Source organism: Abramis brama (assembly GCF_963993115.1).
Source record: "Abramis brama genome assembly, chromosome: 22".
NCBI classification, from domain to species: domain Eukaryota; kingdom Metazoa; phylum Chordata; class Actinopteri; order Cypriniformes; family Leuciscidae; genus Abramis; species Abramis brama.
The window spans coordinates 1,817,074-1,961,252 of record NC_139984.1 but is presented as its reverse complement, the minus strand read 5'-3'; the positions used below and the strand labels follow the sequence as shown (position 1 = coordinate 1,961,252).

Here is a 144,179-nt window from a genome sequence, read left to right as displayed (position 1 = left end):
GCGTCTCACTAAAGCTGAAATTAATATAGTTTCATCACAGTTCTGGAAGGAGTTAGTGGTTCAGAAGAGAATATTAAATCCCCTGGCCTTACACCAGAATGCACTTCAGTGGTGACGCAGTTTCACCCTGATTAAACCGCATGCGACGCGACGCGACGCGACAGCTGCTGTCAACACTGCAAATAAACCCGCCGCACGCGTAAACAAAGGCTTTGATTGGTCGACTAGTTGTCCACGTCACGATTGCGTGAAGGACGCGTCACGCTTGCAGTGCTGCAGTTTCATTCATTTGGAGATCAGACGAGGATTAATCCCGCATATCCCACATTAATGTCCCATTCCAGAGAGTCCACTGTCACATGCGCGTTCACGTGTTCGCCACATGATGTCGCCGCGACACAACGGGAGCATATCGTGTTTTTGTGTGTCGATGGCAAAAATAGAATAAAAGCAACATAAAAACGCTTTAACAGCTGACGAAAAGCAAGAACGAAGGCATTAATAAACGTAATGTCTAATGTTAAAGTTAAAACTTTATATAGCCTATAGTTTTTCTACTTTATATAGGCTACTTTATACTTTACTAGTTCATATAAAGCTGATATTGATACACGATGCTCATTTGGCCAAGTATCCTACACACAGAAACTGCATCATTTATTTTGGTCATGTTTCTATACTGAACAACTTTGGTAAAATATTGACACATTTATTAAAGGTAATATCCAGCAAGATATTTCCATAACTTTAAAAGACATTGGATACTTTGATCCTGACCCTACTAAAAATAATGCTTTCTTTGTTATAAATTTAATCTATCTTCTTTGCTAATTTTATGTCCATAAATGTAAGTTTACCAACAACAAACCATTTTTTTTAGAGTTTAAAATGTATCTTAATACAATTACATCTTCAGTAAATAAGAAAGCAAGCTAGAACGACTTCAATTTGTAAGGACTTTAATTTGAACAATGCTGATAGATTAATATCTTACCTTTGTGTTCTTTTTCTTTTTTTTACTTTTATTTACTTTTTTCCAGCTCTTTGTTAACTCTTCTTTTCTCATTTGTATTCTGATGACATTGAACATGTCTAAGAATCTCTGGAAAAACATTTTGAGTATTCTTCTGGGGTTTAGTTCCTGATATCTTATTGAAATCTAAAAATGTTATTCTTGGTTTTACACATTATGAGAGAGAAAATTCTGTTGTTTTTTATTTATTTATTCAATCTTATTTTGTTCTTGGCTAAATATTTTATACATAAATATAGTAAATTTAGTCAAGTCAAGTCACCTTTATTTATATAGCACTTTTTACAATACAGATTGTTTCGAAACAGCTTTACAGAGATAACAGGAAAATAATGCAACAAAGTTTGTTTCTAGAAGAAAATAGCGTCACAGTCCAGCTTAAGTAAGATCAGAGATGTTTCATTTTTGTAGTAAAAAATATAATAAATAAATATAAAATAAATAATTTGATTTGTTCAATAAAAAATATACATTTTTTTAAATTTACTCCGAGTTCACAGGTCGAATGTCCGACTCTGGAGTTCCAGACGTTATTTCCAAGAACGAGGTGGGAAAAAACTAAATCCAATCAGTCTGGAACGCAGTTGCGTGTTATTGGATAAATAAATGGATTTTTTGTATAGAAATGCCTCAACGGCCCAATAAAATATCTATTTTATCGTCTCCTATTAGACATTCTCTGGTGATGTGTTGAGTTTCCACCAATCACAAGCCTGTATTAAAGAGCCTCTGAAGAAAAACTTCAGAGATACTGTCATCAGGATGGTTAATCTTTAATTTGGTCGTCTTTCAAAAAAATTTGGTATATAGCCTATACTTGTTTTACAAATATACCTATTTTCATACCGTTCAGATTTGACAGGAATCTGGCGCAGGAATCTTTATCCATGTTCATTATTAGAGCAGGTTAAGGCATTAATAAGGATTTTTAGTTGTTCAAATTCTACTTCAAAGTTCCTAAAGCTGCTGTGTGCAAAAATGGGTGAAGATCCGACCAGTGGCCGAGGAGGAGTTTCAAAAAATTCAAAATGCCGGAAGAAGAAGAAGAAGAGGAAGAGGAATAATAGTAAACCATAGGGTTATAGGAAACCAGTAGTGCCCTGACTCAAGCCTTGGAGCCTCATAAAAACACACATGCCTTGTCCACATACACACATTGTGGTCTTGGCCACTTGAGAGCGCAGTGCAGTGCACACTAAACCCATCGGTATTCGAGGCTAAGCACATCCCATCATGCATCATGTTCGGGAACTCATGATGTGCCTCAAAACGAGAGATGTCGAGGAAAACATTCCTCTGTAATCTAAATTAATTAGATACATATATAATTTGTTAGTAAAAACGTAAAGTGTTGCACATTTTATTGGTTCAGAGATGAGTGTGTGTAGGCTTATTTTGAACAACATTTGCAATTGGTTCTATCACTTAATTACAAGCACCACAATTTTAAATGTGTGTCTTCTGTTACATAGCGACTACAGTACAGACCTGTAGAAGTTTATTTAAAATGCAAAGTATGAAAATATAATTTAAAAAAAAGCTCTGTAAACACTTGCATTTTTTGCAAGACTATAAGTGTGTGTCCCATTGAGTAATCAAAAGTTCTACACACACTTGCAGTCTTTACGCCTAGCCTAACTTACTTGAACACTTGGGAGAAATACGGCATGCAAGTAGACAAGTGGTCAAGTGCAAAGACCGTGTGTGTGTATTTGGACAAGGCAACACACACTCACTAGGAGGAACCGAGAAATGAGCCGCAATGACACCGCAGCAGCACTTCTTCCTCCGCTCCATCGGGTGTCAGTGTGTGTGTGAGTGAGTGTGTGTGTGTGAGAGAGAGAGAGTGAACGGAGAAGAACGCAGACACTTCACCGGGCTGAGTTAGGAAACGTGGCCTTAAGCGAGTCGAGCGGATATCAATGAGAAACACACTCAGTCGTGAGACACACACTCTCAGCTGTGAGACACACACACTCAGTAGTTGACTCTCAGCGCAGACTGATATCTAGGGTCTCTGAAGGCGCAGATCATGGCTGATGTGGAGCAGAGCGCGCCGGGGCCGGACGGGTCCAGTAACGGCTCCGACGCGGTGAACGGGACCGCGGGCCGGTTCGTGTCCAGCGCCGAGGGCACCGCTCTGGCGTACGGGAGTCTGCTGCTCATGGCCCTGCTGCCCATCTTCTTCGGGGCCCTGCGCTCCGTGGGCTGCTCCAAAGGCAAGGTAACGTTACTGAGACCCCTGTCAGATGATGTCTGGAGACAGACCGTGGAAGAGCCACATGAATATTGAAATCTGTACACTATCAGCATGAGCTGATGTAGACATGAGTTTAGTGCGCTCGGGTCGTGTGGAGAGTCAGAGGTGCTGCTGTTAAAGGATGCTGATGATTTACAGGCCTGTTATTGTGCCATATGTCACCCAGTACATGATGTGTTTCACATTCATAATCGCATCCACTGATGCCTTATGCGTGCTTACTGGAAATTTGGTTATTTACTAAACTTACCAGTGTAATTATGTCGTTTCATCCAAACCTGTATGATTTTTGTGATCCTTCTGAAGCCATATTCAAACTATGAGAACTGACTCCACTTTCTGCTGCAGTTCTCACATCTTGAGGTAGAGATGCAGCGATTGCAATTTCTGATTTTTTTGTAAGTGTGATCTGCCGATAACTATTTGTGCAGATTTCTATTTTCTTTAAAAAAAAAAAACTTTTTATTGATAATACAAACAAAAATCTACTTTTCTTCAATTCAATTTTCTTTTTCATAAAAAGGTAAAAAGACAGATATATATAATAAGAACAAATAAACAAGAGCACAAATAAATGCAATAGAATATAGAGAGATATGAAATAAACATGGCTTTAACTTTTTCAGGTGGGTACTATACAGTATATTCGGGTAAGAAATACTACAGAAATTAAGTAATCAAATGTAAAATAACACTGGATAGCCTTTATTGGAAAAATTAAATACAGATTAATGCTTAATTAGTTACAAAAGTTATTCTGTCAAGAGCAGATAGTGATTTTCTCTTTGTCTTCTGTTCTTTGATTAACATGACAGACAGCATCAGGAATATTAGACTTGTCACTTTAAGAGCTGATCCAATATACTGATCTAATATACTGATCCAATATACTGTAAGCCTGTTTATCGGTCCAAGTGGCGGTCTCCGTTACTGTCTTTCCTTTTACGCAACACAACAAGATTAAATGAAATACATTTTCTCATATGTATTACCTCGTTATTTCATCTGACTCCATAAATGAAAAAGGTTTTAATGATATTTGAGCATCAATAAAAGTGAGCGAATGTTTGATTTTTTTTCTTTTTAACTCTTCAAGTATATTTTACCCGTTCAAGATTAGGAAGCTATGTCGCGTTTTCTGTTTTTAACGCGGGTCTCACATTCACAAGCTCATCAGTTTTGGTCACCAAACAGAGGTAATTGGCTATATACCTGAGATCAGTCGCATCGGTCGTAAATTAAAACAGAGGTAAGACACACCCAGATTTAAATTGGTCTAGCAGCATTTGCTGCCCTAAACGGAAATTCACTTCTTGTCTTTGCAAAACACGTACACTTTAATGCCAAATATTAGTCGTCACTAATCTGACGCAAAACTTGCGGGAACATACAAATCCGTTTAATCTACATGGGAAAACAATTTCGGAGTCAGTCGGAATAAAATCAAATGTAACAATTTATTATGTCAGGTAAATGTATCACGCCAATTACATAATCAGTTCAAAGATAATAAATACAAAACATCAAATGCTCTGGAATAGAGAGAAAAGATGCGAACCTGACATCAGAAAGAGAGTCTCTGCCACTCTCAGCATCACGGGCTAATCTGAGCTACAAATCGCCCCGAGCATCTCCCTAAACACTCAGACCAAGGCAGAAACCTCTTCAAACGTAAACATGAGTTCACAGTGGGAATTTGCATTAATCACATCCCAGACTTACTGGGGACAGAAGTTGATTTACATGGGGGCACACCCACAGCTGTTAACCAGATATCTCTAAACTCTCCACACCTTATTACCTTTCTGGTTTACTTCTGTGAGACCTTTTTACCAGTCGCACTGAGACATTTCAAATGATACCAAACATGTATAATTGTATGATAATTATGATGTATGATAATTGTTCATATTAAACCATATAGATCTTTGGGTGAATTCAGGTTGGGATGGGTGAAGGGAATGATGTGTAAGTTGTGAGGTGATCAACTCAAGTGTGATAATGAAAAAATATATAAAATATATTATATAAAAAATAGTCAGATTCCTGTCTCAGGCCGATCGATCGGTGCATCTCTACTTAGGGTTAGTTCACCCAAAAATGAAAATTCTGCCATTAATTACCCACCCTCATGTCATTCCAAACCCTTTAGACTTTAGTTCATCTTCAAACCAGTTCTGTACTCTCCATTGACAGCTACGCAACTGACACTTTGACGCTTCAAAAAGGTCATAGAGATCGTAATACTAAGCCATATGAATTAAGCGATTTAGTCAATTTTCTGAAGTGACACAAGTGGAATATGATGAACAAATTTAATTTAGTCTTTTATTCACATATAAAACATTGATCAGCAAAAATAAACAGAAGCTCAACCGGACCTGCTTGACACGAGAGAACAAACTTCTTGATGAAGCTCAAACGTGCTGCGTAACACGAGAATGAACCTCATTGGTTCTTGATGAAGCTCAAACGTGCTGCGTAACACGAGAATGAACCTCATTGGTTCTTGCGGAAACTCAAACGTGCTGCGTAACACGAGAATGAACCTCATTGGTTCTTGATGAAGCTCAAACGTGCTGCGTAACACGAGAATGAACCTCATTGGTTCATGCTGAAGCTCAAACGTGCTGCGTAACACGAGAATGAACCTCATTGGTTCATGCTGAAGCTCAAACGTGCTGCGTAACACGAGAATGAACCTCATTGGTTCATGCTGAAGCTCAAACGTGCTGCGTAACACGAGAATGAACCTCATTGGTTCTTGATGAAGCTCAAACGTGCTGCGTAACACGAGAATGAACCTCATTGGTTCTTGCGGAAACTCAAACGTGCTGCGTAACACGAGAATGAACCTCATTGGTTCTTGATGAAGCTCAAACGTGCTGCGTAACACGAGAATGAACCTCATTGGTTCTTGATGAAGCTCAAACGTGCTGCGTAACACGAGAATGAACCTCATTGGTTCTTGCGGAAACTCAAACGTGCTGCGTAACACGAGAATGAACCTCATTGGTTCTTGCGGAAACTCAAACGTGCTGCGTAACACGAGAATGAACCTCATTGGTTCTTGCGGAAACTCAAACGTGCTGCGTAACACGAGAATGAACCTCATTGGTTCTTGATGAAGCTCAAACGTGCTGCGTAACACGAGAATGAACCTCATTGGTTCTTGCTAAAGCTCAAACGTGCTGCGTAACGAGAATGAACCTCATTGGTTCTCATAAGTTTTTAAACTAATAATGTTATAATACATTTTTAATGGCATTATTCTGTTTCTACTGTTTTTTTAAATATAAACGTTTAAACGGTGGCTGTCAGAAACATGATGGATTAAATATTATGAATATGTAATAGTGTGTATTCATTTAGCAAAATGCTCCTCTCTAGAGTTCGAGTTTTCTGAGGTAAATATAACTTTGTGACGTTGTTTACAAGCTGTTATTGAAGTCTTTCCATGGTTGAAACACTGAGCGATTACATGATACAGATTTTAGTCATTTGTACTGTATCTTTCAACGTTTCATTCATGTTTATTTCATGCTGTTACTACAGTACAGATGATCAGTGAACTGAGGCGCTGCGCGATCTGTCTCCACACAAACACATTTGAGTGAATTTCATTATAAAACTAACAGAATTACAAAGCTGAGACTTTTTTATCATATCAGAAGTAACAAAGCACAAAGCTTATTGCCATTTATTCGATGGGAGGAGCTACAATGTTCTGTTCATTCATCAACTGAAAACTGAAAAGCAAGTTGCAGAAGTATTTGACCGCGTTTAGGTTTTATTGCAAGACCCTGATAAGAATAAGTCTTTTAACACTGAATCTAAAAATAATTGCTTTAATGATATATATTAGCGACAGAACTTACCATACATCCAAAACCATGCTGTTGTGCTGGGATAGACACTGTGTGAGTGTGTGTGTGTGTTAGGGTCACCCTGGACTAGATTTCCCTAGTCTACTAGCACAATATTACTTTAATTACTTAAATATACAGTATAGGCCACGGGGGGAGTGGCATTGGAAAATGTTTCAAGGCTGAGAAAGAATATTATATGTAACATTGTTCTACATTACAGAGAAAAACTGAACCATAATAATGGGCCTTTAAAATATAATTTAGACATGCGCCTAATAATAGCACACAGTTATCTAGGTTAGCGTGTGAGTGAGCGGAGATGTAAAGTGGCTAATATTAGGCTACTAGTGGGATGTGTTAAATAAGCCATGCTTGAGGTCGAGGAATGATCGATTGGATTTCTGGCCCGACATCATCAACATCATCATCATCATCATCACATGGACCGTCCGAGTGTGACGTGTTGAAAAAATGTCTGATATGTTTTATGTGTGAATATTCCCAAACGCTCTGTGAGTGTGATCTCTCTATGGGTTCTGTGATTGTCATATTTCTAAAAATGTATATAAAAGCATGTCTGTATTAAAGTAAAAATGATAAACACGTCTTTGGAATGGAATTATAACAAGTACTTTTGGTGTCTTCGTCATATTTATTTTCATTTAAAAGCATCAGCACGCGAGTGTGAGTCGCGTGATCTCCGTCTGTATGTGATCCGCCGCGAGCAGAGAGCACTGTCCGGCTCAGTCGAGGCGCATCTCAGACAGCCCAATCATTTAGAGCGGATGTAGTCTTAGTAGGTTTATTGCACAAAGTAGACGGTGTGTATATGTTGTGACCCTGACAGGATCTCTCTCTCTGTGTGTGTGTGTGTGTGTGTGTCAGAATGCTTCAGATATGCCTGAGACCATCACGAGCAGAGACGCCGCTCGCTTCCCCATCATCGCCAGCTGCACTCTCTTCGGCCTCTACCTGTTCTTCAAGGTGACGTGTGTGTGTGTGCGCGCGTGTGTGTGTGTGTGTGTGTGTGTGTGTGTGTGTGTGTGTGTGCGCGTGTGTCTGACTGTGTAAAACTTTTTTTCCCATTAACCAGATTTTTCCCAGTTACTCGTACCGATGTCTGTTTTTGAAGGATTGTTTTACTTTGTCCTGGCAGATTTTCTCTCAAGAGTACATTAACCTGCTGCTCTCCATGTATTTCTTTGTGCTGGGAATATTAGCGCTGTCTCACACGATGAGGTATGACACACACACACACACACACACCTGTAATGCTGTGATGATATGAGGTGGTTTAGGAGGTTGACTGTTGCTGTTGCTGTCCCAGTCCCTTTATGTGCAGAGTTTTCCCAGCAAACGTGCCAAACAAGCAGTACCAGCTGCTGTTCACACAGGGCTCAGGAGACGGCCGAGAGGGTGAGTGTGTGTGCGTGTGTGTGTGTGTGTGTGTGTGTGAGATGCTGAAGCTCTGCGGATTGCCTGAAGCCTGTTTTCTCCTCAGAGATCCTCAACTATGAGTTCGACACCAAGGACCTGATCTGCCTGTGTGTGAGCGCTGTGGTCGGGGTGTGGTACGTCCTCAAGAAGGTACAGGACACCAGCGTGTGTTTCATAGACAAACTGTGTCTCGCCTCTCCAAAACGCCACGCCGATGTAGATCCTCGTTTCAGTTCTCCTTTTGTCCCAGAGTCTGCTTGCCATGGCCCATAATGTCTGAACGAAACAGCAACAGCGTGAGCGCGCCGCTAGACGTAACGCGGTTGTCCACGTCTGTCGCCATGGTTACTGTGGCAGTACGAGCGGAAACCAGGGATAACGCGGATATTACGTCATTGACAGGCGGACAGTGGGACTGGGATGGAAACATTTAGGATAATGGAAGTACACAATTGAAAGAAATATATAACACTGTTCAAGTGGTTTTTGGATATTTTGATACAAAATTCTTACTTATTGCACCTGTAAAAGAGTGCATGCAACCCTCAGAGGTACACACTCCATCAGTTCCTGCTTCCCCCGGGAACCAGCGGTGTTGATCACTGTGATCTTTACAAACACAGCACTGTTAATACTACACTACTGATGTGTGGAGCCAGTAACTCTGTGTGTGTGTGTGTGTGTGAATCAGTGTTTAAGATCCTGATGAAAGCGTCAAACATTGATGATTTTTAGATGGCGGAGTGAGACACACACATCTGTGAGCAGGCGATGTATAACTTCTACGGTAATATCGTAATTGTTGTTTTAAGATGTCCAATCTGTCCCTCACTCTACAGAAGCTCTCCTCGGGAGTCTGCGTACGCTGAGTGATGTCGCGCTCTCAGGCTCGCACCGCTTGCTCTCGCTGTGGGACTCTATTAAAGCCAGTGAAACTCCCCTGTATTGAGTTTGTCTTTTAGGCTTTATAGTGAACCAATCAGAGTGCTGCCCCCCCCCCCCCCAATATCAGCATGATATTTTGACATAGTAAATGATGCGTAGACTATATTTAATTAGGAAAGAAAACTTGTCCTTATAAAGGTAAAAATGCAGATAAAAGGTAAAAAGCAATTTAAATGTATTGGAGAAGATGATTCTGTCGCTGATGTGAACTGGCCACCGCACAAAATATGAAGAATGTCAAAAACTTTAGAAGTCTCTGTACTTTAGCAGGTTTAGGACCGACACTGACACACACAATCAGCAAAAAATTGTCTAGTTATCATTGTCGACAAAATCCAAGAAAATATGGAAATACGATTGGTCAATACTGCACACCTCTAGCTAATGTTGAGTGAGCCGTTCTGCTGGTGTGAAGGGAAGTTCAGCATGAGAGCCTGCGCTCAGTGAATCACACACACACACACACACACGTGTCACGACTGGACGACAGCTGCGCACAGGTGTGTTTCTCACTCTGTCTACAGTCATCAGCGCTTTCAGCGGGATCCGAAGCACTGATTCCACACTCACACACTGAGGTGTCGGAGAGTCATGTGCCACTCAAAGGCTCCACTTGATATAAATGTTGAAAAGTTTAAAACGAGTATAATGAAAGTTCCTGCACTAGTTCTGTGTAATCGAGTGTGTGGGAAAACATGGCTGGATCATCCGGTTTCTGGGAACGGTGAAAGTTATTTTTTAAATCATTCTTTAAATGTTTTTAAAGTCTCTTCTGCTCACAAAAACAGTAATGTTGTGAAATATTATCACAATGTAAAATAGCTGTTTTTCTTATATATATTATATATATTTTTTAGATTAGTTCCATGGGTTTGAGTTCCATGTTTGGACGTCACGTACGTGATTAACCTCAAATGTGTTGCTGAGTTTTGCAGCGAGTGCACGAGGCTCTGTGTGTGACGTGTGTGTGTGTGTGTGTGTGTGTGTCCTGACAGCACTGGGTGGCCAATAACCTGTTTGGCCTGGCGTTTGCCCTGAACGGGGTGGAGCTGCTCCACCTCAATAACGTCAGCACGGGCTGTATCCTGCTGGGGGGGCTGTTCGTCTACGACGTGTTCTGGGTAAGAGGGTCCTGGTTCAGCGCTCATGATCCGTACAGTACGTGACTGTCTCATAACCCTGTCCTCCATTTGCTTTCAGGTGTTTGGCACCAACGTGATGGTGACCGTGGCCAAGTCCTTCGAAGCCCCGATTAAGTGTGAGTATGTCCATGACCCTCACGCTCTCACTGTACGCTCGCACTGTACGCTCTCGCACTGTACGCTCTCGCACTGTACGCTCTCGCACTGTACGCTCTCACTGTACGCTCTCACTGTACGCTCTCACACTGTACGCTCTCGCACTGTACGCTCTCGCACTGTACGCTCTCGCACTGTACGCTCGCACACTGTACGCTCTCACTGTATGCTCTCGCACTGTACGCTCTCACTGTACGCTCTCGCACTGTACGCTCTCACTGTACGCTCTCGCACTGTACGCTCTCGCACTGTACGCTCTCGCACTGTACGCTCGCACACTGTACGCTCTCACTGTACGCTCTCACTGTACGCTCTCACTGTACGCTCTCACACTGTACGCTCTCGCACTGTACGCGCTCGCACTGTACGCACTCGCACTGTACGCTCGCACTGTACGCTCTCACACTGTACGCTCGCACTGTACGCTCGCACTGTACGCTCTCGCACTGTACGCTCTCGCACTGTACGCACTCACACTGTACGCTCTCGCACTGTACGCTCTCGCACTGTACGCTCTCGCACTGTACGCTCTCGCACTGTACGCTCTCGCACTGTACGCTCGCGCACTGTACGCTCACACTGTACGCTCGCGCACTGTACGCTCGCACTGTACGCTCGCACTGTACGCTCGCATTGTACGCTCGCGCACTGTACGCTCTCACTGTACGCTCTCACTGTACGCTCTCACTGTACGCTCTCACTGTACGCTCTCACTGTACGCTCGCACTGTACGCTCTCACACTGTACGCACTCACACTGTACGCTCTCACTGTACGCTCTCACTGTACGCTCTCACTGTACGCTCTCACTGTACGTTCTCACACTGTACGCTCTCACACTGTACGCTCTCGCACTGTACGCTCTCGCACTGTACGCTCTCACACTGTACGCTCTCACTGTACGCTCTCTCACTGTACGCTCGCACTGTACGCTCACACTGTACGCTCTCGCACTGTACGCTCTCACTGTACGCTCTCACTGTACGCTCTCACTGTACGCTCTCACTGTACGCTCTCACACTGTACGCTCTCACACTGTACGCTCTCACACTGTACGCTCTCGCACTGTACGCTCTCGCACTGTACGCTCTCGCACTGTACGCACTCACATTGTATGCTCGCACTGTACGCACTCGCACTGTACGCACTCGCACTGTACGCACTCGCACTGTACGCTCTCACACTGTACGCTCTCACACTGTACGCTCTCACACTGTACGCACTCACATTGTATGCTCGCACTGTACGCTCTCGCACTGTACGCTCGCACTGTACGCTCTCACACTGTACGCACTCACATTGTATGCTCGCACTGTACGCTCTCACACTGTACGCTCGCACTGTACGCTCTCACACTGTACGCTCTCACACTGTACGCACTCACACTGTACGCTCTCACACTGTACGCACTCACACTGTACGCACTCACACTGTACGCACTCACACTGTACGCACTCACACTGTACGCTCTCACACTGTACGCACTCACACTGTACGCTCGCACTGTACGCTCGCACTGTACGCTCGCACTGTACGCTCGCACTGTACGCACTCACACTGTACGCTCGCACTGTACGCACTCACTGTACGCTCATGTGTGTCTGTGAATGGTAGAAATTCAAGATCTCCATTTCGCATAAAGACAGCTTCACTGGCTGCACTGGTTGAGTGCGCGGATGCAATGTGTAATTTATTATTATATGCAATTACATTTTAAATAGTGTTTAGCATAAAGTAATAACCAGTTCCCTCATTTTACTGTATAATAATTAATCTTTTTTTAAAACAGAGTTCTGGGAAAATCAAGAAATATGATTTCCAGGCCTGCAAAATGTAAATGACAGTGTATAATAGCTACTATAACATATTCCATTAGCTATAAATTGCTATTTTGGAGTTTAACTTTAATAAAACTGTGTTCAGATCTTTATCCAGTCATCAAGTCATGAGTTTGTTCTGTCAGGAGGAGTGTACAGATTCCCAGATTCCCCTGTTCTCTTCTGTTGCTTCCAGTGGTGTTCCCACAAGATCTGCTGGAGAGAGGTTTGGGAGCCAGTAACTTCGCCATGCTGGGACTGGGGGACATCGTCATTCCGGGTAAATATGAGGTTCAGACTTCTGAGGCTCGTGAGGTTCAGACGTGTGTGTCGATGTGAAACGCTCATCATCTCTGTGATTGCTCCCGTCAGGAATCTTCATCGCTCTGCTCCTGCGCTTTGACGTCAGGTAAAGTCCTCGGCTTGGTTTGGTCTGGTTTCGGCCGCTTGCAGATCTGATTGTCATGCTCTCGTCATCATCTTGTCGTCCTCTCTCAGTTTGAAGAAGAACACCAGAACGTACTTCTACACCAGCTTCCTGGCGTACATCTTCGGCCTGGGCCTCACCATATTCGTCATGCACACCTTTAAACACGCGCAGGTAAAAACGCATCATAGTTGTCCTTCATCCAATGAAAATGACCCCAAGTTGGCACTGAGTGTGTGCTGTCCTGCTGTTTCCCAGCCTGCTCTGCTGTACCTGGTGCCGGCGTGTGTGGGCTTCCCCGTGCTGGTGGCTCTGCTGAAGGGAGAACTGACCGAGATGTTCAGGTGTGTGTTACTTCCAAACTGTAATACATTATACATTACTTGTTACTGTTATTTAAAAGTAATTATTTACCTTACAATATTACTGTCTCAGAATTGTAATGCGTTACATTACTCCTGTATTACTTTTGAGTTACTTTCACCAAAATAACTACAGAAGTAGAACTTAACATTCTAAAATGACCAGGGCTGTAACGATATGCGATATGAAACTGAAATCACGACACTCAGATCCACGAACCTGTGTCGCGGTGTGAGAAGGCAGAATCACGACACACACCTTCCAACTCCCAGAGTTATCCTTCCCCTCCAGATCCAGTGCTACCACATCTTCAAATTACTATTAGTATTATTTGAAGTTAACATTATAAAATACGTAGACCTACACCACAAAACTATTTGTAGTAAAAAAATTCATTTAATACCAATATATTGAAACGTCTGTTTATATATCCATAGGCTACTCCCTTAATAAAGGAATGAGGCAAAAAACAATGTTATGGATGTGAGCGCTCTGAAAGCGGCACTAAAAGACAGCTTTAAAGCTTTCACAGAGACCTCAAACAGAAAGCACAAAGCCTGTCTTTAAAGTGAATTTCGTTTTGTATTAATTGTGTCTTAATTTGAATCAGTGTTTCATCAACCAATTGCCTGGATTTAATAAATAAGAAGTAAATATAGTAGAAAATATTTAATCAGGACACGGAGGCGCCAGCTCGTGAACTGGAGCTCGTCTCATAAATGAACCGAAACTCAGCGTATGAGGTTGTACTTGCCTCTCAGACATGTCTACTTTTAAACAGAACAATTCAAAACGAAAGAAAACAGACTGCTCTGTTCTCTGCTTGTGTAATCCGTATGAAATGTGCATTTCTCTCTGGCGCGTTCACTACTGCGAAGATCACGTCGTCAACTTCATCTTTGCAGCCGACACTGACACAGAAAACACTTGTGTATTAATAAACAATTAAAATGTCTCCTTGCTATATTTGACATATTCATAATCATAAGTTTTGCCGGCTCTTTGTGACAGCTATAGGTGCTTTATTGGCAGCACCACCCTTACATTTTACATGAACGCATCACCACCGCATCAAAAACATGATTGCGTGATAAAAACATGAAAAACACCACCTAAACATCGCCTAACTGGTTAGAAAGAAAACACAGAACATCAGAGTAATGCGCATACGTCCATCTCGCGAATGTAGTCTTCTGCCGTATTCTCCCATTAGCCGCTCTTCCACTGGCCAGCACGAGCACAGAGACCGAGATCAAGCCTCGCGGCTCTCCTGCTAAACCTGCCCTAAACACGCCGTCACTGGACTGTCACACAGTACAGAGGTACACCAAGAGGGAGATGAATGAAATAAATCGCCATACAAATATATCAGAAGCTGTCATTTAGTCTTTATTTACACACTTGGACACCGCTATTGACTGACACCAACAGGTCATAACTTACTTGCATTTTTCATTCGTTAATGTCTCGCGGTCTTGCTGTTTTTTTCCCGTTGTTTTTTTTTTACAATTAAAATTTGGGCTAAAAGTGTGTTATAACGCATGCGTTACTGAACATGTACCGTGTAAAATATTACTGAAAATGTATTAGTAATGCCTTACACTACTGCGTTACAGCAAAAAGTAATGTTACTGTAATGCATTACTTTTGTAACACGTCACTCCCAACACTAGTGTAGAGTGACCGTCACACACACTCATGCACACACACACACGCTTCTCTCTCGCACCTGAAGCCAGTGCTGGCGTGATGCTGCCGCTGTGTGCTGGTAGAGTTTGTGTGAGATGCAGAGAGATGGCCAGTGTCGTCGTCATCATCATCATCATCATCATCATCATCATCATCAGACGTCCTGCTCTCCTGTGAGGGTCTGAAGGAAGCAGCCTAGACCGATTGTTTTGTCAGTTTTTGCACTGGACTTCTTCCTGTGATAAGGCCACTTACAGACCTTCTTCTTCTTCCTCTTCCTCTTCTTCCTCTTCTTCCTCCTCCTCCTCCTCCTCCTCCTCTTCCTCCTCCTCCTCCTCTTCCTCCTCCTCCTCCTTCTCTCTCTGGTCCGGTCCTCTGGCCCGCAGCTATGAGTCTTCAGAGGAGGTTTTGCCGCACACCCCTCGGCTCACACACTTCCCCACGGTGTCGGGCTCCCCGTCGAGTCTGGCTGAGTCCATGCAGCGGCCCGGCCCGTGCTCCTGCTCCCCGCGCCGGCGCAGACACACACACACACACATGTAGCGCTGCGGTCCTCACGCAGGTATCCGCTCAGTGCCTCCTCTCGCCTGTCCTGTCGGCCTCCTCATGCTCACTCAGCTGCAGAACACACTTGTGGTCGTTTACACACACATTACATAAAGCTAAATGGTATATCAAATAATTCTGTTATATCTTTCATAACTTCATAATCATCTTTATACAAAGTTTGGTATATAAAATCCTGAAACCTAAAAATTGATTGGTGATTTAAAAAAAAATACCATTGTTTTTACTTGTTTGTTTTTTTTTAGTCCTGGTGTCCTCTACAGAGGGCATAGCGTAACATGAATAAAATATTATTTTTCAAAATTGTAACTAAACAATGTAATGACACGGAAAAAAAAACTAAATTCACAGAACTTGGTTCACTAGTCTCACTGCCAACACATTACAGTTCATATCCCAGAAGTCTTCTGTGTTTGCTGTGTTTAACTCATTTTACCTGTAGTTCTGTCTTCAGGGAGCGTTTCAAGCTGTCCTAGGACTTGTGTTTGTGTGTTTCTAGTCGTGTGGGCGCACATCTGTCACTCAGGTCCACTACAGCAGATGATCCTTTATTAATATCAATAATCTCAGGGATAACAGGGACAGATCAGCCCAGATTTAACAGCTTGTTTAACTCTTTCTCGTGTCTCCTGCAGGTATGAAGAGTCTTCACCAGAGGAGGCGTCATCGAAAGAGGACGTGACAGAATCTGATAAAGACAAATAAAAGTGGAAAACAATCATTTGTTCATCATGGTGACGTGGTCGTTCAGCAAACGCTGGTGTTTTGAGGCGCTCACGGCACTTCTCAACTCTTTTAATGACGTACCGCAGCTTTCAGTGCCTGTGTTTCTCCATCGTCCCTTGTGTCATTGCCTTCAGCATTCAAATATGAAATTATGCTTTATTTGCTTTCAAAATGTTTTAGTTATTATGCAGTATTTGAATAGGGTAGATGTTTGACTTCCTGCATGTAATGTCAGATTACTATGCAGATTTATTAAACATCTGAAGTCTGGTACCTATTCCTGTGTAGCGGCTTTCTGTTTTTGGGCTTTTACTCTACGATCTCGTAAGGGATTCAGTTTGTGAAATTTAAGTAATTGTCCATCTTTTGTGAAATGATGGGACAAAGGCATTCCGGATGAAATATTTTTACTTTATACAAGTGTAAACAAAAGTGGGACCAAATATCTCTCTAGGAAGTGAAAGTATTTTTATGGATGTAGTGTGCGGGTTTTGAGTTTAGTTTTCTCTGTCCCCCAGTTGTGTGTTTCTACACCTCATGCTTGGCTTGGTCACCATCGTTTTACAGGCTCCTCTTGTGTAATCTTTATTTCCTCAATGTAAAAGTGTCAAAGTTTAAGCTTATGTGAGGAGCATTTCTTCCTCAATATAACTTTTATTTGCATTAAACTGTGGTGTTTACCACTGTAGAAAAGCATATCACCAGTGTTTGTTTCAATACTCTTCTTTACTCTATATATAAATTATCTAATATATAATATATACATTGGCATATGCCTATAAAGTTTTGTAAACAATATGAGAACACAGGCAGGGTTGGTGTTAAATATTGTGTAATACACAACCTTTTTTGCAGTGTATCATCATCATCATCATCATCAGTGCTTCTACTGATAAACTATTGCCCAGCTCATCCAAAACCAGCTGATCTTCACATCTACTGACACTGAACACTTCTCTGTGTGACATGATCGAGGGTCTTTAACTTTCATTATGAATTAAATGGTAATGAACACAACTTCCACACGCATATGATTGACAGATAAACAGCAACAAGTTAAAGAGGGCCAACATCATTATTCAACTGAACTGTGCACATGCATTAATATATGTTCTTGCTTTGTCTAAGAATGAAAATAATTGTTATTACACATTAGATGTATTATTTTACTCTCTTTGGTCTGGTTTCACAGACGGCTTAGATTAAGCCAGGATTAGGCTTTAGTTCAGTTAGGACATTTAAGCAACTTTTATAAACATGCCTTAGGGATGGTGTGCATCTTGAGACAAAACCAACACAGGCTCATTTGGAAAATGCACCAACATTTTTGCAAAATGCGTACATGATGTGCATATCACTGCCGTTTCCAGCAGAAGTGAACACTAGAGGCAATAAAACAGCAAGCACTTTTAATCATTTTCACTCGTAGATTAATAGATGTTTTCACGTGGCTTCTGGCACAATATTATGACTTCAAAACACTTTTTACCAAAGTGCATGATTTGTAAACGAGTACATTTTGTAGTTTGCATCACTACAACCAGCTCCATAAGTTTTATTGGCTATTGTTAATGGGCATATGACGCCACTATCTGGGGAGTTTATGGATTAGTGTAGGTGTAGTTATTATAACGTGATGGAGCATTAAGCTTTTAGCGCCACTCACCGGACATTTCAGTCCAGAACTGCAGTGATATCTGGGCTTAAGCCTCGTCTGTGAAACCGGGGGTTAGAAATTTAGAAGCATAATGTAAATCAGCTTCCTTTATGAAAACTGCACACTTTACATGCGTTACCTTGAAATGAGGAGTGCCAACACTGTTCCATAGTGGCCTTGCCTAATTTTGAAGAGAAATTTTAAAGGAATACTCCACCGTTTTTTGAAATAGGGCTTATTCACCTTCTTTCCCACATTTAGATAGGTGGGCAAATGCATTTTTGTCTCAGTGCAGGCATTTTTTTAGTTTGACAGGGTCGGCACTAGCTTAGCTTAGCTTAATGAATGGAATCCTTTGTTGCCAGCTAGCATGGCCTGAGTAAAAGTGATTTAAAAAAAACCACCTAATTACTCATTGTGGCCTGCGTATTCACAACGAGTACAAATAGCGATGCAGATTGAAGGCCATTGCACACTGAGTCCGAAATTCGCATCCGAAATTTTCGCACGTTAAAAAAAAAAATCGACCTCACGTTACGTCAATCACGCTTGCACACTGTATACGAAACTTTCGTCCGTAATAAAAAAATTCGGATCAGGTTCGATTTTCTGCGTTTTTCGCATCCACAGCCAGTATTTTGAGAGGTTTTTTGACAATTCAGAGCCACCGTACAAGCGATCGAGGTGTGATTGAGCAGCCAATTCGATTACTATCATGTATTATTTGGGTATAAAATATAACCTGTATACAGCTGTTCTGTCTGCCCAGCGCTTCCGCCGGCCGTGTGTGTGTGTAGGCTTTGTGTATGCGCGTGTGTGTGTGTGTGTGCGCGTGCCCATACCTTAAAGAGGCTACATGCAACTTTTTCCCCAAAATAAACGTAACAATAGCCTTTTTATTTGACCATTTATGACTCAAACATCTCCTGATGAGCATACTGACACCTTGTCAGCTCACAGTGGGTGCACCTATAAGCCTGTATCCTATTTTTCCTATTTTCTGTCGGGTCGGATTTTTGCGCGCTGTCTGCGGATGTGACGTCAAGTCTGCGGATGTGATGTTAAACGTTTCAGATCACTCTGCCACCACCGCTAGTCAGCAAACAAACTTAGTTTCTAAAACAATAGATGTATTTGACTGTTCTTACCTCTGTAAACATAATGTTGACTTCTTTGCAGCGGATGACTTGTGAAGTGTGCACGTACGAGAGCGAGCAGAAAGGAAGAGCAGTTCCGTTTTTTGGCCACAGGTGTCAGTCGCGAGTTTAAATTTCAGAAAATCGCATGTAGCCTCTTTAAGGCCAATTTATACTTCTGCGTCGGACCTACGCCGGAGCCTCTACGCTGTAGGCAACGCGTTGGTTTTCATTTATACTTCTGCGTTGTTGTCCGCGTTCACGGGCGCAGAGGGAGCATGTGAAACCCGAGGGAGTGGTCCTAGCAGACCAATCACAGCGCTTGCGTCCGCGTAGAGACGCGTTGTTACATTTTTGGAGAGGTGCACGTCAGGGTACGCCGAAGGGTACGCGCGCTACACACAGCCTACGACGTAGCTACGGCGTAAGTTCGACGCAGAAGTATAAATTGGGCTTTAGACATATACTGCCAGTCTCTGTTCAGGATCGATTGGTTCAAGGAAATTGGTGGTTTTCTTTTTAATATGTGGCTCCAGTATCGCTAGTAAAGCATCAAACTGTTCCACTGACATTCTGAGGTAAATTTTGAATCGTTTGGGATAATTTCGCAACTCCTTGATAAGGAGGTGAAACTCTCCTTCCTCTCGGCGCAATCTCAGGATTGGATGGACCCAATATTTCCTCTTTCTTTTTCTCTTTTTAAGAAGAAAGAGGGCAACAAAAACAAAATCATCCTCACTGCTTGACGAATCCATTTTGCGTGATATCTCTGCGCAAGTAGCAGTGCTTCGCCTGTGCTTCCCCCTAATATAGTCCCAAGTCAATATCTGCCTAGGAAATCACCTAGTGTTAATCTGCATCGCTATTTGTGTTCGTTGTGAATACGCAGGCCACAAGAAGTAATTAGGTGGGTTTTTTTTTTTTTTTGATCACTTTTACTCAGGCCATGCTAGCTGGCAACAAAGGATTCCATTCATTAAGCTAAGCTAAGCTAGCGCCGACCCTGTCAAACTAAAACAATGCATGCACTGAGACAAAAATGCATTTGCCCACCTATCTAAATGTGGGAAAGAAGGTGAATAAGCCCTATTTCAAAAAACGGTGGAGTGTTCCTTTAAGGAATAAGGATTCTACACAGACATTACAATTTATTACAATGTTGTCACTGCAAAACAAACACAGTTATAAAAATATCTTAACTTATACATTTGTTTGGTAAATGAGTATTAATTCGAATGCACACAAGTTCGCGGGGAAGAGGCAGATCCATCTTCCAGTGCGGACATACGCAAACCCTCAAGTTCTGCTCCGATGGGGAATTGTTACTCCACTATACACTCATCACATGCCCTGGACTCTCCGGCACAGGGACAAACATGTCGACGCTGTCAAAAGCTGAACCACATTGCAAAATGGTGTCGGTCTGCTCCAGTTCAAGCTCCTACACAAAGAAACCCTTGTGCTAACCCTGCTGTCATCCATTCCACCAACACCAGTTCAGCAGGGTTTCTACATGCGCTGTTAATACAGCGGGTTCTTGTGTTCCTCTGCTGCTGGACACAGGCGCTAAGCTCTCGCTGCTCAACATGGCCACTTATACAGGCGCTAAGCTCTCGCTGCTCAACATGGCCACTTATACAGGCGCTAAGCTCTCGCTGCTCAACATGGCCACTTAAACAGGCGCTAAGCTCTCGCTGCTCAACATGGCCACTTCTGAGCGTGTCCTGCACACTTGCCCCTCCAGACACCCTCTCTGAATCTGTTAGGATACGGAAGTTCTGCAGTCGACGTCATTGGTCTCATACATGCGCCTGTCCAGTATGGCAATAAGGCTCTGTCCAACTTCCCTTTTCACATTACGCCCCATGGCAGCAATATCCCCGGACTGGACCTGTTTATGAGTCTGGACTGTTCTCTGCTGGCTTGTCTTTATGGCCGAAGATTCCCCCTTCGATCCGACCACTGACTCCTCACTGCACTCCTCCTGGGTCTGGCCTCAAACCCCTGTGCATGCGCCGCTGGACTGACCGCAGTATGAGTACACATCAGCGAGAGATAAAGCCGGTTTGCTGTCCCGTTCTGCGTCATCCCCCCCGTCACATGGTTGAGGAGAAGGATCTTACTCAGCTGCATGCTTCCTCGTGGCATCCGTGTCCTTGGGGAACTCACAGGAGTCGGCTGCTGACTCTCCGCTGTCCGCGAGTATCAGGATCTCCTGAATGGCTGGCAAGATCGAGTCACAACCGATGTCCAGCCGGATACCAGAGTGAAACTGGTCATGCTGGAATGATGCGTGCTTGGCCCGTGGGCACTGTGCCATTATCGCTGCTAGGCTCAGAGGACGGCCATGGCGCATGAGGGCATCTGGGCATCCTCAAACTGAGGCGTTGCAGGGAGCTGGAATGGTGGCCAGGGTTGGACAAAGACACTGAGCAGCTTGTTTGGGACTGTACTCATGTTTTGTAAGTGGGAAAACTGGCCCACCAACCCCTCCGCCACTGGGCCCACCAACCCCTCCGCCCACAACCCCTCCGCCCACAACCCCTCCGCCACTGGGCCCACCAACCCCTCCGCCCACAACCCCTCCGCCCACAACCCCTCCGCCACTGGGCCCACCAACCCCTCCGCCCACCAACCCCTCCGCCACTGGGCCAACCAACCCCTCCGCCACTGGGCCCACCAACCCCTCCGCCCACCATCCCCTCCGCCCACCATCCCCTCCGCCCACCATCCCCTCCGCCACTGGGCCCACCAACCCCTCCGCCACTGGGCCCACCAACCCCTCCGCCACTGGGCCCACCAACCCCTCCGCCCACCATCCCCTCCGCCCACCATCCCCTCCGCCCACCATCCCCTCCGCCACTGGGCCCACCAACCCCTCCGCCACCAACCCCTCCGCCACCAACCCCTCCGCCACTGGGCCCACCAACCCCTCCGCCACCGGGCCCACCAACCCCACCAACCCCACCAACCCCTCCAACCCCTCCAACCCCTCCAACCCCTCCGCCCACCAACCCCTCCGCCACTGGGCCCACCATCCCCTCCGCCCACCAACCCCTCCGCCCACCAACCCCTCCGCCACTGGGCCCACCATCCCCTCCGCCCACCAACCCCTCCGCCACTTGGCCAACTCAGCCTTGGGACCACATTCAACTAGAAATCTGCGGTGAACTCCATGATGTGCATTTCCTCATAGTAATTTATGATCTCAAAGTGTCTCTTTCAGATCCAGTTCCCGCTGGGGTCTGCCCAGGTCCTTGACGACAGACACGTGTCTGCCGAGTTTACCAGTTACATCCAAAGCAAAGGGATCAAACACACACAGCGTACTACCATCCACAGTCACATCAGGGCGTAGAGAAATTTAACCAGTCGCTGAAAGACGGTCTGAGAGCACACTTTATCCAGAGAGACTTACACTGCATTTCAGGGCACACACTTTACATTATTATCAGTTCTTGCTTTCCCTGGGAATCGAACCCATGACCTTGGCATTGCAAGCGCCAACGCTCCACTGTTTGAGTTACAGGAAAGCTGTATGTGTGATTGTGTGTACGTGTGTTTAGATTAGTTGTGTTTGTGATTTAGTTAATAAAACTTGTGCACTATATGTATTTGATTCTGATTCTCTGCTTGCAACAAAGTCAATTTTACGATTTCAATCTGCTCAGAGTCTCAGCTACTGTACAGTGAAGACATTCCCCATGCCCCGCAAATGAACATGTCTTAGAATGAATAAGCAGTTAACACTGAGTGTTCACGGGACAAACTGGTTAATTGATTGTAATATAAACGTTACTACATTAAGTTAATTCTATTAATTGTTCTAAATATTTATTATTAATTATAACAAGTTATGATTAATTATTAATATATATATATATATATATATATATATATATATATATATATATATATATATATATATATATATATATATATATATATATATATATATATATTTAGCTAATTTGCTACACTTTCAATCAACTGAAGAAAGAAATTGCTTCACAAAATGATTGACAGTCTCGCAGCGCTGGTTACACCTGCTGGTCAATGCTAACTCAGCCCAAATAAAACACCTTTTACAAACCAACTGCAAATGTTTTATTGAAAGTGTGATATATTAAATGAAATCATCCATTACCATTATGGTGAGTCTTTATAATAACATTATTTTATTAAATTGCAGTGTTTTATGCAGAGCTTGGTTAAGAGACAAGCACGTATGTTTTTAAAAACGTAATTCAACACTTACTTAAAGTGTTTGTTATAGATTGTAAGTTTGCGTTGCTTTGCTTCATCACTCGAGATGCGAGTGCGCCTGCTGTTCCTCCTCCGGCTCGCCGGCGGCGCTGTGGGTTTCCGGCGTCGCGTCGCGTGGCGTCTCTGCTCGTCATGCGCTGCGTCACGCCCCTCTCACGGACAAAATGGAAGAACACTGCGTGTTTATTTGTTTGAGTGCAGTTTACATTACTAATCATTCATAAGTTTAGTTCAGGCCGAAGTGTGCATGTGAACGCGGACAGTGCGGAGTGAGCCTGCGGTGAAGCGTGAGTTCATCATCTTTCATGTGTTCTCAGATCAGCGCTTTAATAACAGTGCTAGACTCAGTGTTGCTCTCTCTGCTCGCATCATCCGGAAGGGTAATGATGGGGTTTAATTGTCTAAATGAAAGTGAGTTTGATCCGGTAATTTCTGAGTTTGACTGCAGTTCGTGATACTATGTTTTTATTATTTTTATTATTAGATGAATGTGAAATGCGTCTATCGGTGGCTTGCGAGACCCGGTGTTAATGTTCCAGCATGAGACACTGGGTGTGTGTGTGTGTGTGTGTGTGTGTGTGTGTGTGTGTGTCTGTCTGTCTGTCTGTGTCTGATCCGGGCTCGTTCAGGCTCATATGATCCACACCGGAACACTCGGTCCTGAACGAGGTGTTTATGAGAGCCTCTTCATGTCACACACAGGAGCATTACAGCATGCTGTCGCTCTCTCTCTCTCTCTCTCTCTCTCTCTCTCTCTCAAATTCAAATTTAGATGAGCTTTATTGGCATGACTTGTACAGTATTGCCAAAGCATTGGCCATTACATAAATGGACATTCCATACACAAATAATCAATAAATTCAATAAATCAATCAGTAAACAAATGTATGAATATATTTATATAAACAAGAAAAAAAACAAAAAAAAAAACACCTTTGTACATTAGTACCAACATTCAGACGAGATAAGGATGATTCTGACTTTGGTTTTGTCCACTGGCTGACTCTCGTAGTTTGTGGCAGGCTGTCACATATTTTGCTGCTGTTGTGATTGAGCTGGAGTCCTCACCCAAAATATGATTTAATTTTTCTGAATTTGGTAGTGCCATAAAATTTGGTTCTAGTTGTTGGAATCTAGTGAAATAGTCTGATCTAATGTTGTGATAGTGATCACAGTGTATCAGGAAGTGTTCTTCTGTCTCCACCTCTCCCTGAGAGCACAGTGAACACAGCCTCTCTCTCTGTCTCTCTCTCTGTCTCTCTCTCTCTCTCTCGGGAATGAAGGCTTATAAACATTAGTGTAACTGAAGTCTCTGTGTAACGACGGCTACAGATGCGATGCTAGGAGGAACGTACACAGTTGAACTCTGACCAATGAGAGATCAGTTTTACTCACATGTGACTTGCATAAACACATTGTTTTGGCACACTTTGAAATGTTGGCTTGTGAAAGTGAACCGAACCAAACAGAAAATGCATTGTAAGTCTCTTGTGCCAAGTCCCCGTTTCAGAGCAGAGCTTTGGTGTTGCTGACCTTCAGCAGTGATGCTGTGTGTCGGTGAGGTGATCACATGATCCTGATGTGTGTGTGTTCTGCTGTGTGTCAGATGGAGGACGGCTCCAGCGCTGAGGCCAAGACCTGGGGTTTCCGGCGGAGCACCATCGCCCGCCGCGAGTTCCTGGAGGCCGTGGGCTCGTCGGACAGCAGCCCCCCCGCCCCGCGGGCCCGGGGTCGAGCCAGGGGTCGGGGGCGGGTCAGGGGGCGCGCGCGGGGCAAGCGCGCGGCGGAGGCTGGTGGGAGCGCTCTGGCCTGTAAACGGGGCCGCGGGGGGCGAGGACGAGCGCTCACACACACCGCTGTTGAAGAGGAGGATGAGGAAGGGCTGAGGGGCGTCCCGGCGGAGCTGAAGCCGGACGAGGAGCGCGTCAGTGCAGGAGTCTCGTCCGACCGAGCCGAAGACAGCGATGATCTCAATCTGCAGGAGATCCGCAAGCGGGCCGTGGCCCGGAGGATGCAGGGGGGTGTGGGAGATGTGTGTGTAGGAACGCCAATCCTGATGGGACAGGAGGACGGGAGCGGGACAGATGTCCCAGGTGTGTGCTCTCCAGGAGCGGGACAGGTGTGCTCTCCAGGCCCTGCTGAGAGAGCGGAGGCGGACTCTGAGGAACAGGCTGGAGGAGAGGATCAGATCCCTGAATCCCGCAGCGAGAGCACGGATCAGGACGCTGTGTGTCAGCAGAGCCTCAGCGACAGGTGAGCGCTGACTCTCTTTCATTTCATTCTGCAACACGACAGTGACTCTAGACGGCACCAGGTGTGTGTTATACGAGTGTGTGGTGTGTGAGAAACAGCTTTACGTTGCAGCGGTTTTAGTTACCTGGATGCCGGGACTGACCAATCAGAGTCCAGTGTTCCGGAGAGCTGTGTAATACATTGTTAGATTTAAAAAACTCAACCCCAACGTCTTTTAAAGCTACGTTAACATGTTAGGTCAGATGTTCACTGCTCTTTTCCAGATTTATTATTTTATTGTATGAGTAATACTTAAAAAAAAAAAAAAAAGTTGATTTGAGAGTATTGCTCTAATTTTATTCTCAAGAAAACATTTGAAAACGTCCGGCGTCCAGGATCTGGATTCATAAAAATCACAAGAAAACGGACAAGGACATTTTTATGTATGCAGCAACATGAAAGCTGACCAAGCTGCTTCACAATAAACAATAATTATACATAATCACACAACTATAATGGTTCAAAAGAAGTAGATTAAACATCTTTATCCATAAGAACGATGAACATTTAAATTGAAAATGTAAAACCCACAAAAGCCAAAGAAATGAATCCTAAAACAAACCCTAAATAAAACCACACTCAGCTGAGTTCTGACGAGGCCTGCGGTGAGAGTTGCGTTCTCTGAATGCAGGAACTGAAGCGACAGCTTTAAGGCCGATACAGTAAAGGCTCTGTCACCTTTATTAAATACAAAAGTTAAAGTCCTCCTGTAATCAATCATTTTATCCCTTAACTCATCTTTGATCTCCAAAATGAAATATTCAAACGTTTTTCCTTGAAATAAATGTCTTCCTGCCTTAAAATATCTTGAATGTAACTCGACACCCTTGCCTCATTTAGTATACGCGCTTCTATGAATATGCAAATGAGCCCCGCCTCCACTCACTCACTCAGCTCAGAGATCCACTGGTTGACGATCACACGTTGATCTGATTGGTTACAAGGTAGTTTGTGACGTCAGAAACACCAGCGATTTCAAGCCGTGTTTTTGAGACTGTCTTTGGTTCACTGCAGTTTCAAGGAGAAAATACTCAGCAATGGTGTCGACTTATGAATTTACACATGGTTTGTCTTAATAAAGTATATTAAAAACAACACATAGACATATAAACAACATTAAAAGCTGGATTTTCACCACAGGGGGACTTTAAAACCTTATAATCAGTTCTAAATTTGACCGTAGCCAATGTAAATGTGCTAAGATAGAGGCGATGCTTTCATGAAGCGAGCGGCAGTGTTCTGAAAGGGGAAGCGGGTCGACACCAACAGGGCCTTACAGTAGTCAAGCCTTATTGAAGGTTCACAAGATAAACTCTAAAGATTTTCATGAGAACGTTCCGACTGCAGACCTACTCACTGTAACAGTGTACGGTGCAAAGCAGCTCACACACACGCGCCGCATCACACAGAGTCGGCATGATGTGTAGTGTACAGTGTTCAGCGGAGAGGCTCGAGGAAGAGCTCGTTCAGCAGATTCGTCTAAATACCAAACCCGTGTTCCTCCGCCAGTATTCAAGCGAACGCTGCATTATTCCTGGAAGCTTATGAAAGCTTTTTTCCCACAAAACATGTTAACTTGAGAGGTGGATGCAATATTAGCTAATACAAGCTCATAATTCATAGGGTGTAACAATATATCATGTAAATATATCACAATACAAAAATGCAACAATATGTATCGTGGGTGGTGACAATCTGTATTGTGAGTAGTTCACCCAAGACAAAACTTACTGTGAGAAGAGCAGAGTTTAGTGTCAGGACCACAGGAAGTGACACATCAGTATTGAAAAGATCAGACTCCATGTGTGCCGTTCACACTGTCATGAGAGATCTGTGTAAAACACGATTCTGTGCTTCAGGTTGATGCTCTGCTGTGGCTTGTGCCGAACTAACGTCTATGTGTGTGTGTGTGTGTGTGTGTGTGTCAGGTTGATGCTCTGCTGTGGCTCGTGCCGAGAGTGGCGTCACGTGGACTGTGTGAGCAGCTCAGAGGCTCGTCTCCTGCAGGGCAACAGAGAAGAGTTCACCTGTGCCTCCTGCTCAGACCAACAGGACACACACCACATCAGCTCAAGCCACGCGCCGGTAATCTCTCCTCTGTGTGTGTGTGTGTATGCGCTTCAGTATCTAAACCATACCAAACCTGTACTCTTCAGTCTCCATCAGTGTCTTAATAAAAAAATCCCATGGAGACGTAGCTAAATCTACTGTACAGTAGCTTAATTATTTCTGTCAATTTCTTCGTTAAACTGAACTTTTATTTTGACGGGTTGCCGTGAAGACCTTTGAGTTTCTGTGTGTGTATGATGTGACGATAGTTTTTTCTCAAATTAAACGGTAAAATGCTCATGAAGTGACTCTCAGAGTGTCTCTGGAGATGAATTTCATCATGTCATCATATCCTGAGGCAGCAGAGACTGAAAACAATGCGAGCGTCACTCGTGCTTCAGTGTGTGTGTGTGTGTGTGTGTGTGTGAGGTAAATGAAACTGCGAGTCTGCGCCATTCATTCACACAGAGACAAGCAGAACATGCAGGGTTAATATTTAAATGTCTTTTTGCAGTTTAATATACACAGACACTATATATATATATATCGTGGTATATATCGGCTACAGTGCTCCAAGTAAAAAAGTTAGTCTGGAGCGACTTAAAGCAGCTCCTATTAGTGGGTACCGAACATACCCAGTACTACAGAAATGCTGGTATCGTCATATTTTCAGTACCGAAGTACCGGTACTTTGACAACACTAGGAGGAACAGTAGTAGGAGGAGGAGTAGGAGGAGGAGGAGGAGGAGTAGGAGGAGGAGTAGGAGGAGGAGTAGGAGTAGGAGTAGGAGTAGGAGGAGGAGGAGGAGGAGGAGGAGGAGGAGTAGGAGTAGGAGTAGGAGTAGGAGTAGGAGGAGGAGGAGGAGTAGGAGTAGTAGGAGTAGTAGGAGTAGTAGGAGGAGGAGGAGGAGTAGGAGGAGTAGGATGAGTAGGAGGATGAGTAGGAGTAGTAGGAGGATGAGTAGGAGTAGTAGTAGGAGGAGGAGGAGGAGGAGGAAGAGGATGAGTAGTAGGAGGAGGAGGAGGAGGAGGAAGAGGATGAGTAGTAGTAGTAGTAGGAGGAGGAGGAGCAGGAGGAGTAGTAGTAGGAGGATGAGTAGGAGTAGTAGGAGGAGCAGGAGTAGTAGTAGGAGGAGGAGGAGGAAGAGGATGAGTAGTAGGAGGATGAGTAGGAGTAGGAGGAGGAGGAGGAGGAGCAGCAGGAGGATGAGTAGGAGGAGGAGTAGTAGGAGCAGGAGGAGGAGCAGGAGGAGTAGTAGTAGGAGGATGAGTAGGAGTAGTAGGAGGAGCAGGAGTAGTAGTAGGAGGAGGAGGAGGAAGAGGATGAGTAGTAGGAGGATGAGTAGGAGTAGGAGGAGGAGGAGCAGGAGGATGAGTAGGAGGAGGAGGATGAGTAGTAGTAGTAGGAGGAGTAGGAGGATGAGTAGGAGTAGGAGTAGGAGTATGAGTATGAGTATGAGTATGAGTATGAGTATGAGTATGAGTATGAGTATGAGTATGAGTATGAGTATGAGTAGGAGTATGAGGAGGAGCAGGAGTATGAGCAGGAGGATGAGCAGGAGGATGAGCAGGAGGATGAGCAGGAGGATGAGCAGGAGTATGAGGAGTAGTAGTAGGAGTTGAAGTCTGTCCAGCAGAGCTGCTGTTTAGCCAGTAGTGGACGAATGGATCGTCAATGATTCGTTACTTGGCAGCTGTAATAGTACAAATGTAAAAGATTTTAACAGCCCTACTTAATTTTTAGCACCACCCCTCTGTTGATCCGACTGGGAATGCAAACATGTGAAAGCTCCTCCTGTAGCTTTAACAAGAGCCCTGTAGCTGTCAAAAGTCCCCCGGATCCTGTGAAATGATGTAATCGGTGTGTTTGTGTGTCAGGTGGGGATCGAGCAGCCGCTGGAGGAGGGGATGGAGCCGCTGGAGGAGAAGGAGATGAAGGTGCAGGAGGAGGAGGAGTCTGCTTCTCCTAAATGCATGGGCCCAGGCTGCAGTAGCGACGCTCTGCCGGGGTCGGTGTACTGCGGTCATCAGTGTATTGTACGGCATGCAGCGGTGGCCATGAAGTCTCTCTCTGAACCCAAAACTGAGGCCAAACCCGCTGCTCCACCAGCGGAACCGGCTATCAAGGTAATTATTATTTCCTCCATAACAGAGCCGTCTCTCTGGTCTGTGGTGCAAATCATAATGCCGGTTTTACATTATGTGTAAAATGTGTGCTTTTCTTGTCCTCAAACGGCCGTAACTCTAAACCTTGATGACAGCACAGCATTTATGTATGTATTCATTTGGCTTTCTGTATCAATGTATTGCACTGCCCTTTCACTGTTATATACCTGATGCAGAGTCTTCAGGAGTTTCTGTGATTACTTTGTCATGAATGAAGGGAAATCATTTACTCGCTGTCATGCCTTTGACATTCTTCTAAATAAGACAAAAAAGTCATATTGTAAAAAGTCCTGATTGATTGTGCCAATATCCTGCTGACCAAAAATGTTTAAATTAATTTCCACACCAGGAATATTGGATCCAGTCTCTGTTTTGTCTGATATCCAAAACTGTCAGCAGAGTATTGTCTGATACCCAGAATCAGTTAATAAACCCGTATGTTCTGGTACCCAAAACCATATAAACTGAAAGTCTTCTGTCAGCCTGAGAAGTTGACAGAGGAAGCTGTCAGTTAGCAGGAAGCAGGAGGCTTTGTCAAGCCAACCTCATAAACCTGGAAATCCGGAGCGAGTTTCTTCGAGTGCCTGGGGAAAGTGTGAATTGGGTTGCCGATATCGTCCACACTGGGCAGGAGTGGGAAGTACAGGGAGACAGAAACATGAATGAGCAGTTTGCAGCACACCTGTTTTGCTTTTTCTTTTGTAGCCAGCTACGCAAAATGAGGACTGTAGGACCAAGCAAAGCATCTGACAAGCCCCTCTTTTAATAGTTCATCATTGAATAATGTGAAATATTTTAGTAAGTATTGATGCACTGAAATTAAAATTCCGCTGCTGTCCCTTTTTACACAAAGTTTCTGTTCACATCAAAACGCAATCCTTTATCAATAATTCTCCCCAGATTTTTACAACTTTCCACACATTCCACCTTCTTGCTCTTAATAAATGTGACCTGAGAAGAATGTGTTTGTGTTCTAAGTCAATAATCATGTCTTTTGTCTTGTATGCATTAAGCTGCAAACAGGCATCATCACACCATTTTACAAAGTTATCAACCACATTTCATTGTTTTCTAGAAGACTCACAATAACGTGTGTCTGTGTTGTCTGCAAATTTTAAAAAATGCCTATTGTTATATTTACTTATACAATCATTTGTATATAAAATATACAATAAGGGAGACCATCCCTGAGGAGAACCTGTGGATGTTATCAGAGGGGCTGAAAGACTACCATTTACCCTCACTCTGAGTTCTTTCAGTAAAAAAAATCGAAGACCAAAATTAGTAATGAACTTGTCTGCTAAAAAGGGGGAATTTAAAAGCAGATGAGAAATCAATGAATAAGAGCTTAACGTGTGTTTTACTGCCCTCCAAGTGCTGCACTACCATATTTAGTAGAGTTGCTGTTGCATCTCTGACACCTCGCTTTGTTCTATAAGCAAACTGAAGAGGGTCTAACAGGTTCTTAGTTTTATATAACAATTCCCCTTTTACTAGTTTCTCAAAGCATTTCATTATAAGGGACGTCAATGCTATTGGCCTAAGGTCATTTAATGTTACAACATTTGTAGTTTTCGGCACAGGCACCACAGTGGCTTTCTCCCAAAGTTTAGGAACTCTCTGGAGGGCAAATGATCTTTGAAAGATATTACGAAACACTGGGGCCAATTGCTCTGCACAGACCTTAATTAAATGCCCTCCAATGTTATCTGGTCCAGGGCTTTTTCTCATATTACAACCCTTAAAAACTTTAATTACAGACAATTCATCAAAAAAGTTACAAGCACAACCATAACTCATTTTAGATTTCATAGACTATCACAGAACCAAATTCAGGTGCATCAAATCGTAAATAAAACCTATTTAAATCCTCTGCCAGTTGACTACTATAGTCATACCCAGGTAATTTACCTTTCTTGATCTCACTCCCTTTAGATCCAGTTATGAGCGTCATCTCCTTCCAAACAGACCCTAAATTGTTCATACTCAACTCTTTCTCAAGGTGTATTTTGTAATTTGACTTTGCTTTCCTCACTTCTATTTTATTTCCTTCTGCAGTTGGACAAATTACCCTCATGAAGTGCTCTACATCTTTCGTTCATAAGTGCTTTGAGGCTTATGGCCATGGCTTATTGTTTGGAAATATTTTAACAGTCTTACAGGGGATAAGCATATCTTCACAAAAGGAAATATAACTACTAATGACATCTGTAAGTTCATCTATACTCGAGCAAGAGTCATAAGACATCCCAGTCTGTACACTCCAGACATCCCTGCAAAGATGCAGTAGACTCCTCAGACCACACGCTGATGTTCTTAGTCTGTGGTCGTACTCTTTTTAAAACGGTTTTATATACAGGGACAAGCAGGACAGTATTATGGTCCGCCGACCCCACTTGAGGCTGAACAACAGACTTGTATGCGCCTTTAATTGATCCATAACAAAGGTCAAAAGTCGTATTATGACGTGTGGGGCAAGACACATTGATAAAAATTCTGCAAAAAATTTGTTAAAATCGCCCAGGATCAAATTTGGAGCATCTGGAGAAATGGTATGCACAACACTCCCAAGGGTCTCTGCTGCATTTGCTTCATTTGCCCTCGGGTGTATATAGACAACTGTGACAAAAAGTTGAGGTAATTCACGGGCATTTACTGTGGCCTGAGTGATGCAGAGAGCAGTTCAAGGTCTTTAGTGCACACACTCTCTCTCACAGTAACAGATCTGCACCATTCGTGGTTGATATAAAGACAAACGCCACCTCCAGACTCGAAAAGGAGTGCCAAACCCATCAATAACTACGGAGTTATCAGGGTCGCTACTTTTTAGCCACGTCTCAGTGAAAGCCATAATACAAGCATCCTTATAAGCATGTTGGAAACATACCGTCGCCTGCAGTTCATCAATCTTGCTCCTAAGGGACTGGACATGGGCCATGATGATTGACGGGAGAAGAATCCGGTTAAGACGTAGCTTTCTCAGACTCACCCGTACCCCTCCTTTCTTCCCTCTCTTCCGCATTTTTCGAGAGTTACTCGGAAGAGTTACTGTGGCTGCAAAACTGCACAAACCATCACCCCTTAACTTTAAGACATGGACATAAGTTTTCAAAGTTGTTTTTGGTTTCATGGTTTTGGAGTCCGAGTCGAGTTTGGAGTCTTTATCACTGGAGTCCGAGTCGAGTCTGGAGTCTTTATACTGGAGTCCGAGTCGAATCTGGAGTCTTTATACTGGAGTCCGAGTCGAGTCTGGAGTCTTTATCACTGGAGTCCGAGTCGAATCTGGAGTCTTTATACTCGAGTCGAGTCTGGAGTCTTTATACTGGAGTCCGAGTCGAGTCTGGAGTCTTTATACTGGAGTCCGAGTCGAATCCGGAGTCTTTATCACTGGAGTCTGAGTCGAGTCTGGAGTCTTTATCACTGGAGTCCGAGTCGAATCTGCAGTCTTTATACTGTATTATATAGACAAAATATATGATTGTTCTAATATCTGTTTTGTTTGTAAAAAGGTCCTACGATGTAAGAGATAATGTACATCCAACTTGTTACTTTATAATCCATTATAATGTACTAAACAACCGTCCTGGCAACAAGACGAGAAGTCATTTTCAATCCAGTCGCTACATAGACGTAAGATGGCGCCAGTTGCGGTTTGTTATAGAGCGGCGTTGTTATTGACAACAGTCATTATCAGAAAATATAAAACAGCTGAAGACATATTTCCACTTTAATCAAACAATTAACATCAAGCACCTAGGCATGCAGACTGCTTCCACAAACATTTGTGAAAGAATAGGTCACTCTCAGGAGCTCAGTGAATTCAAGAGTGGTACCGTGATAGGTTGCCACCTGTGCAATAAGTCCATTTGGGAAATTTCCTCACTATTAAATATTCCATGGTCAACTGTTAAGGCTGATTTATACTTCTGGAGGAAGTCTCTACGCTACAGACTACGAGTTGGTTTTAATTTATTCTTTAATTTAATTGGTTCTGCGTCGTTGTCCGCGTTGACGCGCAATTACACATGCAGAGGGAGCATGTGAATCCTGAGGGAGGGGTTCTAGCAGACCAATCACAGCGCTTGTGTCCGCATAGAATTGACGCATTGTTACATTTTTGGAGAGGTGCACGTCAGGGTACGCCGAAGGGTACGCGTGCTTCACACAGCCTACGACTTAGCTACGGCGTGAGTTCGACGCAGAAGTATAAATTGGGCTTTAGTGGTATTATAACAAAGTGGAAGCAATTGGGACAGTAACTCAGCCACAAAGTGGTAGGCTGTGTAAAATCACACAGCGGGGTCAGTGCATGCTGAGGCTCACAGTGTGCAGAAGTCGGCAATGTTCTGCAGAGTCAATAGCTACAGACCTCCAAACTTCTGTGGCCTTCAGATTAGATCAAGAACAGTGCGTAGAGCTTCATGGAATGGGTTTCCATGGCCGAGCAGCTGCATCCAAGCCTTACATCACCAAGTGCAATGTAAAGCGTCAGATGCAGTGGTGTAAAGCACACCGCCACTGGACTCTAGAGCAGTGGAGACGTGTTCTCTGTCTGGCAATCCGATGGACGAGTCTGGGTTTGGCGGTGGCCAGGAGAACTGTACTTGCCTGACTGCATTGTGCCAAGTGTAAAGCTTGGTGGAGGGGGGATTATGGTGTGGGATAGTTGTTCAGGTGTTGGGCTTGACATTTTGGACAATTTCATGCTCCCAACTTTGTGGGAACAGTTTGGGGATGTTCCTGTTCCAACATGACTGCACACCAGTGCACAAAGCAAGGTCCATAAAGACATGGATGAGGAGTTTGGTGTGGAGGAACTTGACTGGCCTGCACAGAGTCCTGACCTCAACCCGATAGAACAGCTTTGGAAAGAATTAGAGCGGAGACTGCGAGCCAGGCCTTCTCGTCCAACATAAGTGCCTGACCTCACAAATGTGCTTCTCGAAGAATGGTAAAAAATTCCATTAAACGCACTTCTAAACCCTTTGGGAAGTCTTCCCAGAAGAGTTGAAGCTGTTATAGTTGCAAAGGGTGGGCCAACATATGGTTGAGGAGATTCCCCTTCCATGTAAAGTGATTTGAGTACCCAGAAACGCGCTATATAAATGTAACGAATTATGGATTAAGAATGGGATGTCATTAAAGTTCATGTTAGGGCTGCACAATTAATTGCAATTTCCATGTAATCGCACTTAAATCAAGTTGGATTATCGCAATTTTGAAATCGCAAACGCTGCGATTTTGTATGCACAGCTTATCATTGATGTACGGCTCGGTAAATGCTGCTCCATCTGAAAGCACTGCGAGTTTGAGTCACTTATAAATGTGCATTTGAAAAAGCAACACGCGTCAAACAGCTTTCCAAACATGAGAAGCATATAATAACCTCTTGTCCAACAAAAGACATTTAATAACATGCTTTTACTCCAAACTCACTTCATAACGACAGTTGAGCATCCTTCTGTGAGATGATGTCTCTTCTTGCACAGAATAAGGCAGTTGTGTGTTTATTAGTCATAAGTTTAATCAATCAAAGTGTTTCAATCTACTGTTTATTCAGATACAGTGATAGGGATTTCCTGGAATGATATGCATTATCTACTTATGCGGCGGGGCATATTTGGCGTGTCTGTGTGAGAGCACCCTCTGGTGTTCAGATGGAGCAGCATTTACTACAGATCAGCCGCACTGCACTGACAAGCTGCGAATAAAATAATAGCAGCCTTTGCAAAATCGTTCAGTGCGATTAATTGTGCAAAGGCAGATGTCCCAAAACTTTTGGCAATATAGTGTATGTCACTAAAAAGTCTGCATGTTGTGAGTGTCTCTGTGACACTTTGTTTCTTTTTCTTTTTTTTTGCCTTAAATGTATTGCCTTGCCATGATGAAAGTGTGCACAATATCAAAAATCTGTTAGTGGTTAATGATTAAAATCTTGACATAGTATTGATAAAGTTTGATGACATGAATCCCTTAGGAGGAGGATTTAAAGCTGACTGCATTCACTTTTCATGAACAACAAAATGGATGACTTCATTTTGGGCCGAGACTTGTTGGGCCGAGCTTATATCTGTGTGAAAGTTGTTTGACTCAATGAGAAATATTTATGTACAGAGTTTCACACAGAGCCTCCCACCCCGTCATGCCATTTATACAGCTTTTGCCAGGACCCCATGGCCGACGACTCTGCCAGATTTCATGAGCTTTTAACGATGGGGCCCTGAAAGCCTTCGAAACCTTGGGAAAAAATAATATTCCTTAGGAAAACTCTCTGTATAGAAAAAAGTTTTTGGCGTTATTGACCTGGGCTAAAAGACAATGGATAATGTCCACTGTAGTTTCGGACACCACCACTACAAATGACAGAAATGGTCCACTATATGGGGCAATTCCAGACACAGTATTGGTGGTGCTTTCTTGTCATTGTTGCTACATTCACGCATGCACCGGAGGAACAGTCCTTAAAGTCTCCCTGTAGTCAATAATTTTATCCCTTAAAACTCATCTTTGATCACCAAAATTACTTAAATGTTTTTTCCTTGGAAAAAAATGTCTTCATGGCTTAAAATAGCTTGAATGTAACTCTACACCCTTGCCTCATTTAGTATTCGAGATTCTATGAATATGCAAATGAGCCCCGCTTCCACTCACTCACACAAACTCAGAGATCCACTCGTTGACGATCACACGTTAATCTGATTGGTTACAAGGTGGTTTGTGATGTCAGAAACACCAGCGATTTCAAGCCGTGTTTTTGAGACTGCCTTTGGTTCACTGCAGTTTTAAGGAGAAAATACTCAGCAATGGTGTCGACTTATGAATTTACACATGGTTTGTCTTAAAACATATTAAAAACACCACATAGACATATAAACAACATTAAAAGCTTGATATTCACCACAGGGGGACTTTAAGACACTAACAGTTTACAGGTGGTAGATAAAGTCACAGTTATAGTAACTTAGGGCAGTAAAGAGACCTTTCTACTAACTCTGAAAAACATCAGGAGAAAGATGCCCAGAGTTCCTGATAACCTGGGTAAACCTGCCATAGACCCGCCGCAGGAGGACTGAGGACTGCAGACGTGAACACAGCAATGAACTGCAGTGTCTGTAATGTCTGAGACAGTCTGAGGCAGTGTTACAGGGAGCCAGAAGAACAGCTGTAGGCCAGCATGTGTCCCTCCATACGTGTCTGAGAACCTGCGAGTGCCTTGGTGTAAGAGTGGAGGAATATCTGGCAGATCCGGCTCAGTCAATGAGGACGAGATTAACTGTGGAGGAACGTCTGGCAGATCCGGCTCAGTCCACGAGGACGAGATGAACTGTGGAGGAACGTCTGGCAGATCCGGCTCAGTCCACGAGGACGACATGAACTGGGGAGTAACGTCTGGCAGATCCGTCTCAGTCCACGAGGACGAAATGAACTGTGGAGGAACGTCTGGCAGATCCGGCTCAGTCCACGAGGACGAGATGAACTGTGGAGGAACGTCTGGCAGATCCGGCTCAGTCCACGAGGACGAGATGAACTGTGGAGGAACGTCTGGCAGATCCGGCTCAGTCCACGAGGACGAAATGAACTGTGGAGGAACGTCTGGCAGATCCGGCTCAGTCCACGAGGACGAAATGAACTGTGGAGGAACGTCTGGCAGATCCGGCTCAGTCCACGAGGACGAGATGAACTGGGGAGGAACGTCTGGCAGATCCGGCTCAGTCCACGAGGACGAGATGAACTGTGGAGGAACGTCTGGCAGATCCGGCTCAGTCCACGAGGACGAGATGAACTGTGGAGGAACGTCTGGCAGATCCGGCTCAGTCCACGAGGACGAGATGAACTGTGGAGGAACGTCTGGCAGATCCGGCTCAGTCCACGAGGACGAGATGAACTGTGGAGGAACGTCTGGCAGATCCGGCTCAGTCCACGAGGACGACATGAACTGGGGAGTAACGTCTGGCAGATCCGTCTCAGTCCACGAGGACGAAATGAACTGTGGAGGAACGTCTGGCAGATCCGGCTCAGTCCACGAGGACGAGATGAACTGTGGAGGAACGTCTGGCAGATCCGGCTCAGTCCACGAGGACGAAATGAACTGTGGAGGAACGTCTGGCAGATCCGGCTCAGTCCACGAGGACGAGATGAACTGTGGAGGAACGTCTGGCAGATCCGGCTCAGTCCACGAGGACGAAATGAACTGTGGAGGAACGTCTGGCAGATCCGGCTCAGTCCACGAGGACGAAATGAACTGGGGAGGAACGTCTGGCAGATCCGGCTCAGTCCACGAGGACGAGATGAACTGGGGAGGAACGTCTGGCAGATCCGGCTCAGTCCACGAGGACGAGATGAACTGGGGAGGAACGTCTGGCAGATCCGGCTCAGTCCACGAGGACGAGATGAACTGGGGAGGAACGTCTGGCAGATCCGGCTCAGTCCACGAGGACGAGATGAACTGGGGAGGAACGTCTGGCAGATCCGGCTCAGTCCACGAGGACGAGATGAACTGGGGAGGAACGTCTGGCTGAACTGTGGAGGAACGTCTGGCAGATCCGGCTCAGTCCACGAGGACGAAATGAACTGTGGAGGAACATCTGGCAGATCCGGCTCAGTCCACGAGGACGAGATGAACTGGGGAGGAACGTCTGGCAGATCCGGCTCAGTCCACGAGGACGAGATGAACTGTGGAGGAACGTCTGGCAGATCCGGCTCAGTCCACGAGGACGAGATGAACTGGGGAGGAACGTCTGGCAGATCCGGCTCAGTCCACGAGGACGAGATGAACTGGGGAGGAACGTCTGGCTGAACTGTGGAGGAACGTCTGGCAGATCCGGCTCAGTCCATGAGGACGAGATGAACTGGGGAGGAACGTCTGGCAGATCCGGCTCAGTCCACGAGGACGAGATGAACTGGGGAGGAACGTCTGGCTGAACTGTGGAGGAACGTCTGGCAGATCCGGCTCAGTCCACGAGGACGAGATGAACTGGGGAGGAACGTCTGGCAGATCCGGCTCAGTCCACGAGGACGAGATGAACTGGGGAGGAACATCTGGCTGAACTGTGGAGGAACGTCTGGCAGATCCGGCTCAGTCCACGAGGACGAGATGAACTGGGGAGGAACGTCTGGCAGATCCGGCTCAGTCCACGAGGACGAGATGAACTGGGGAGGAACGTCTGGCAGATCCGGCTCAGTCCACGAGGACGAGATGAACTGGGGAGGAACGTCTGGCAGATCCGGCTCAGTCCACGAGGACGAGATGAACTGTGGGGGAACGTCTGGCAGATCCGGCTCAGTCCACGAGGACGAGATGAACTGGGGAGGAACGTCTGGCAGATCCGGCTCAGTCCACGAGGACGAGATGAACTGTGGGGGAACGTCTGGCAGATCCGGCTCAGTCCACGAGGACGAGATGAACTGGGGAGGAACGTCTGGCAGATCCGGCTCAGTCCACGAGGACGAGATGAACTGCGGGGGAACGTCTGGCAGATCCGGCTCAGTCCACGAGGACGAGATGAACTGGGGAGGAACGTCTGGCAGATCCGGCTCAGTCCACGAGGACGAGATGAACTGCGGAGGAACGTCTGGCAGATCCGGCTCAGTCCACGAGGACGAGATGAACTGCGGAGGAACGTCTGGCAGATCCGGCTCAGTCCACGAGGACGAGATGAACTGGGGAGGAACGTCTGGCAGATCCGGCTCAGTCCACGAGGACGAGATGAACTGCGGAGGAACGTCTGGCAGATCCGGCTCAGTCCACGAGGACGAGATGAACTGCGGAGGAACGTCTGGCAGATCCGGCTCGAGATGAACTGTAGGAGTTAAAGCAGAGACTGACCACTACTTTTCATATTGATCCTCTGTTCAGTTCTGGCTGCCTGTGAAAGAAACTCGCTCAGTTTGTCTCATTTGTTAAATCTTTTTATGTTCATACAAATATTTACATGTTAAAACATTTGCTGGAAATGAAAACAGTTAAGGGTGAGAGGATGTTATTTTTAACTGAGTTTATATATGTATATAACACAAATACGTCTGTAACACAAATATATAAAATAAACAAATATATATATTGTTTGTGTATATACTGTATGTGTGTGTTTATTTATTTGTATATATATATATATATATATATATATATGTATGTATGTGTAGTATATGGTGAAGTAAACTATTGATGAGTGTCACTTTAAAAGAATGTAATTCGTTTAAGTGATTAATAAAAAGAAAAGAAAAATACACTTATGTTGTGGAATCACATTTTGAATCACTTTTTTAATTGAGTGTTTGTTTCTCTCTGTAACCAGTGTTAACTATGTTAACTATGCTTTCACATTTCAGAGCGAGAAACGGTCATTTCTTGCAAAGCTTTTCAAGGTGAAGATCAGTAAGACGCCTGCGCAGGAAGAGCATGTGAGCAAGCCAGAAGAAGTGAATGAAGAGTCACTGTGTTCAGACCCTGAACTGCCAACCACATCATCAACTGCTCTAGATTACAAACCCAGTACGTATCATGTGCTCTCTTCACAGACACAAGCAGATGCTCTCTCGCTGAGCGTGTTTACACACACATTCATAAGCCACCAGTGCACATGCTCATGTAAACATGGCAACTCTCTTACTTTATCTGTGTACAGTCATACATGGCTTGAGCATAAACCAGAGCCAGGGTTTTGCCATTTTCCCCAATTTCGCCCAGCATTTAAACACCTTAACCTGTGTTTTTAAGTCTTCTTAAAAGTGTGGAAATCATCTGTACTGCAGATTTAAGCGCCTCCAGCCATGTTTCAGTTGGGGAGGAGGAAATATATTACTATTCCTTGACTATTTCTTCACCCAAGAGATTATAAAAATGTTTTCTCATCTCGGGACATTTTGCAGTACTATGTGGGTTTTAATGCATTTTTTAACATCACTCGCATATTTATCACAGTTGGAAAACTCGTCACGTACCTTGTCTCATCAATACTGATATTTTTTAAAGCATTATAAACTGTTTTCTTGTTGCTGGGTTATTGGTTTTGCATTTAAATCGATAGTGTTTTTTTTTCGTTAAACTTTTTTTTTTGTAGTTATTTGCGTGATGGTGTATGTAAACATGCTCCGTCTCTCTCTCTCTCACACACACACACACACACCGCTACTCAGATCATTTTTTACATTGGAGAGACATAATTGTTGGGTGATCATATTTCAAGGTCAGTATTTACACAGATTCCTCCATTTAAAAGTCATTTAATATTCATCAATATTATTGATCTGACTGCACTGATACTATTGGATGAGAACTGAACCGATGATGACATCACTGTTTTCTACAGAACTGCTTTATAGATTAAATTAACTCATTTAAGAATTGATGAACTTTACACAGTTAATCAACAGAACTACATTAACACTGAAGTGACTTCAGCTGATCAATGACATGTTTTTTTTAGAGCTGCTTTACAGCAGAAATTAATTCTGTGTGCATTTCTTCACTGGATCATTATTTTCCTGTCATCTCTGTAAAGCTGCTTTGAAATGGTCTGAATTGTATAATGCGCTGTAGAAATAAAGCTTTAAAAGATTTGGAGAAATGTTGGGGTTAGCCGTTTCCAAGATGGGCTTGAACTTGAGCAAAGCTGCACAGTGTGGCCACATTACAGACTCTTTTATTTGGAGAAATCTTACACAGCCTCTTATGAAACGGACATTAAGTAATTGTCAAAGCACTGTGTTAAATGGACTAACTGGCCAAATGCTAGAATCCACAGCTAAGATCAAGTGCTGCCACAGTGTGTTATATTTCATGCACTTAAAAGATTCATTTCTTCACCAATAATTTGTCAAAAATCCCAAAATTGATCATGCATTTATTTCTATTTTAGTGTTTTAATATAACAACAAAATACCTCCTCTGTATGCACTTCTACAGCATGTCATCTCTTTAAAGCACCAGTAATGCATGAATTTGGATCCTGTTTTGTTCCACTTCACATGAAGCACAAACAAGGATATTTGCACACACTACAAATCACAGCGTCGGTGCCATTTAAACGGGGTGATCTGCCGATTTCTTTGTTTCTGTGTTGTGTAGCGTTCTCATGTATTCAGGTACAAGAGTTTTGATGTGTAGAAAAGCCTTATGTTAGAAAACATGCAAGCTCTCATAAACAGGCCCTTTTCCACACACACATGAGAAGCGCAGAAGAGCAGGTGTTTGCTTTGTAATGAAAACAGTTGTGTTGTAGAAGATGCCATATGCTTTTGTCGTGTTCTCGTTGCGTTGACGAAGCTTCACCAGTGGATTTTGCCAATGTCTGTTGAGCTTGAAACATTTCATGGAACAGTCAGTTTAGCTGATTTAAAGTGTCTTATTATTTTACTGAAAAGATTTTGTTAAAAGCAGAAGTTTGCTTATACTACAATTAGTTATTTGTGCGACAATACACATTGAATTGAGGTCAAGTTCATTACCTGAGGTCATTATGTACAGTTGGGTTTTGCAGTGTTGTTTTTGAACACCTAAAAACTGAATGCTGACCGCATAGACTTTGATTGGCGAATGATAGGGGTGTGACGGTTAGTATATAACCTGCTCTTCCATGCTGGTGGAACGCTCTCCCCACCCTCATCCGGAATGCAGAATCCCTGACAACATTCAAAAGACAGCTGAAAACCTATCTATTCCGTGAGCACTTAACCTCATAAAAAAAAAATATATATATTTCCCTTTGAAACATCACTTATCAGGCTTATGCTACTCTGAATAATGCCTGAACTTCGTATTTTGAGCACTTCTTGCGTTGTTGTTGTTTTTGCCTCTTCATGATGACTCGCTTAATTTAGTCCTAATTTGTAAGTCGCTTTGGATAAAAGCGTCTGCTAAGTGACTAAATGTAAATGTAAATAACCGTGAGACCGACGGTTATAGTTGAACACCGTCATTAGAACTCTATAACCGCCAAAACCGTGTTATTAAAATATTTTTTACAAACATTTTTTATCATAGAGAATGTTTAAATACTAATTAAAAACAATTGTTAACAGTCTGTGTTATTAATGGTCTACGTCGTTTCCAACTGTATTTGATTCTTTGCCAAGTACCCCTTGACCGACCGCCAATCATTTGAGATAGAAATAAAAGCTATGATATAGTGATGTGCCATCATTATGAAATTTATTAAACAAATTAAAAACATTTGCAATAATAAACATTAGCAATGCACATTTGCAATCGGGAGACATGGTTTTTACCACTTAATGAAGTTTTGCTTTGTAGAAAACCTTTCTTTAAAGCGAATTTCATTTTGTACAAATTGTATCTTAATTTTAATAAATGTTTCATCAACCAATTGCATGTATTTAATAAATAAAAAGCAAATATAGGAGACAATATAATAACCGTGACATCGAGGCTCCGATGCGCCGCGTTCACTTGCATTGCATAGTGAAGTTGAACTAGAGCGCATCTCATCGTAAATGAATGAAACTCAGCGTAGGCCTATGCCTCATACATTAGCATTAAATATCTTTGCTGCATCCTTTCTAGAACAGACAAGGCCCCCCCCCCCCCCCCCCGACGACGGTTATGTTACGAACCGTCACATTTGACTCACGTCATAACCGTCATCACCAATTCTGAAACCGGCACACCCCTAGCGAATGATACACACATCTGTTGTCTTGTTTTGGAGACATGGGAGACGGTGTTGAGCAGACATTAGAGATCAAGCCAAAGTCCTAAATCACATCAGCGAACCATTAATGAGTGTGAAAGTACCCTAAATGTCTGAACATGCAGGAGCAATGAATGCGCTGAAGCAAAAACGTGCAGCTACTGATTGGTGAGCCCAGTTTTCCAGCAAACAGTGAAGTTTTTAAAGCAACAATATTTTTATAAAAAGATTTCTTAATTAGTCCCACAATGGGCTTACTTCTTAAAAGCGTCCTTACCCAGACTTTTAAAAATACATCAATTTGTGTGTGTGTGCACCCCACCCCAAACGCTTCTTGTGTTTTAAATCTTTTATATCCTTCTCTTTATTCTGTTTTCTTCTCTCCAGCCATTAAAGACCCCGCTGAGGTCGAGTGCAGTACCAGCACTGCCCAATCTTCAGACCCGCCCCGGGACCGGCCCTCCTCTGAGGAGACTCCCACAGCACCGCTCATCAAGAGGTCCACTCCAGCGAGAGCCAAGAAAACCATGCCAGGCTCTCCACGCCTGGAGCTGCTCAAAGGGGCTCTCAGTAGAAGCCCTGTGGCGTCCTCCAAGAAGCCCTCTGAGTGCAGCAGACCTGCGGAGTCTCCGAGCCGCGGACCCTCGGCGGACGACCCGGCGCCGGACAGTCCTCTCCTGATCAGACAAAACATGCGCCGTGAGCTCAGTAGAGTCTTGCTCAGGAGGTTAGAGAAAGACATGTCTTCATTTAAACTAAACATCCTGTAACAAATCTTAATTAGTGACCCAGCACCACCTACATCAGCTCTTGAAGTCATAGAATAGTTGTCTTGTACCCTAGAGCATGTCAAACACAAGACCATGTAGCCCGCAAGATCACTTTCTGAAACGCATCGACCAACATTTCCTTGTGTATACTAACCCTTAACGTGTCTCACACCTGCGTGCTCAGTGCGTGTAAGTCTGCATTCACGCTTTGGAAACGGGGTCTCATCTGTTCAGTATTCGGAAGCAGCCTAGCGTGTGCCGTAAATGCTCCTGGAGGGCCACTGTCCTGCAGGGATGAGCCCCTGAGTCAGGTGATCAAGGCCACTGTCCTGCAGAGATGAGCCCTGAGTCAGGTGATCAAGGCCACTGTCCTGCAGAGATGAGCCCTGAGTCAGGTGATCAAGGCCACTGTCCTGCAGAGATGAGCCCCTGAGTCAGGTGATCAAGGCCACTGTCCTGCAGAGATGAGCCCTGAGTCAGGTGATCAAGGCCACTGTCCTGCAGAGATGAGCCCTGAGTCAGGTGATCAAGGCCACTGTCCTGCAGAGATGAGCCCCTGAGTCAGGTGATCAAGGCCACTGTCCTGCAGAGATGAGCCCTGAGTCAGGTGATCAAGGCCACTGTCCTGCAGAGATGAGCCCCTGAGTCAGGTGATGAAGGCCACTGTCCTGCAGAGATGAGCCCTGAGTCAGGTGATCAAGGCCACTGTCCTGCAGAGATGAGCCCTGAGTCAGGTGATCAAGGCCACTGTCCTGCAGAGATGAGCCCTGAGTCAGGTGATCAAGGCCACTGTCCTGCAGAGATGAGCCCTGAGTCAGGTGATCAAGGCCACTGTCCTGCAGAGATGAGCCCTGAGTCAGGTGATCAAGGGCTTCAGGAGCAGCAGAAACCGAGACATCGCCCCATACACTCATATAGGGCACTATATAAGGGGACATTCATTTGTAGTGGTGTTCGAAACCATAGTGGACGTTATTGAGTGCACTCATTCTATCCCACAATGCACTGTAATAACGAGTGTACAAACGATGTACGCTCAACGACCGTCCGAATTCACGCATTTACTCCAAGTAAACTCTTTTAATGGACTAACGGGAATAGTGAATGAGGGTTTAGGGGCCGATTTCGGATTCAGCCCTGGTCTTATTATAGGGAGATGAGCGGGTCTGTATCTCTTACCATTGGAGAAAGCGTAACTTGGATCACATGACGCACCTCAGCCTATCATACGATGTCAGTGATGTCAGTTGCCAGCGTTCAGGGTTTTATGACAGTCAGTTACAGTTACGGTACACACAGTTTCTTGTGGATCAGTGCGATCGTCTTGTGACTAATATTCTATATTTGTTGTTATATGGCTAGTAAAGGTACAGTAGGGCTGTGGTGTGTGTGGACTACTGTCACTACAGTGCGCATGAAAGCAGATTTAAGATTAGATTTGAATCTGTTCTTTAAAAACAGCTTTATACATAGCAGAGACAACACATCATTTTATTTATTTTCTAATTAAACAACAATATAATACAATATTTATAATTACATTTATTTATTTTTTATTCATTAAAATGCATTATATGAACATCACAGTGCATGGCAGTCATAGTCATTCAAGTCTTATTATAATTAGTAAAACCTGAAAGCCAAAGAAAAGAAAACACTGATGTTGTTTATTTTCTGTAGAAAATATACAATATATCACTTAATATTATGACTCATGAATTTACACATGGTTTGTCTTAATAAAGTATATTAAAAACACCACATAGACATATAAACTACATTAAAAGATGGATTTTCACCACAGGGGGACTTTAAAAAATAAAACATATCTTTTTGTTTAGGTTTAATCAGAGTGATGATCTGAACATTTCTGAGAGTGAAGTTGAAAAGCTGGCTGTGGACATGGAGAAGGAGATGTTCAATGTGTGTTACACCACAGATGAGGAGTATAAGAATAAATACCAGTGCCTCGTCCTCAGCTTGAAAGATCCCAAAAACAAGGTAATTTTTCGTACATTTTCTTTGTACACAGTTACTTGTTGTTTCCATAATGTGTGAAGCCGTATATTTATTCTGTTGATGTTTTCAGGAACTGTGTCATCAGGTTTTGAAGGGAAACATGCCTTCAGTCAGGCTCATTAATTTGAGTCAGCAGGAAATGACATGTGTTGAGGTAAAGAATTGTTTGTCACAGAAGAGTTCATGTAAAGTCGTTGTAGAGTGTTTCAGTTTTTGACTGTTTTCCACAGGAATGCGCTGCTGTCCCGTCTGTGGAGGAGGAATCATCCTCGCCCGTTTGTTCTGTGGATGTGGAGAAAGCTCCTCCTGCTGCTCCTCATGAGGAAGAGATGATCGGAGAGAACACCAACACTACCTCAGTGAGTCGATCGTGTCCACTTCTAGATGCATTCTTGACAAAGTTTGCAAAAAACGTACACATTGCAGATCCTCCACTGCAGTTTGGTTACACAATCTCAAGAGTACATTGGAGATTTTCTTCTTCACTGCTAGAGCACAGTGCCATTTCTGTTCCTCTGATCAAGCTAAAGCATTTGTGTGTCCTCAGGAAGAGAAGCCGTGTGTGTCTCGACTGAAGCCGACTCCTGCGAGGGACACGAGCGCAGACGCTCAAGCTGTGATCGGCAGCATGTTGAGAGACTCCACAACAGAGCATAAACACCATCTCTTTGACCTAAACTGCAGGATATGTACAGGTAGGACCTTCTCAAACACATATTGAGAAAGAAAAACTTTATGCACTGCTTTCCTGGAGATTTATGTCTTTAATCAGGAAGGAATGGGAGGCTGTGCGTAGATTTCACAGTGTAATTAAACATCATTTTTTAAAGGCAAATTCATGAAGTGGCAACCATCTGATAAAATCTGGTTCAGTCTTGGTCTGTTATTCCCAGTACAGGTGTTGCACGCCAGGTGTTTCACGTCAGAACACCATGTAAAGGTGATTCTCTTTCGAGAAGGGTTCACTCGTTTTGAGGTGCAATCGCTATGCAAACGCTATGGGAAAACTCCTTTTCTCGAGAATATTGAAGCCTTAATTTTAAAACGCAGTGCAGCTGCACAGCGAGCACATCATAGCTGGCTGAAGCATGCCGACTGGCTGTGCTGCGGCAACTGCCGGAACCTATGGCGATCCAGCAAGGACGCGCGCAGTGGCGTTTTCTTGCGGAGGCCAAGGGAAGCCAGGCTTCCTCACTTTTTCAGAATATAATCATCATTTAATAAACACTTTTGTTTTCACAGTTTACGTAATCCTTCTGTCATCTCCTCATCGTCTCTCTTCATTCATTACTGAGCGTTTTATGATGTGTAAAACAGCGCCCCTATAAAAGTGACATGGTGAATGAGCGTTGAAAACATGGTACTGCACCCTGTGTCTGTGAGGAGGCCAGGCTGAGTTGGCATCCCTTGATAGAAAAAAAAAAAGAATGATTAACCAATCAGGTGACGCTATTGTCACGACACTGCTCCCCTGTGATTGGTCAGGACAGTGTCAAGGGAAGCCATGAACTTGTTGGCATCAGGCCAATCACATCACGTTATCATCGTCAATGAATGAATGAATGAAATAGCGGAAGATTTGTGGATTTGTGTTGACATCTTGTTTAGCTAGTTAGAAAAAGAAATGAAAAAGGTTATCTTCTTGTTGCTTACCGTCCGTTTCCTATCTATCTGCGAATGTTTTAATGAAAAGACCATAAGATGTTTAAGAGGACTGACTGTGTGTGTGTGAGAGAGAGAGCAAGAGAGAGAGAGCGCGTCTGGTCTGAACTGCCCATTTAGCGATGTGTTATTTTTTTAATGTGATTATAGTTCTTCTTACTGTTTCTTGCGTGCTTTGATTAAGCAGCATGTGAGTGCACTTTGTTGTTTATTGTTGTGATTGTTTGTGAATAACCGCTATTGTATATCCTTACATGAGCGTCACACCGATTTAAGGGTGTATTAAATGAAAAAGGTTATCTTCTTGTTGCTTACCGTTGGCATTTCCTATCTGCGAATGTTTTAATAAAAAACACCATGAAAGATGTTTAAGAGGACTGACTGTGTGTGTGTGTGTGTGTGTGTGTGTGAGAGAGAGAGAGAGAGAGAGAGAGAGAGAGAGAGAGAGAGAGAGAGAGAGAGAGAGAGAGAGAGAGAGAGAGAGAGAGAGAGAGAGAGAGAGAGAGAGAGAGAGAGAGAGAGAGAGAGAGAGTCCGTGCTCAAAGTGTTGGATTGTAACAAGCGTAAGTCCCGGTAAGATGATGCTGGGCGCTCTAATAGTTCATCCAAATAGCAACATATAAATGGTAACGTATGATTTTCTGCCCCCACCCCTTAAAACACACAGCTTAGAGGTTGTGTCTTAATTGGCTTCCTCTGAAATTTTCCCCACGCCACGCCACTGGACGCGCAATCCAATCAGAGCGCTTGCCGCCTTGCTTGCCTTGAGTGCGCCAATATGGGCGTGGCTGAAGGGTATAAATTTGACAGAATTCGCCATAGGGACAGATTCAATCTCCTTCAGCGAAGAACACTTACCTTCTCATCGCTGACCTTCTCCGGACAAGAAGCCTCTCGCCGTCGAAAAGCCAAGCAGCGGAACCGCTCCAGTGCCTGGCTGACTCTCCCGTCAACACTGTCTAAAGCTGATCGCCATTTCCCTGTGGCATCCGGCAGAGATGTATATCCTTTAAGCTTTTTCTCTAAAAGAGCAGAGCGCGTTGTTACAAATGCCGCTCCCCGTCTGTGAGACCTGCGGGATTCCCCTGCAACAGCACTGTCCTTCCTGCGAAGCCCGCCCATCTTCAGTCCCCGGCGCCTCTCGAGCCCCGATGGAAGAAGCGGCGCGAGCAGAGACTTCACGAGCGCAGTGATCTGAGCACATGCACGCCGGGCCCGTCCCCGCATGCCTCGCCCACACCAGAGTCTGAAACTTCACCGGTGCTGTTTATCAAGAGCGATCTTATCGGCCTTTCTGTTAAGGGGTTTGCGGAACGTTTTATGGAAGCTCAGAAGGCATCTACTGCTATGAAGCACTTCCTCCCCAAACATTCCGGCTCTGCTTCACGGTGCCCCAAGAGCACACCGCAGCCAGAGAAACCAGCGCCTCAGGTCCCCCAGCCCCGCCCAGTGGCTGAGACCAATCAGCACTTCAGACCAGCTAAGCGTTACCCGCTCCCCAAACGCCAGGGCCCGTGGCCAAAGCTCACGCTGGACCGTGAGCCTAGGAAGCCATCCTAGCCAGCGGAAAAAGGGGGCCATGTCCCGCTTCGGCCGGACCACCCCCGTATATCGCTCGAGTGCCTCTCACAGCCCCCTCTTCAGTTCAGGCAGCTGGAGATGTGTTGATTGCAGAACATGGGCAACATCAACATCACCGTCTCTCGTTACGCACCCCTGCACCCAAACGCTGTTTTAACAGCGACCCACACAGAGCACAAAACGAGCAAATTTCTTCACAAAAACATCTGGGAGGTCGGGCCCCCGAGCTTCGCCCGTCTGCCTCCAGATGCAATCCAACCCCTGGCCTTTTGGGCCCAGGCCTGGCAGGCCATCCCCGAAGTGTCAGGCTGGGTAATGAATATCATAAAGCAGGGTTACTCACTTCAGTTCGCCCGCAGTCCCCCGCGCTTTCGTGCTATAGTCCACACTTCGGTAAGGAGCAGCGTGTCTCACATCCTCCGCACCGAAGTGATAAGTCTGCTGGCGAAAGGGGCTATCGAGATAGTTCCCACATCACAAAGCGAGTCAGGCTTCTACAGCCGTTATTTTCTCGTTCTGAAGAAAGATGGCGGCCTGAGACCCATTTTAGATCTCAGACACCTGAACAAGGCCCTCATGGTATGGCCATTCAGGATGCTCACGACCAGACACATTCTGGTGCAGATTCGCCCAAGAGACTGGTTCTTCTCAGTAGATTTGAAAGATGCTTACTTTCATATCCAAGTAAACCCCTGTCACAGGCCATTCTTGAGATTCGCCTTTGAGGGGCAGACATATCAGTACACAGTCCTACCATTCGGACTGTCCCTAGCGCCTCGTACGTTCACCAAGTGCATGGATGCTGCTCTTTCCCCCCTGAGACAGCGGAGAATGCGCATTCTGAATTACCTCGACGACTGGCTCATACTGGCCCAGTCAGAGGCGGAGTCTCTTACTCACAAAGCCTGGCTCCTCGGCCATCTGGAACGCCTTGGGCTCAGAGTGAACCTTTCCAAGAGTATGCTGTCCCCCAGCCAACGAATCACATTCCTGGGAACAGTTCTTGACTCACCCACACCGGACCGGGCTCTCTCTATCCAGCGTCTTGCTGCTTCGTTCAGTGTGGGCTCTCTCACGCCCCTCAGAACGTTTCAAAGGGCCCTGGGCCTCATGGCCTCTGCATCGTCAGTACTCCAACTAGGTCTACTGCGTATGCGCCACCTTCAGCTGTGGCTAAAACCACAGGTTCCAGCTTATGCTTATGGCGCTTGGGCCACTTACGCATCAGGGTAAACCAGCGCAGTATCAAAGCCCTGGCCCCCTGGAAAGGCACCTACTGGTACCAGCTGGGTGTGAGCATGGGTCTGGTTTCGAAAAGGAAGGCTATTTCGACAGACGCTTCCAACCTTGGTTGGGGAGCCCTGTACGAGGGCAGGCCTGCCTCCGGCCTCTGGTCGAGCTTGGGGAGACGCCTACACATCAACTGTCTCAAATTGAGAGTGGTTTTTCTAGCCCTAAAAACCTTCCTTCCACATCTGGTGGGACACCACGTCTTGGTCCGAACGGACAACATGGCAGTGGTGTCCTACATAAATCGCCAGGGCGGTCTCAGGTCTCGCAACCTGTACACCATGGCCAAGCAGATCCTGTTATGGGCTCACACCAACCTGCGCTCACTCAGGGCGGATCATGTGCCGGGCACGCTGAACCAAGGGGCAGATATGTTATCCCGAGACAATGTTCCCCCAGAGGAATGGTCTCTCCACCCCCAGGTGGTTCTTCTATTGTGGGAAGTCTTTGGCAAGGCAGAGGTCGACCTCTTCACCTCAGAAGACAACTCTCACTGCCCAATCATCTTCTCGAAGAGCAAGGACACGCTGGCCCATGAGTGGCCCAGCCGTCCCCTTTATGCAATCCCTCCGGTCTCAATGCTCCCTCAGATCATCGAACGGATCAGGGACACCAAGTGTACAGTCCTTCTTGTAGCCCCCCTCTGGCGGACCCAGGTCTGGTTCCCAGAGCTGATGCAGCTGTCAGCGACAGCTCCGTGGCCTATCCCGCTGAGGAAGGATCTCACGCAGGCGAACAGGACAATCTGGCACCCCCGTCCCGACCTGTGGGCCCTCCATGCATGGCCCCTCAACGGGTACCCCAGGACTCAGTGTACGTGGCAGCTATAGCAACTTGTTTGCAATTACAGAGGTCAAACGTTTCCTGTAGTTTTTCACCAGGTTTGCACACACTGCAGGAGGGATTTTGGCCCACTCCTCCACACAGATCTTCTCTAGATCAGTCAGGTTTCTGGGCTGTCGCTGAGAAACACGGAGTTTGAGCTCCCTCCAAAGATTCTCTATTGGGTTTAGGTCTGGAGACTGGCTAGGCCACGCCAGAACCTTGATATGCTTCTTACAGAGCCACTCCTTGGGTATCCTGGCTGTGTGCTTCGGGTCATTGTAATGTTGGAAGACCCAGCCTCGACCCATCTTCAATGCTCTAACTGAGGGAAGGAGGTTGTTCCCCAAAATCTCGCAATACATGGCCCCGGTCATCCTCTCCTTAATACAGTGCAGTCGCCCTGTCCCATGTGCAGAAAAACACCCCCAAAGCATGATGCTACCACCCCCATGCTTCACAGTAGGGATGGTGTTCTTGGGATGGTACTCATCATTCTTCTTCCTCCAAACACGTTTAGTGGAATTATGACCAAAAAGTTCTATTTTGGTCTCATCTGACCACATGACTTTCTCCCATGACTCCTCTGGATCATCCAAATGGTCATTGGCAAACTTAAGATGGGCCTTGACATGTGCTGGTTTAAGCAGGGGAACCTTCCGTGCCATGCATGATTTCAAACCATGACGTCTTAGTGTATTACCAACAGTAACCTTGGAAACGGTGGTCCCAGCTCTTTTCAGGTCATTGACCAGCTCCTCCCGTGTAATTCTGGGCTGATTTCTCACCTTTCTTAGGATCATTGAGACCCCACGAGGTGAGATCTTGCATGGAGCCCCAGTCCGAGGGAGATTGACAGTCATGTTTAGCTTCTTCCATTTTCTAATGATTGCTCCAACAGTGGACCTTTTTTCACCAAGCTGCTTGGCAATTTCCCTGTAGCCCTTTCCAGCCTTGTGGAGGTGTACAATTTTGTCTCTAGTGTCTTTGGACAGCTCTTTGGTCTTGGCCATGTTAGTAGTTGGATTCTTACTGATTGTATGGGGTGGACAGGTGGCTTTATGCAGCTAACGACCTCAAACAGGTGCATCTAATTTAGGATAATAAATGGAGTGGAGGTGGACATTTTAAAGGCAGACTAACAGGTCTTTGAGGGTCAGAATTCTAGCTGATAGACCGGTGTTCAAATACTTATTTGCAGCTGTATCATACAAATAAATAGTTAAAAAATCATATATTGTGATTTCTGGATTTTTTTTTTTAGATTGTCTCTCACAGTGGACATGCACCTACGATGACAATTTCAGACCCCTCCATGATTTCCAAGTGGGAGAACTTGCAAAATAGAAGGGTGTTCAAATACTTATTTTCCTCACTGTATGTATATCTGAGGCTCCCCCACGGTGGCCCTCTGCACTAATCACTGTATGCAGTATATAACATCCTAGGACCCGACACTTCTGGTCCCCGATGATTCAGACTACTCTGTTATAAGTCTCGGGCTCTCTGGTCAACATTCAGAGTAGTCATCTGCTAATAGCACAACGTTTTAAAATGGGTTCCCATAGCGTTTGCAACGCGATACGAGTGAACCGTTCTCGAAAGGGAACATACTCGGTTACTTGCGTAACCTCGGTTCCCTGAGAGATAAGGGAACGAGTATTGCGTTGCCAGCCGGGCTATTTTGCTCATGTCAGGTGCTTCACTTCAGTCGAGCCACGGCCATATTGGCGTGCTCAAGGCGAGCAAGACGGCAAGCGCTCTGATTGGATCGCACGTCCTTGCTGGATCGCCATAGGTTCGTGCAGTTGCTGCAGCACAGCCAATCAGCATGCTTCAGCCAGCTATGATGTGCTCGCTGTGCAGCTGCACTGCGTTTTAAAATAAAGGCTTCAATATTCTCGAGAAAAGGAGTTTTCCCATAGCGTTTGCATAGCGTTTGCAACCCAATACTAGTTCCTTTATCTCTCAGGGAACCGAGGTTACGTAAGTAACCGAGTACGATTTTGCATCCGATGACCCCTTTAAGAAGTTTCTTGCAAGTATAAGTAGCATTGCAAACCACAGACTCAACAAATAATATCTGTAACTTTCTTCCATAACTTGCATGTCTAGCAAAAGGCCAGAGAAAGTCAAAAATAAAAACAGTTATAAAGTTGCCACAGTATAATTTGTTACTTAAAGATGTCTTACCTGCAGGCCAAGTATCATCTGATAATGATCCTGAAACCAAGAAACCCAAGATGAAGACGATGAAGGATGACACAGTAAAGGATCTGTCTTCATGTGTTGTGGACGTGAACGCTGAAGCGCTAGAGTCTACCGTCATCGAGTCTCCTGCTTCTCCCAGTGCAGAGGACCTCAACTCCCAGGTGCCAGCTGCAGACTTCTCTCCTGTCCTGATTCCTGCTGTTCCCACTGTGTCCCTCTCACGGAGAGATCCTCGTACAGCACAGTACCGGCAGACCCTGCCCTCGTCTGCGGGCCCAGAGTGTGTGTCCACCCCACAGCAGCACCCGCAGCCAGCCAGGCCTGTGCTGGAGCCGGTTAAAGAGACACACACACCACATGTGTCCATACACCAGCACCTGCAGCCAGCCAGGCCTGTGCTGGAGCCGGTTAAAGAGACACACACACCACATGTGTCCGTACACCCGCCCGCTCCGATGCCCAAGTCTATCCTCACGAAGCCTTCGCCAGCTTCACTGGGCGCTTCATACGGCTCGACCACAAGGTGCACGCACACATCTCTTGGACGTAACAATAAATAATACAATAAGTGATAAAACAAATGGCACAAATGCATTATAATCATGTGGTTTTCTTTTTCAAGGCGGGGAGATTGTGATAAAGGAACAAGACAGTTTTTATCTAAACAGAACATTTTATGGAAAGGCTTTCTTAACATGCCAACTGTGGCCAAATTCGTCACAAAGGGATACTTAATTTCTGGATCTCCTGACTTTCTGAAAGAGGTGGGTCTTTTTAAACTTTTTAATTCATAACTGAATTATTATTTAAATTCCATTTCAAAAAATTTTGATCTGCAAGATTAATGTTTTTAAAAGAAGTCTCTTCTGCTCACCAAGGCTGCATTTATTTGATTAAAAATACACTAAAGCTTTCTGTTTCAGATAGAACTGTTCTTTTGAACTTTCTATTCATCAAAGAATCCTGAAATAAAAATATAAATAACTGTTTTCAACATTGATAATAATGATAAATGTTTGTTGAGCATCAAATCATCATATTAGAATGATTTCTGAAGGATCATGTGACATTGAAGACTGGAGTAATGATGCTGAAAATTCAGCTTTGATCACAGGAATAAATTACACTTTACTATATATTCACATAGAAAACTGCTGTTTTAAATTGTAATAATATTTCACAATATTACTGTTTTATTGTATTTTTAATCAAATAAATGCAGCCTTGGTGAGCAGAAGAGACTTCTTTCAAAAACATTAACAATCTTTTCTTGGTACTAATTATTTTCTCGAAGTATGCTGTATATGACAGGTGGTGTAACTGTGGCCAGTGGGTGTTACATGTATGCATTTTCTCTGTATAGGACTTACCAGACACTATACAAGTCGGAGGCAGGATATTACCTCAAACTGTCTGGGAATATGTTGATTTGATAAAGACATCAGAGGCAAAGGTAAGCCCATGACCTCAAATTTATTATTAATAATATTGATATATTAAATGCATGTTATTTACTGTAGGTAAATGCCCATGATCAAATCTATTTGCACTATTTCTTTGAATACAGGAGCTGTCATTAATCCGGTTTCACCCAGCCTCTGAAGAAGAGGAGGTTGCATATGTGTCCCTGTTCTCATATTTCAATAGTCGTAGGAGATTTGGGGTTGTTTCTAATATTTGTAAACACATTAAAGATCTTTACCTCATTCCGCTCTCTACAAAACAGTCCATCCCTGCGGCACTTCTTCCAATAGAGGGACCAGGTATATCATGCACATATTACATACTGATCTGTTTCGACATCAGGTGATAATGATTTTGACCGTTTTATGTTATGACTTCTCTTAGGGCTTGAACAGGATCACCCTAATATCCTAATGGGGTTAGCAGTCTGTCAGAAAATGAAGCGTCTTGAGGGATTGCCACAAGATGTTGGTGAAAAGAAGTCTAGGCCCTTGATTTGTGTGGATAAAAAGGAAACCAGCAAACCCACCCCACTAAATGATCTTGCACCACATAACATTAAGGGTTGTGATGCTGATATCTTCCTCAACTCAAATCCTTGTGGATCTTTACCTTCAGTTGGGTTACCAGACTCATCATGCTCTCTGGGTGCCCTATCTTCTCTCCCGGGTGTGTTTTCTGTGTCGAAACCCACCCCTTCTGTCAATGCGGGCCCATCCAAAGACGACTCCACCAATACCACCCCACTTCAGACCATCCTTAACACGTTATTTGGTCAAAAGAAACAACCCTCTGATGCCACAGAGTGTAATATAAGCTCGTCAACAGATACGGTTCAGCCTTGTCAACAGATGTGCAAACATGAGGAGGATCCAATGGAGTTGGGTGATGACAGGCCTTACGATCCCGAGGAGTATGATCCGGCTATGTCTAATGGGGCCCTGGTTACTTTTAGTCCCACCAAAGTTGTGGAGCCTAAAGTTTCATCTGCAGCCCTTGGTGAGGATGATGATGATGATAGACCATATGACCCAGAGGAAGAGTACAGTGCAGTTGCTAATGTTCATACTGTCAGGAATAATATACCCAAAGCGTCAGAGGCTAAAAATACGGAAGAATCCTCTATGGTTACCAGTGATGTAGCCTATGATCCAGAGGATGAGACTGTGTTCGAGGAGATGCAAAATTACCTCACAAACAACTCTTTACCTCACAAACCCACCATCTCTGAACATAAAGTTCCCCATTACAATGATAAATCCTCAAGTACAACATTATCTGAGCAGCAAAAAATTCTTGAGGAGTTGAATAGGCAGATAGAGGAACAGAAAAGACAGTTAGAAGAACAGACGGAAAATCTTCGCCTTCAGAAGGAGGCCATTGGTGTTTCCATGGCCCATTTCTCAGTGTCTGATGCTCTGATGTCGCCACCAACAGCGTTTGGTAGGGAGGAAGAGGAAGAAGTAGAAAAAACACCCTATTGTCCAATGATTAATCAGAATAGGGATCCACGTATGTGTCGAAAAGCAAGCCAGGATGTGCAATTTGATGTTGCTGAATGCGAAGCTATAGCAAAAGAGAGTGCACAAAAATTATTAAACCTGGAAGAGAGCAAGAATATAATGGTAAACAAATCATTAATCACAAAAAAAGAGAAAGAAGCTTCTGATACGGCAAAACCAAAAGAAGGGACACCAGAAACTGCACAGCTACAGGACACAAAATGCTCACGTTCAGACAATACAGACAGAAAAGGAGGCAGGAGAAGGTCCACATCGAGCACAAGTGGTTCGTCAAGAAGGAGGTCGTGGGCCGAACACAAGCCAGACCACAAAGACCGAGCGTCTTCAAGAGCATCGCACACAGCTAGAGCCTCGAAGGACGTCCCGGAGAAACCCCACCGAAGCAGGCCGTCTGCAGAGCGCTCCTCTCGGGGGAGTTACAGCGACCGAAGGAGAGAGGCGTCTTCAAGGACACGTCATCGGCACCACCACAGGGACTCGTCTTCACCCTCGCGGTACCGGAGGAGGAGTCGTCACTCCACACCCTCGCGCTCCAGCCGGAGGGACCGGTCTGCGCTGGACGACAGCGGCCCGTCCCGAAAGACCGAGCAGCAAGAGCCCGGCCCGTCCTCAGAGCGCAGCGCTCAGTCCTCACTGCAGGAATCTGACCCGGTGCCAGGCAGGGAGGGCACATCAGGGCACAGTGAGAGTACTGGTAAAGACAAACATTTGGCAGGGGTTCAGCAAGCTGGTTCTTTAAATAGAAAGCATGAGGCTGATCAGAGACTTCAGACATTCCAGAATCCAGATTATTCTCCGCTGCTATTAAAAAAGTCATGTGACAAAAACCAGCCGTTCTCGAGCCGATCTGAACTGAGAGATCGTTTGCCCCCAAGCAGAACTGACTCGTCTTCTAAAGGAGGACCACGACTGCCTGAGACTGACCTGCCTTTACACAGAGTTACACCAGCATCACAGACACACACATTCCAGACTGACGCTTTTCCCCATGAGTCCATCAGTCCGTCTAACCCGCCGCCACACAACCGAACGGCTCACTTTCCTGAGCCTGGCCAGATTGAGCAAAAGAGAGGCATGCCGTCAGTTCAAAGGTCGAATTATTTACAGAATGAGACAGACAAATTACATTCAGGAGATTACAATCAAAGGGCTTTCCATTCGCAACACAGACGTTTATCTCAACCCGACTCTGATCAGTTCAACTGCGGAGAACTGCCTCGAAATAAAAGAGGCGGCTTTTTTGTGCATGACAGTCAACCTAGTGCATCTCAAAAAGAGGAGGAGTTCTCCTCATGGGAGCATGAGAAGTTTGAGCACCAAAAACATCCACAACACATGCTCAGGAGATTTCCACACGAAGAGGAGGACCAGGCCCATCAAACTCAGAAACCCAGGCCTGCCCAGTCACATGAAGGCAATTTTCCTGAAGAACCTGAAACTGGTAGATTATCTCACAAAAGGTTTAGATCTTACATGCAGGGGCAAAACTTTAATAAGGATGAATCTGTCCAGTTTCAGCCAAGAGAGTCAATATTAGGGCCTGTCCCTGTGCACAAGGGCGATTTCAGGCCTCCCGATCCCAGAGAGCGTTTCCACCCGTCCCCGTTTGACGAGTGGGAGCCATCAGGAGAGCACCCGCCTGTGTCCATGAGGAGACGGCCTCGCTTGGGCCAGTCCTCGGGCTTTGAAGCAAGTGGACATGCTTCTCCTCAAGATATGTGTGAACCACAAAGCCCTGACTGTCCTCAGACGTTTGCAGAGGAGGCAGAAGGTCCAAGAACTCAAACTTGTTTTCCAAGACGGGCTCCGACACACGCTCAAGACCCGCACAGCCCGTTTGAAGGACAGCGATACCCTGAAATCAAAGGTCCACCAAGAGGGTTTAGAGGACACAGAAGGGGCGTTCGTGGGACGTTTTTTGCAAGGGGTCCTCAAATGAATGAACAGATGAGGGGACCTCGCTTTGATTCTCCACAGCAGTTTCTGGGCCAAAGAGAACCATCTCCTGATTTACATGGGCCGAGAAGACCTTCACCTCAGAATTGTGAGCGCTTCGACGAGCATAATGAAGCCCACTCATCTGGTTTTCCCAACCATTCCACTACCGCTCATTTTAAAAAAACACTACATCAAAATCCATGCGAGATTCAAAACGTAGGGCAACCATCTGCACCGTTTGAGCGCCAACCGAGACTGACAAATATACGCCCTTTAAGACGACCCGGTCCTCTACTCCCCACTCCACCTGGAGGTCCGATTAATCCGAGCGCTTCCCAGGTGCACAGACACAACTCCCACAGCGAGTGTGACCGGGCACAGGGACCGCCTGATGCGAGACAAGGCCACGCTGCTCAGGACAGCATTCGTGAAGAGAAGCCAAGCATGGGCAACAGTTTTACACATCCGCAGCGTGATAACTCCGAAGGTTTACTTCCGGAGGAAGGGTATGAGAGTAGGCCGGCGGACCCGAGTGTTCGGGACAGAAGTTATGGACAAGCATGCCGGAGGTCACGAGGACGGAGCGGCAGATTTAGAGGGGATAAAAGGGCAAATATGTGGAGATAGTCGACACAACAGAAGGAAAATAGTGGAGATATTGATTCAGATTTTCATAGAGGGAAGGGAAGAGCTCACGGCTGCAGACTGTGCTCCAGTGATGGCAGCAGATCAGCAGTGTTGGGCTGAGAGGCGAGGTGTAAACTGCACGTGCTATAGGTGGACTTCAAGGTGCAGATGTTTGGGCAGTAAAGGAACAAGACCAGAGGTTCAAGCATAGGCTGATCTAGCCTGTACATTGATAGATCTCAATCAGAAAACATTGTTCTGGAAAGTGCAGCAGTTTTTTGATACATCTGTTTGGTGTTTCTTGAAAGATTGAAGGTTTGTTCATCCTGCCATATCAACTAACTTTAAGTTGATTGCTGAAAAATAAACTTTGTTTTGTTTTGTGGAAGCAGGACATGTTCATGTAAACTACTGACAAAAGTCTGTGAACGTTTTATTTTTATTTTTTTTATCTCTTGCCATTATAAAGATGTTCTCATGAGCTATAAACAGCAGTGTACATTTATGTTCATAGATTTTTAAGTACTTTTCTAAATGTACATTTGTAAGTAATTCTGTATTTCAAAAAATGGAACCTTGTCTATTTCCACTGATTTCATTTAGTAAAGAACTGAACCACAACGTCTGACCGGTGATCTGTAATTGTGTGTGTTTTTTCTAAGGGATATGCCGCCCAAAAATGCAAATTCTGTCATCATTTACTCACCCCTGTGTGCTTCTGCAGAACACCACAGAAGATATGTTGAAGAACATTGTGAGCCAATTAACTTCCACTGTATGGACAAAAATAAAAACCCAGAGACATTTCTCAAAATATCTTTTTGTTCCACAGATAAAAGAACGATCATAGATTAATAAATTATGGCAGAATTTACATTTTTGGTTGGAGTGCCTCTTTAAATATCACTATATTCATATTAAAATGCCATCTCATTTTTGTAATGTATGGATAGTATATCTTTATTGAACAAGTTGTTTTTGGTTGGACATATTTCAGACAGTTTTTGACAGTCATAGATCGATTCTGATCACAATAAGGACTAGGGGTGTAATGAGACCCTCATGTCCTGATTCGATACTGAACTCACGATACCATATTATTGCGACACTCCAAGACATGATAAAACGTTATAATTTTATTTTTTTACTGTTGATTAAAATGTGTGTGTAAATGAATAGGCTTGGATTTGGTGCTGGAAACCCAAAGCACAGGACAATAGAGACGCCAGAATAACAATATTCATGATTCTGAAGCTGAAAATACAGAATTATTTTAGATGAATATGTTTGATCACTGTCACTGACTAGATATATTTATAATAATGTAGGCCACTTTTACTGGTAACATCAGATATCTGGCTTTATCAGGACCCACAGATATTCCCCCATTGAATTATTATACATTATATTCAGCATTATATACAGTAGTTTAATGTAGTACTGACACTAAAACTCTGAAAACTTGATTTTTTTCTCACATAGTCATTTTTATTTTGGGTGAACTATACAGAATATCACTATTCATGATTCATATTGTTGCATTTTTGTATTGCGATATATTGTGACACTATATTGTTACACCCCTACAATAAAAGGTAAAGCGCAAATAGGTGTCATAGTAGGCTTTTAAAAGTAAAAAAATAAAAGCTAATTAAGAAGTGCTGAAAGAAGGAATGAATCAAGTGAGCGAAGTTTACTTTTGCCTACAATTAACAAAACAAACTTAAATACAGCAACAATGGATGACAGCATTAAAAAAAGAAAATGGAAGACAATAAAACAAATTGTAGGGAAATATATAAATACAGCAATACACAATATAATGTACAGAGTAGATTACGCTACATTCAACAGTTGGTCATACAATTTCGCAGTTTTGACACTTTTTTTATTGTTAATATTTTTTAGTGTCATAATAAAGTAGTTAGTCACAAATACAAATCCTTTCATTTGGGTGTTGTTAAAGAAAATGTACATTTATGAATAAAAAATGTTAAATTATTGAGTAAATTATGTCCTCGTGACTTGGTCATTGTGTGATTTGCGTATATAAAATATGCTATCTATGCCTAAAAGATGATGAACATATTGCTGTTCATGGGTCTTTCCAGGTTTAATATATAAATTATTTCAAGCAAATCGCGTGATTGAGCCAAAATAAATAAATGTATTTTATTTAAATCGACCGACCGCGGGTGCGTGACGTCACTAGCGGGCCAAACCGCTGCTCGTCTTCAGCCTCAGCCGCCCGGTGTCAGGTAAGCCCTCCTCAGGCAGTCTTAACCCGGGTTCACGGAGGTGTTCACACTCTCTACATTTGACTCCCGATTCGGAGGCATTATGTGCTTAATTAATTCTGTTATTAATGGTCGTGATAGATTCAGTCAGCTGTTAAATCCGGGATGTGAGGGCGGGAAAACTCGGGAAGTTGAGGTCTTCGGCAAGACTGTGTTTTGGTTAAATATACTATCTTAATTTCCTTGATAATTGTTTAAATTGTAAGTGAATGGGTCTGTTGTCTCAATAAATTACTACAAAACCATCATAGTAACCATAGTTGGCAAGTTATTGTTACTAGCGTTACTGTAAAAGCAGTAGGGCTGTACTCAACCAAAGAAAATCTTGGTCGACTGAAGTCCTGAAATTTTCGACTAAAAATCGACTAAAATCGACTAAAAATGACGTTAGAAAAAAAAAAGTTAAATTAATTACATGCGCACTGTGCGCAGTACTTGGTAGCCTTGTTGTCCGCCTAAATGAATTATAAATAAACATAAACAACTAGTAGGCTATTTGCAGTATATTAAATCGTTTTTGACCTAATTATTTTGCACTGAAATGAGTCTGACACTTGAGTCTGTCAGCTCTGACAGCGCTGCATCACGTGCACCTGCGCAATATCATAGCTTATGATTTCCGAAAATAGTACTATGTTGTCAACTAGTGATATCATCACAAGAACTGTTGAAGAATATGTAACATAATTTAGACAATTATTTTTTTCATATGTTATAATAATAAGTTATAACTGTCAGACACTATCGTTTCACCGTGCATGTCCTAGCACCGAGCGAGGCTGAACATGAGGTCAGCTTCGCAGCTGAGACACGAATAGACTATTAACTAAAGCTTTTACTCTTAATAAACACAAAAGGCACGTCCACTTTAATAAAAAAAGAATATTTATTAAACAAACCAGATCAAGAGCAGAAACGAAATAAAGTGCATAACTGAAAAATAAAGCATCCTAGGCTCAAAACTAACACAACCAACAGCACAGCGCAATTGCGCATTAGGCTCCAAATAAAAAATAAAAAAGTTAGGTTATCACCCTAAAACATTGAAATATGCAAATTCTGATATGTTCATATAGCCTACTCAAAACAGACAGGGCAAGCTAACGCAGACAAGTGAGCTTACCACTTTTAGATGATATGTCATGTTTGTCGTCGAGCTGTGGAAAACTGTTGCTTGCAAACTTTGCATTCGACCTTTTTCCTGTTATCAATTTTAACAAAATGCTGCCACACTTGTCGATTTCTTTGTTGTTGACATATTAGAAGAGGACTGACTATTAAACGCTCTCACAATTAAATAAATAATATTCAGCATCAAACCTTCTATGCTCGACGCTCTCTTTTGGGTTGGGCTAATCCAAAAAAGGTGAAAACAAGGGGGGTGTTTTGAAGACAGACTGTTACAGTGAAACAAGGGTACTCTGAAAACACCCCCATTAGCAGTTAGTGCTTTCCACCTGATGAAATGAGCGCGCCTCAGCGCGGCAAAACTGATGAAATAAACGCGGCAGAAAATCGACCAATCAGAATTTTGGTCGAACCAGAACGTATCGACCAATTAATCGACTAATCGACTAGGACAGTACAGCCCTAAAAAGCAGGAGAAGTTAACATGAAATGGCATCCACAACCCATTTTACCGATTTAAACTATTGTTACATACTTTTGAGCTAAACAGAATATTCAATGAGACAAAATTCAGAGACTTTAACGTTAATCCATTGAGAACTGTTTAGATTGTGAAAATTGTCATACCTAATGGAGCAGACTTGAATGTGAGTGTCTACAACACATAACATGCATTACAGTAAATGAGTCGGTCTGATCTATCTATAGTTCATGAGCCTGTGAATGTGTTTCAGGATGAGCACATCAGTGGCCTGTGCCTCGTCCGAGGACCATCACGTGTGTGAGGCGGGGTCCGTGGCAGGGGGTCCGAGCTGCCAGTTCAGCCTGATGGAGATGAGCGAGGTGGAGTACATCCAGCACATGATCCAGAGCCACATGACGGAGACGGGCAGCTCGGGCTTCTCTCAGCTGGAGGAGAGCCTGTCCGGTGAGCCGGCGGAGGAGCCCTGCACCGCGGCGACCCTGCAGGAGATCCGGATGCTGCTGGTGGACCAGCCCGGAGGAGGAGCAGCTGGCCTGGGGTGCGAGGCGACTCCTGACGGAGGAGGTCTGGGGTGCGAGGCGACTCCTGACGGAGGAGGTCTGGGGTGCGAGGCGACTCCTGACGGAGGAGGTCTGGGGTGCGAGGCGACTCCTGACGGAGGAGGTCTGGGGTGCGAGGCGACTCCTGACGGAGGAGGTCTGGGGTGCGAGGCGACTCGTGACGGAGGAGGTCTGGGGTGCGAGGCGACTCGTGACGGAGGAGGTCTGGGGTGCGAGGCGACTCCTGACGGAGGAGGTCTGGGGTGCGAGGCGACTCCTGACGGAGGAGGTCTGGGGTGCGAGGAGACTCCTGACGGAGGAGGTCTGGGGTGCGAGGAGACTCCTGACGGAGGAGGTCTGGGGTGCGAGGAGACTCCTGACGGAGGAGGTCTGGGGTGCGAGGAGACCCCCGGTGGGGGTGTGGAGGTGCCCGGCTCTATGCTGGACAGAGCTCAGTGTGCCGGAGGAGTCGGGCCGCACCGGAGAGGGCCACGGCTGCTGGAGGGCCGACCCAGTCCACCTGCTCGAGTCTGCCTGGAGAAAAGGTTACCACGCAGCCTCTCTTATTACACTACATAACTGATCTTTAAAAAAGGGTCATAAAATGTGCTTTCATTAGAGTTTTTTTCCCCACAAATAACAATATATAAAAAACCCTGAGAGGCTGCTCACTGCAGAGCAAATGGGTGGAGCTTACAGCAGCTTGGGTCTAATGGGTGGAGCTAGAATATCCAGCCACACCCACAACCCCGCCCCCATTAGAGCCAGAGCACATCTAGGCCACGGCCACAAGTTTTTATAAGCTGTCGACCCCAAAAAACGAGCGTTAAATACCATTACCGGGAAATAAACTTTATTATTAATAAAATCTTGTAAACGCTGTTTACTTGCGTTGTCGGGTTATTGGTTTGCATATAAACCAGGACAACAGGTTATTTCAATAAGCTGATTTTTGTGAGTTTTCAGCGTACTGGTGTGCATGTAAACATGGGTATCTTTTGGTTGAAAAGAGTGTTTTGTGATGCCGACTCTCTCTGGGATAGCGGTCAGCACAGCTCTAGGTAGACCCGACTGCGAGCCAAGCGGCGCCGAGACTCTGAAACACTGGATCATGAGCTGCTCTCGTGTACATGAACACAGTGCCGCTCATTAGACAGTCGCAGGCTTTTGCTACTGCATAATCACACTAAGACATATCTCGATTTCAATTTTGTTTCAGTTAATTGTGCTGCCCTATTTATTTTTCATTTTATGATGTAATAAAATATGAGCTTTTAGCTAAAAATTAGAGACCCTGTTTTAGGTCAAAGGGACTTGACTGATATAAAAAGTTTGAGAATCCCTGCTTTAAATCAATTTTGACATGATTTCATCATTTGTCTTCCAGATTTGTATCAGTGCATTGTCACTCTACGAGCACGCCAGGAATATCCACGCATGCACAGATAGAGAACTGGAGTAAACCAGACAAGATGGTGACAATACAAGGCACGTACCCATACGAAGGACATCTGCTAGGAACTGTAGGTGCTTATCTTCATGTCATTCAGACGCTCTTCAGTATGAGTGTGTCACGAGTCCTGCTGTTGGTTTACTGCTGGTAATGAGAGGTTTCCTGTGTTCTTGACTGGAGGGTGTCCATCAGTCTGAGCTGCTCACCCCTGCAGAGCTGACCGTGAGCTTCAGAGCAGAGAGAGGCTCAGAGTCGGGTCCTCCGTTCGTCATCTACACTGACACCGCAGACCTGCACACTGCCCTCACACTGAAGAGTAAGACTCCTTCTGCACTCAGACACAGGACAAATCTTAGTAATGATTTATTATTCAAATTAGTAACTTATCAGCAAATGATTGTTATTATGAATACCTTTATGTTGCTCTAAAGCTATATGACTTTGCTTCGTCACTGGAACACAAAGTACTTATTTCCATCCTGCGATCAGGGCTCCAAGCTCCAGCAATGAAGCAAGTATAAGAACTCCATATGACCTGTGCAAGCACTAAACATGCACTAAAACAGTAACAACTCTACAAGAAAAGAGTCAGATAGGGGTCTCGTTTTTAATTTAATATTAATTTAATGATGAAGTCTCCCAGAACTACGGGAGGATCCTCCGGGAAGGAAGAGAGTAACACATCCAACTCCTCCTCGAAGCTGCCGAGCTGACCTGGGGGACGATAGACAACTACACAGTGGATCTTAAAGGGGCTGGTGATTCAAATGAGTTACTGTCACACATAGATGGTAAAGGATTTAATTTCCATTAATTGGAGATGAGCAGACCAGTGCCTCCTCCAGCCATCCCAGTCAGGCCACTGGTGTGTGAAAACGTGAAAAGACCTGACTAGACTATGACTAGAAATAGATGCAGTGAATTCTGCTTTGTTTACTAGTGGTGGGGGAAAATATGGATTCTGTTCAGTATCTGCGCACGCAATTATACCGGTACAGTAGCGCAAAGTATTGCAGTGTTTAATTATTAAATGATCTGTCTTACTTTCTGGTTTTCTCTGAGTTTACTCTGATAATTTACATTTGCGTATTACATCCACAAGGTGGCGCTTGTTGCAGCTGGTAATATCGACTGGTACTTTGAGCTATTCATGATTCCCGCACCTTCACTAAAGCCCGTATGCGGTGCAGGAGCTCGAGCTCGATTCAGTCGAACCAAACAAGACTAGGGATGCACGATATACGACCACATATTGACATCGGCCGATAAATGAATGAATGTTGCGATATGATTTTGTCAAAGGTTTAATGGACAGACGAATTGCAAGATCACGTGTGTGTGTTTGAATGGAGATCACAGTCTTTTAAAGATGCAGCTCTACTGTCTTCTCTCAGTATCTGAGCAGCGCGAGGGCTTTCAGTGCGCAGTCTCTCGTCTCTTCCACACGAACACTTGTGATATTACGACGCTCGTAGAGAACGACACACTTCATAATCTACTGAAACTGATGTTGCATGAAGGGAAGAGAGTCGTGGCAGTGAGAGGATGATGAGTGTGAGCAGTGCTGTGAAGAGCCTCGAGATGTGTGATATGTGTGTGTGTTCTGGCTGTGTTTCCCTCAGATGAGGTGAATAAAGCTGCGCGTCCCATCAAGCGTGTTCGGGCCAGGGCTCTCAGGCCGGCTGACATCATCCAGGGCTCTGGGAACTGGAGGACGTGTGCCAGTGTGTCCTGTGCTAAACGGGACCGGACCAGGCCTGCCATGGACCCAACTCAGCGCAAAGAAGTTCACAACAGAAAGGAGCGCGACCGCAGGTGTGTGTGCAGCATCAAACACGTGTCAGATGCTCATCGGTCTAACCCATGCGTTCAGTGTTAGAGATGTGTGTGTGTGGTGTGTGTGTGTGTGTGTCCTCAGGAGGAGGATCCGTCTGTGCTGTGACGAGTTGAACCTGCTGGTGCCGTTCTGCTACGCTGACACTGATAAAGCCACTACACTGCAGTGGACCACAGCCTTCCTCAAACACATACAGGAGATACACGGAGACTGCCTCAAACAGGTGCGCTCACACACACACACACACACCACAGCCTTCCTCAAACACATACAGGAGATACACGGAGACTGCCTCAGACAGGTGCGCTCACACACACCACACACACACCACTGCTCTCACACACACCACAGCCTTCCTCAAACACATACAGGAGATACACGGAGACTGCCTCAAACAGGTGCGCTCACACACACACACACACACCACAGCCTTCCTCAAACACATACAGGAGATACACGGAGACTGCCTCAGACAGGTGCGCTCACACACACCACACACACACCACTGCTCTCACACACACCACAGCCTTCCTCAAACACATACAGGAGATACACGGAGACTGCCTCAAACAGGTGCGCTCACACACACCACACACACACCACACACACCACTGCTCACACACACCACACACACACCACTGCTCTCACACACACCACAGCCTTCCTCAAACACATACAGGAGATACACGGAGACTGCCTCAAACAGGTGCGCTCACACACACCACACACACACCACACACACCACTGCTCACACACACCACACACACACCACTGCTCTCACACACACCACAGCCTTCCTCAAACACATACAGGAGATACACGGAGACTGCCTCAAACAGGTGCGCTCACACACACCACACACACACACACACACCACAGCCTTCCTCAAACACATACAGGAGATACACGGAGACTGCCTCAGACAGGTGCCCTCACACACACCACACACACACACACACACACCACTGCTCTCACACACACCACAGCCTTCCTCAAACACATACAGGAGATACACGGAGACTGCCTCAAACAGGTGCCCTCACACACACCACACACACCACTGCTCACACACACCACACACACCACACACACACACACCACAGCCTTCCTCAAACACATACAGGAGATACACGGAGACTGCCTCAAACAGGTGCGCTCACACACACCACACACACCACACACACACACACACACACCACACACACCACTGCTCACACACCACACACACACCACACACACCACTGCTCTCACACACACCACAGCCTTCCTCAAACACATACAGGAGATACACGGAGACTGCCTCAAACAGGTGCGCTCACACACACCACACACACACCACACACACCACTGCCCTCACACACACCTGCTCACACACCACACACACACACACACACCACAGCCTTCCTCAAACACATACAGGAGATACACGGAGACTGCCTCAAACAGGTGCGCTCACACACACCACACACACACCACACACACCACTGCCCTCACACACACCACTGCTCTCACACACACCACAGCCTTCCTCAAACACATACAGGAGATACACGGAGACTGCCTCAAACAGGTGCGCTCACACACACCACACACACACACACACCACTGCCCTCACACACACCACTGCTCACACACCACACACACCACTGCCCTCACACACACCACACACACACACACCACAGCCTTCCTCAAACACATACAGGAGATACACGGAGACTGCCTCAAACAGGTGCGCTCACACACACCACACACACACACACACCACTGCCCTCACACACACCACTGCTCACACACCACACACACCACTGCCCTCACACACACCACACACACACACACCACAGCCTTCCTCAAACACATACAGGAGATACACGGAGACTGCCTCAAACAGGTGCGCTCACACACACCACACACACACCACACACACACACACCACACACACCACTGCCCTCACACACACCACACACACACACACCACAGCCTTCCTCAAACACATACAGGAGATACACGGAGACTGCCTCAAACAGGTGCGCTCACACACACCACACACACCACACACACACCACTGCTCTCACACACCACACACACACCACACACACCACTGCTCACACACACCACACACACACCACTGCTCTCACACACACCACAGCCTTCCTCAAACACATACAGGAGATACACGGAGACTGCCTCAAACAGGTGCCCTCACACACACCACACACACACACACACACACACACACACACACACCACTGCTCACACACACCACACACACACACACACACACACCACTGCTCTCACACACACCACAGCCTTCCTCAAACACATACAGGAGATACACGGAGACTGCCTCAAACAGGTGCGCTCACACACACCACACACACCACACACACACACACACACACCACACACACCACTGCTCACACACCACACACACCACACACACACCACTGCTCTCACACACACCACAGCCTTCCTCAAACACATACAGGAGATACACGGAGACTGCCTCAAACAGGTGCGCTCACACACACCACACACACACCACACACACCACTGCCCTCACACACACCTGCTCACACACCACACACACACACACCACAGCCTTCCTCAAACACATACAGGAGATACACGGAGACTGCCTCAAACAGGTGCCCTCACACACACCACACACACCACACACACACACACACACACCACACACACCACTGCTCACACACCACACACACCACACACACACCACTGCTCTCACACACACCACAGCCTTCCTCAAACACATACAGGAGATACACGGAGACTGCCTCAAACAGGTGCGCTCACACACACCACACACACACCACACACACCACTGCCCTCACACACACCTGCTCACACACCACACACACCACACACACACACACCACAGCCTTCCTCAAACACATACAGGAGATACACGGAGACTGCCTCAAACAGGTGCCCACACACACACACACACACACCACACACACCACACACACACACACCACAGCCTTCCTCAAACACATACAGGAGATACACGGAGACTGCCTCAAACAGGTGCCCTCACACACACCACACACACCACACACACACACACACACACCACACACACCACTGCTCACACACCACACACACCACACACACCACTGCCCTCACACACACCTGCTCACACACCACACACACCACACACACACACACCACAGCCTTCCTCAAACACATACAGGAGATACACGGAGACTGCCTCAAACAGGTGCGCTCACACACACCACACACACCACACACACCACTGCTCACACACACCACACACACCACACACACACACACACACCACTGCCCACACACACACCACAGCCTTCCTCAAACACATACAGGAGATACACGGAGACTGCCTCAAACAGGTGCGCTCACACACACCACACACACCACACACACCACTGCTCTCACACACCACACACACCACACACACCACTGCTCACACACACCACAGCCTTCCTCAAACACATACAGGAGATACACGGAGACTGCCTCAAACAGGTGCGCTCACACACACCACACACACACCACACACACCACTGCCCTCACACACACCTGCTCACACACCACACACACCACACACACACACACACACACACCACACACACACACACCACAGCCTTCCTCAAACACATACAGGAGATACACGGAGACTGCCTCAAACAGGTGCGCTCACACACACCACACACACCACACACACACACACACCACTGCTCACACACCACACACACCACACACACACCACTGCCCACACACACCACAGCCTTCCTCAAACACATACAGGAGATACACGGAGACTGCCTCAAACAGGTGCGCTCACACACACCACACACACACCACACACACCACTGCCCTCACACACACCTGCTCACACACCACACACACCACACACACACACACCACAGCCTTCCTCAAACACATACAGGAGATACACGGAGACTGCCTCAAACAGGTGCCCACACACACACACACACACACCACACACACCACACACACACACACCACAGCCTTCCTCAAACACATACAGGAGATACACGGAGACTGCCTCAAACAGGTGCCCTCACACACACCACACACACCACACACACACACACACACACCACTGCTCACACACCACACACACCACTGCCACCACTGCCCTCACACACACCTGCTCACACACCACACACACCACACACACACACACCACAGCCTTCCTCAAACACATACAGGAGATACACGGAGACTGCCTCAAACAGGTGCGCTCACACACACCACACACACCACACACACACACACACCACTGCCCTCACACACACCACAGCCTTCCTCAAACACATACAGGAGATACACGGAGACTGCCTCAAACAGGTGCGCTCACACACACCACACACACCACTGCTCACACACACCACACACACCACACACACACACACACACACACACACCACTGCCCACACACACACCACAGCCTTCCTCAAACACATACAGGAGATACACGGAGACTGCCTCAAACAGGTGCGCTCACACACACCACACACACCACACACACCACTGCTCTCACACACCACACACACCACTGCTCACACACACCACAGCCTTCCTCAAACACATACAGGAGATACACGGAGACTGCCTCAAACAGGTGCGCTCACACACACCACACACACACCACACACACCACTGCCCTCACACACACCTGCTCACACACCACACACACCACACACACACACACACACACACACCACACACACACACACCACAGCCTTCCTCAAACACATACAGGAGATACACGGAGACTGCCTCAAACAGGTGCGCTCACACACACCACACACACCACACACACACACACCACTGCTCACACACCACACACACCACACACACACCACTGCCCACACACACACCACAGCCTTCCTCAAACACATACAGGAGATACACGGAGACTGCCTCAAACAGGTGCGCTCACACACACCACACACACACCACACACACCACTGCCCTCACACACACCTGCTCACACACCACACACACCACACACACACACACACACACACCACACACACACACACCACAGCCTTCCTCAAACACATACAGGAGATACACGGAGACTGCCTCAAACAGGTGCGCTCACACACACCACACACACCACACACACACACACCACTGCTCACACACCACACACACCACACACACACCACTGCTCTCACACACACCACAGCCTTCCTCAAACACATACAGGAGATACACGGAGACTGCCTCAAACAGGTGCCCTCACACACACCACACACACCACACACACCACTGCTCTCACACACCACACACACCACACACACACCACTGCTCTCACACACACCACTGCTCACACACACCACACACACCACTGCTCTCACACACACCACTGCTCACACACACCACACACACACCACTGCTCTCACACACACCACAGCCTTCCTCAAACACATACAGGAGATACACGGAGACTGCCTCAGACAGGTGCCCTCACACACACCACACACACACACACACACACACACACCACACACACACACACACACACACCACACACACCACTGCTCACACACACCACACACACCACTGCTCTCACACACACCACAGCCTTCCTCAAACACATACAGGAGATACACGGAGACTGCCTCAAACAGGTGCGCTCACACACACCACACACACCACACACACCACTGCTCTCACACACCACACACACCACTGCTCTCACACACACCACTGCTCACACACACCACACACACACCACTGCTCTCACACACACCACAGCCTTCCTCAAACACATACAGGAGATACACGGAGACTGCCTCAGACAGGTGCCCTCACACACACCACACACACACACACACACACACACACCACACACACACACACACACACACACACACACCACACACACCACTGCTCACACACACCACACACACCACTGCTCTCACACACACCACAGCCTTCCTCAAACACATACAGGAGATACACGGAGACTGCCTCAAACAGGTGCGCTCACACACACCACACACACACACACACACACACACACACACACCACACACACCACTGCTCACACACACACACACACACACCACACACACCACTGCTCACACACACCACTGCTCACACACACCACACACACCACTGCTCTCACACACACCACAGCCTTCCTCAAACACATACAGGAGATACACGGAGACTGCCTCAAACAGGTGCGCTCACACACACCACACACACCACTGCCCTCACACACACACCTGCTCACACACACACACCACTGCCCTCACACACACACCACTGCCCTCACACACACCACTGCTCTCACACACACCACTGCTCACACACACACCACTGCCCTCACACACACACCACTGCCCTCACACACACCACTGCTCTCACACACACCACTGCACTCACACACACCACTGCCCTCACACACACCACTGCCCACACACTCACACACACCACTGCCCTCACACACACCACTGCGCTCACACACACCACTGCTCTCACACACACCACTGCTCTCGCACACACCACTGCCCTCGCACACACCACTGCGCTCACACACACCACTGCCCTCGCACACACCACTGCCCTCGCACACACCACTGCTCTCACACACACCACTGCCCTCACACACACCACTGCTCTCACACACACCACTGCTCTCACACACACCACTGCCCTCACACACACCACTGCGCTCGCACACACCACTGCCCTCGCACACACCACTGCCCTCGCACACACCACTGCCCTCAAACACACCACTGCTCTCACACACACCACTGCCCTCAAACACACCACTGCTCTCACACACACCACTGCCCTCACACACACCACTGCACTCACACACACCACTGCTCTCACACACACCACTGCACTCACACACACCACTGCTCTCACTGCTCTCACACACACCACTGCACTCACACACACCACTGCACTCACACACACCACTGCCCTCACACACACCACTGCCCTCAAACACACCACTGCACTCACACACACCACTGCACTCACACACACCACTGCTCTCACACACACCACTGCACTCACACACACCACTGCCCTCACACACACCACTGCTCTCACACACACCACTGCCCTCACACACACCACTGCACTCACACACACCACTGCCCTCAAACACACCACTGCTCTCACACACACCACTGCACTCACACACACCACTGCACTCACACACACCACTGCCCTCACACACACCACTGCCCTCACACACACCACTGCTCTCACACACACCACTGCTCTCACACACACCACTGCCCTCACACACACCACTGCTCTCACACACACCACTGCTCTCACACACACCACTGCCCTCACACACACCACTGCACTCACACACACCACTGCACTCACACACACCACTGCTCTCACACACACCACTGCCCTCACACACACCACTGCTCTCACACACACCACTGCCCTCACACACACCACTGCTCTCACACACACCACTGCTCTCACACACCACTGCTCTCACACACACCACTGCTCTCACACACACCACTGCTCTCACACACCACTGCCCTCACACACACCACTGCTCTCACACACACCACTGCCCTCACACACACCACTGCTCTCACACACACCACTGCTCTCACACACACCACTGCTCTCACACACACCACTGCACTCACACACACCACTGCTCTCACACACCACTGCCCTCACACACACCACTGCTCTCACACACACCACTGCCCTCACACACACCACTGCACTCACACACACCACTGCTCTCACACACACCACTGCTCTCACACACACCACTGCACTCACACACACCACTGCTCTCACACACACCACAGCACTCACACACACCACTGCCCTCACACACACCACTGCTCTCACACACACCACTGCTCTGTGTTTGCTTGAGTGTGTCAGTGCCTCATCGTGTGAAATGCATGTGTGACGCACTGCCTTCATAGTAGAAATGTCTAACACTTTATAACACTGTTCCTTCATTAATCAACAACTACACAGGAACAAATGAGTAACGCAATATTAACACTCCAGTAACTACTAATAACTAACATGAAACTCTGATTAACACATTAGTGAGTAATAGCGCTCAGAATGTGGTATTCACCATTAGCTAATCAATAGCTACTATTTCTTCATACCTCGCTGAAGACTACTATATACAGGTTCATAATTTACATAAAAATACATAAAATGTATTTATGGTTACCCACTAGTACTGACTCGTGTTACTACATCCTTCGAAAGGAACTACTAATTATTTAGATCAGTATCTAAAGTGAAACCCAATACTGACTGAGGTCACTGTGAAGAGCAATTCCTTCCGATGGATTTGGTAACACTTTAGTCATTACTACACTGTTAGACCTTACCAGGGTTTTTTACAGTAAAATATTGGCAACACTGTTGTCAGTAATATACGGTTAATTGTACAGTTCTTTACTGTAATCTACAGTATGTTACTGTAAAATGCACTAAATTAAAACTCGTTAACTAATTTCACTTGCAGAACCGACTGCCTTAAATTGACCAACTGTCATATAAATGTATTAACTAAAATGTGTAATGCATTAATAATGTGAACTTTTTTCATTTGAGACCACTAAAAAACTATTAAACATAAAGAGATTTCCACTGGACCAGCAACTACACGATCACGCCTGTTAAATAAAGCAACATGCAGCAAATCATCAGTGTTTCTAGATCTTCTGCTGGACTGAAGCACAGGCTCTACTCTTCAGCACAATGGTGACCCACAAAACTACATTTTACAGTAAACTACTGGCAACAGTGTTACAGTATAAACCTGTTTTATTACTTACAGTTAATTACTGTTAAAATACATTCAGTGGGAGTGTCTTTATATCTTACACTGTTAACCCTTTCAACCCCACAGGAAAATCCACACTACAAAGAGTAAAAAGTAACATTGAGACAGTGTTGCAGTGAGATAATTAAGTGAATATGTTGAATAATAAGTTAATAAGTGAAATAAGTGATGATTGAGCATTAGTGATGAACACCTGCTGTTAACAAGCAGAATCACTGAGGGAAAGAGAAACACAAGAACTACACCTGACTTCCAGCCATTACACATTATTACACTTATTATTAACCAGTATGACTTTATTTCTGTCATACATCTACAGAAGTTGTTATTGAGATGTTTAATTGAAAATGTTTGGTTTGAAGTTACTATTGTAGAGATCAGTGTTTGCTTCAGTTGGGCTCTGGACTCTTGACTTTTTAACATTTTAACAGCAATGCATGCTGGGAGTTTTATACTATCATGTCACAATGCATGCTGGGTTCCAGGAAAGTTTTGATTGTCACCATTGCTGAGATTCATGTGCTGATTGTTGATGTCTGTGTGTGTCTGAGTTTAACAGGAGATGAAAATGTTTTAATGCACTACATGATTTCAATATCATTCAGAATAACTGATTACAGAAATAATGCTGTATTTCATGTTGTAGATTCACAGATGTACAATAAATATGAAATACCCATTAATTCAAAGCTTATATACTGGATGTGATCAGAGAATCAGACATGTCCAGGGTGATTATGGCATTATCTCAACAGTCAAAAACACCTGATCATCTTCTTCTTGGCTTGTTCTTCCCATAACAAATGTGTTTTATAAACTCATAGTTAAAGCAGCCAGAGAGAAACTAATGGTATAAAGTCAAGTGTAAAGTGACCAACTAAAGCAAACACTGATCTCCATCATGGTGACTATAAACTTTATTATATTCTATACAATAAATACAATATAGTTATTTTTAAACTATAAAAAAATGACTAAATGTAAATTATATTCAATAAAACATCAACTAAATATCTGTTAATTCTCAACAAGAACTTTTGTACATGTATAAAAGAAATCGTAAACTGGTTTGTAAACTGGTTTCACACTCGTGGCTGAAGTCAGTTTTAGTTCTTGTGTTTCTCTTTGTGTTTGTGTTTCTCTGTTCTTCAGTGATTCTGCTTATCAGGTGTTCATCAGTGTCTCAATTCACTCACTTCTTTTCATTCACTCTGTCAAGTGGAATATATTTATTACTAATTTACAGTATATTCCTGTAGGCTATTTTTGTTTTCTACGGTATATTACTGTTTTAGTGGAAAATGGTTTGGCCTTTTTTTCCAGCAAGGGTTAACAGTGTAGGTGTGTTCCCATGATCTTCACTTTGCTGATCAAATAACTAGTAGTTCCTTTAGAAAGATGTAGTAACACTTGATTCATACTAATGGGTTACCATTACCTTATATTATACATTATGCATTATTAATATTAATTATGAACTCGTATATAGTAGTCTTCAGTGAGGTATAAAGAAATAGTAGTTATTGATTAGCTAATTCAGAGTTTCATGTTAGTTAATAGTAGTTACTGGGGTGTTAATATTGCGTTACTCATGTGTTCCTGTGTAGTTGTTGATTAATGAAGGAACAGTGTTATACAGTGTTACCTGGAGTAGGGTTGAGCGGTCCTCCAGGGCTACGGTAGTGTCACGATTATAGCGCTTCTAAATACTGGCGATGCTGCTTTATTCATTTACCGGGACCTTCCTGCCTTCAGATGCGATTGATTTTGTACAACAGTTCAATAAACAATAAGCTATTATTAAATGACAGTTTAGACCCAACATTGTCAATATTGATGTTTTTGCTATATTTCATCAAAGAAAATAGTTTTAAACAAAGCCAGAATTGTTGTGTTTAATTTCTGATCTGAATCCGTTCATAAAAACTGTCACATGCTTAATTCTTGAATGAATTCATTTTGAATGAATGATCGTTAAGACTTGCTGCCACCTACTGATGGTTTTAACACTTAACATGTTAAAGTAGGCCTATTATTTCTTTTATCCCCAACATATTCAGAATTTTATATTTAAAACAGTATTTATGTTATTGTAATTGCATTAACAGCATTAAACTGTGTAAAACATCTAACGGTCGCTTCAGATGCAGCTCCTGTGCCGCCTCTCAGGTGCCGGGGCCCACTATAGCCACAGTCACTCATTCATGGAGGACACTCTGCTCTTATTTACATCTGTGTGTTTATGAACATTTGGTTCACTCTGTAGATCTGAGCGAACACTGAGCGAACACCGAGCGGTATGGTGATACTCCAGCTGGTACAGTAGCACAAGACATGTTTATGGTGTCAACCCTAGACGCTTGCAGTGATGCCACACATAATGATGTCATACCAGCATTAACCAAATACACAATTTATCAGTCAGGTAAAGCATGTATTTTGCAATTACATAATCAATTTGGAGATAATCAATATAAAAAAAACATCATTTTCTTAAACTCAAATGTGAGTGTAAAAGAGTCCTCATCTCGACACTAGCCGCACTACTGACGCAGATCTTGACTATACACACTGCTGTTTCTGTTCTGTTTCTGCTAGAATTGCTATAAATCCTGATAAACAGAGTTGTTTGTTTTTTACAACAATCACCATTCTTAAAACTGCGGTGTTTAAAGGCTCTTTCACACCGGACGCGTAACGAAAAAGCCAAACAAAAAAGCGAATAGTTCGCGTCAAAATCATTCACATCAGCCTGTGACGTTCAGAGCTTCAACATTCCCAAACTTTCGCGCCGACGGCTGAGAAAACATGGACACTTCATCATCATCATCATCATCATCCAGTGAAGACGAGCTTTTCATTTTCTGTAAAAGACAGAAAAGAAGGTTTTGGGTGCACCCGATCTTACAGAACAGAGAGTCTGAAGGGGAGTGTGCTAATGTGCATCTTAGTGTCCTCCTCCTCTCTCCTTCTCCTCTCACAGGTGTCCCTGAGGTTTCTCCACAGCTTTTTTGTGTCTTCAACTAAACAGTGCGTTTTATAATGTCAATACACATTACATGTAACACACTAGTAACAAGTTAAAATCATTCGACTAAAAACTGTAGATATCACACAAAGAATGTATAGTATACTAAAAGCAGCCCTAAATAGTCTCACTACATTTTGTTACATGTTCAAAGTAAACATGCGATGTTACGCCACACACTGTCTTTCAAATCGTTGTCCTTGTAGTGTGTGATTGGCTGAAGCCTTTTCTGTCGCCGCAAAAGTAAAAAAAAAATCAACATCGAAGCGAAAAAACTAAAAGTCGTGTTTCCGCCGCAGCTCATTCGCGTTCGGTGTGGAAGCGCTCATTACACACACAGCTGATCACAAAATAAAGCCATCGCGCGAATTATTCGTGCGTCAAAATCGCGTCCAGTGTGAAAGGACCTTAAAGCCGCTCTGTGCATGTCATCTGCTGTGTTTCTGTTGTGTTGTTAACATGCAGAAGTGCACTGTGTGTTTCAGGATTTCCAGAGGACGTTCTGTGGTAAGACTGGACTGCGGCTGAAGCCCAGCTGTGTTTCAGGAGCACACCATCTCCAGCCTCAACTGGAGAACCCGTTCACACACACCTGACCTCTGCTGCACTGCTCACAGTTTCCAGGTGTCCATGTCAAGACCGCGAGCGTTGTTCTGATAGGCCAGGTCGAGCGGAGAGCGAGCACACACTGATTCCGGTCATGTCTCCACACAGAGGACATTCAGAGCCTTTGAAGGAGACGTAAGAAACTGGACTGAGAAGATCTGTGATGTGTTTATTAATGGGTTGTATTTGTATGCCTTGTTTGTTTGAAAGGCATGGCCATTGTTATTTTAATGCATTTTTTTAGTCTTTTAATTAAAATATTATTATATATTTAATGCACTTATTGTCTGTGTATTATTGAAAGGTTCAGAGACATGAGCTCTATGAAATGATTTACTGAAAAGTGGCTTTATTCAGTTTTTCTTACAATGTCATGCTGTAGAAACTCGCTGTACACACACATCAGTAACTCAGAAATAATAAATAGTATTTAAAATCATATTTAATAGTTACAGCACCAGTATCTAGTGGATATGGTTGATAAAGCCCACAGACGGCCAGGGCGTGCTTTACAGGAAGTGTGTCTGAAGCATCTCATTCATCAACTGGAATTGGAAAACGTTTAAGAACTAAATGTAAGAATAAAATGGCAAAGAGAATCAGTTTGCAGTAATACATCCAATATATCCGTGTTCATTTCTGGATGCCTCGAGCAAGCCTCCAGTCCTGCCTGTCGCCTCAGGTCAGATGTTGCGCTACTGTAAAGCCCTCGCGGAGCTCTCCGGTGCACTTACACTGTTAATGGAGCTGGACAAAGACACTTTCAACCGCGTCGTTACAAGGATTTTTTTTTTTCCATCAACTATTTTGACGGTGTGATGTATTTGTTCTGTTGTATCTACACATGTTGGTTCTTCAAGCCTGTGGACGTTCTTGCGTTACACTGATGGACTCCTGCACACTCCTCTCTCTCTCGAGCTCAGCGGTTGCTCTGAGACGCTGACTCCTCAGTTCTGCTCCTCCTCCGGGTGTTAATGGCTCTTGGGGTTGGAGGTCTTCCCGTGAGGCGCCGCTCCCTGGCACGCTGAAGTGTCACAGATCCCAGGCGACCCCTGGTGTCCTGGTCTTCCGGCTCTCCCGGCTTCTCCTGGCTCTCCTGGGTCTCCAGGCGCTCCATCTCGGCCGTCTTTCACGAAGCCACGCACGCCTGGCAGACCTGATGAACACAGAGAAGCAATGGTGAGAATAACACCACACAAGGACCCTAGTAAGAAGACAATATACGATACTCTAATGAGAGTTAGCTGATATGTAGTTGCAAAGCTACTTATAGTCAATAGAATGACTAAAGTGGCCTATCGAAATTAATGTCTTTAAGTTCAGTTATTAGACTTTATGTTCAACACATGTTCTAAACATAGATAATTATATGAGAAATCAGTCATACAATGAATCACGAGCCACTCATTAATACATCCATGGGAATCGATCCCGGGTTGTACTACCACCTCGATCTACATTTACACAGACAAGCTACAACAAGCTAATTATGTGCCTCTACATGTGTGTTTTTAACCCCTGGTCCACTCTGAGAAGAGCAGATGTTCGGCTGGAGTCGTCATCTACTCACCCGGTTCACCCTGGTCTCCAGTGGGCCCTTCGATGGCTTTCCCCACGGGCCCCTTATCACCTGGCTCTCCAACATCCCCTGCAGAAATTCATGTTGGAATGCATATAAATAGTTATAGTATATGAATTCATGTTCAGATATCACATTGTTCCTGGGTTCAGACACATACAGTAATACATTGTTTTTAAAGTATACTCTGCTTGAAATCGCACTCGCTGTATATTCTGTAAGTGCAGATAAAACCTGTCCTGAGGAAATATTGCTAACACTTTACAATAAGATTCAAATTATTAGCATTATTTAACATGAACTAAGAACGAAAAGTAATTCTAGTTTAAAAAAGATTTTTTATATGGAAACATTTGGATTTGTGCCAGATGAGAGAGGCTGTGAGCCCAACGCTGTTTCTGTTTCAATTTAGCCTGAAATGAATTTGTTTTGGCTTGACGATTATATAACCTATATTTTTCATTCTTGTTCTGAATACTGTTAAAATTAAAAGATTTGTTGTGGATTGAGGGTAACTATAGCCTAGCTAATGTTTATCTGTGTTTTTTGTAAACATTCGCTTTATTTAGCCTATTTCTGGATGTAATGATAAAAAGAGACATATACTTTAGATAGCCTAAACTCAGGGAGAGGACTTTAGATAGCCTAAACTCGGGAAGAGGACTTTAGATAGCTGAAACTCGGGGAGAGGACTTTAGACAGCCTAAACTCGGGAAGAGGACTTACAGCCTAAACTCGGGAAGAGGACTTTAGATAGCTGAAACTCGGGGAGAGGACTTTAGACAGCCTAAACTCGGGAAGAGGACTTACAGCCTAAACTCGGGAAGAGGACTTTAGATAGCTGAAACTCGGGGAGAGGACTTTAGACAGCCTAAACTCGGGAAGACTTTAGATAGCCTAAACTCGGGAAGAGGACTTACAGCCTAAACTCGGGAAGAGGACTTACAGCTTAAACTCGGGAAGAGGACTTCAGATAGCCTAAACTCGGGAAGAGGACTTACAGCCTAAACTCGGGAAGAGGACTTACAGCCTAAACTCGGGAAGAGGACTTCAGATAGCTGAAACTCGGGAAGAGGACTTTAGATAGCCTAAACTCGGGAAGAGGACTTTAGATAGCCTAAACTCGGGAAGAGGACTTTAGACAGCTGAAACTCGGGAAGAGGACTTTAGATAGCCTAAACTCGGGAAGAGGACTTTAGACAGCTGAAACTCGGGAAGAGGACTTTAGACAGCTGAAACTCGGGAAGAGGACTTTAGATAGCCTAAACTCGGGGAGAGGACTTTAGACAGCTGAAACTCGGGAAGAGGACTTTAGATAGCCTAAACTCGGGGAGAGGACTTTAGATAGCCTAAACTCGGGGAGAGGACTTTAGACAGCTGAAACTCGGGAAGAGGACTTTAGACAGCTGAAACTCGGGAAGAGGACTTTAGACAGCCTAAACTCGGGGAGAGGACTTTAGACAGCCGAAACTCGGGAAGAGGACTTTAGACAGCCTAAACTCGGGAAGAGGACTTTAGACAGCCTAAACTCGGGGAGAGGACTTTAGACAGCCTAAACTCGGGAAGAGGACTTACAGCCTAAACTCGGGAAGAGGACTTCAGATAGCTGAAACTCGGGAAGAGGACTTTAGACAGCCTAAACTCGGGAAGAGGACTTCAGACAGCTGAAACTCGGGAAGAGGACTTTAGATAGCCTAAACTCGGGAAGAGGACTTTAGACAGCTGAAACTCGGGAAGAGGACTTTAGATAGCCTAAACTCGGGAAGAGGACTTTAGACAGCTGAAACTCGGGAAGAGGACTTTAGACAGCCTAAACTCGGGCAGAGGACTTTAGACAGCCGAAATTCGGGAAGAGGACTTCAGACAGCTGAAACTCGGGAAGAGGACTTTAGATAGCCTAAACTCGGGAAGAGGACTTTAGACAGCCTAAACTCGGGGAGAGGACTTTAGACAGCCTAAACTCGGGAAGAGGACTTTAGACAGCCGAAACTCGGGCAGAGGACTTTAGACAGCCGAAATTCGGGAAGAGGACTTCAGACAGCTGAAACTCGGGAAGAGGACTTTAGATAGCCTAAACTCGGGAAGAGGACTTTAGACAGCCTAAACTCGGGGAGAGGACTTTAGACAGCCTAAACTCGGGAAGAGGACTTTAGACAGCCGAAACTCGGGAAGAGGACTTTAGATAGCCTAAACTCGGGAAGAGGACTTTAGACAGCTGAAACTCGGGAAGAGGACTTTAGACAGCCTAAACTCGGGCAGAGGACTTTAGACAGCCGAAACTCGGGCAGAGGACTTCAGACAGCTGAAACTCGGGAAGAGGACTTTAGATAGCCTAAACTCGGGAAGAGGACTTTAGACAGCCTAAACTCGGGGAGAGGACTTTAGACAGCCGAAACTCGGGAAGAGGACTTTAGACAGCCTAAACTCGGGGAGAGGACTTTAGACAGCCTAAACTCGGGGAGAGGACTTTAGACAGCCTAAACTCGGGGAGAGGACTTTAGACAGCCGAAACTCGGGAAGAGGACTTACAGCCGAAACTCGGGAAGAGGACTTTAGATAGCCTAAACTCAGGGAGAGGACTTTAGACAGCCGAAACTCGGGGAGAGGACTTTAGACAGCCGAAACTCGGGGAGAGGACTTTAGACAGCCGAAACTCGGGAAGAGGACTTTAGACAGCCGAAACTCGGGAAGAGGACTTTAGACAGCCGAAACTCGGGAAGAGGACTTTAGATAGCCTAAACTCGGGAAGAGGAAGGCAGCTAGCATGTTCTTGAGCTCACGCCTCAGTGTCTCACCTCGAGGGCCAGGGTCCCCCAGGTCTCCCGGCAGTCCTCTATAGCCCGGCGGGCCCAGGGCTCCAGGGTGGCCGATGGAGCCCGCTTCTCCCTGCTGTCCCGGAGGCCCAGCGGGTCCAGGCCGGCCCACGGCGCCGGGGGCCAGGGGTCTCCTCAGGTTAGCAGCGAGCTGAGCGATCTGGTCTGAGGGGAACACAAGCAGATTTAAGACCGGTTGCATCGTGAAGCTTTTCATAAATGCAGTCTGGAAAATTTGAGGGTAAACCCAGGTTGTACCGTCGATCATGGAGCCACACAGTTCCCTGATGTGCTGCTCACTGGTCAGCTTGCCCTGCAACAGAACCACAACAGTAATCACAACACATGCTTCAGGTCTACAGCACAGCGCCAACATGTATGGTGAGGCAGTTACGTACAGGAACACCAGTCTTTCCAGAGACCCCTGGAAAACCCTGCTCTCCCTGGAATCCCATTGGTCCAGATTTCCCAGGAGCCCCTCTGCCTCCAGTCTCTCCCTGGGGTCCCACAACTCCTTTGGCTCCCAGTTCACCTCGCTTACCAGCCTGTAACACGGGGGACATGGGGGATGACTGTCCTCAGGCAGTAGCATAATACGTTTTGCATTTGGTACTAGATGCTGTCTAGATTGATCCTGCATTCAGTCATTGTGCATTGGAGGGAATGTGTCCAGGGTTACACCCGACTCTTTACCAGAAGTGCCATGGGTTATTTAATGACCACAGAGAGGACCTCGCTTTAACATCTCATCCGAAGGACTTGTTACAGTATAGTGTCCCTGTCACTATACAATCCTCCTGCATACTACATACAGTGGGTGGGATTAGATACTAGTCCATCAAGAACAAATACATGAACTTGCCATATCCATTACATGCTTAAGGTTTATTCGTTTAGCATAGTAGGTTTATAGTGGCTGCCAGTCCTGCACGGGTCCTGTTGGATATATATATGAATAGGCTTGGACTTGGTGCTGAAACCCAAAGCACAGGACAATAGAGACACCAGAATAACAATATTCATGATTCTGAAGCTGAAAATACAGGATTATTGTAGATGAATATGCTTGATCTCTGTCACTGACTAGATATATTTATAATAATGTAGGACACTTTTACTGCTAACATCAGACATCTGGCTTTATCAGGACCCACAGATATTCCCCCATTGCATTATTATACATTATGTTAAGCATTATATACAGTAGTGTAATGTAGTACTGACACTAAAACCTTCACTGCAGGCATTCATTGTATTTCTTACATGATATAACAACATCATACATCATACAACCAAAACTAAAAACACAATCTGGTGAGTTTAATTATGCTTTCACTTTAAGGAGAACCGCTCCGCTAACGCTTCAGATGATCACAGTTAAACATGACTATTCCCTAAACTTTATTTCCTCATCCAAAAATGAAAATGACCTCTTCATTAATTCACCCTCATGTCAATTTACATTTGTGTGTGAATTATACGTTATAAATACAGTAAGCTGAGTTTTGTATACAACTAACTCTATTATATCGCGAACCATGTCGTTTACATTACTGATACATATCGTCGCATTACATATTGCGATATCTGGATATAACGATGTATAGTTACACGCCTACTTGAATACCTGGACAATCTACCGCATTTCCCACAATGCATTGTGTTGAACTCTGTCTCTTCTGTTATTCACAGCAGCATTTACCACAGATGATGAGTGTGGTAACATGGAGACAATGTTGATAACTGTATTGTCAATGAAAATACAGCAACATATATAAATGAAATAAAAAAGATTGGAAATCATTATATTTAAAATAAAAAATAAACAGGCACATATGTAAATAATTATAACTTAAAAGGCACATTTATGAAAAGAGGAAAAGAAAGATTTTCCTATTGATAAATGAGCGCTCACCTCTCCTTTCTGGCCGACGGGACCGTATGGACCCTGAAACAAGAGGAGAGAGTCTCAGAAATGCTGACGTTGAGTGGAAATGAACAGAAGACTATTGAGACAGTCGTGTGAGTGAGTTACGTACAGGCTCTCCGTTCTCCCCTGGTAAACCATCACTCCCAGCGACTCCCTAAAACACACCAGCACACACCAGTAGACAAACATGCACACGGTTCACAGCTTTCCATCATATAGATCTTTCCTTCATAGAGTCTACGTTCTTACCATATCTCCTTTAGGCCCTCCGGCTCCAACGGGACCCTGAGAGAGAGAGAGAGACTCCAGTGAGCGTGTGTGTGTGCGAGCAGGTGTGTGTGTGCAAGCAGGTGTGTGTGTGCAAGCAGGTGTGTGTTGAGGAAAGCAGGGGAATACAAACAGGCTTTTCTCTGTCCAGAGCTCAGGACGCCAGACGCTGTGTTTGATTACACCAGACTCACCTGTGTGTGTGTGTGTGTGTGTGTGTGTGTGTGTGTGTGTGTGTGTGTGTAGAGCAGCGGTTCCCACACTGGGGTACGCGAGGTGATAAAGGGTACAACGTTTAATTCTACTCCACCTTAAAGTAACATTAAAGCTGCATGTGTTTCCAGCAGGTACAATGCTGCAAATACATGACATCCAATCAAATGACCTCATCTTTCGCAGTCAAAACTGCCTGCATTCACACAAGCAGCGAATCACACTGCATTACTGCCGTTCTCCACAACGTCACTTTGTAAAAGTGCAAAGTGGGGATTTAGCGTTTACTAGCATGAGTTACGAACAAATACAGACACAGACTGCAGAGATCGATTTACGATTCAAACTCTCTTCGATACACAACGGTCTTGTGTGATTTCTTGTTTTTAATGTTGGTCATGTATTATACGAGCATGAATGCAATGTTTCCTGAATATCCACACGATTGCAAATGTGACAAATGAAAGGGTAATATTAAGTGATGGTCATTTTAAACTCAGCATCATCACTATTTTCGCTCCACCGAAAGCCACCGCAGAACTGAAGCACACAGCAGTGTTTGTGAACGAATCGTGAGTCAGTGATTCAGTGAGTCAATGATTCATTCATGATTACAGCCACTTGCTTCGTTACTGAATGAGTGATTGACTCGATGTCATAAAGACAGTGAATTACTGCAGCCTAATGGTGGTTAAATTCATGTTTAAAAGCATCACTTTGTTTTACCATCATTGCATATTTCTCTATTGAAGAGATTAAAGCATTATTTATTTTATAAAGGTATTTAAGGGGGCAAATATGGTCCCTCACTGGGAAAGCTGTGACTGCGGAGAGGCGGACAGAAGCCTCAGGGGACGCCTCGCTAAACACACAGAGCTTCACAAAACAACAAACTACTAGAAAAGAAATGTGATGTTGGCTTGACAGAGACATTTCCTCTAGTTTAAAAGCCTTGATGTTTTCAGGCCTCACTCACCCGCTCCCCAAACCCGCCTCTGATTCCAGTCGGACCCGGCAGACCTGGATCGCCCAGCGCTCCTTTAACACCCTGCATGGGAAAGCAAAAAGTTGCATGCATTTTAATAACATTTATGAATTGTAATAACTGTCATTAAAATTCCTACAGTGGATGTGATGACCGTGGGTGTGTGTCGGTCAGCTGCTGTTCTTGTGTGTGAGGTCTCAAGATATCTGATAAATCAACATTTCCCTTTTCCATCACCAAACCCCATCATAATCCTCCAGAACACTGAGAATCTACAGACCGTGTCACACCTTTGCATCATTCTTAGAAAAGGAAAAGAATCAACATTTGCCATACATGAACAAGCGCAAGCAGCAATCTTAAAAACAATTCTCTGTTATGCAGTTCACAGCTTTCCACAACACCATGCTTGCCAATTAATTGACTGAATTGTCATTTTGGATCAACTAAAATCATAGAAATGGTTCCTTTTTATTGCTTGGGTCATGTGTGTTGGTTGAATCTGAAGTGATTGCCATGGCCTGAAGACACCTGAAGAGTGTGGGAATGTTCCAGGTTCTTCTATCTTCTGCTCAACTGTGACACCTCGGGTCAGCGCCAGTTCAATGAAACCATACTTGTCTTTGGCCATTTTGCATTTCATTGAAAATATCCTTGATAATAAACCAAAATAAACCTCCTACTGCATTTTTCTTAGACACCAAAAATAGTTGTGCTGTAAAAATGATTTGGTGCTAATGGTCAAAATGTAAGCGATTTTATTATCACGTTGCATGTTAATTAGACTTATGAGTGCTATATATATATATATATATATGTATATATTCAGGCAGTTGTTTGACATTGGTTTGCTTGAAGGATGCATTTCCATATTCGATATCTGCATTTACACTGTACATTTGGCGAAACAACCCAAGGTGTTCGTACTGACCCAGAGAAGCTTCGGCTGAAAAGGAAGTAAAAACGGAGCGATTTACAGAAGCTTTTGCTTTCTGCACCATCTTTAAAGGTTAGAGGACCGTTTCTGAGCACTGAAAGAGTCATGTGATCGCGGCTGGGGTCCGGCTGGGGTCCACCTGAGTTTCTGAGCACTGAAAGAGTCATGTGATCGCGGCTGGGGTCCGGCTGGGGTCCACCTGAGTTTCTGAGCACTGAAAGAGTCATGTGATCACGGCTTGGGTCCACCTGAGTTTCTGAGCACTGAAAGAGTCATGTGATCACGGTTGGGGTCCGGCTGGGGTCTACCTGAGTTTCTGAGCACTGAAAGAGTCATGTGATCGCGGCTGGGGTCCACCTGAGTTTCTGAGCACTGAAAGAGTCATGTGATCGCGGCTGGGGTCCACCTGAGTTTCTGAGCACTGAAAGAGTCATGTGATCACGGCTTGGGTCCACCTGAGTTTCTGAGCACTGAAAGAGTCATGTGATCGCGGCTGGGGTCCACCTGAGTTTCTGAGCACTGAAAGAGTCATGTGATCGCGGCTGGGGTCCACCTGAGTTTCTGAGCACTGAAAGAGTCATGTGATCGCGGCTGGGGTCCACCTGAGTTTCTGAGCACTGAAAGAGTCATGTGATCGCGGCTGGGGTCCACCTGAGTTTCTGAGCACTGAAAGAGTCATGTGATCGCGGCTTGGGTCCACCTGAGTTTCTGAGCACTGAAAGAGTCATGTGATCGCGGCTGGGGTCCACCTGAGTTTCTGAGCACTGAAAGAGTCATGTGATCACGGCTGGGGTCCACCTGAGTTTCTGAGCACTGAAAGAGTCATGTGATCATGGCTGGGGTCCGGCTGGGGTCCACCTGAGTTTCTGAGCGCTGAAAGAGTCATGTGATCGCGGCTGGGGTCCACCTGAGTTTCTGAGCACTGAAAGAGTCATGTGATCACGGCTTGGGTCCACCTGAGTTTCTGAGCACTGAAAGAGTCATGTGATCGCGGCTGGGGTCCACCTGAGTTTCTGAGCACTGAAAGAGTCATGTGATCACGGCTGGGGTCCACCTGAGTTTCTGAGCACTGAAAGAGTCATGTGATCATGGCTGGGGTCCACCTGAGTTTCTGAGCACTGAAAGAGTCATGTGATCACGGCTGGGGTTCACCTGAGTTTCTGAGCACTGAAAGAGTCATGTGATCGCGGCTGGGGTCCACCTGAGTTTCTGAGCACTGAAAGAGTCATGTGATCACGGCTGGGGTCCACCTGAGTTTCTGAGCACTGAAAGAGTCATGTGATCACGGCTGGGGTCCACCTGAGTTTCTGAGCACTGAAAGAGTCATGTGATCACGGCTGGGGTCCACCTGAGTTTCTGAGCGCTGAAAGAGTCATGTGATCACGGCTGGGGTCCACCTGAGTTTCTGAGCACTGAAAGAGTCATGTGATCGCGGCTGGGGTCCACCTGAGTTTCTGAGCGCTGAAAGAGTCATGTGATCGCGGCTGGGGTCCACCTGAGTTTCTGAGCGCTGAAAGAGTCATGTGATCACGGCTGGGGTCCACCTGAGTTTCTGAGCACTGAAAGAGTCATGTGATCGCGGCTGGGGTCCACCTGAGTTTCTGAGCACTGAAAGAGTCATGTGATCACGGCTGGGGTCCACCTGAGTTTCTGAGCACTGAAAGAGTCATGTGATCATGGCTGGGGTCCGGCTGGGGTCCACCTGAGTTTCTGAGCGCTGAAAGAGTCATGTGATCACGGCTTGGGTCCACCTGAGTTTCTGAGCACTGAAAGAGTCATGTGATCGCGGCTGGGGTCCACCTGAGTTTCTGAGCACTGAAAAGAGTCATGTGATCATGGCTTGGGTCCACCTGAGCTGATGTCATCACCACCATCGCTTCTTCAATGACGCACGACTCGCATTGACGGGAATATCGGATCTGTCCGCATACATGTCAGACACAGATACACGGATCTGGCTCATATCAGATTTATTTCCACACATGAACGAGGCCTGAACCGCTCTGAGAACATCGGACTCATGTTACATGTCGGTCATATCCGATCTGAGCCACGAGAGGGAATCAGACCTGGGCGACTTGAATTGAGCGTCAGCGTCAGTTCTGGCAGGCCAGGTAGTCAAGACGCTGCTAATGCTATTGCTTCAACACTGTCCCGCCAGCTGATCTGCTCCAGCTGAGCTGCATTAGCTGGGTAACTCCCCTCGCTGCTCAATGGCCAAGCTCAAACAAGGCGCCCTATTTAAAGTACATTCAGTTTGCTCATACATGCTTGCTGCTTGCTACTGCTGCCCGCCACCTCCCCAGCTCCTCCTTATGCATAACGTGGCATTTTGCTATGTCATGTTGCCTGCTCTGTTCACAGGGGGGATATTTTAGCTCTCACAGTCCTAAACTGTGTGAGCGTTCCCTAATGCTGCTGTCCGTCCTCTGACTCTCTGCTATTTCATGGTGCTCATGAAAGGTCAGAGGACTCCCTGAACAGAGCCATACCGCCAAATTTCAATTCAGGAACATCAACCTGTTTGCAATCTATTCAATAAATTCTTAAATTATTTTTATTGTCTGTGTGTTCTTGACTTAATGGACCTGACAGAAACCCTGTGATGTAAATGTCCTTTAGCAGTCTTTGTTCAGATGCGAGAAGCCTCCATCCCCGTTCTGCACTACATGTAGAGTTCAGTCTGTATCAGTCGTGTCATTTCATTGTGCAGACGAGAATGCTTTCCCCCGTCCCGTCCGAGGCACTAGTGTTCATTTCAGTGACGAAAAAACGTCAACGTGTTTTCCACACGCTGGTAATTGTTTTTCCTTTAATTTGTCTGGGCTTGGTGTTTATAATGAATGACGCTATAATTTATGTTTATTTTATACTTCTATTTTTCACTCATGTTCTGTAAACTGCTAAATTTGAAGGATTTGTTGTGGAGGGAGGGAATACATGTTTATAGTGTTTAAAACATTTGCAAACCTTTCATTTTATATACCGTATTTTACATCATTTCTGAATGTAATAATAAAATACAACTTATCTGTGTTGAATTTCTTTCAACAATGCAATTTTGACTCGGTGTGACACATTCAGGAGCAACTTATTTTCCAGAAAAACAGTAATATGTGAGAACAGTGAGATTTGACTGTGGGCAGAGATTGTTGCACCTGACATTATCCCATGAAATATTCCCATGTGCAGCTTACCTGGAATCCTTTAACACCTTGGGGTCCAGTGTTTCCAGGTAGTCCAATGCCACCCTAATAAACAGACAGATAAAGCATTATCACATGCCTTGAACAACCACAAAGCCTCCGCTAATCGCAGCACATGACATGACTGTAGCAACAAAGCATTGTGGAGCATATACACCTCTAAATGAGTCTGTGTCATACTGTGAGCCAATCTTAGGTCCTGCAATTCGAGACAATTCAACCATAAAAGGGAAAATGGAGATAAAAAACACTAATAATTTTCTCTTGTGGTTTTGTGGTGTCAGAATCAGCTAAATGGACAGGACTCGACTGTTTCAAAAGCAGATCCACTCGCATGTGTGATGGGTGAAGCTGAAACTCAGTTCACCTCTATACAGCTCTACACGACATGTTGGGTATCGTTTGAGTTTTAACCATTACGATTCCGATTCTGCTTATCGATTCCTAATTTCGATTTTAATAAGGTAAAACAAACAAAAAACAAAAAAAACTTAGATATCATTCACATTTAGTCTTATTGCAAACTTAAAACCAACTAGCCTAACTAATATAAATTTCAAGCATTTTTAAAGCATTATTAAAGACAAGCACACAATTGGTAATTAAAAAGTAAATAAAACATTAGCAATCGCAACAAACAGATACTACTGAACAAAGATACGATTGAAATAAAGGTGTTCAGGTTCAGAATTACATAATCAAATGTAAAATAACACTGCACTTTATAAATAAAATATACATTACAAATATAGTTACAAAAGCTATTCAGTCAGGAACGAGTGAATTTTCTTTGTCTTTTGTTGTTTGATTAGTGTTATTGTAGAGACGGCAGCAGGAATATTAGGCTAATATTATTGCACGGATCCAATATAGCTGCATACACAGCAAAATCCCCAGTGTAAGATTAACACTGCTCAGTGTTTATATAATCCACACTCAGAGTGTTATAAGTAACACTGAAGCAGTGTTAAAGTTAATGAGATAATTAAGTGATTAATTGAGTGATGATTGAGCATTATTGAAGAACATCAGGTTAACAAGCAGAATCACTGAAGGAGAAAATCACAAATTGTGGTGATCAGTGTTTGTTTTATTTGGGCTCATGACCTTTAAATCACTAACTTTAGATCTAGTTTGGCTGCTTTAACTGAGTTATGACAGCCAGATGAACAAAGAGAAAAGGTGATCTGATGGTGTTTGTTGTGTTTTAACATAATCATTATTTCACAATCATTTAACCTGAATCACTGAACTCCTATAGAGCCTAGTTTTTGAGTTAGGTTTACTGTATTGATTATAGCAGTACTGTCCTTGAACAGCATAATTTAACATTTACAATGTAATCCAAATGATTTCTTAAATTATACTTGTACAATTTATTTTTGAGACGGATATCAAGAATCAGCCTGTGAATCTCAACAATGGTGACAATTATAAAGCATGTTGCAGTGCATTCTGGGTGCCACCAATCAAAACTCATTCATGGCTCCCATCATGCATTGCTGCATGAGTAAATAATGAGCTTATGATCAGAGGTGATCTGTTTATCTGAATATACGGTTTGTCACTATTGCTGAGATGTATACGCTAATTCTTGATGTCTGTGTGTGCCTACATGAAAGACTTTTTTTTTTTTTGGTATCAGAGTCACTATTAAGAAGAAATCATTTGGATTTCTTTGAAAAGGCTAAAATTGTTATGCTGTACAAGGACAGTGCTGCTATAATTAAAAAAAGTAAACCTAACTCAGAAATTGGGCTCTCCATGAGTTCAGTGTTTCAGGTCAAATAATGATTCTGTTAAAACAAAACCAACACCATCAGATCACACTTTCTCGTTGTTCATCTGGCTGTTATAACTAAGTTAGAGCAGCCAAACAAAACCTATAATACAAAAAATAATGGTCAAGAGCCCAACTAAAGCAAACACTGATCACCATAATGGCGACTCACACATTTAAATGTTCTCCTTCAGTGATTCTGCTTGTTAACATCAGGTTTCTTCAATAATGCTCAATCATCACTCAATTAATCACTGAATTATCTCATTAACATTAACACTCTGAGAGTGTGGATTATATAAACACTGAGCAGTGTTAATCTTACACTGGGGATTTTGCTGTGTGTACAGAGTTGTCTCGCGTTTGAATGGTTTAAAGTCATATTGAAATGCTCACAAAGGAATCTATAAAAGGAATTGAAATTTTAATTTTATAATAAGTATCCCATTCCTGACCTCAAGTATTCGATTCTAGAATTGGAGTCGATTTTCGATTCCCAACCGTAATTAAACCTGTGGCTGATGAGTGTGACGGTCATGCCAGGCCCGGGGTGGGTAATCGGGAGAGAATCGGGAGAATTCCCGGTGGGCCGCTTCACTTTTTTTTTTTTTACATTTGTCACGTTAGTTATATTAGGCTACACACGTTCCGCATTCTGACACCGCAGCGCACAGCCTCTGCATGGGTTGTACCATGAGAGGGAGTTCTCCCCTCCCCTCCCATAGAGTTGGTTGGGTCCATAGCCCGTCTTTTCCAAAACGTTTTCTCAGGTAGGCTACCGCGGCACCGCCGGCGCCTACCGATAGCTGGGCCGGCCCTATGGCGGCAAATCAATGACAAAATTAACGGAGCGCACAACTGATGCTTGGCGCGCGCAGTAAATGACATTCGCGAGAGGATAACAGATCTACAAGCGAGGAAACGGGAACTCGCAAGCTCATTCAAACCCTGCGCGCGCGCATGACATCTCCTCTGCACGCAATACAAGCCCTCCCGCGCGCATGATCATTCCCCACGCTCTTGATCTCCTGCTTTTGCTCGCTCGAACACTTTTATTTTTGGCAGTCGATGGGCGGGACTTACTGTTTTAATAACCTCAAATGTCATTAGGTATCACGTTTTTTAATTAAAAAAGCATTATTTTTGAATATTTTTGAATACAAATAAATCTGTAAACATTAGTTCAATATGCCTCTTTGTGGAAGAGTGGGATACATTTCAAATTCTTTCTTTCTTTCTTTCTTTCTTTCTTTCTTTCTGCTTTTGTTAATTTATCAACCTATCCTTGTGGAATAGTGGAACATTTTTTGTTAACTTCTCAGCTTAAGTGAATTATTATTTAACCTTTACATTATTTGTTGAACCATGTTATTAATAAAAACTACACAATGGTAAGAGCTGAACTGTTGCTTCATTTATCCAATTTGGAAAAAGTGCTAATTTGGAATTCCACCATGGAAAAAGAGGGCCGGTCTTGGGCCTGAAACTCCCGGGCTGAAAAGTGGCCCCACTCCGGCCCTGGGTCATGCTGTTACTCACAGCCACTCCTCTGGGTCCGGCTTCTCCTCGCTCTCCAGGGATGCCGATCTCGCCCTGCGGGAGGAGTCATCTTCAGTAACCATCAACTGAGCAGCACACAGTGTATCAATAGCCTTATACCCTCTTACTAAATGACCTAATTATATATACAGAATTCAGAAGTACAGTAACATTAGCTGAATATCAGCATGCATTACCACACTACGGCTGTCAGAAACTGTTCATATCAGGTCAAAAGTCAGATACATACAGGTATACCTGGCTCTCCAGAGGGTCCTGCTTCTCCCATCGTTCCTGTATTGCCCTGAATGGAGAAGGATTATTGAATTATATTCCATTTGAAGTTAAAATCTACCTCAGATGGTCTTCCAGTCTGATTCATTTAGACTCAGAAACACTAGACCAAAGAGCAAAAAAGACGTGATACCAGGAACAAAGCACCTCGAGCAACCAGTCTGAGCTGGGAAACACTGAAGCATCAAGTCACATTCCCTTCAACCCTTGCGGTTACATATACAGAGCCCGGGATATCTCATCCTCATTCTTGCTTTATTATATGCATTATACATTTCTTAATTAACCATACTTCAACTAAATAAGCTCATAACTGTTTCACGCAAAGTGATGCTTGAGTGATCAGGGATATTCCAATTCCAAATACTTGTTGTGTCTTGCACAACTGATTGTGTCAAATACAACTTTTTATTATTTCATTTATTCTATTCAATAATTACAAACATTTTCATGATTAAGTCATTATTGTGTGTTTTAAAAAAAATAAGGTTTATCATTATTTTACATTGAATGGACATTTAGAAATAATTATCATAAATTGCTGAGGATGCCTTATGTTGTCTCTCAGAAATGAAATGTTCCTCTTTGGCTGATAAAACAAGAATCTTTACATATTTCTGCCTATGAAAAAAATGTTGTTTCTGTGCTGAAACTGTGATGACAAGGACTCCACAATTTGCATGTTTGAACAAGCTTATGATCTGAATCAGGTGTGTAATTATACAACATTTACGGCTGTTCAGCTGGCCTATCACAACACTGCCTTCAGCTGACTCTAAATAATCATAAACTGATTACATTTTACTTTAATTACAGCTATTATAAAGTAATGCCTTGCTATCAGGTAAGTTGCAAATAGACTGATATACTCACCACGCCTCCTTTGGCACCTTTTGCACCAGCTTTTCCTGGCAAACCCTGAATTATACACAGACAAATGTTGTGAGTTGTACAATGCTACTAACATCTGAGGTAGCTACTCAAATTATCAAACAGATCAACCAAAAGGTGAATTAAACCTTTGCAGATTTTAAAAACAAGCATGAATGACAAAAGAATCACATCAACTACACCATCTCTTATTCATATTTCCTTTCTCATATTAATATTTAATCTGTGTGCTTAGCTTTTCAACAGTGTGATGGATGATAATACGTACAGGCAGACCATTAGGTCCTTTCTCACCAGGTACTCCTGGTCTACCAGCGTCCCCCTATGGACACAAACACACACCATGAGCGTCACTGCGTTCTGACACAGCGAAAGGAAGCCTAGAAGTGTCTGAGCAGAAAACATTTACCTTTTCACCATCTAGTCCTTGAGTCCCATCCTTCCCATCCCTGCCAGGGATGCCCTAAGATCCACAGAGAGCATTATTATGGGGAAATCTAACGGTCATCATAACAGCCTGCAAATTATACATTTCCTTACAGGTTCGCCTTTAGGTCCTGCACCTCCAGGTACTCCCTTGGGGCCGATTTTTCCCTATTGAGAGGATGACATTGACAATATTACAGAAGTACAAGCCTAGAATATGAACTAGAAGTGACTACATCTAATAAGTAATAAGTAATGTGGACAGTTTTCTTACTATCTCTCCTTTGGGCCCTCTGAAACCTTGAGGTCCTTTTTCACCAGCATCACCCTATTCAGAAGATACACACAGCAAACCTTTACTGATTCACTGTGGCACTAACATACACATTCATGAGAATAATGTGCAAACTTTAAGTAAGGAGGGGTGAAACACTCACGGTTTTTCCAATGACGCCAGCAATTCCAGGTTTTCCTCTGAAACCAGGCAATCCCTACAAACAGAAGTAGATGCAAGTGATGTTTGGAGATCACTCTGAATATGCCTGACTGAATGCATTTGAATGAGCGGTGCGTTGAGGACACGTGTAGTGTGATGTTATTGAGGTCTTACTCTGTCTCCCACTGGTCCTCCGGGACCCTGCAGACCCCTCAGCCCTCGAGAGCCCTTCAGTGACAGTGCAAACAAAAGAATGAATGGAAGGAAAAAAACAGCTCCTAAAATTACACCATTTCCCACAAAACACAATAGGGTTTATTTTTGAATAAAGTAATGCACCACATTTCACGTCACAGACTAAATGCATTCAACGGCAAGAAAAACCGAGCACCCATATAGATACAATAAACTTAACCTGTAAGTTGATGAAAACGTAATGCAGTTCACTGACTGCCTCAGAAGACACTGTTCCAGTGATGGACAAAACATATATCACTGTCATTCGCTGGTCAAAAACCTCGTAACTCCATTTGAGCTTGATTTTCATAAAGTCTTAGTATTATAAAGACACATGCATGTGTCTGACCATATATACAACCACAATACCAAATTTGATGACTTTAATTATTTTAAAAATATGAGCTTTCCGCCCAACAGCGATGATTAATGTAGCTAAATTTGTTGTTTTATCATCTTCTCCAACAAAATCATATAGCTATCTATATGGCCTTATTGTGCTCCTACCTGACTTAAGCTCGTTTCACATTACATGTGATTACTATTTTTAAAATAATATCCAGTTTTAATATGCTATTTGGAGCAGTGCATGTTTGTGCAATTTCATTTATTTGAGTGCTTAGTGGAGTGCCATGTGATTTTTTACTTATCAAAACTGTGCCGTGGCAAAAAAAAAAAGACGAGCGAGCTCTCAGCGGGACCTCTCCAGCAACTGGTGCGGACGATACAGCTTGTCAGCGTGATCGATCTCTCTCTCTCTGTCTTTTTTGTTTTCTGATTAAGCAAAAACATAAAAGCTGTTCTTACAGCTGGTAAGGTGCGCCATGAGAGCGCTGAAAGGCTGTTTTCACGGCTGGTAAGATCGCCAGCAAGAGAGACAGCGCACGACAGGTGCACATTCCTGTCTGTGTTCACTGTGACCCTTCCCCTGCGTGCTTCAGCACCAAGGAGAGCAGTCCCTAAAAGAGCTTACACGGGCAGTGCGCGTCTTTTTAAAGGTGCCACTCTACCTGTGTGTTTCTGGATGTGGTCGTTACCTGGGATTACGGGATGGTCACGAGCGCTGTATCGCTGTCTGGGCATTGAACGCGCTGAGGCAGCGTTTGTGGATGAGTCATGTACCCATTGTGGGAAGATGACCATCTCGGAGCTTCGGTTGAGACTCTCGTTCCTGCAAAGGGGCGGAGTCCCTGCGCCTCTGCTGCGATCTAACCCTCCTCCGAGGGTTGCTTCAGGCAGTAGTGCAGGTGACCTGAGGGTTACGGTGAGAGCGCTTCCTTCAGGGAACCAACCCCCTAGGAACCCTCATCCCTCTCACGTTCCGCAGCCAGTAGAGCCGCCAACGGAACGTGCTGGACAATCCACGAGGTGTGTACCAGTCGTTTCCTTCAGCGCTCCCCATGATGAACAGATGTCGGTCGCTGCATCGGAGGATGGGTCAGACTTCTCTGCGGATGACGATTCGGAGCCGCTGCCCCCTTCGGGTGTGGCAGCAGTGCCCGAGTCGGACCCGGAGATGATGGCCATGCTTTCCCGTGCCGCCAACAGGATCGGGTTCGAGGCTGGAGGAGCAAGAGGAGCTCACGGGGGCGTGGACGGCACCTTTTACTGCCAGAAACCGTTCTGGTGGCTCCTCCTCCCTCACCACCCTTGATGGCGGGGCGGCTATGAGTTACACGCGTATCCCACAAGTGGAGCGGGCCGTTGCTATGCAACTGTGCCCTAACACCACTTGGCGTGGAGAACCGTGTCTCCCTTCCTGGACCTGTAAGTGCTCGTCAGACTTAACCGGCAAGGCCGGTTTACCATACACGCCATGGCGTTGTTGCAGGTCCATCAGGCCAAGGCACTGAAGGACCTGCTTTTCGGTCGACGAATCGTGCCTAGAGTTCAGTTATGGTTATGTGCCCAAGGTTCCTACCACTCCCTTCAGGGACCAGGGGGTGAACCTGCAAGCGCTGCTCCTGGAGGAGGCAGACCCAGCCCTGGCTTTGCTCTGTCCCGTTCGTGCTCTGCGTCTGTACGTGGACAGAACTCAAAGTCTCAGGACCTCAGATCAGCTCTTTGTCTGTTACGGAGGCCAGCAGAAGGGAAAAGCTGTCTCCAAGCAGAGGATGGCCCACTGGATAGTGGATGCTTACCAAGCACAAGGCATGCCCTGCCCGCTCAGGTTGCATGCTCACTCCACGAGAGGCGTTGCATCCTCCTGGGCGCTGGCAATTGGATTCTCGCTAACAGATATCTGTAGAGCTGCGGGCCCGGGGCAACACCTAACACGTTTGCTAGATATTATAGCCTACGTGTAGAGCCGGTCTCCTCCTGTGTTCTCACCCTAAACGGGTAGAAGCACTGAGAGGCTTGCTGCACCCTACTGTGCACCCTTATTGCTCCAGAGTGAAAAACCTGTTGAGTCCTCCAAAACCCTCGGCCCGGACATGGTGGAGCGTCCGGTGCCAGGCCTTTATCTGTTGAATCCTTGAGAACCGGATCTAGGCTGGGTCCCATATGTGTATTTCTTCCACGGCTGCTCCTAATCGGAAGCCTGTGTCTTTCGCTTGGGCTAAGTCACCCAGTATTTCATATGCAGTACAACCTTCGGGTTAGTCCATATGTATATCGCCACATAACCCCTTCGGGGAAGAATGTGGGTTCCGCAGCGTTCTCCTTCCCTTCCCAGTGTTATCCAATATTCTCACTGTATGGGTTATCACGGAACAACAGTGTGCTGTTGTATACACTCTGTGTTAGCCCTCTCCTATCATCCTTCCAGGCAACAAGGGGCAAGAGGCTCGCACAGGGTGCTAGATGGGGTCAGCAGCTGTGGCGCTTTGGTAGGGATTCCTATTCGTCTGTCACGACGTACAACGAGAGTGACCGACTGATAGGGAACGTCTTGGTTATGTATGGTAACCCTTGTTCCCTGAAGGAGGGAACGGAGATGTACGTCCCGTCGCCACATCTACTGCGACCCGCCGGGGCAGCCAGCTCATCGGCTCGGCTCCTCAGCAAAAAACTGAAGTGCAATCGCACCTTCTGCTCATTATCTGCTGTTAAAGAGCACCATAAAATGCTCTATTAACCTAATTTCTAAACATCTCTTCTAAAGGGGGATTGTTTTTGCAGCATCTTTGATAAGTAAATTAGATATTTTTATTCACAAATCAACTTTGTCTAACATAGTTTTACTGTAAATTGAGAAAATATCAATGTTAACATGGCAACGCTTTACCACAGTGGAATTGCAGTAATGTATTTCCCCATTGGTATTTTTTTTATAGTAGCATCAATAATATGATTGCAGTTATTTATTTATTTTAAGTGTTTATTGTAGTATAGTTGTATTTATGTATAAATAACAAAATGATTTCTTCTTTTCAGAAAATTAATTCAGCAATATTTTAAGGAAAGGGCAATATTGAGTGCAGAGTTAGCTCTTCCATGGGATGAGAGTGAGGATGAGTTAGCCAAATGATTGGGAATGATAGGGATTAAATGATCTACTTATTTTTGGTTTGCATGAGTTCCAAGTATACAAATCTATCAATTTCAAAAAGAAATGTGCAATTAAACGGAAAAGACATTCATAATTTTATAGAAAAACAACATTTTCCATTGTGATACAGCATTGCCATATTTCCCTAAGTTATCCCCCCCAAATTTTTGGGATTTGTATGATGATTGATTGATTGAAATGTATGCTATTTCATGTAATTTCAGGTATTTCATGTAATATTTGAAACAAATATTTAATGGTTAGGACATAATGCATTCCAAAGAGGGTTAAGAGTGAATGTGTGTATTTTTATTTGAAAATAATTCAAATCGATTACAATAAACTCTAGTTCTTTTCCTACTATATTATTTTTCTTTATTCCCTTTAATTCTCCCCCTCCCCCAAATGTTCAAGTCATAGTTAAGGCCTTGGTAAGTGTAGCATGTCTAGCTGTGGTACAGTAAAACAGCGTGTGAATTATTCCCACCTGTAATCCCACTGTCCCTGGGATTCCCGGAGGACCAGGTGGCCCCTGATCACCCTGATGGGAAGAGACACAGATAGAAACACATTATAACAAGCTGTTTTCTGCTTCTGTTACATTTCTGAAAAAGTTTCAGTGCAGTTTCTGGAAAGCTTTAGAATGGTGTTTCAATGTATTCAAAGGGTGGTAAAATCTCACCTTCTCACCGTCTTTACCCAGCTCTCCCTTGCTTCCTTTATGACCTGTATGACCCTAAACGAAAACAGAAGCAGCTCAGCAATCTGTGATATCTTCTGTAATGAGAGACACATGTTTTATCATCATAAGTACCTTGAATCCAGGCATCCCAGGCGGTCCAGGAGGACCCGGAGGACAGATGGCCGGACACTACAAACAAGACAATGATGCAATCAATCTGCATGCAAAGAAAAACAAGACTGCTGAAGATGTATCCTTCCTAATAAGAAAACTCTTCCTTCAGACGCAGTAGTCATTTTGAAGGAAGATAAAATAGAGATGTGTGTTGAAAACGGGATTACACTTACAATAGAACTCTCAACACTGTGTAAGACCGTACATGTGAAGATGGATGTGTGTATGCTGGACACACAGTGTTGGAGGACGGTACAGGGGTTTTAACTCACCAGCAGATCTCCATTGCCTTCAGGAAGAGTTCCTGGAAGTCCCTAAAAGGAGGAGGATGATACATAAAACTGGATCATTAAAATAAAATAAATGTGTTTCTGCACTTTTAGTTTGAGATGCAAGTACTTACAGGAGGTCCATCTAAGCCTGCAGGACCAGGAAGTCCTGGAAGACCCTCAGGCCCCTACAACCAATCACAGACCAGCATCACTGATCACTCTACCTGAACGTGTGCTTTTCATGTGTGTAGTGTAGACAGCGTTCTAGTAGATCCATTACAAATGAACGACAACATATTTTTGCGCACTCACCGGCGGCCCCTGAGGTCCTGCTCCACCTGGGAGCCCGTTCTCTCCAGCAAGACCCTGAGATCAGAGAAGAGAAGACACATTTACATTTGTTGAGTATCCATGCTGGATAATATACTGAATCAATATTAGGCCCCGGGTTCATGGTGGCTGCACATGAACTGAGACAGCAGGGCCATTATTGGGCTAATTCTTCCTCTTCTCCTTGTTTCTGACAGGCTGTACTCACCAGAGCTCCTGGTCTGCCTCTGCCCTGAGGACGACAAGAGAGGACATCTCATGAATAGCCCTGGGAATGTTTGTTATCATGACATCATACTGCATTTTTCCTGATGTTTTGAGAGTGCAAGTAAGTTTTCCTGATGTTTTGAGAGTGTCAGTAATGATGGTGGTCTGTTTGCATGAGAAAATGGTGTCGGTTTGAATTGTTTATGAGACTTTCATATGATAAAGAAGCTACACTTTTCAGGTGTGACAGAAGAACTTCTCTTTTAATCCTGTGATTGAAGTGTCATATGACTGTGTTTACAGTGGCTTTACTCATGTTTGGCACATACAGGGGGTCCATCTGGTCCGGGGGGTCCTGGGTCTCCCTACAAAAACAACAAAATAATAATAGTAAGTCTCAGTTGGCAGCTGAGAAACAGACGACAGAAACAGTTTCCCAATGAAGGAACCACTCAAACTCACAGCGTCAGAACTGACTGTACGCTCTTGCACACAGAGCCTGTGCTGTGAGTGACATACTACTCGTTCTCATGCATCCCACAGTCAGCTGTGAACACTATAGCTCCAGGCAGTGGCGTAACGGAAGGGCATGCAGGGGGTTAACCAGCCCGCCGGGTGAACCGCTAATAGTTGATGTAATGGGTGGAATAATATTTACGTTGTCATTTGTGGTACGGGTGATGGTCAGGAATCAATAGGCACGGGCGGACTGTGAGTCCAATAGCCAAGACTAATTCGACTCAATTCGATACCCACCGATAGGCAGCTGCTCTCAAACGGTCCCGTGCTTATTTGTGGGTTGGGAATCGAATATTGAGGTCAGGAATCAGATACTTGTTATGAAATTAAAATGTCGATTCCTCTTATCGATTCCCTTGTGGGCATTTCGATGTGATTTTAAACCATTGAAGCGCGAGACGACCCGCACGCTGTTCTCAGAGCTGCAGGCGTGTGTAACAGTATATTGGATCCGTGAGCCTAATATTCCTGCTGCCGTCTCTACAATAACACTAATCAAACAATAAAAGATAAAGAGAAAATTCACTCGTTCTTGGCTGAATAACTTTTGGAACTATATTTGTAATGTATATTTTATTTATAAAGTGCAGTGTTATTTTACATTTGATTACAGTTTCTGAACCTGAACACCTGAAAATCTTAAAACAGTTTATTTCAATCATATCTTTGTTCAGTTGTATCTATTGTTGTGACTGCTATTTTTTTATTTTGTTCTTTTTTAATTACTGAGTGTTTACTTGTGTTTAATAATGCTTTAATAATGCTTGAAATGTATATTAGTTAGACAAGTTGTTTTTCTATGGTATTTGCAAACCACAGGCAAACTTAAGTGTTCTTTAGCCTGTTGATGTTTATTCGTGATATTCAGCTACAAATACATGTTTTGCAATAAGACTAAATGTGAATGATATCTAAGTTGTTTTTGTTTTTTTTACCTTATAGGAATCGAAATTAGGAATTGATAAGAATCGTTATCGATAAGCAGAATCGAAATTGGAATCGTTAAAATTCAACTGATACCCAACCCTAGCTGCGACTTAAGTGATTGACAGCTTCAGTTGATATAAAGGGAGCGCTCTTTACTCGCTTTCTGTATATAATCTAATCACAATTTTAATATGTTTTTTTTTCATGCTGCTAAGAGGATCAACGGCCATGTCACACTGCAGAGTTTTACAAGAGACAACCACATTTAAATGAGGTGAATCTGCTAAAATAGCCTATATTGCCGAAATTATATGACAGTAAAGGCTCATATTTATTCTTTTGATTTATGGAGAGTAGACCTTTTATAGGGTATGTGTAGCCTATGGTGTGATTTATGCACATTTGTTCAAAATAGCCTGTATGATTGTTCACATGATGTACGTAGAAGTTTGTTATTAACAGATTATTGTTTTCTGTTAATTATTATGGTGTTGGCCTGCGTGTCTATTTTTCTTAAATGCATCAACTCAGACTACCTAATTTTGGTTTGATTGCCTGAGTTACATGAGGAAATGAATATTTTTTGTCTACCTGATGTGGTAGATTGACTTCAGGTGTGGTTCGGGTCGGGTCGGGTGTTCTGTGAAGTGCTGTGGGTGCAGGTTTACTGAACGGGACCAAACACTGCAGCCTTTACGCTTTTGATCATATTATCTATTTCTTCTAGATTTCTTATATACAGAAATTTAGTCGTAAACAAAACATTTCTCTATGTAACATTCCATATGTGACAATTCATTTTGTTCTCACTATTTGATTAGATGGAGTTGTTTTTACACAAAATTGGGTTGATAATAGAAATAATAGTATTTCTCAACAGTACGCCTCTCGCCGAATAGCCTCATAATGAGGATCACAGTAATGTAAATCCCGTCCTTCAGTATGAGGCTCAGTGTCAGCTAATGTCATCTATTATGCAACACATTTTCTCTGTTATTTAATATCACATTAACTTCCCAATTCACAGCTCACTGCTATCAGCCACACAGAATGATGGTGATTTCAGCTGATTCCGAGAAACTAATTAAAAGAAAACCTGTGGTGGGAACAGGACTTCACATTCCAAGCTGGATTAGGAGGAATTCATCTGAAGTCACCTGATCCTCATTAAAACTGCCTAAGGATCTGCTGGTGGCTGCACACTGTGCTGAAGACATGATTTATGACCACAAAAAGTTGTTTGAAAATCAAAACTACAAAGGAGTTTGGTGGCAAACGAGGGTCAGTTCAACGCTGGATCTGCACAAAAGTTGATTCTGAAAGATGGATCGATACCAACATCCTACATGAGCACCTGTACAACAATTCACAGATGATCATGACGGAACATGCTAATCGATAAGCTGAATAAAGTTAACTCCACAGCAACTACATAAATTCATCAACTAACCATTCAAAAACATTGTAACTTCTTCCCATCAGTGTCCGACTCTGGTTTGAACATGTAAGGCAGAACACCACTACTGGCGATTCATTTATTATAGCATGTCCAATTTCCCTTATTTTGGTGTGAGCAAAAACACGCCGTTATCATGTTGGTACAATTAAATGCAAATGAGCTGCTGCTCCCCGCCCCCTTTCCAGAAGAGGGCGGAGCCTTTACAGCTCATGCTTCGGATACTTCACAAGAACAAAACTGGAGCTCACACTTACATGTAATCAGATATAGTATAAAATATGTGTATTTGTCGAAGAGGAGGGCTCTGAGCTGGGAATTTGGCCCGAACCCAGAGCACCCACCCCCATACCTGGCTAGGATAGGAATAATTGAGAGTGAGGAGTTGGGATGGAGGAGGGATGCTGGAAAAACGCAGACTGTAGTCGTAGAACAGAGGTTAGTCGGCTCTGTATAAGCCTCCTTCCGCACTGACTGGGTAGACTCTTGGGTAGAACTTTATTAATTAAACATAATTTCTAACATTTTAGCTGCGTAAGATTCTCCAGGTTTGTTGTTGTGAAGTATCTGAAGCATGATCTGTAAAGGCTCCGCCCTCTTCTGGAAAATGGGCAGGAAGCAGCAGCTCATTTGCATTTAAAGGTACACACACGATCACGGCGTGTTTTTACTCACAAACCAAATAGGGGGAATTGGACATACTATAAAAAATTATCTGTGGGGTATTTTGAGCTGAAACTTCACAGACACATTCTCGGGACACCAGAGACCTATATTACATCTAGTAAAAAGGGGCATTATAGGTTCCCTTAAAAAAAAAGAGATTCAGAGACAAATACTACAGTAGAAGAGCTTTAGCCATAACGACACTTCCAAACTGAAATGTGGGTGAACAGGTTATGTTCAGGTGTGGAGGGACTCATTTTACTCAACTTATAAAAAACAGAGAGTTACTTACTGCTGCTCCTGGGGGTCCATCTTTGCCAGCTGGACCGTCCGGACCGGTCAAACCCTACAGGACATGACGTTTTCATGATCAGACGCCAACATTTATAGTGCTTAAATGATTTCCTTTATATAAATGAGGTTAAAAATCCCCCAGAGTTTGTGTGTGCCACTGAAAATGCTGCTGTTACTTCTTGACTTACATCCACACCAGGAAGACCAGGCAGTCCCGGCTTCCCTGCGGCCCCAGGGCCACCTGCTTTTCCTTTCGGCCCCTGCCATCCAAACACAAACTGATGTAAAACAGCATCTTACACTATATGATCTGTGTCTCGATTTTATGTTTACATGTTATTTATTGCATCTTCACAAAAAAGATTCATGTTTAGTCTTTGGCAGGGAATAATGCAATCTGCTTTGGCTGCTGTCGTCACACTCTAGTCTACCTCATTACTGATCCAAAATCTACATAGAGAAGCATTGAATCATCAGAGATGTGAGGCATCTTTAGCACTGCACCAGCAAAGTAAATCAGTGCTAGGATTCACATGTTACGAGAAGATCTGACAGAAGATCAGGAGATACTCACAGGCTTTCCGGGAAGTCCAGAAGGGCCAGGTTTTCCCTGCAGAGATTACAGTGTCTGAGTTTCTCAATCATAGCTACATTAGACACACATCTGCAGTCATAATGTGTGTCTGTATGAACATAGGTTGTGTTGGAAAGCTGCTCTGAGCTGAATAACACTGAGAGGAGAGAAGGAGAGTGAGCTGGAGGGGGTCGGGGAAACTCTAGACGCGTGTGTTTGAGTTGAGGCTGAATGAATGGGCTCTCTGTCACTGCACTGCCACAGCCTGCGCTAAGCAGATTTTCGTTTACTGAGGAAACATTCACAGCTTTCATCGTTTGCATGCGTAAATTCCTGAGAGTTTTTCCTTTAACAAGTAAACGGCTGTAAGTATTCATGGCTTGTCTAAACAGTTAAACCATTACATTGCAATACAACGGTGTTTAGAAAATGAAATAATTTTTCCCTGACCTTGCCAATCGTGAAGATTAATGATGAGAGTTATTTAATTCACATAATGACATTTTTTAAAATCTGTCAAAAACAAATGTTTAGAAGTTTTTTTCCTTTCGCTTTTCGGCTAAAATGTGAAGCAAATAAACACTAATAAAGGGAATGGAATATAGATATAATGTGTCTGTGTCTAAACTCACATCGATGCCATCTTTCCCTGGGGGTCCTGGTGGCCCCGGCGTTCCCAGTGTGCCTCGAGGACCCGGCCTCTGCAACAGATGCAAACACAAAATCAAGAATGAGAATAATCAGAAGAGGAAATGTAAAAACAACAGAAAGAAATCCCACAGGTGTTTTGTTCTCAGCTCATATAGGCTAATGTATGTTTCCCAGGGAAACATCTGCCCTCCTGTCCAAACTAAAATTAAAAACTCAAAATAAATCTGTTTATCAGAGTGAACTAACTGGTCACATGTTCAAATGGCAGTTTTAAATATTCAGGCAGAAAATGAACAACAAAGATGAGCACAAATGAAGTGACATGAGTTTAGTGGCAAACACTGCAAACTTCTCACAAAGATGCCATTGTGTGGCGATCACGTTACACTGTGAAAAAAATGTTTCGTAAGGTAAACTGTTTTTTTCCTCACTTTGTAACATCTAAATGATGAGATTTATTAAAGTAAGATATCTGACGTTAACTTGAAGTTACAAATCATATTGAAGGGTCAGGTAGAAATCGCTGCACTTTTACTTTTACAATGCGTACATTACAGTAAGTCCACAATGCATTGAAAAGCGTTTATAAACGAAAAGGTGAATACTTTCATACATACAAACTCGTTAGCTACCCACTGATGTTAACTGATCTTGTTTCCACAATGCGCTAAAGTTCTCAGCCTGGATATTATTATAGGCAGCAATCAATCGACCCGTTAAATGAAGATCCCAAGCATTAGCAGAAGCGGCCGGTTAATAGTCGATCGTCCCGCATCTCTTACCTGGGCGAGTGCCGATGTTACCAGCTGTAACAGAAAGAGTAAGTGAAGCGCAGAGAACACGGCCATGGCTCCTGTCCTCCTCAGTCCTGTGCTCAGCCTGTGCTGGGTGACTCTCACACTCAGTATGATTGCAGATAAAGGGGCAGCGCGGAGTCCGCGGAGGGGGTGGACATGCCATGAGCTCTGCGGGACATGCTCAGAGTTACACTGTTTACTGTAGAGCTCATGATCATCAGATGCAACCCATCCCCCGTAATCATTATCAGCATCAGCAACATCTTCATCAATAATAATATTATTGTATAATAATGCCAGATCAGCAATCACCTGCGTGACCTTTACACACAGAAATGAGTTAGAATAGTAGTAGAATTCCCTCTTTTCCACACCCACCACAGACATAAAACACCAACTATTTCTTAACATAAATATTTTCTTAAGAAAACATAAATTAATTTCTTAAGTATATATATATATACATATATATATATATATATATATATATATATATATACATATATATATATATATATATACATATATATATATATATATATACATATATATATATATATATATATATACATATATATATATATATATATATATATATATATATATATATATAAACGATTTCATGTACATTAATATATATATTCACAATATGACAACTTGGTTTCACTTTATTTTGATGGTCCCTTTAACACGTTCTGTTGACTATAAGTAACGCTGCACCTACGTGTCTACTAACTCTCATTAGAGTGTTAGTTAAGTATTAATAGACTGGTAGGGTTAGGGTTAGATTAAGTTGACATGTAGTTGCAAAATTACTTATAGTCAGTAGAGTGACTGTTGGAGGACCATCACAATAAAGTTTTTGCAGATATTAAGCAGACAGTCTACTTATACTCCAATGAAAGTTGACATATAGTTGCAAAGTTATAGTCAACAGCACGTTCAAAAGGGACCATCAAAATAAAGTGTTACCGACAACTTTTGAGCTAAAATGTTGCAAATTGTTGCAATTACATCAGTGGGGTCAATTCAAAAAGGACTCAGACTGCAGGCAAATTAGATTTTTTTTTTTCCTCAAATTTGATTTTTACAGGTAGACTGTCTGCACTATTAATTGCAAGTGATCAAATAAGATGTGTCCAGAAATAACCAACCTATCTGCATCGTTTGCTTTGGTAACGCTGTAATACCCACATATGTGAAAGACTTTCAAAACGGATGCAGAAAAATGGAGGTGCATCATCTCGCTCTCCAAATAAGGCTACATTCACACTGTCAGTCCAAATCCAATAATTTGTGTTTTCTATTCGAATCTGATCTAAAATTATTGACGTCCACACTGTGTATCAGATCCGATTTGTGTGTACATGCAGCTCTTTCGTTTTCTGGAATATCTGCAATGGTTTCAATGCACTGTAAAACCCAACAAGTTAAGCTAACTTATTACATGTGAGGAAACCGATTGCCTCAATTCAATTAAGTTTATAAAAACAATAGTTATGAGTACTCTGAACTTATTTCAGTTGAGTTTACTAAAAGTAGATATACATTGCAGTCAATAAATTAAGTGATTAATTAAGTGATTATTGAGCATTAGTGATTAACACCTGCTGTTAACGAGCAGAATCAATGAAGGAAAGAGAAACACAAGAACTACAACTGACTTCCAACCACAGCCTTAGATGAAATCAACTCAAGATAAAAGATGTTTAAATCTCTAAAGATCTCAGCAGAGGAGGATTAAACCACTACACAAACAGCATTACCAGCTTCACTTATTACTAAACAGTTTGACTTTTGTCATGCGTCTACAGAAGTTGTTATTGAGAATGAACAGAGGGTTAGATGATAATGATTTATTGAGTTTCATTTAAAGACACCATGATAGTGATCCGTGTTTGCTTTAGTTGGGCTCTTGACCCTTGACTTTATAACACCAGTTTTTCCTCTGGCTGCTGTAACTGAGTGTTTATAAAACACATTTGTTATGGCACATATGCCAAAAGAAAATATGAGCATGTGGTTGTGTTAAGATGATAAAAATCATCATTTAGTGACTTGATTCTCTGATCATTCCCAGAGCCTAATCTCTGATTAGACAGGTGATGTATTACTTGTATTATTCATTATAGTATAACTGATTCTGCTGTAAGGCCCATTGTTGTGATAATCAGATTTTAAAAACCTCTATGGTATTATGTTGACTTACACAGTAATCAAGAATCAGCATATGAATCTCAACAATGGTGACCATTAAAAAATGATTTATGCCGCAATGCATGCTGGGAGCCATGGATAAGTTTTGTATTATGCTAGTACCCAGCATGCATCATTTTTTAATGGTCACCATTGTTGAGATTCATATGCTGATTCTTGATGTCTGTGTGAGTCTTAATAATGCAATACCTTTTCTGTGAAACTTTTTGTGCACAACTATTTGTAAAATCCTTCATATTATCTGATGGTCACAACATGGCTAGCTCTTATGCTGAAGAATCACAGTTTTGAGTAAAACTAATATGATGCCCTTTTAATCAGAGATCAGACTCTGAATGAAATCAGTGAATCAAGCCACTAAATGATGATTGTCATCATCAGTCCTTCACCATCAACACCCGATCAGACTTTTCCTTGTCTTTTGTGCCATAACAAATATGTTTTTTAAACACTCAATTATAGCAGCCAAAGAAAATCTTAAGTGCAAAAGTCAAGGGTCAAGAGCTCAACTAAAGTAAACGCGGATCTCCATCATGGTGACCTTAAATGAAACTCAAATCATCAACTTCTAAACCTTTGCTAATTCTAATAAGAACTTCTGTAGACGAATGGCAGTAATAAAGTCAAAGTGGTTAATAAGTGAAGCTTGTAATGCTGTTTGTGGAGTTGTTTAGTCCTCCTCTGCTGAGATCTTGAGATATTTAATGTCTTCTTTTATCTCCAGTTGATTTTGCTGTGGCTGAAGTCAGTTGTAGTTCTTGTGTTTCTCTTTCCTTCAGTGATTCTGCTTGTTAACAGCAGGTGCTCATCACTAATGCTCAATCATCACTTTATTATTCACTTAATTATACAATTATCATTCTGGGATCTAGAAATGTTCTATAACTCATTCAGTTTGAGCTCTGTTTCAGTCATTCAAGTTTCGGTAATATTTGAGTGCTGTGAACTCAATTGTATTTAGTTAATATTACTGTTAGGTTTTACAGTGTGCCCATGGTATGTGGTGTTCATGGTGCCTTTCAAAAATTTTTACATTATCATAAAACAGGCAAAACCTATTTTATTTAAATAACCTATAATTTATCATGTAAAGGACCACAGCTCAATATATGTTTACCTTGCTTATGGTTACATTAAGTGCTTATGTTATTAGATACTGGGGTTTCACTTTATTTTGATGGTCCCTTTAACACATTCTGTTGACTATAAGTAACGCTGCACCTACGTGTCTACTAACTCTCATTAGAGTGTTAGTTAAGTATTAATAGACTGGTAGGGTTAGGGTTAGAATAAGTTGACATGTAGTTGCAAAATTACTTATAGTCAGTAGAGTTTCTGCTGGAGGAACATCACAATAAAGTGTTTGCAAATATTAAGCAGACAGTCTACTTATACTCCAGTAAAAGTTAGTTGACATATAGTTGCAAAGTTACTTATAGTCAACAGCATGTTCAAAAGGGACCATCAAAATAAAGTGTTACCGATACTGGTGAGATCTATGTTAAAAGAAACTATATGTTAAATATAATAGAGATTTCAGGCAGCTGTAAATAAACTTTTAAGTGTTCAATGTTTGCTTCATATTGTAGCATTTGAAAATAAGTGATTTTTATTTTACTTTAAAACATTTTTATTTTGCATTTTAGATATATCAAAATTTACAGTCAAACAGTCAAAACTACAGTTCCCAAAGACCTTCCAAGGCGGAGTCCAGCGGAGCTTCTGTGCTGACTGGTACAAAAATCATCCATGGCTTGAATACTCACAGACAAGAGATGCCTGCTACTGTTTTGCTTGTAGACACTTTTCTCTCCCTGATACTCCAAAGTGTGTTTTTACCTCCTTTGAGGGAACAGTAATTGGAAGAAGGCTACATTTAAAGATAGTGGGTTTTCTTCTCATGCCAAATCTGAGAAATCTGAGCAATGGTAGTTTGAACATGGGCAAAGAACAAAAAGATGCGAGACAAAAATACCTCACTGTTGGGTGTCATGGATGAACATTACCAGAAAAAGGTAACAGAAAATCAGAAATACATCAAAACTCTGGCTGAAATTCCTGTCTGCTTTTGAAAATCGAGCTCAGCGGAGTCACTGCGAGTCTCCAGACTCAGACAGGCGAGGTGTTTTTTTAGCCATGTTAGGTTTTGTTGGGCGACCATGATCCCACTGTTAAAATAAGATTTGAACAGCAACCTCCTAAACCATCCAGAATGAAATACTGGCTTGTTTGGCAGGAATGGTAAAAGAGGAAATCATGCAGGAAGTTAAAGAGAGTGGTCAATTTTCTGTCATCGTAGATGAAACTAAAGATGTTCAGAAAAAAGAGCAAATGTCAATTGTCCTGAGATACTATTTCAATGGTCTGATTTGTGAGAGCTTTCTAAAATGTCAAGAGGCAGAAAAGCTGGATGCGGCTGGGTTAACTGAGAAAATAATTGGCTGCTTGGAAAAGTATGGTTTGGAGTACAAGACAAATCTGGTAGGTCAGGGGTATGATGGGGCAGCTGTAATGAGTGGGGCCAGTTCAGGTGTCCAAGCAAGAATTAAAGCAGTGGCCAAGCATGCATTTTATGTGCACTGCAGTGCACACCATCTCAACCTGGTCATAGTAGATGCCATCAAACGTGTGCCTGATGCTGGCAATCTCTTTTCTTTGTTGGAAAGACTTTGTGTCTTTTTGTCTGGATCTTTCATCCATCAGAAATGGCTTGAAGTGCAGCGGAACATGTATGATGGTGTATCAAGGGAGCTCCAGCAACTTAGTGATACACGCTGGGCTTGCAGACATGTAGCATGTTGCAGTGTCATGGATAGATTGCCTGCCCTGCTATCTTGCAAGTGCTTGAAGAGATCTCAGCTGAGAACAATCCTCAAAGAGCCAGCTGCCCAAAAAGGCCTTTCCCAGCAGCAGATCCAAGTAGTTAAGCGCTGGACATCGGAGGCTTTCAGGATTCGATCAAATTGCTCCCACATCAAAAAAGCTCAACAAACACTCCTCAGCTAAATTCTTTAACACCAGCTTGTTCCCATACATCCAAACCTACAGGCCCACCTGATCCACTTTTAACTTCATCAATCCACTAAATAGATTTATTTTCATTCTCACTGCCGCAGCAGCATCCACCCACTCGCACATGCAGGAACCAACTTCACTATTGACTGCAGAAACAGCAGTACTCCCTCAGCTCCCACAGAAGTGCCGTTTCTCCATCCAAAGAGCTGGCACGGCTGCAGCAGTATTATCTCCTCTGCTCCCGCAGGAGCTCAGTTACTCCATCCCAGTGGCGGCGGGTGGGTTTTAAAATAGAGGAGGCACACAAAATTTTAGCGGTCTCATTTTTTACTACTTTAAAATGGCTTTTATGGTCACTTATATACCTGAATATTTATAGAAAACAGCACAGAAATCAAGACAATACAAATATAAGTTACCTCACCTAGTCCTACCCTATCACTTGAAGCAAAATAGCCATCCTTCTGTCCTTTTAAATGTCAAAAGAGCGTGTTAAAAGAGCACATTTGGACGTTTAGTGAAGCTGATTGCTGTAGCCTATATCCAACTTAGGCAGGGGGTCTTTGTAGCTGTTGTTTGAATAGTAGTTTAGTCAATTTGTTTGCAATCAAATATTCAATATCTCTACTCTCCATAGTTACATCAGCAGTAGCAGTTCAAACTAATATCACGTAATCTACGTCTTGTCGATGATTGGCTGATATACCAAGGGAAGCAAGCCTCCTCTACCATGTTACTTTTCTCAACATTCCAGGCACAAGTCTCCGGCTATGGATTTGCCTCTCCCTCCCTTTCTCTATCCCCTCAGATTCGCTTTTCGCAGATTCGGCACATTCTGGGAAGAAGTGCGTGGTGTTTACATTTACAGAGGTGAAATTACAAACCAGAAATACACTTTTATATAATTTTGAGTAGGCTGTGCCTCCCCTGACGAGCCGCACTGCTCCATCCAAACTTACTCCACTGCCGCAGCCGTGTTATCTCTAACACTCCAGCAGGAGCTCAGCTCTGCGTCCAGCTTATCTTTTGGATAGTTGGGAAACGCAAGCCGGAAAGCAAGTTTGCTGCAGCAGTGTCATCTCCACTCCCGCAAGAGCTTCGCTTCTCCGTATAACCCTGACATCACCTCTCCTGCTCCCGCAAGAGCTCACCTATGTGCAACCTCCCACAGCCGACTACCAGTGAGGCTCACCCTCCTGATGCCACGACCATCAAACTCTCACCCGATGACACAAGAAGCCCTCCCGATCCAATGAACCGCCTTCCTACGATTGGCACACTTTCAGCTTTGTGCTTGGTAAGTTTTTAGGGGGCTATCAACATCATTTTCTGGCTGCTGTCACACGTTAGTTGGGGAGTACTCTGAGTTCAGGCCAGATACCGAGCTCGGAGCCCTCCTCTCAGACAGCACGCCAAATACACATACCATTTATTCTTTCTGACTTGTGACTGACTTGAACTTGTGAAATTATGTTTTACATTTAAATGATCTATCCAATCAACTCATCATCAGTAATTACCACATCTATCCTATCAGCATGAGAGGAAGCCTATATATATACACAGTTTTCAGCATCACCACCCCGACTCCTCACTCTCGGCTTGTTCCTACAAAAGCCAGGAATACGGGCAGATACTCTGGGTTTGGGCCAAATACCTCAAATAGCTCTGAACCCTGCTCTCAGACAGCACGCCAAATACACATACCATTTATTCTATCTGACTTATTTATAAGTCACAAGTGGAAAACATTAAAGACAGCTGTCAATCATCTCATCCCAGCAATTTCCCCCCAAGGTCAGACCGTGCACTGCCAAGAGCTACATCTCAGACTCTACAGGCCTCAGTTAACAGGTTAAAAGTTAAAGTTCATGACAGTACAATTAGAAAAAGACTGAACAAGTATGGCATGTTTGGAAGGGTTGCCGGAAGAAAGCCTCTTCTCTCTAGAAAGAACATGGCAGCACGGCTTAGAATTGCAAAGTTACAAGACTTCTGGATTAATGTCCTTTGGACAGATGAGACCAAAGTGGAGATGTTTAGCCATAATGCATAGCGCCAAGTAAGGCGAAAACTAAACACAGCATATCAGCAAAAACACCTCATACCAACTGTCCATCACGCTAATGGAGGGGTGATGATGTGGGCTTGTTTTGCAGCCACAGGACCCGGGCACCTTCAGTCATTGAGTCGACCATGAACTCTTCTGCATACCAATGTATTCTAGAGTCAAACGTGAGGCCGTCTGTTCGACAGCTAAAGCTTGCCGAACCTGGGCCATTCAACAGGACAATGATCCCAAGCACACCAGCAAATCTACACCCGGCCCAGTCAAAGTCCAGACCTCAACCCTACTGACATGTTGCTGCGGGACCTTAAGAGAGCTGTGCATAAACAGATGCCCGCAAACCTCAATGAACTGGGAGTATTATAGAGAGCAAGGTTATCTTGCCCTGATCTCTTTATCTTTATGTACACAATAATAATCTTTACATTGTAATCCTTTTATGTACTGATGCGTAAAACCATACATTTTTTTTAGAGGGTGTACTTTCTTTTTCACATGAATGTAGAACATATTTTTTAGTGCTTACAAAGTAAGTACCTACTCTAGAGAGTATGCATTGTAAACTGAGTCTCAGGGAGTCACTTGCTTCAAAAAAGTATCATCATTCCTTTTTTTTTCAACCATTAAGTTTCCATAATAAAATTGTTACATTTAAAACATTAATATCATAATATTAATGCAATTATAATTGCAGTGTAAATGCATTTATGGCACCTGTGAAAATAAATGTAAATCCCGCTTTAGATGCAGCTTCTGTGTCACTTCTGCAGAGCAAAGCTGGATTCTGTAGGTAAGGCTCAGTCCAGCCCTATATTATACCATGGCACTAAATATATTCATATACCACACTATTTATTACCATAATTTTAAAGTACTAATACAAAGAACTATATTACCATCATGCATGTTTCATAAACGAAGATAATAATATTTTATAAAATGAGTGACTATTTATATTTACAAATTTTCATTCATTTCAGTCATCAAACCATATTGTCAGTTTCTACATAGAAACTGCATTCATCATACTATGTAGTCTACCTTATACTTCCAAAGGCTGATAGGCAAAGAAACAAAACCTTATTATTTCAGTGAGAGACGGTGAGCGCTGGGAAAATAGCCAAGCGGCAGCGATCCTTCACAATCACTAGCATGATGTTCACATTTTCTGCATGAGCTACAAAACACTCCTAACTACAGTTGTGTCTCCTTTTCCTCATGATTCGCTTGACCTCAGGAGACTTGACAGATCTGAAACCTTATTAAATTGGAAAAGGATTAGTGCTCAGTTTTAAAGAACAGAAAATGTACAAAACATACACCTTTCCCTTATTATTAATGAAATGCAGAAATGAAAGTATAAGCCAAGTGAAAGTACACTTTAATTATTACTTTAAAAAGCATATAATCATGTGTGCAGAAAACAGGATAAATTTGTTTTAAAGCAACAAAAGAACAATATATGAACGGTAACATTAGTTTTATTATTATTATTATTCTAGAATATTTCATTTAAGGTCACGTGGAAAAAGGTAAAAAGCTTTAATTTTAAGTTGGGAGTTGATGCATGTGCTGAACATACAGAGAGTCTCTAAGGAACTGATTTATACAAACTCTGGTCATAGAGATTATTTAGTTATTAATGATTCTATTTTATATCATTGCAGATTTAAAACATTTTTGAACTTGGCCATTTCCATTAGCTTCATAAAAGACAAGCCCCTTCATCAGAGTTCAGGGCTGCATTTCCCAGAAGACCCAGAAGCCTAAATTGCCATCAATGGTCCCTACAATCAACTTAGCTCGCGGTGCTTTTGAGAAAAACAGCCCAGAGTAATCAACAAAACATGTTTTGGGACAACATCAGCAGAAATACAGCACATCTGCTCAAAAACAGTATCCGAACCAAATGTATTCACTATGGAAATATTTATCAATAGTTGTTTATTAGTTGAATGTAAAAATGACATTCTTCTTTCACAGTTTCAGTTAAAAAACAAATCTTGGGGAAAAACTGAATCTGAGAGCATGGACAAATCAACGTTCAGCCAAGAATAAACCAGCTATAAGAAGACCCTGCCACTGCAGGTTACGATAACATTCCCGTTAACTGAACTGATACACAGACAACACAAGCCTTTTGAATGAACCCCCTCTTTAGAAAACAACAGGTCAAATCATCATCTCATCTTATAATAAGTTTATAAAGTGTCCATTTTCAGTGCGTTATCATTATATTCAGGAATTCATGGGTGAGCTATGAACTCATGTCCACCATATCCATTGGCTCTTCCTTCTCTGATCCGTTTGATTGGTTGCCGTTTATTCCATTGTTCTGGTGTTCTCCTGCTGGGCCGCAGTCCGGCCCGGGACCCTTCTCAGACGGTGCCGGGGAGCTGTGTTTAGGGCTGTCAGTCACTGTCCTGTCCGCACTCGTCCCTGAGGCGGTCTCCTCAAGCTCCTTCTGCGAGTCGGCCGGACTGTCCATCTCATCCCGAGAGTCGTCGCAGTCGCTCGATCCCGCAGTAGATCCAGCGACACATTCCCAGAGGGGGTTCGAGACCTCTTCTACTCTCTCGGCTGTTTGAGTGACTTCAGGAAGCTTTCCTCCTTCAGCACTGCTTGGTTCAAGGCTAACGATCTCTCCGTTGTTAGCACTGGTGTCATTATTGAGCGGTAACTCTACAGGAGGAGCATCTGGACTTGGCTCATGATCTTCTGGTGAGCCCTCAGAGGGTTTCTCAGAGTCATCTCTCATTACGGAGTCACCGTCGCCTTGCTTCTTTGCATCTGTACCGTCGCCCACTGGCTTGCTGTGTTTGGGCTCGCTTGCGTCTTCTCCATCCTTGTGTTTGTATCGTGAATGACCTTCGTCAGTGGTTGCGCTCTCTCCGCTGCCAGCTAAAGAGTTCTGTCGCTTCTCGGACTTCTTCTTGAAGCGTTTTTGGATTTTTCTGGGGCACCACACAAACTTGTCTTTGGGCTCAAAGTGCTGGAAGGCGAAGCGGACCAGCTTCCTGCGCTCACGCTTGTCCCGCACGGCGAACAGAAAGTAGTCGAGTACGCTGCGTTTAACGCCGCTGAGGGTCTTCCTGACCAGGGTCTCCTCGAGGAAAAAGCGCACAAGAGGGGCTTGGAAATGCTCAAACCCCAGCTCTCCCAGGCTCTTGAGGATCCGGGTGATCCGCAGATTATTGTGCATGTTTCTGAAAGCAAATATTACATTATTTTTCAGTTATGTGTGAAATAAAGACACAATCACAAAAAAAGAGAGAAAAATCAGTCAGTTACAGTTACACCCTTTAAGCCCACTTGTAGTTTTGAAATATAACTATTATTATTTATTTTGTAGAAAATGCATGTTTGTTACTGTCATTTCATTTCTGATTTGGAGCCGACTTAATTGCTTTTGTCTGAGTCACTTTGCTGTCTAAAAAGACAAAAACACTGGTTTAGTATTAATAAAAAATAAAAAAAAGTTAAAAATAAGAGATTAATAAATCTGTTGCAACCTGATACGACTTTGTATCTTGATATTTTAAAGATGAATTGAAAAATGAATTGATTTCATTAGGCATTGCCTGAGTGATGCTCACAAACATAAGCAATAAACAAATATTACTAAAAGCTGTTGATAGCCACATTAAAAAAAATCAGCCAAATTACCTTTTTGTCAAGTGGGCTTATTAGGAACAGCTCAATTGACTCACATTCGATTTATATCTATAAGAAAACATGGAAAACTTGCAGAACTAAGAGGGTCAATTTATTGAAATTGTGAAGTACATTTAAACATGAGACCTGTGTCTTTATACTCCAGCTCAGCATTTCAATAGTTTTATTTAGTGTGCTGGAATTGCAAACCAGAGTTAATAATAATTAAAAAGCAGCAGCGTAATAGCCATTACAGCAGTGGTGCCAAACTCAGTCCTGCAGAGTTCAGCTTCAACCCTAATTAAACACACATGATCAAGCTAATCAAGTCCTTCAGGATTATCTGAACACTACAGGGTTGAAACATTTAATCCATGTTTCATGCCCTTCCCCTCGCTTTCTTCATTATCTTTGCATGGTGTGTGTTTTTGCAGTAATTTTGTGGTAAATAGCAAAACAGTACCACATATCCCCCAAAACACAGCATAAATGTATAGTTGAGAAGTAAATAAAAAAAAATAAAAAAACGATATATCATTTGTATTAAAAAAAAATTGTATATTTTTCCCCACTCGCTCTGTAAATGTGTGGCGTCTGACCGGACCCCACAGACCTGAGTGTAGTGGGGAAATGAGGACTGTATGAGGGTCACGGTAGCGACACATACACTAGAGTTGTGTGGGGTGGGGGTCTGCTGTGACGTCACAGTCGTGTTGCATTGTGGTCGATGGATCTGCCTGAAGTGCAGACTTGCTCCCTCAAATCGAGGGTCTGTCCAAATACACTTCCCTTGAGGTTGAACGCTCTTCAAAATGGCGGTGGGTATTCCCCGAGGGGACGTTCAGCACCAGAGGAGTTAAACGCAGCCCAGTTACATGTGTGTGTGGGAGCAGGGGTGAAACTAAACTCAGCAGGACTGTGGCACCGATACACGCTGATGCTAAACAATGAGAAGTAAAAGGATGCCTTATGCCTTAACATTAGTATCACAGCCTTCCTCTTCCTCGTCAGTCACATGGATATAAATAGCTTATTTAAAAATGGCTGTAAGCCCTCAGTATACCAGCCTATGGGCCAGATTTACTAAACAGGACAAATTAGCGCGAGCGCAATTCCACAAAAGCACAGATGGGAGTGGAGAACGATGATCTACTGACACATTACAGAACAGACGCAGTCAAATCATTTACATAATGACCAACGCAATCTACCAGTTTAATCTAGTTTAAACGTCTGGTTTAAGACGTGCTGGTAAATAATGGCGCAAACACCAGTAAATCACCTTGCGTGATTAATTTAATTACTCTCCTCCTTAAATACTGAGTCTGAAAGGAAAACTTCTACAAATGCATATGTAATAAGGTCAGCCGCAAAAGTAACCCTGTCCACGCCTTTCCAGCGCTAGTTTTACACTGCGTGTCTTTAGTAGTTTAACGCCTAAAGAGGGTTTGCGCTGGAGCTGTCAGTAAATCTGGCCCTAAATCTGTTAAGGGGTCATATGAAGCTCTTTAATGTTTTCCTGTTCCTTTAGTGTGTAATGTCTCTGTTTGTGCCAGTGTAAGATCTGTAAAGTTACTAAGCTCATAGTCTCCACACAGGGATGTATCCAGACCTGTCTAAAGTATTGAATGGTCATTGGTCAGCTTTGTCTTGGATATCGGTTATAGTCATTGAAAATGTAAAAAAAAAACATTGACTACTAATCAACACCTGAGACAATATCTTCACGACTGACAACTGCACAAAACAGAGATCTAATGCAGATTAAGTCCAGGGTTTGAGCTGGTCCAAGGTCTCAGGATCCTCACCTCTCCAGATTGGCGAACCGCTCCCTCCAGTTCTCGGCGCGCTTCACCTCCCCAGTGTCTCTGTTGAGCAGCTGTAGACCGTAGAAGCCGAGCATGAGCTCGTAGGAATCCAGGAGACGACTCTTAGCTTCCTCGCTCTCCCTGAATGCCTGCGGACAACGGGACGAGAGACACAGCTTCACACAGTCCAGTACACACACACACACACACACACACACACACACACACACACACACACACACACACACAGGAGGATCGTCTGGAGTCTCTGCTACCGTGTTCACCAGCGCTTCACTCTAAGACTCACTTGGATCTCTTTCTTGGTGAGCTCTGCTGCCATGTAGTTCACGCCCGGCTCCCGCAGAGGAAACAACCTATGAGCAACACAGACCCGCTTTTACAGAGCACTTCGTCTGCACACTTTTCCAGATCACAAATCTACGGTGGCCGAGAAGTGCAAAACAAACCACAATTCCCAAAACAAAACAACAAATTTATAAACGCAATGGAAAGAATAAAATCAATTGAACAAGTTAGAAAGCACGAAACATGCGACTTTCTCCTCCAGTCTGCTGTACCTTCTGCAAGTCTCGATTGGCAGATGTCTCGTCCAATCAGCGGCCAGTATTCCATTCGCCACATACACCTTTTCCATTTTGTCTGACTTGTCGTTGTGTTTTCTGATTTGTTATTTTGTTTTGGGAAATGTTGTTGTGTTTTCATTGCCTTTATAATTTGTTGTTTTGTTTTTAGATTTGTGATTTGTTTTGCACTTCTGGGCCACCGTACAAATCCCATCAAACCCTGCTAATCAAGTCAAGTCAAGTTTATTTATATATCGCTTTTCACAATGCAGATTGTATCAAAGCAGCTTCACAGTATTAAATTAAAACAATACATCAATGTTTGTTTCTAGTGGAAAACGTCCACGTTTGGTAATGCTGATCAATAGTATTGTTGATTGATTAATTAAATTAAATATCCCCAAATATCCCCAACTGAGCAAGCCAAAGGCAACAGTGGCAAGGAACCGAAAAACTCCATCAGGTGACCTAATGGAGAAAAAAAAAAACCTTGGGAGAACCCAGGCTCAGTCGGGGGCCAGTTCTCCTCTGGCATTTATGAACTAGAGGCCGGATTTAACTGTAAGATTAAAAGTATTATATGAATGCCTGGCTGAAGAGATGCGTCTTTAATCTAGTTTTAAACTGGGAGAGCGAGTCTGAGCAACGAACAGTATCAGGAAGGCTATTCCAGAGTGTTGGAGCTAAATGTGAAAATGCTCTCCCTCCTTTGGTGGATCTGGATATCCTAGGTATGACCAAAAGCCTAGAATTTAGTGATTTTAAAGAGCGCAATGGATTATAGGGCGATAGAAGATCCGTTAAATAGACTGGAGCTAAGCCGTTTAGGGCTTTATAAGTCAGTAGTAATACCTTGTAATTAATACGGAACTTTATAGGTAACCAATGTCGTGATGATAAAATTGGTGTTATATGATCATATTTTCTTGATCTAGTAAGAACTCTAGCGGCTGCATTTTGAACTAACTGTAGCTTGTTTATTGAGGATGCAGGACAACCGGCTAATAAAGCATTACAGTAATCTAGTCTCGAGGTCATGAATGCATGAACTAACTTTTCTGCATCAGAAACTGATAGCATATTACGTAGCTTAGCAATGTTTCTAAGGTGGAAAAAGGCTGTTCTTTTAACATATGAAATATGATTTTCAAAAGACAGGTTGCAGTCTAATATAACACCCAGGTCTTTTACTGTAGAGGATAAAGTAACAGGACATCCTACTATGTTAAAGTTGTAATGTGAGAGGTTTTGTGGGCGGTTTTTTGAACCGATGATTAGTACCTCTGTCTTGTCTGGATTTAAAAAAAAAAAAAAATCAAGATCAGGTTAAAGAGGTGCTTCTTACCACTGAATGTAGGAATGAACTCGCTCCAGTCTTTTGTAATCCGTCCTCCACTCGGTGTGAAACGCCTCGATGGACACATCTAAAGCACAACACAAGAGCTCAGATGAAGAGCAACACACCTTCACTTTGGGACTCGCTATCGCAGCTCAAGAGGAAGCAGAGACGTACCATCAGGCGAAGACTTGATTTCATTTAGATAGAACTTTAGATTGGTCATTCGTTCTTCTGGGCATTCCTCTTCATTGATATTCTGTAAAGAGATGAAGAGAGATCATCACATCAATCAGGTCAGCTTTACGAGTTTAAAGTGCACTTCTGGTGGACTCTTACTGGATATCCATGTCTGTAGTTCTGCATGTCCTTGGCGGCTCTGAGGTTTCTGGAGGAAGAGTTGGACCACTGCAGAGATCAAAGGCCCAAACATTAGTTTCAGCTCCCTTTAATGGGCTGCATCCCAATTCCCAAACTATCCATGCTGGAGTGTGAGAACAGTGGTTCGACCGTTCCAAGTCTCTTGCATTTAACAACATCAAATATCAAAATATGATATTACTCAAAATGTGGTTATTATTATGACTATCCCTGTAGTTCCCTGTAGCCAATCACATTTTGCAAACCCTTTTCAATTATTACAATCCAAAAAGTGGACGCAGCTTTAAACAGAAGCTCATCTGTTTACATCCTGCACTGCCAATGGAAATGTAAATCTTATAGATGCATTAAGACATTAAATAAAATAAACACTGAAAGTAGTAAATGGAATAAAATATAGTCGCAAGCAGCATTGGTGTACAACTGCCATGTCAATGCATGTAAAGGTCAACAGTCCTGAATCTCCACTAATACTGATTTGATAAAGCAACTTAAAAATACAAAAATACATGACTTTCCAAAAGGGACAATGACTGACTTCAGAAGGACATCAGGCAACGTTCAGCCACTGATGAGAAACAAGGTCTTCAAACGACGTCTCATAATGCTGTCCCTCGGGAGGAGCATCAGAAGCTCATGACGTGTGTCCCGTTGTCTTCGTGCTTACAAGATATAGGCCACCCAAAAATATCTGCTGGATGATTAAATTAAGCTAATAGCAGCTGGAATTGAATTTGGTCGCTGGAAGCTATTTTTTGTTGTTATTCATAGCTTGATTTTGCCTATAGAAGATACACATCAAACTTTGCCTATAGAAGATACACATCAAACTTTGCCTATAGAAGATACACATCAAATTTCACTTTCCATGATCAAACGGTTGCAGATGTATGAGTTTTTAGTTGCCCTTACGGGAAGAAGTCCTGCATGCGTGTCATTACGTACGGTCATGCTGGGAAGGTCCCAGACGGGCACCAGTTTGGGCAAGTTTAGGATCTTTTACTACAGATCGCAGACACCCAACAATACAGGTTGGACCCCTAAAAATAATGTTACAAATTAAATTTAATTCAAAGTGTTTCGAAGTGGGTTTTTTTGGACTACTATTGTCCGCAACCAACAGCACCACACTAATTTTTGAGTAGCTTGTGTTGGTTTTCTATTGACTTTTTCAATTCCAGAGAAATGAGTTACAAAAGAAGTGGCAGGCCAACGCCGCCACAGCAGTTTAACATGTATGAACCAAAGAGTGAAGTAATAATGAATTTTCTTCTATTGAAACATTTTCTATTGAAATACAGGACATGCTGAACTTTTTTAGGCCGCAGCCTTTGGCTTAAATCACAGCTGTGAACTGTGTTTTGCTACTTGAAATGTGTTTCTTTAACACAATGACATTGTTGTAGTGTCTTACTCCAAATCAAATCAAATCAAGTATATTTGTATAGCGCTTTTCACAATACAGATTGTATCAAAGCAGCTTCACAGTATTAAATTAAAATAATACAACAAGGTTTGTTTCTAGTGGAATTTATTGATTGATAAAATAAAATTAAATATCCCCAAAATATCCCCAAAAGTACTCCACTTGAAGGTGTCCGTCATCAGTGTCGTAGACTCGTACTCTCCTGCAACTATTCATTCATACATATTCAGGACTGTTTCAAGGCCATATGATATCTGAGCCTAATCTAAAGCGCGGAGACACAGGGATAGTGTAAATGTGTTGTGACACACACACACCCTGATAGAAACATTCCTCCACAACACCACCTCTATTTAGTTTTATGTAAATTAAAATTATGCTTTTATAACACAATTGTTGAGCTATATATCATCAAAGCTTAGTTAGGTTAAGTTAATTAAGTTAGGTTGTAGATTGTGAATGCGCTGAAGCACAAGACTGCAATTGGTCATTTCTAATATTCTCACCATTTTAAAAAGCAGGTGCACAAGATTAAAATACCATGAATGAACCAATAACTGACTTTAGCCTAGGCCGTATTCCACGTACATTCCCATTAAAAACTGAGACGTATAGTCGCATACAGTCCGTTCTAAAAACCTAGTATATTTATCATTATTGCTCATCCTTATGATAATAGTGTGGTTTTGAAGAACTGAACTGAAAGTGTTTTCATCTGCGGCCCAGCAGATGACGTGCAGATCGGCGGCGAGTGACGTACTTCCGGTCAGCAGAGCTTACGTTAAATAACTAGCTAACATGCTATTCTACAAAACACACGCAAACAATAAAAGTAATCCTACTGCAAATAAATAACCTGTCAAAATGGTTTATTTAGACACTTCCCGCTAGTGCTCGTTTCAGAGGAAAAGGTGCGCGTGGAGGTTTCGGCGCGCCTGACGTCAACACAGATAACGTTATACACTAGATGAAACACACCGCCCAATGGACAATATAGAATAAAACAGTGGTTCACAGATGAGTGTGTGTGTGTGTGTGTGAGAGAGAGAGAGAGAGAGAGAGAGAGAGAGAGAGAGAGAGAGAGAGAGAGACATACGAATGCGGGCCGCGTTTTCTTGCTGCGGCCGGTGTTTTCCAGCTCGTCCCCGTCGCTCTCCGTGTCCCAGGTGGAGTCATATTCACACACCAGATCGTCGTCCATCCCTACAGGTCATATGAGTGATGATGCATGTAATGAAAGCCCTGGGGTTTGATGAGAGTCCGCACGGCTCCATTGGATGTGCAGATGATGATGTCCGCGCGCGCGCTGCTCGCTCACTGACTGCGCTCGTCATCACTCACGCCCGCGCGCTGCTCGTCACAGAAGCCCTGTATGCTGAGTGTTATACAGTGACCTTCTTTTGCTGTTGTTGTTATCATTATTACATGGGTGTCATCAAACTCACAAGCACTCATGCTCCTCTTATCACCAGTATTTGGGGTCAATAAAAGAGAGCACGTGGTAATTCCAAAGACCAGAGGTCTATAAAATGCATGGACAATAAAAACCACAGGTAATATAATATTAAGGAATAAGAATCAACAACAATATTAACAAGAAAAAAAAATAGGCCTATCTACTGGCTGGATGCCTATTTAACCCTCATTCTTCCATCACGGGTCAAAATGAAAGCCCAAAAGCCCTAAAATTATACTCTTTTTTTTTTCTTACATTGTATCTTACATTGGGTGTCTTTGCCGACCTCTTGTGGAAAAAATATTATAAAACATGATATTTCTTGACTCTTGCCACTAGATGGCCTTATAGCTCTATTCTGAGCAAATGAGCAGTTCTTTTGGGTCCTAAAGTCATTTCTCTAAAGCAGTGGTTCCCAAACCTGTCCTGGAGTACCCCCAACACTGCACGTTTTCTTTGTCTCCCTAATCAAACACACCTGATTCAACTCATCAGCTCATTATCACATGGGTATCACTCCAGGACAGGTTTGGGAACCACTGCTCTAAAGTATACATTCAGATCAATGCTGCACAAGTGCTGTAAAGTGAAGCCAAAGCGTCTCGATCGCCCCCGCCCCCCAGTGGCTGGTCCCAGTATAGCTCATAAAGCCCGCCTCCCCATGAAGTCTAATGTCAAAATTTATTTGAAGTGTAATGTGATTGTTTAATTTCCATCGCGTGTAACAATCAAATTATTTATTACTATTATAAAACAAAATTTTTTTCAAATATGTTTTCTGTCATTTTAGGTAGTTTTTATCATGCTGATTTAAGTTTGTGTTTTTTTTTTTTTTTAATAAGTTTGATCTTAGTTAGTTATTTGATGCTATAAAAATGGGAATGTGATGTTATGATTGACAGTTGTGTTTGACAGCTTCTCTAAACTAAGTAGTCATTGAGTCGCCAATGGACTTTTTTTGGATTTTCAGGGGGAGATTGGAGCTTCAACTTTAATTTCTACATGTCCATAACTGTTTATTTCACACAGTAAACTTTGTTCACTACTGCACAGACTCATGTCCAGCGCTCACCACTGCGCAGACTCGGGTCCAGCGTCCAGCGTTCACCACTGCACAGACTCGGGTCCAGCGTTCACCACTGCACAGACTCGGGTCCAGCGTTCACCACTGCACAGACTCGGGTCCAGCGTTCACCACTGCGCAGATTCGGGTCCAGCGTTCACCACTGTGCATGTCCAGCGTTCACCACTGCACAGACTCGGGTCCAGCGTTCACCACTGTGCATGTCCAGCGTTCACCACTGCACAGACTCGGGTCCAGCGTTCACCACTGTGCATGTCCAGCGTTCACCACTGCACAGACTCGGGTCCAGCGTTCACCACTGTGCATGTCCAGCGTTCACCACTGCACAGACTCGGGTCCAGCGTTCACCACTGCACAGACTCGGGTCCAGCGTTCACCACTGTGCATGTCCAGCGTTCACCACTGCACAGACTCGGGTCCAGCGTTCACCACTGCACAGACTCGGGTCCAGCGTTCACCACTGCACAGACTCGGGTCCAGCGTTCACCACTGCACAGACTCGGGTCCAGCGTTCACCACTGTGCATGTCCAGCGTTCACCACTGCACAGACTTGGGTCCAGCGTTCACCACTGTGCATGTCCAGCGTTCACCACTGCACAGACTCGGGTCCAGCATTCACCACTGTGCATGTCCAGCGTTCACCACTGCACAGACTCGGGTCCAGCGTCCAGCGTTCACCACTGCACAGACTCGGGTCCAGCGTCCAGTGTTCACCACTGCACAGACTCGGGTCCAGCGTTCACCACTGCGCAGACTCGGGTCCAGCGTTCACCACTGCACAGACTCGGGTCCAGCGTTCACCACTGCACAGACTCGGGTCCAGCGTCCAGCGTTCACCACTGCACAGACTCGGGTCCAGCGTTCACCACTGCGCAGCCTCGGGTCCAGCGTTCACCACTGTGCAGATTCGGGTCCAGCGTTCAACACTGTGCATGTCCAGCGTTCACCACTGCACAGACTCGGGTCCAGCGTTCACCACTGTGCATGTCCAGCGTTCACCACTGCACAGACTCGGGTCCAGCGTTCACCACTGCACAGACTCGGGTCCCACGTTCACCACTGTGCATGTCCAGCGTTCACCACTGCACAGACTCGGGTCCTGCGTTCACCACTGCACAGGTCCAGCGTTCACCACTGCGCAGACTCGGGTCCAGCGTTCACCACTGCGCAGACTCGGGTCCTGCGTTCACCACTGCACAGACTCGGGTCCTGCGTTCACCACTGCACAGGTCCAGCGTTCACCACTGCGCAGACTCGGGTCCAGCGTTCACCACTGCGCAGACTCAGGTCCAGCGTTCACCACTGCACAGACTCGGGTGTGGCGTTATTTTCCTGTCAAATGTCGAGAGCGCATTATTGTAGCGCGAAAGTACATTAATATAATGCGCGAGCGCGAATCTCTCTGCTCGCGCGCGGAATATAATGTGCCGAGTGCGAATCTCTCTGCTCGCGCGCGGGAACTGAATGCAGGCTTCATTTTACAGTACAGTTGCACTTTACTTACTGAGTAAATTGTAAAAACATCTGCAAGAACATACCCAGTATTTAAGATGTGCCATGACATTAGGGAAAACTGTTCCTGCGGGGTAGTTACCAGGTAAGTGTAAGGTAAATTATTTGATAAACCCTCTATAAATGGGTGTAGCAATGAACAACAACTATGTAAGACAAAGTAATTTATTGGAAACTACCATCTTAATTTCAAGGTAGTAATAAATAAACATGGACTGTTACCAACATAACCTTAGGATAACTTGTACACACCTAACTTGAATTGATGGGTAATACTGGAGGTGTTTCTAAAAATTGGCTGCCTACATTCTGAGGAAGTACACAATTAAATTGAGTTATTACCAACCTAAACAGGTAACAAGTACACAGTACTTTGTTGAGTTGATATTTAACAGTGGTGTTTTTTTCCCTGGTAGTTTCTCTGTAATTGCATACTAATCACCTTAAGTAATTACACACTAAAATACTATAATTTACCATATGCTTACCAGGTAAATACTTAGTAATTAGTTTGTAGTTTCTCTGCATTTACATACTTGTTACCTGTGGTAATTACCAATAACCAACTATAACTTACCATATATTTACCCGGTAAATACCTAGTAATTAGTTTGTAGTTTCTCTGCATTTACATTCTTGTTACCTGTGGTAATTACCAATAACCAACTATAACTTACCATATATTTACCAGGTAAATACCTAGTAATTAGGGGACTGTAAAAGGAAGGGTTACCATGATTTTTTAACTATTTATTTGTATGATACAGCTGCAAATAAGTATTTGAACACCTGAGAAAATCAATGTTAATATTTGGTACAGTAGCCTTTGTTTGCAATTACAGAGGTCAAACGTTTCCTGTAGTTTTTCACCAGGTTTGCACACACTGCAGGAGGGATTTTGGCCCACTCCTCCACACAGATCTTCTCTAGATCAGTCAGGTTTCTGGGCTGTCGCTGAGAAACACGGAGTTTGAGCTCCCTCCAAAGATTCTCTATTGGGTTTAGGTCTGGAGACTGGCTAGGCCACGCCAGAACCTTGATATGCTTCTTACAGAGCCACTCCTTGGTTATCCTGGCTGTGTGCTTCGGGTCATTGTCATGTTGGAAGACCCAGCCTCGACCCATCTTCAGTGCTCTAACTGAGGGAAGGAGGTTGTTCCCCAAAATCTCGCAATACATGGCCCCGGTCATCCTCTCCTTAATACAGTGCAGTCGCCCTGTCCCATGTGCAGAAAAACACCCCCAAAGCATGATGCTACCACCCCCATGCTTCACAGTAGGGATGGTGTTCTTGGGATGGTACTCATCATTCTTCTTCCTCCAAACACGTTTAGTGGAATTATGACCAAAAAGTTCTATTTTGGTCTCATCTGACCACATGACTTTCTCCCATGACTCCTCTGGATCATCCAAATGGTCATTGGCAAACTTAAGACGGGCCTTGACATGTGCTGGTTTAAGCAGGGGAACCTTCCGTGCCATGCATGATTTCAAACCATGACGTCTTAGTGTATTACCAACAGTAACCTTGGAAACGGTGGTCCCAGCTCTTTTCAGGTCATTGACCAGCTCCTCCCGTGTAGTTCTGGGCTGATTTCTCACCTTTCTTAGGATCATTGAGACCCCACGAGGTGAGATCTTGCATGGAGCCCCAGTCCGAGGGAGATTGACAGTCATGTTTAGCTTCTTCCATTTTCTAATGATTGCTCCAACAGTGGACCTTTTTTCACCAAGCTGCTTGCCAATTTCCCCGTAGCCCTTTCCAGCCTTGTGAAGGTGTACAATTTTGTCTCTAGTGTCTTTGGACAGCTCTTTGGTCTTGGCCATGTTAGTAGTTGGATTCTTACTGATTGTATGGGGTGGACAGGTGTCTTTATGCAGCTAACGACCTCAAACAGGTGCATCTAATTTAGGATAATAAATGGAGTGGAGGTGGACATTTTAAAGGCAGACTAACAGGTCTTTGAGGGTCAGAATTCTAGCTGATAGACAGGTGTTCAAATACTTATTTGCAGCTGTATCATACAAATAAATAGTTAAAAAATCATATATTGTGATTTCTGGATTTTTTTTTTTTTTTCTCTCACAGTGGACATGCACCTACGATGACAATTTCAGACCCCTCCATGATTTCCAAGTGGGAGAACTTGCAAAATAGCAGGGTGTTCAAATACTTATTTTCCTCACTGTATATATATATATATATATATATATACATACATATAGCCTGTACATATGCTCATAAAAAAAAGAGTGCAAGCATATTCGTCTGAAATAATTCTGTATTTTCAGCTTCAGAATCATGAATATTGTTATTCTAGTGTCACTATTGTCCTGTGCATTGGGTTTCCAGCACCAAGTTCCACTGGGGGGCCGGGATGAGGGGGCCGGGATGAGGAGGAGGGAGGGTCGAGCTAGCCTCCGTTTTGTTTGACAGTACTCAACAAGAAGTGACGTCACCCAACATCGCATAGAGCACCTTTAAGTGTGTGCACTACGACTATGAAAAGCCATGATCAATGGAGCTCTGAAATTATGATTCACCATGGCAACAGGACCCGATAAAAAGACGTCTGCATACTTCCGAGTCAATTCGTAAGTATAATTCTTAATCACTGTTATATTATCATGTGAAAACTGACAGAATGGTAAGTTATTGAACTAATACTCATTTTCAAGGTATCCCACGAGCAAAAAAAATAAAGAAAAAAAAATAAAAGAATGTGGCAGCAAATAAAAATGAGGTATAAAAACATAATTCAATCAGTTAAATCTTTAAGCATAAAAGGTTAATGGGTGTAGGCTACATCAGGGTTCACCAATCTCGGTCCTGGAGGGCCGCTGTCCTGCAGAGTTTAGCTCCAACCAGCTCCAACACAGTTTGAAAGTTTCTAGTATGCCTAGTGAGACCTTGATTAGCTGGTTCAGGTGTGTTTAATTGGGGTTGGAGCTAAACTCTGCAGGACAGCGGCCCTCCAGGACCGAGATTGGTGAACCCTGGGCTACATGACTTTACAAGCATTTGACATTAAATATTGATATTTAAAACATTAATTAATTAAATATTTAAACATTTGAGTGTCTATTTCTGTTTCCACATAGTCAAATGCTCTTTTCACATAATTAAATGTTCCCTAATCCAACCTGTAACATTTCCTAATTAGGCCAATGAAATTAACATTTGACTTCTATTCAGCCAACAGCAAGAAGGACCTGCACCCCCACTGATAGATGAAGAGGAGATTAACACAATACCAAGTGTTGGAAGAATATCAAAAACCAGCAGCAAAAAGAATAATTGCTTTTGTATTTGTATAAATAATGATGACCAAATAAATTGTGAATAATTTTTGTGTATTTAACACACTGTAAAACCCAACAAGTTCAACTAGCTCATTTATTTTGAGGACACCGATTACCTCAATTTAATTGATTTGATAAAAAAACACTTATTACTAACCAGACTGACTTTATTTCTGTCAAACGTCTACAGAAGGTCTTATTGAGAATTAACAGAGGTTTAGATATTGATGACTTATTGAGGTTCATTTGAAGACACCATGATAGAGATCAGTGTTTGCTTTAGCTGGGCTCTTGACCTTAACATCAGTTTTTCTCTGGCTGCTGTAACTGTTGCAGGCACAAAATAAAATATGATCAGGTGTTGATGGTTGTGTTTTGATGATGAAAATCATAAATTAGAGACTTGATTCATTGATCTTTTCCAGAGCTTAATCTCTAATTTAGCAGGTGATATTTTAATAGTTTTGTATTAGTCATTATAATAGAACTCTGGTTCTATAGCGTATGATCGATGGTTATAGCAATCAGATTTTATAAATCTCTGTTGTTACATGCTGACACACACAGACATCAAGAATCAGCATATGAACCTCAACAATGGTGACAATTAACAAAATATTCAGATATACCTCTGAGGGTTGTTCCATAAAACAAGATTAGAATACAAGCCAGGCTTATTTTGGTTAGTCAGACTTATTGTCGGTGGATTCTGTTTCATAAAGCAAACTTAAAATAGTTCAAACTCAGTTACCCTGGCAACTTATGCTGGGAAACTAGCCTGGTCCAGGGCAGGCTAACTGTCAGGCTAAGCCTCAGCTGTTACACAGATCCTCTAACACTGACCGACAAGAACACAATGATATTACCACTGACACTCTCTCATACCATTATTGGACTTTATTAACCACTATTAGTCCAAAAATAAATACACAGTATACAGAAAATATGTAAAAACTTAAATAAGGCTACAATGATAAATTAGACTAGACAGACAGAATATATAAACTACAGGTTTTCTTTTTTTACTGGCTGAATGTTTTGTGCCCAAGATTTAATTAGATTGTTTTAAAGATTTATGAATACATTTCTCTCTGGTTTTGTTTGGCAGCTGTAGTACATGTTTATGATTATTAGAAGAACATCAGAACACAATCTAAAAAAAAGCTTTTTAAAGCAGAAGTTAAAATTAAAAATAAATAATTACAAAAGCACAGTATAAATTTTAACTGGTAAGATGAATCTGAGCTTAGTAATTGACAGTATATTAGCCTACATTTGATTTACCCCATTACAATAGTTCCTTTACAGTTATTGCTATCATAAAAATACACTTGTAGGTTTAAACTTCTAAATAAGGCACATCTAATGTCCAAATAACACATTTAACACAATTATACAAATGGACAGTTCCTTTAAAGACATCATATTTTCCCCCAATAAATATTCATTTATTATTTATTTTTCCTTCTACTTTTTTTTCTTTTGTGATAATACCCACCAACACATAGCCCAAAAAACACATGATTAGAACAATAACCAAAAAGTACATAGTTAGACACTTTTACATATGATTTAAGGGGGAAAAAACAATAAATAAATATTAATAAAAATGTAACATTCACATATTTATATCAAACTCTTATAATGACACATAATTCCTAATAGTTATTCAAGTAATATTATTTGAATATCAAATATTCAATATTAAATAAGTCAATAAATAAAATAACAAATAACTAGAAATAAAAGGGAGGGAGGGTTATATAAAAATGTAGGCTAATATATATTCCTTTATTTTATGGAATATTCTTTGATTTTAGAGTTGCACATATCTTTTCAAAATGTATACATTTGCTCTTAATTTCATGTTATCCTCTCCATAATGTACTTTAGAAACTAAATGAATAGGCACTTCACCACAAAGCATAGAGCTGCTGTGTCTACTATCTAGCCGGGATAATTTAGATGCAGCCTTGGCTCTTCACCAGCTTCGAGTAATGAACACATGTTCAAAACAATTCTTCTAAGTGGTTTAGTGCTTCACCAAAGTTTCATTTTCCCATCACTATTTTCTTGTTTTTTTGTGTCGTGATAATGCATTTTATGAATACTCAATTACAGCAGCCAGGGAACTTAAATGCAAAAGTCAAGGGTCAAGAGCCCAACTAAAGCAAACGCTGATCTCCATCATGGTGTCTTCAAATGAAACTCAATAAAACATCAACTTCTAAACCTCTGTTAATTCTCAATAAGAACTTCTGTAGACGTCTGACAGAAATAAAGTCAGTCTGGTTAGTAATAAGTGAAGCTGGTAATGCTGTTTGTGGAGTTGTTTAATCCTCCTCTGCTGAGATCTTCAGAGATTTAATGTCTTATTTTATCCTCAGTTGATTTCATCTAAGGCTGTGACTGAAGTCAGTTGTTCTTGTGTTTCTCTTTCCTTCAGTGATTCTGCTTGGTAACAGCAGGTGAGCATCACTAAATCAGCACTTAATTAATCACTTAATTATACAATTATTATCCAATTATCATGCTGGGAACTAAAAATGTTCTATAACTTGAACTTGAGTTCTGTTTCAATCATTGTGTCCACATAACTTTCTGTAATATTTGAGTGCAATTACCTCATTTTTATCTAATACATATAAAAATCACATCTTTCAAAGATGAATCTCAGCAGTTGCTTCACTATTGCGAAAGATCCATCTACAAACAGTTATCATTTTGAAATAAGACATTAAGTCTCCATTAATGCTGAAATACAATTCATGCTAAGAATATAGTTTGACTGACTTAAAATCAGCCAATTAGACTATTATTCTCTAGCTTATCCTCCTATTATCAAATGTTTTTATTTGTGACACCTCTGACTTGACTACACTGTTAACCCTTGCTGTAAAAAAAGGCCAAATTCTGACAATATCATTCCATTTTCCAATAAAACAGTAATATACTGTAGAAAACAAAAATAGCCTACAGGAATATACTGTAAATCAGCAGTGCTCAAAATCGACACTCAGAGGCTGTTTTCACAATCACACCCTATACCCTCATTCACTATTCCCTACATTAGTTCACTAATATATTCCACTTGACAGAGTGAATGAAAAGAAGTGAGTGAATTGAGACACTGATGAACACCTGATAAGCAGAATCACTGAAGGACAGAGAAACACAAAGAGTAACACAAGAACTAAAACTGACTTCAGCCACACTGAGCGTGAAACCAGTTTACAAACCAGTTTACGATTTCTTTTATACATGTACAAAAGTTCTTGTTGAGAATTAACAGATATTTAGTTGGTGATGTTTTATTGAATATAATAAAGTTTATAGTCACCATGATGGAGATCAGTATTTGTTTTAGTTGGTCACTTTACACTTGACTTTATACCATTAGTTTCTCTCTGGCTGCTTTAACTATGAGTTTATAAAACACATTTGTTATGGGAAGAACAAGCCAAGAAGAAGATGATCAGGTGTTTTTGACTGTTGAGATAATGCCATAATCACCCTGGACATGTCTGATTCTCTGATCTCACAAATCTCAAGATTTTAATTTATGGGTATTTAATATTTATCATATATTTTTTAATTTACAACATGAAATACAGCATTATTTCTGTAACCATTTATTCTGGATGATATTGAAATCATGCAGTGCATTAAAACCTTTTGATCTCCTGTTAAGCTCAGACACACACAGACATCAACAATCAGCACATGAATCTCAGCAATGGTGACAATCAAAACTTGAATGTCACAATGCATGCTGGGTTCCAGGATAGTATAAAACTCCCCCCCAAACCCCCCCCCCACCTTTGTTGAGATTCATGTGCTAATTTTTGATATCTCTGTGTTTCTACAATACAGTGTAGCTCTGTTTCTTTGGTTGTGCATGATGTGTTAAAAAATCATCATTGTAACTCATTGTTGTAGTTTAACAGTGGTGCTAATGTAACACTTTTGATACAGGATTAAACTCTGAATGAGGTTAGTGATTCAACAGGCTTTTCAATTAAACATCTCAATGACAACTTCTTTTGATGTATGACAGAAATAAAGCCATACTGTTAATAATAAGTGTAATAATGTGTAATGGCTGGAAGTCAGTTGTAGTTCTTGTGTTTCTCTTTCCCTCAGTGATTCTGCTTGTTAACAGCAGGTGTTCATCACTAATGCTCAACAATCACTTACATATTCACTTAATTATCTCACTGCAACACTGTCTCAATGTTACTTTTTACTCTTTGTAGTGTGGATTTTCCTGTGGGGTTGAAAGGGTTAACAGTGTAAGATATAAAGACACTCCCACTGAATGTATTTTAACAGTAATTAACTGTAAGTAATAAAACAGGTTTATACTGTAACACTGTTGCCAGTAGTTTACTGTAAAATTTAGTTTTGTGGGTCACCATTGTGCTGAAGAGTAGAGCCTGTGCTTCAGTCCAGCAGAAGATCTAGAAACACTGATGATTTGCTGCATGTTGCTTTATTTAACAGGCGTGATCGTGTAGTTGCTGGTCCAGTGGAAATCTCTTTATGTTTAATAGTTTTTTAGTGGTCTCAAATGAAAAAAGTTCACATTATTAATGCATTACACATTTTAGTTAATACATTTATATGACAGTTGGTCAATTTAAGGCAGTCGGTTCTGCAAGTGAAATTAGTTAACAAGAGTTTTAATTTAGTGCATTTTACAGTAACATACTGTAGATTACAGTAAAGAACTGTACAATTAACCGTATATTACTGACAACAGTGTTGCCAATATTTTACTGTAAAAAAAACCTGGTAAGGTCTAACAGTGTAGATCAGAAATTTGAATATGAATACAGAGGGTTCAAGATCCCAAGCAAATGGAACTTGGTGACTTCAAAACAATTACAGTGGTAAGAATACTTTTATTACAGTGGCATGGTTAAAGACAACTATATAATGTAAATTCACAGCAAAACAAGAGCAGTAAATTACTGTGACGTCAACATCATTCTGCTGTTGGTTCAGTCATTTGTAAGAATATGAACCAGCATGCGTTGATGTCAGAGTAAATTTCTATCACAGTAAATTACTCTTTAAAACGATTTTTTAAAATATTTTTTTTACAATGTTCTTAGCTTGAATTTCGTTGCATGAAGCTGAAGTTCAGGACCATGAACAGCGACAGTCTGCTCGCATCCTCGCGCAAGCACTCAAAGCTTCGTGATGGTTCTGTTGTTTCCTCAGCTCGCAATGACCACGCGCTTGCAGACATCAGTACGCGTATACGCGACCTCAACATCTTCACACTCACCAGGGTATGAGCATGTCCTGTTGAGACTGACTGTGCGCGTGCAGCTGGACTTCAGGAGATTTTATTGGTCGCCAGACATGACAGATTCAGCTTCGAAACCTCCCTCGCACGATTTGCGCATAACAGGAAGACTGTAGTTTGATCTCTACCACATCTCAACGAATTTACCTGCAACAAATGAAAACGGTACACTATGTTCTTCCTCAGAAACGCGTCTGACAGAATACCTGGATATTACTCAATGTCACATAAACCAAGAAGCCCCATAGACTGAGCGTTAATACCGATGCACTGAATCGCGCAACCTGTTCGAGCTCATCTGAAGATGAAGATGAAGAAGCAGAACGTGCGCACGCTCTCTCTCATCCTCTGCATGTTCTCGTACCTGCTGGTGGGCGCCGCGGTCTTCGACGCGTTAGAGTCCGAGACTGAGAGCGCGCGGAAACGCTTCTTAGAGCAGAAGCGCAACGACATGAAGAGGAAGTATCGCTTCACTGAGGATGACTATCGGGAGATCGAGCGGGTAGTGCTGCAGGCTGAGCCCCATCGCGCTGGCAGACAGTGGAAATTCGCTGGGTCTTTTTACTTTGCCATAACTGTCATCACCACGATAGGTGAGTTTCAGTGTTTCCGTGTTTCAGCCGTTGCGTGCGAAAAAAAATCTAGCCTACTTGCTAAATAGCATTAAGAATATAGCAATTGAATTAGTAACGATCGCATTACTAATCATACACACTTAAAAATAAAGGTTCTTTATTGGCATTGATGGTTTCATGAAGAACCTTTAACATCTTTCCATTGGACAAAAGGTTCTTTATAGATTATTAGCCTAAAATGTTCTTCACACTAGAAGAAAATGGTTCTTTTAAGAACTGCTCAGACTAAAAAAAATAAGAAGAAAATTAAGGTTATTTTATGACATCGCTGCAAAAAATTTAAATTTTATTGTTTATTTTTATTTTATTTTACATTTTTAAGAATGTAACCTACAATTATACAACTTTCTGTAACACTATTACAGTGTCTTTGTTACATTTGTACATGTACATACACTGTGAAGTCTAATTAGTTGGACTTAAAAAAAAGCATGCAAACCGATTGCCTTAAAAAAACAAGTGAAATAGGAATAGTATGTGGTACTGACAAATGCTTAGTTAGTATAGTTCACTTACACAAGAGTTCTAGTAAATAAAAAATAACTGTAGAGAGTACTTGATAATTTACTTCAAATAAAATATAATTGCTACCATTGTTGTGTTTTGTATGCTGAATGTCGAAGTCTGTGTGACTCAAGTGTGATCAATTGCAAAATTGTCACAAATATAGAGGGATTATATAAGCCCAATTAAAAGTTTCACAAGGTGTTTAGGACGTAAGTTTTAGCAACAAAATTATAAAAGCTCATTAATTGACATGAAATGTAGTTATGTAATACATCACTCATTAATACCCACATACATAAAAATACATTTACATATATAATAATATATTTTACTTCTCTTCATTCCAAACCAAATAACAGATTTCTTGTTGCAATCACTGCATCAAAGATAATTACAGTAGTATAAATGAAGTTCCAAGTGCCCAACCAAAGGGATCACTATCGCCATAATGGTGACTAAAAACATTTTAGGAAAATCAACATTTAATGTATGAAGTCAGCTTATGTGATGTTCTCTCAAATTTTTCAGTTGTATTGACAATTCAACATGATGAAGATGACTTTGGGAAATGAGTGAATGCAAACAGAGTAAATGAGTGGAAAGTCCATTAAGATTTTTCCCGCCTCAAAAACCACACTCAAACCAATCAATTAATCTTAACTAGGGTTTTCTTAGTAAACAAAGCATAGTATGTGAATAGTGCAGATTACTAGATTTTTACAATTAAGTTAAGACATTAAGTAAAGTTAACTAAAACGTGTTAGTTAGAATCATTGTTGGAATTTACAGTGTAGGAATGACTGTAAATTATGCATAATTACAGACAACCAACCCTAAGCCAAAATCTAACCCTATATTAATGATTAATATTAATAACCACAATCTTTGAAATTTACAGTGCATTACTGGCAATTTTGGTTGCCAGTAAGACTGTAAATAAACAACAGATGAAAAATTATAAAAACAAATGTTGTCACACTTCTGATGACTGGGTGAGAACAGAAATTTGATATGAATATACAAGGTTTAAAGATCCTAAGCTAATGTAGTGAAGTGATGTGAAGGCCAAGTATGGTAACCCACACTCACAATTAACCCACCCAAGTTAGTTCAAACATATGAGTAGTGAACACACACACACACACACACACATACTCCCTCTCTCTCTCTCTCTCTCTCTCTCTCTCTCTCTCTCTCTCTCTCTCTCACACTCACACACACACACACTCATACATAATCATATAAATTTCAGGCTGTTAATCACATAAATTTCAGGCTGTTATTTTCAAATTTACTGTAAAAAAATGACAGTATTACAGTAAAAATTGCTACTTATTTACCTAATTACACTGTAACAAGGACACCAGAAAATAAAGTGTAATTAATCTTTTAGGTAACATTGACAAATGTATCCATGAAGCATGTGTTTTGGCACTGATGTGTGCCTCAGTCCTCCGACTGAGATGTTGGCACTGTTTTTCTGCAGGTTACGGCCATGCCGCCCCCGGCACAGACGCAGGGAAGGTCTTCTGCATGTTCTATGCCGTTCTGGGCATCCCTCTTACACTGGTGATGTTCCAGAGTCTGGGCGAGAGGATGAACACGTTCGTCCGCTACCTCCTCAGCCGCGTCAAGAGATGCCTCGGGCTTCATCGCACAGAGATTTCCATGGAAAACATGGTTTTGGTAGGTTTCTTGTCTTGCCTGGGAACTCTGTGCGTGGGGGCCGCAGCCTTCTCGCACTTCGAGGGCTGGACGTTCTTCCACGCGTACTACTACTGTTTCATCACTCTCACCACCATCGGCTTTGGGGACTTCGTGGCTCTGCAGAAGAAGGAGGACCTTCAAGAAAAGACACCTTATGTAGTCTTTAGTTTCATGTACATCCTTGTGGGCTTGACAGTGATCGGCGCGTTCCTCAACTTGGTGGTGTTGAGGTTCCTCACTATGAACAGCGAGGATGAGAAGCGGGACGCTCAGGAACGAGCCTCACTGAAAAGGGGTCGCAACCTCACGGCCATGAATTCTGGGCGGGATAATCACGTCCACAGCAATCTCTTCTTGCCCATAGAGGAGGGCACCAGCTGCACCAACCTCATCCTGTCCCCAGCAGAGGAGCGCGAGCTGTACTCGCCTCTGCCCCTGCCGTTACACGCAAACCAGCGCCGCTCTCGGTCTCAGCTGAGCCTGCTGTGCTCCTGCATTTGCTATCACCTGGGCCTCTGCAACAGCCCAACCCCGTCCCAAAACAAGTGCCCTGAGTGCAACATTAACTCGGTGTACTACAACTCTGTTTCCTACAGGATACAAGGTAGCTCCTCAACCAGGAACAATACAGTTCTTTCCTCTCCTGGTAGCACACTTTCTCCTGGACTCAGCTTCAGAGAGCTGCCAGGCGTACGGAGGAAGTCTCTGTAACTAGTGGGCTGTCGTCTGCTTTAGATTGAGAGTATACTGAGGGAGCGTACATTCTGTAGCGCAAGTCAGCAAAGACAATGGGCAAATGTTTGAAGTATTTTTAAACCTGTTAAAAATGAATAAGCATGTGTTTTCAAAGGACAGCAGTCGCTTACTTTGAGTTATGTTACAGGAGATGCATATGATAATTGTAAAAATCTGTGAAATATTGGGCATTGAAAACATCTGTCATCCAAATACCTGTTGCAACACTGCCATATTTGAGGGTGACAGGCACAGTAAGCCCCAAAAGAACATTACAAACAATGATAAATATCTGTTTCGTCTGGAAGTCATGTGGCTTGTTTTAGGGGCACAATGAAAGTTTAAATATACTTTGATTATCTCAAACCTTTAGATTTCCGCTGTATAGGACCTGCACTAGAACACACAATGATAGACCAGCCTCGTGCAAGCAAATTGCCTTTTAGTGTTTTTACATGATATCAGAATGTCTGAAGTAAAGTCGGTAGGTGTAATTTAAAAGTGTGGGATTTACTAAGAGACAAATCTTCTCACCATTGTGCCTTTGAGCAAGACACTGAGCCCCTGGTGACATCGAGGGGGCTGGAGGAGCAGTTATGGTAATTCATATGTTGCATTTTATTAGACATTTAAAACCTTCTTCTGTGGTCAGAAACAGATATCAGTTAAATCAGTACTGATGTACCCATTGATGTTGGGAAAATCATCTTTGGTTTCAGTATTGAAGTATGTGCATGTTATGGTTGATTTGCAGTGCTTGCACAATATATAATAAAAGCCTTTGGCTATGCTTATTAAGTTACTGTAGTTTTTATTGTAACCTTATTGTAACCTATTGTTTTTTCAGTTGTTTAGCATGTAGCTGGTACAAAAAAAAGTATGACAAAATGAATCCAGAGACAGAAAAATGATTCTATCGAGAGTATGTAAATGTTTAAAATTGAATTTTGAATTCAAGCTCATGGAAATAAATGTGTCTAGTTATTCATATACCCTTTTACAAGTGAACTAATAACGGGGCCTTTTGTGTGACATAAAACTCAGAAAGAGTCCCTCAGCAAGACTGAACTCTACATCACTATCCCAGCTAACAGATTTTTGTTATAAGAACGTTCTCCAAATATTCAGTGTTGGTTCTGGGGACGTAAAAAAAGTTTTCTTGATGTTAGAGGACGTGTTTTAGAAGGTATGATGTTCCTCAAAAGTTCTTTCAACTTAATTTTGATTAACAATTAAATATTCTAGGAATGTTGATTTGTAACATTCCAAGAACATAGAAATGTCCAGTTTCCTGAATGTTAATAGAATGTTAAAGGTTAGTATGATGTTCCTGAAACATTCTTTCACTCAAACACCTGCTGTGAACAAGCACCGAAAGAAAGAGAAATAAGAACACAAACAAAACTTTCTTCAGTCACAGCCTTAGATGAAATCAACTGAAGAGAAAAGTAGACATTCAATCTGTGAAGATCTCAGCAGAGGAGGATTAAACAACTCAAACAGCATTTCCAGCTTCACTTATTACTAACCAGACTGACTTTATTTCTGTCACACGTCTACAGAAGTTCTTATTGAGAATTAATAGAGGTTTACACTGTAAAATGTAATTAGTTGACCTTACTTAAAAAAGTATGCAAACTCGTTGCCTCAAAAAAATTAAGCAAAGTAATCTTAAGATTAGTGAGTTAGAAAAGCTTGTTTATATTAAGTGTGCAGTACTAAATCAAGTAGTACCACTAGCACGTTTTTTTATGTTCATGTAACTTAATAGCCATGCTTAGTGTTAACTTATTTTTTTTTTCATTTTGTGTGGATTGCTTGATATAAATTTAACCCCACTTAGAATTACTAAATACCTACAACTTAACACTTTTAGTTCTGCTCACTCATTTTTCAAGTTCACTTAAATTAAAGAAACCAATTTCTGAGTTAGGATTACTTTACTAATTATAGCAGCACTGTCCTTGTACAGCATAACATTTAGAATTTCTTAAAAGTTTCCATTATACAATTTTTTTTTTTTTTTAGCTTTTAGACACATTGACATCAAGAATCAGCCTGTGAATCTCAACAATGGTGACAATTATAAAGCATGTTGCAGTGCATTCTGGGTGCCACCAATCAAAACTCATTCATGGCTCCCATCATGCATTGCTGCATGAATAAATAATGAGCTTATGATCAGAGGTGATCTGTTTGTCACCGTTGCTGAGATTCATAAACTAATTCTTGATGTCTGTGTGTGCCTACTTAAAAAAAAAAATGAATTTTTTTAAAAAAACTTTTTTTAAATTTGAAGTTTTTTATTATTATTATTTATTTGGATTTCATTGAAATGGCTAAAAATATTATGCTGTAGTGCTGTACCAGGACAGTGCTGGTATAATTAATAAAGTAAAGCTAACTCAGAAATTGGGCTCTATATGAGTTCAGTGAATCAGGTCAAATGATTGTGAAGTAACGATTATGTTAAAACACAACTAACACCATCAGATTACCTTTTCTATTTGTTCATCTGGCTGTTATAACTCAGGTACAGCAGCCAAACAAAATTTAAAATTAACGATATAAGGGTCAAGAGCCCAACTAAAACAAACACTGATCACCATAATGGTGGCTTAAAATTTCGGTTTTCTCCTTCAGCCAATAGTAGCTATTCAAGGGCGGGTCTTGGCGTGGCCCTATATTGCCGTCTAGCGTAGAGAGGACTGATCTGCGCATGCCCACAGGTCATAAACTTACTTTTTCTAAATTAATCCAGCTCAAGTAGACTGAGCTGGTAAGATTTTTCAACGTCAAAGAACAAGTAATTTACTAAAAGCGAGTGTTAATAGCAGGTTGAAAAAAAATGATTAAGGTCAATTTACTATTTTTAATTAAATACCATGTTTGCATTTACAGTGTAGCTATTCAAGGGCGGGTCTTGGCGTGGCCATATATCGCCGTCTAGCGTAGAGAGGACTGATCTGCGCATGCCCACAGGTCATAAACTTACTTTTTCTAAATGAATCCAGCTCAATGCATGTTGGGAGCCATGAAGGTGTTTTGTTGGCATGAAGAATGTCACCATTGTTGAT

The 144,179-nt window shown here is 43.3% G+C and overlaps 7 protein-coding genes across 11 annotated transcripts in view; 4 read left to right on the top strand and 3 right to left on the bottom strand.

Annotated features, from left to right (window-relative positions):
• LOC311073385 (uncharacterized protein) overlaps window positions 1-365 on the bottom strand; it is a 51,938-nt gene extending 51,573 nt beyond the window's left edge. Inside the window, exon 1 of one of the 3 annotated variants that reach the window (XM_084099113.1) lies at window positions 1-365. This exon is cut by the window's left edge and continues 279 nt beyond it. The gene's annotated coding sequence lies outside the window, so the exon portion shown is untranslated. The other 2 variants (XM_084099111.1, XM_084099112.1) reach the window with 2 other exon arrangements.
• Window positions 366-2,861: 2,496 nt separating this feature from the next.
• On the top strand, window positions 2,862-17,126 carry hm13 (histocompatibility (minor) 13). Of its 2 annotated transcripts, none has more exons than XM_084098139.1 (12): window positions 2,862-3,257; window positions 8,048-8,146; window positions 8,319-8,401; window positions 8,490-8,578; window positions 8,664-8,749; window positions 10,540-10,665; window positions 10,745-10,802; window positions 12,855-12,938; window positions 13,031-13,067; window positions 13,157-13,259; window positions 13,344-13,429; window positions 16,340-17,126. In XM_084098139.1, exons 1-12 carry the CDS (start codon window positions 3,066-3,068, stop codon window positions 16,407-16,409), a joined length of 1,113 nt encoding a protein of 370 aa, XP_083954265.1. In that variant the 5' UTR covers window positions 2,862-3,065; the 3' UTR covers window positions 16,410-17,126. The 2 variants fall into 2 exon arrangements, with proteins under 2 accessions (XP_083954265.1, XP_083954266.1); XM_084098140.1 differs by lacking the exon at window positions 16,340-17,126 and adding an exon at window positions 15,524-15,773 and having other exon boundaries at window positions 2,864-3,257.
• Window positions 17,127-23,634: 6,508 nt separating this feature from the next.
• LOC311072833 (uncharacterized protein) lies at window positions 23,635-60,185 on the top strand. 2 transcript variants are annotated; one of them, XM_084098135.1, is made up of 15 exons: window positions 23,635-23,776; window positions 25,096-25,742; window positions 27,710-27,866; window positions 29,709-29,957; window positions 40,326-40,488; window positions 44,033-44,372; window positions 46,257-46,416; window positions 46,505-46,588; window positions 46,665-46,793; window positions 46,982-47,129; window positions 53,989-54,523; window positions 54,623-54,764; window positions 55,364-55,453; window positions 55,568-55,763; window positions 55,849-60,185. In XM_084098135.1, exons 2-15 carry the CDS (start codon window positions 25,096-25,098, stop codon window positions 59,550-59,552), a joined length of 6,744 nt encoding a protein of 2,247 aa, XP_083954261.1. In that variant the 5' UTR covers window positions 23,635-23,776; the 3' UTR covers window positions 59,553-60,185. The 2 variants fall into 2 exon arrangements, with proteins under 2 accessions (XP_083954261.1, XP_083954260.1); XM_084098134.1 differs by having other exon boundaries at window positions 23,761-23,900.
• Window positions 60,186-63,560: 3,375 nt separating this feature from the next.
• On the top strand, window positions 63,561-79,902 carry LOC311073726 (uncharacterized protein). Its single transcript, XM_084099666.1, has 6 exons — window positions 63,561-64,545; window positions 65,388-65,523; window positions 65,634-65,769; window positions 67,076-67,268; window positions 67,372-67,513; window positions 79,664-79,902. Exons 1-6 carry the CDS (start codon window positions 63,701-63,703, stop codon window positions 79,772-79,774), a joined length of 1,563 nt encoding a protein of 520 aa, XP_083955792.1. The 5' UTR covers window positions 63,561-63,700; the 3' UTR covers window positions 79,775-79,902.
• A 306-nt stretch (window positions 79,903-80,208) lies between these two features.
• On the bottom strand, window positions 80,209-108,473 carry col9a3 (collagen, type IX, alpha 3). Its single transcript, XM_084098136.1, has 32 exons — window positions 108,345-108,473; window positions 107,544-107,612; window positions 106,912-106,947; window positions 106,526-106,597; window positions 106,336-106,389; window positions 102,805-102,840; window positions 102,477-102,500; window positions 102,251-102,304; window positions 102,070-102,123; window positions 101,939-101,980; window positions 101,625-101,681; window positions 101,493-101,546; window positions 101,298-101,351; window positions 97,255-97,308; window positions 97,082-97,135; window positions 96,919-96,972; window positions 96,759-96,812; window positions 96,628-96,681; window positions 96,487-96,540; window positions 96,201-96,245; window positions 95,284-95,337; window positions 95,034-95,087; window positions 91,706-91,759; window positions 87,563-87,634; window positions 86,356-86,391; window positions 86,216-86,260; window positions 86,092-86,124; window positions 84,575-84,721; window positions 84,435-84,489; window positions 84,159-84,341; window positions 81,355-81,432; window positions 80,209-80,940 (listed from the first exon to the last, which is right to left on the bottom strand). The coding sequence occupies exons 1-32, from the start codon at window positions 108,408-108,410 to the stop codon at window positions 80,756-80,758; spliced, it is 2,037 nt and encodes a 678-aa protein (XP_083954262.1). The 5' UTR covers window positions 108,411-108,473; the 3' UTR covers window positions 80,209-80,755.
• An 8,649-nt stretch (window positions 108,474-117,122) lies between these two features.
• Window positions 117,123-126,182, bottom strand: ogfr (opioid growth factor receptor). The gene is made up of 7 exons (XM_084098137.1): window positions 125,945-126,182; window positions 123,381-123,449; window positions 123,219-123,300; window positions 123,051-123,129; window positions 121,429-121,495; window positions 121,122-121,270; window positions 117,123-118,865 (listed from the first exon to the last, which is right to left on the bottom strand). Exons 1-7 carry the CDS (start codon window positions 126,047-126,049, stop codon window positions 117,917-117,919), a joined length of 1,500 nt encoding a protein of 499 aa, XP_083954263.1. The 5' UTR covers window positions 126,050-126,182; the 3' UTR covers window positions 117,123-117,916.
• Window positions 126,183-137,607: 11,425 nt separating this feature from the next.
• Window positions 137,608-141,898, top strand: kcnk15 (potassium channel, subfamily K, member 15). Its single transcript, XM_084098138.1, has 2 exons — window positions 137,608-138,111; window positions 140,147-141,898. The coding sequence occupies exons 1-2, from the start codon at window positions 137,823-137,825 to the stop codon at window positions 141,076-141,078; spliced, it is 1,221 nt and encodes a 406-aa protein (XP_083954264.1). The 5' UTR covers window positions 137,608-137,822; the 3' UTR covers window positions 141,079-141,898.
• The last annotated feature ends 2,281 nt before the right edge of the window (window positions 141,899-144,179 follow it).

What these genes read in the sequence shown, in the direction of transcription:
- LOC311072833 (XM_084098134.1), top strand. An exon ending in AGGAAATGACATGTGTTGAG is followed by an intron (nt 46,589 to 46,664) that starts GTAAAGAATTGT and finishes TGTTTTCCACAG; the next exon opens with GAATGCGCTGCTGTCCCGTC. An exon ending in TAAAGACATCAGAGGCAAAG is followed by an intron (nt 55,454 to 55,567) that starts GTAAGCCCATGA and finishes CTTTGAATACAG; the next exon opens with GAGCTGTCATTAATCCGGTT.
- ogfr (XM_084098137.1), bottom strand. Translation starts at nt 126,049, where the DNA reads ATGGACGACGATCTGGTGTGTGAATATGACTCCACCTGGGACACGGAG. An exon ending in AGAAAACGCGGCCCGCATTC is followed by an intron (nt 123,450 to 125,944) that starts GTATGTCTCTCT and finishes TGATCTCTGCAG; the next exon opens with TGGTCCAACTCTTCCTCCAG. An exon ending in CGGTTCGCCAATCTGGAGAG is followed by an intron (nt 118,866 to 121,121) that starts GTGAGGATCCTG and finishes ATTTGCTTTCAG; the next exon opens with AAACATGCACAATAATCTGC.
- kcnk15 (XM_084098138.1), top strand. Translation starts at nt 137,823, where the DNA reads ATGAAGATGAAGAAGCAGAACGTGCGCACGCTCTCTCTCATCCTCTGC. An exon ending in AACTGTCATCACCACGATAG is followed by an intron (nt 138,112 to 140,146) that starts GTGAGTTTCAGT and finishes GTTTTTCTGCAG; the next exon opens with GTTACGGCCATGCCGCCCCC.
- hm13 (XM_084098140.1), top strand. Translation starts at nt 3,066, where the DNA reads ATGGCTGATGTGGAGCAGAGCGCGCCGGGGCCGGACGGGTCCAGTAAC. An exon ending in GCCTCTACCTGTTCTTCAAG is followed by an intron (nt 8,147 to 8,318) that starts GTGACGTGTGTG and finishes TTGTCCTGGCAG; the next exon opens with ATTTTCTCTCAAGAGTACAT. An exon ending in GAACTGACCGAGATGTTCAG is followed by an intron (nt 13,430 to 15,523) that starts GTGTGTGTTACT and finishes TCTGGCCCGCAG; the next exon opens with CTATGAGTCTTCAGAGGAGG.
- col9a3 (XM_084098136.1), bottom strand. Translation starts at nt 108,410, where the DNA reads ATGGCCGTGTTCTCTGCGCTTCACTTACTCTTTCTGTTACAGCTGGTA. An exon ending in CCGGACCCAGAGGAGTGGCT is followed by an intron (nt 91,760 to 95,033) that starts GTGAGTAACAGC and finishes TCTGTTTATTAG; the next exon opens with GGTGGCATTGGACTACCTGG. An exon ending in CTGGAAAGACTGGTGTTCCT is followed by an intron (nt 84,490 to 84,574) that starts GTACGTAACTGC and finishes GTTCTGTTGCAG; the next exon opens with GGCAAGCTGACCAGTGAGCA.
- LOC311073726 (XM_084099666.1), top strand. Translation starts at nt 63,701, where the DNA reads ATGTGTTTCAGGATGAGCACATCAGTGGCCTGTGCCTCGTCCGAGGAC. An exon ending in AAGGACATCTGCTAGGAACT is followed by an intron (nt 65,524 to 65,633) that starts GTAGGTGCTTAT and finishes TCTTGACTGGAG; the next exon opens with GGTGTCCATCAGTCTGAGCT. An exon ending in AGAAAGGAGCGCGACCGCAG is followed by an intron (nt 67,269 to 67,371) that starts GTGTGTGTGCAG and finishes GTGTGTCCTCAG; the next exon opens with GAGGAGGATCCGTCTGTGCT.